The sequence below is a fragment of the Pyrus communis genome, chromosome 17 (genome assembly GCF_041283825.1).
Source record: "Pyrus communis isolate YQ-2024b chromosome 17, ASM4128382v1, whole genome shotgun sequence".
NCBI classification, from domain to species: Eukaryota; Viridiplantae; Streptophyta; class Magnoliopsida; order Rosales; family Rosaceae; genus Pyrus; species Pyrus communis.
Genome location: NC_142581.1, coordinates 25,671,720 through 25,813,563, shown reverse-complemented (window position 1 = coordinate 25,813,563; position 141,844 = coordinate 25,671,720). Strand labels below are relative to the sequence as shown.

At 37.7% G+C, this 141,844-nt stretch overlaps 9 protein-coding genes, 7 long non-coding RNA genes, 1 other non-coding gene and 5 pseudogenes across 25 annotated transcripts in view; 17 read left to right on the top strand and 5 right to left on the bottom strand.

The window, feature by feature from the left end:
- LOC148689707 (uncharacterized) overlaps positions 1–672 on the top strand; it is a 4,541-nt pseudogene extending 3,869 nt beyond the window's left edge. The window contains exons 12-14 of the transcript XR_015958148.1: positions 76–180; positions 260–400; positions 492–672. The product of XR_015958148.1 is annotated as an uncharacterized LOC148689707 (transcript). The remainder of the gene's footprint in view (positions 1–75; positions 181–259; positions 401–491) is intronic.
- A 7,813-nt stretch (positions 673–8,485) lies between these two features.
- LOC137707772 (non-specific lipid-transfer protein 2 pseudogene) lies at positions 8,486–8,986 on the top strand (annotated as a pseudogene).
- A 1,781-nt stretch (positions 8,987–10,767) lies between these two features.
- Positions 10,768–10,841, top strand: TRNAV-CAC (transfer RNA valine (anticodon CAC)). The gene has a single exon. It is a non-coding gene; the product is annotated as a tRNA-Val (tRNA).
- A 396-nt stretch (positions 10,842–11,237) lies between these two features.
- On the top strand, positions 11,238–14,131 carry LOC148689706 (uncharacterized). Its single transcript, XR_015958561.1, has 2 exons — positions 11,238–11,561; positions 12,007–14,131. It is a non-coding gene; the product is annotated as an uncharacterized LOC148689706 (long non-coding RNA).
- A 10,640-nt stretch (positions 14,132–24,771) lies between these two features.
- LOC148689705 (LEAF RUST 10 DISEASE-RESISTANCE LOCUS RECEPTOR-LIKE PROTEIN KINASE-like 2.4) lies at positions 24,772–33,413 on the top strand. Of its 2 annotated transcripts, XM_088689353.1 has the most exons (4): positions 24,772–25,571; positions 26,202–26,217; positions 30,169–30,177; positions 30,770–33,413. In XM_088689353.1, exons 1-4 carry the CDS (start codon positions 24,786–24,788, stop codon positions 31,852–31,854), a joined length of 1,896 nt encoding a protein of 631 aa, XP_088545479.1. In that variant the 5' UTR covers positions 24,772–24,785; the 3' UTR covers positions 31,855–33,413. The 2 variants fall into 2 exon arrangements, with proteins under 2 accessions (XP_088545479.1, XP_088545478.1); XM_088689352.1 differs by lacking the exons at positions 24,772–25,571; positions 26,202–26,217; positions 30,169–30,177 and adding exons at positions 27,750–28,746; positions 30,516–30,554.
- On the bottom strand, positions 32,667–34,194 carry LOC137709511 (uncharacterized). Its single transcript, XR_015958551.1, has 2 exons — positions 33,877–34,194; positions 32,667–33,718 (listed from the first exon to the last, which is right to left on the bottom strand). It is a non-coding gene; the product is annotated as an uncharacterized LOC137709511 (long non-coding RNA).
- A 6-nt stretch (positions 34,195–34,200) lies between these two features.
- Positions 34,201–34,922, top strand: LOC148689704 (uncharacterized). Its single transcript, XR_015958560.1, has 2 exons — positions 34,201–34,372; positions 34,729–34,922. It is a non-coding gene; the product is annotated as an uncharacterized LOC148689704 (long non-coding RNA).
- Positions 34,923–40,398: 5,476 nt separating this feature from the next.
- Positions 40,399–41,084, top strand: LOC148689703 (large ribosomal subunit protein eL37y pseudogene; annotated as a pseudogene).
- An 829-nt stretch (positions 41,085–41,913) lies between these two features.
- LOC148689702 (uncharacterized) lies at positions 41,914–45,024 on the top strand. The gene is made up of 5 exons (XR_015958564.1): positions 41,914–41,980; positions 42,075–42,308; positions 42,423–42,596; positions 42,943–43,052; positions 43,148–45,024. It is a non-coding gene; the product is annotated as an uncharacterized LOC148689702 (long non-coding RNA).
- A 3,418-nt stretch (positions 45,025–48,442) lies between these two features.
- On the top strand, positions 48,443–50,825 carry LOC148689701 (putative glutamine amidotransferase GAT1_2.1). The gene is made up of 4 exons (XM_088689367.1): positions 48,443–48,721; positions 48,969–49,729; positions 49,838–50,048; positions 50,353–50,825. Exons 1-4 carry the CDS (start codon positions 48,634–48,636, stop codon positions 50,604–50,606), a joined length of 1,314 nt encoding a protein of 437 aa, XP_088545493.1. The 5' UTR covers positions 48,443–48,633; the 3' UTR covers positions 50,607–50,825.
- Positions 50,826–55,336: 4,511 nt separating this feature from the next.
- LOC148689700 (uncharacterized) lies at positions 55,337–57,222 on the top strand. The gene is made up of 3 exons (XR_015958559.1): positions 55,337–55,707; positions 56,287–56,349; positions 57,034–57,222. It is a non-coding gene; the product is annotated as an uncharacterized LOC148689700 (long non-coding RNA).
- A 4,161-nt stretch (positions 57,223–61,383) lies between these two features.
- Positions 61,384–65,713, bottom strand: LOC148689698 (uncharacterized). 2 transcript variants are annotated; one of them, XR_015958557.1, is made up of 4 exons: positions 65,588–65,713; positions 65,190–65,300; positions 61,634–61,737; positions 61,384–61,403 (listed from the first exon to the last, which is right to left on the bottom strand). It is a non-coding gene; the product is annotated as an uncharacterized LOC148689698 (long non-coding RNA). The 2 variants fall into 2 exon arrangements; XR_015958558.1 differs by having other exon boundaries at positions 65,190–65,285.
- Positions 62,698–64,991, top strand: LOC148689699 (uncharacterized). The gene is made up of 2 exons (XR_015958566.1): positions 62,698–63,431; positions 64,594–64,991. It is a non-coding gene; the product is annotated as an uncharacterized LOC148689699 (long non-coding RNA).
- Positions 65,714–65,869: 156 nt separating the features above from the next.
- LOC148689697 (LEAF RUST 10 DISEASE-RESISTANCE LOCUS RECEPTOR-LIKE PROTEIN KINASE-like 2.4) lies at positions 65,870–70,915 on the top strand. 4 transcript variants are annotated; one of them, XM_088689358.1, is made up of 3 exons: positions 65,870–66,804; positions 69,641–69,673; positions 69,758–70,915. In XM_088689358.1, the coding sequence occupies exons 1-3, from the start codon at positions 66,024–66,026 to the stop codon at positions 70,840–70,842; spliced, it is 1,899 nt and encodes a 632-aa protein (XP_088545484.1). In that variant the 5' UTR covers positions 65,870–66,023; the 3' UTR covers positions 70,843–70,915. The 4 variants fall into 4 exon arrangements, with proteins under 4 accessions (XP_088545484.1, XP_088545483.1, XP_088545482.1 ...); XM_088689357.1 differs by having other exon boundaries at positions 65,910–66,804; positions 69,635–69,673; XM_088689356.1 differs by having other exon boundaries at positions 65,913–66,804; positions 69,767–70,915.
- A 2,418-nt stretch (positions 70,916–73,333) lies between these two features.
- Positions 73,334–76,190, bottom strand: LOC137741487 (uncharacterized). 2 transcript variants are annotated; one of them, XM_088689359.1, is made up of 8 exons: positions 76,099–76,190; positions 75,866–75,914; positions 75,242–75,522; positions 74,781–75,019; positions 74,436–74,654; positions 74,223–74,321; positions 74,058–74,138; positions 73,334–73,954 (listed from the first exon to the last, which is right to left on the bottom strand). In XM_088689359.1, exons 3-8 carry the CDS (start codon positions 75,513–75,515, stop codon positions 73,448–73,450), a joined length of 1,419 nt encoding a protein of 472 aa, XP_088545485.1. In that variant the 5' UTR covers positions 75,516–75,522; positions 75,866–75,914; positions 76,099–76,190; the 3' UTR covers positions 73,334–73,447. The 2 variants fall into 2 exon arrangements, with proteins under 2 accessions (XP_088545485.1, XP_088545486.1); XM_088689360.1 differs by having other exon boundaries at positions 75,242–75,515; positions 76,099–76,185.
- LOC148689696 (actin-related protein 2/3 complex subunit 2B-like) lies at positions 75,833–76,778 on the top strand. The gene is made up of 3 exons (XM_088688520.1): positions 75,833–75,977; positions 76,392–76,554; positions 76,658–76,778. The coding sequence occupies exons 1-3, from the start codon at positions 75,833–75,835 to the stop codon at positions 76,776–76,778; spliced, it is 429 nt and encodes a 142-aa protein (XP_088544646.1).
- A 13,077-nt stretch (positions 76,779–89,855) lies between these two features.
- Positions 89,856–97,028, top strand: LOC148689695 (putative glutamine amidotransferase GAT1_2.1). The gene is made up of 5 exons (XM_088689368.1): positions 89,856–90,054; positions 90,302–90,923; positions 95,780–95,921; positions 96,018–96,242; positions 96,547–97,028. Exons 1-5 carry the CDS (start codon positions 89,967–89,969, stop codon positions 96,796–96,798), a joined length of 1,329 nt encoding a protein of 442 aa, XP_088545494.1. The 5' UTR covers positions 89,856–89,966; the 3' UTR covers positions 96,799–97,028.
- Positions 97,029–104,149: 7,121 nt separating this feature from the next.
- Positions 104,150–104,723, bottom strand: LOC148689694 (pyruvate decarboxylase 4 pseudogene; annotated as a pseudogene).
- Positions 104,724–107,702: 2,979 nt separating this feature from the next.
- Positions 107,703–112,619, top strand: LOC137709510 (LEAF RUST 10 DISEASE-RESISTANCE LOCUS RECEPTOR-LIKE PROTEIN KINASE-like 2.4). Its single transcript, XM_088689354.1, has 3 exons — positions 107,703–108,563; positions 111,339–111,377; positions 111,462–112,619. The coding sequence occupies exons 1-3, from the start codon at positions 107,786–107,788 to the stop codon at positions 112,544–112,546; spliced, it is 1,902 nt and encodes a 633-aa protein (XP_088545480.1). The 5' UTR covers positions 107,703–107,785; the 3' UTR covers positions 112,547–112,619.
- Positions 112,620–112,896: 277 nt separating this feature from the next.
- LOC148689693 (protein TONSOKU-like) lies at positions 112,897–120,913 on the top strand. The gene is made up of 6 exons (XM_088689365.1): positions 112,897–114,028; positions 114,123–114,352; positions 114,471–114,644; positions 114,991–115,108; positions 115,204–115,318; positions 120,312–120,913. The coding sequence occupies exons 2-5, from the start codon at positions 114,209–114,211 to the stop codon at positions 115,302–115,304; spliced, it is 537 nt and encodes a 178-aa protein (XP_088545491.1). The 5' UTR covers positions 112,897–114,028; positions 114,123–114,208; the 3' UTR covers positions 115,305–115,318; positions 120,312–120,913.
- A 3,942-nt stretch (positions 120,914–124,855) lies between these two features.
- Positions 124,856–126,549, top strand: LOC148689692 (putative glutamine amidotransferase GAT1_2.1; annotated as a pseudogene). Its single transcript, XR_015958546.1, has 2 exons — positions 124,856–125,333; positions 125,581–126,549. The product of XR_015958546.1 is annotated as a putative glutamine amidotransferase GAT1_2.1 (transcript).
- A 13,562-nt stretch (positions 126,550–140,111) lies between these two features.
- LOC148689691 (thioredoxin-like protein HCF164, chloroplastic) overlaps positions 140,112–141,844 on the bottom strand; it is a 4,991-nt gene continuing 3,258 nt past the window's right edge. Inside the window, exon 5 of the mRNA XM_088688519.1 lies at positions 140,112–141,844. This exon is cut by the window's right edge and continues 1,039 nt beyond it. The gene's annotated coding sequence lies outside the window, so the exon portion shown is untranslated.

Genomic DNA, 141,844 nt, shown 5'->3' with positions numbered 1-141,844 from the left:
TAGTAAAGCAATAAATACCCCTTACGACTAACTTTTTGATACTTAATTTTGACTGAAAGGTTTTCCATAATGCAGCACATTTGAAGATCACCACAGTATGATATTTAATTTACTCTGGGAAAGGTTGCCTGCTCCAACATAGATATGAAAATAAACGCCGCCAATCTGTTGAAAGTCATTGTAAGTTAGCCATTCTTGGATTCCTAAGTTCTTTATGTGCCTGATTAAGCAATAATTAATTGGTTTCCGTCGTTTATAGGTTCCATATATTGATGCGAAAGTTGCATCTACTCATATATTACCTGCCCTAGTTACTCTGGGTTCTGACCAAAACCTGAGTGTGATGTATGCAAGCATAGATGCCTTTGGAGCAGTGGCCCAACATTTTAGAAATGACATGGTATGAGTTATCTTCCTTCTGCAATTAAGATATTAGCTATCTTAATCGAACAGTTTTCGTACATCTGGCTGACCAAATTAAAACCTCCCAGATTGTTGATAAGATACGTGTTCAAATGGATGCTTTTCTTGAAGATGGATCTCATGAAGCCGCCATTGCTGTGGTTCGTGCATTGGTGGTTGCTGTACCACATACAACGGAAAGGCTTAAAGATTATATCCTCTACATGTTTACTCAAAATTACTAGTAGCACATTTTCAGCAACGTGTTCATAAGCGCGCACACATTGTTTGTTTGGGAATATTCGTTATTGAATAGTCATTGGGGTACTTCGTTTCTTTGACATCATGTACATCTTTTGTCCAAGATTTTTCAACTGACAGCCACTCCACCTTCAAGTGACTTGATGCGCCGGCGTGAGAGAGCCAATGCATTTTGTGAATCAATCCCTGCTGTGGATGCAACATGGTTTCTTTTTCCTATGACCCAGATGTTCTATTTATTGTTAGTTAAGTTTATTAATTTCCCTTCCCTTTCTACACCGTTACACACCTTGAGCTACATTATCATTCACTTCCTTCATATATATAGGACATGACACTTGTCCACGTCTTGGGAACACGTAAAAGAAATTTGGTTTGATTACCTAGATTATTTTCAGACTTAAATACGTTATGCATTTTATCAAAGAGAATCGGATGCATTTTTATCCCTAATTTTACTCTCAATGAGGTTATGTTTCTTTAGCATGCAAACAAACATCAAATGTCAAACGACTATAATGTTTAATATAATACACAGATCACCAGTTCTAAGTTTTTGAGCAGCCATGCTTGAAACCATGTGTTTATGTAAAAACAAGATGCTTGAGTCAATATGCCTAGATCATTTCAGTTTTCACTTTGATGACCTTATATACATAGTTGGAACTTTAAGATCATGTGTCGAAACTAGTTTTTGGTGGTGCCCTAACAAATCGCGCCATGCCAAACTGTAGCTTTATAGGATTCTTGACTGATTGGCAATCTGTGTTTGGACTTTTGATGACCTACTGTTATGTTAAAACAATGTCCTACATGTTGGAAGGTTAACCCAATTTTCAGTTACAAGGAAGCTAAAGAGTCATAAATCAGGGATAAGAAAGGATAGAAGTTCTAGAGTTGTGATGTTTGGAATTTCTGGAGTTAATCATGATTTCTCTAGATGTTTCAATGTTCAAAGAACCTTATAATTACCTAAATAAATGATGATGTATTGTAGTGGCTATAAAATCCATGTAGTGTAATGAGTTTTGAGTGTGAGAAAAAGAAATCAGAAATTAGAAGAGTCTTTTCAAGTTTTAAAAACCTCTCCGCTCTCCTACATTTCTCTATCCCTCTTCCTCCTACAAATTGGTACCAGAGCCATGTTGAAGTTTTGTCAATATGGTGAATGCAAATGCAAATGGTCACAACTTGGCTTCACTAATTCCTCGATTTGGTGGTGATAATTACGACTATTGGAGCAACAATATGAAGGTGTTGTTGAAGGCTTTGGAGCTATGGAATATTGTTGAAGCAGGCTACGAAGAGACGGATAACGAAGTTGCGTTAACTCAAGCACAGATGAATACTTTGAGGGAAAACCGAAAGAAGGACAGCAAGGCACTATTCCACATCTATCAAACCATTGAGATGCAAGTATATGAAAGAGTTGCGAAAGCCGAGAATGCAAAGCAAGCATGGGATATGATCGAGAATGCCTACAGAGGTAAGGAGAAGGTAAAGAAGGTTCGTCTGCAATCTTTAAGGAAAGAATTTGAAAAGTTGGAGATGAAAGAAACTGAGACAATCAAAGACTACTTTATCAGAGTTACCTCAGTCGTTAATCAAATGGCTTCAAATGGGGAGATTCTCGAAGATGCAAGAATTGTTGAGAAAATTCTCCGTAGCTTACCGGCAAAATTCGATTATGTTGTGGCTGCCATCGAAGAATCAAATGATATTTCAACTTTTTCTATGGAAGAGGTACAAGGAAAATTGGAGGCACATGAGATCAAAATTAATTTGAGGAATCCTCCTACTACTCAACCGGATCAAGCACTCAAGTCTCAAGTTGCAACTACGGGAGGCAATGGCAATCAAGCTTCGAGCCCTAATCAAAGCTTCGGACGTGGAAGAGGTGGAAGAGGTGGACGAGGTAGAGGAAGATATTTGAATGGCAGAGGCACTAATTCTTATGGCAATGAATGAGGCTCATCAAACAACTCCAATAATGAAGGTGAAAGAAATTTCAATTCGTACCGAGGAAGAGGGTGTGTTTTTCAAAGAGGAAGAGGATGTAGCACTCCAAAATGCTACTACTGCAACAAACCTGGGCACAAGATCAGAGAATGTCGGTTCAAAAAGGCAGATGATGAAAAACAATATGGAGCAGGCTATATGCATCAAACCAACTTTGGAGATGATTATAAAGAAACTTTATTGCTTGCATGTCATGGAGATCAAATGAATGATGTGTGGTATTTAGATAGTGGAGCTAGCAAGCATATGACAGGTAACAAAAACCTTTTTTTTGCCCTCTATAAGTTGGATTGTGGTCAAGTGAGAATTGGTGATGATAGAGCCTATAAAATTGAGGGCATTGGTGAGGTGTCTTTCAAATCAAAATCTGGAGCAATTGAGAAGGTTTCTGAAGTATATTATGTTCCTGGTTTGAAGAGTAATTTATTGAGTATGGGCCATCTGTTGAGGAAAGGTTATGATATTCACCTTCGTGGTGATTTTTGTGTTCTCAAAAAGGAGGATAAATTTGTTGCCAAGGTTGGACTTGCTGCAAATAACTTGTTTCCTTTGAAGCTCCAGACAACAAAACTATCTTGCTTTGTGAGTGCTGAAAAAGAAGTCTCTAAGTTATGGCATGATAGATATGGCCATTTAAATTATGGAAGTTTGAAGCTGCTGTCAAACAAAAGAATGGTACATGGGCTGCCTCAAATTGATCTAGTGGATGGCGTTTGTGAAGATTGTCAATTTGATAAGCAACATAGAAGTTCATTTCCTCCAGAGTCCTCATGGCGAGCAAAGAAGCCGTTGGAGCTTATTTATTCTGACTTGTGTGGTCCACTGCCAGTAGCATCTTTTGGAGGTAATCTATATTTCATTACATTTATTGATGATTTCTCAAGAAAAATTTGGGTCTACTTCCTCAAAGAAAAATTTGAAGCATTTCAAGCCTTTAAAGATTTCAAGGCCGAAGTTGAAAAGTTTGTAGGCTTTCAAATCAAAAGTTTGAGGACAGATCATGGTGGAGAGTATCTCTCCAATGAATTTCAAAAATATTGCAAAGATCATGGAGTAAAGCACCAGTTGACAGCCCGATATACACCGCAACAAAATGACTTGAGCGAAAGAAAGAACCAGACAATCATGGAGATGGTGAGATGCATGCTCAAGAAGAAAAGATTGCAACAAGAACTTTGGACAGAAGCTGTTTCCTGTGCTGCATATTTAATCAACAGATCACCAACAAAGAGTTTGAAGGATTGCACACCTCATGAAGCATGGTATGGAGTAAAGCCGAGAGTGCAACATTTGAAGATTTTCGGTTGTGTTGCCTATTCCCATGTTCCAAAGGAGTTGAGAAACAAGCTCGACAATAAGGCAGAAAAGTGCATTTTCATTGGATATAGTGAAATGAGCAAGGCCTAGAAGCTATACAATCCGAAGACCAAAAAGTTCTTGATCAACCGTGATGTCCACTTTGATGAAAATGCTTTCTTTGAAGATGAAAATAGTCCAGCAAAGTTGCCTATTATGCAAGAAGAAGATGATACTTATCAATCAGAAACTGCTCCTCAATCTCCAAGAGCTACATCAAGTGATGACGACTCGCCTCCAAGAAAGTTTAGAAGTATACGAGATCTTTATGACTCCTCAGAGCAAGTAGATTTGGAGGATAATACTATATTCTTTGCCATCTTTACTGGAGAGGATCCAATTTCATTTAATGAAGCAAGTGAGGAAGAAAAATGGAAGCAAGTCATGGATGAAGAAATAAAGGCTATTAAGAAGAATGAGACTTGGGAGCTCACAAATCTGCCAACACACAAGAATCCTATTGGTGTTAAATGAGTATATAAGACAAAGAAAAATGCAGATAGGTCCATTAATAAGTACAAGGCGAGACTCGTTGCAAAGGGTTATAAGCAAAAGGAAGGTGAAGATTATACTGAAATTTTTGCTCCTGTTTCCAGACTTGATACTATTCGATTGATCATCTCACTTGCTGCACAAAACAATTGGGAAAATTTTCAAATGGATGTAAAGTCTGCGTTCTTGAATGGTATCCTTCAAGAAGAAGTTTATTTGGAGTAGCCACCTGGATATGTGAAGAAATGCGAGGAAAATAAAGTTTACAAGCTTAAGAAGGCGTTATATGGGCTCAAGCAATCACCACGTGCATGGTACAGCCGTATTAATTCATACTTCAAGAAGCATGGTTTTCAGAAGTGTCCGTATGAACATACCCTTTATGTCAAAAGCACCTCGCAAGGAAGTTTCATGGTTGTAAGTCTTTATGTGGATGATCTTATCTTTACTGAAAATGATTTGGAGTTATTGAATGGTTTTAAGCTCTCTATGATGGAAGAATTTGAGATGACATATTTGGGCAAGCTACATCACTTTCTTGGTATTGAAGTTTCTCAATCTAAGAAAGGCATTTTCATTTCTCAAGAGAGTTATGCAAAAGAAGTTTTGAAGAAATTTGGGATGGAGAATGCAAACCCAGTAGTGACATCATGCATTACAGGCCTAAAGCTAAGCAAAGATGGTGAAGGGAGACCTATTGATTCCACCAAGTTTCGCAGTTTGGTGGGTAATTTGATGTACTTAACGGCCACAAGACCAGACATCATGTATGCAGTAAGTCTGGTGAGTAGGTTTATGGAAAGGCCACATTCAAATCATTGGGAAGCTGCAAAAAGAATTTTGCGATACATCAAAGGAACCTTTGATTATGGCATTTTTTATGAAGCAAATGTTCCAGTGAAACTTATTGGCTATACTGACAGTGATTTAGCTGGAAGTATTGATGATTGCAAAAGCACTTCAGGTTATGTCTTTAGTCTGGGAAGTGGCGTGATTTCATGGAGTTCGAGGAAGGAACCGATTGTTGCCCTCTCTACAACGGAAGTGGAGTACATAGCTGCCTCTTTTGCAGGATGTCATACAGTTTGGCTACTTGGCATTTTGGAGAGTTTGATGCATAAACAAAAGGGTCCAACCACTTTGTTCTGTGACAATAGCTCAACAATTTCAGTCTCAAAAGATCCTGTTCTACATGGGAGAACAAAGCACATCCGCATCCGCTTTCATTTCCTAAGGGAGCTTGTTAGTGAGGGAATTATACAGCTAAAGTATTGCAAAACAGATGAACAGATGGCATACGTGTTCACAAAACCGCTTGGTGGACAAGTGTTCAAGCGAGATGTTGCAAGACTAGGAATCAAAAGCAAATTTGGTTTAAGGGAGGCAATGTTGGAAGGTTAACCCAAATTTCAGTTACAAGGAAGAGTCATAAATCAGGGATAAGAAAGGATAGAAGTTCTAGAGTTGTGATGTTTGGAATTTCTGGAGTTAATCATGATTTCTCTAGATGTTTCAATATTCAAAGAACCTTATAATTACCTAAATAAATGATGATGTATTGTAGTGGCTATAAAAGCCATGTAGTGTAATGAGTTTTGAGTGTGAGAAAAAGAAATCAGAAATTAGAAGAGTCTTTTCAAGTTTTAAAAACCTCTCCGCTCTCCTACATTTCTCTATCCCTCTTCCTCCTACACTACAGTTATAGTTTATATTCACAACCCTATGTTCACGATTTTTCAGCTTTTGTAATGTGTTGCTGATATTGATTTCAAATTTACGTAATTAATCAAGATATTTCAGCAACTAGTGTTCGGGTCTTTCTTATGCCTGCGATACAGAACTTATTTAGAGACCCTGATGCGCTTGACCCTGCACACAAAGAAGCCTTTGAAATTATAATGAAGGAGAGATCTGGTGGAACTTTTGATACTATCAGTAAGGTGATAGGGGCTGGGCTTGCATCCTCCGTGAGTAGTTTCTTTGGTGACGGTGGTCTACTGGGAAAGAAAGAAAGTCCCGAGCCACCACCAGAGCCAGTTGAGTCCCCGAAGGCTGCATCGTCACCACCTGTAGAAGACACTAGATTAAGGCGAATCATGCGGGGAAATTTCACTGACATGCTCAGGGGCAAAGCAAAGGGACCAGAGGAAACTCAGAACCAATAAAATTTGATTCGTCTCTGCAAGGGGTGGCAAGAGTTTTACTTAGCGTCTCGCTTTCTCAGGTGAAGATCATCCAGTTAATGCAAACTAGTTATTCATTTTTTGGTGTACTCGTATTAGTTATCCAATTTAATCCGTCAAATCATCAAAACTTAGAAAGCCCTTCAAAATAAAGAAAATTAATGAAAATGACTTGAAAAATTTTAGTTTTAATAAAAAAAAACCATGTTATAAATTTTGTTTAATGATTAGTACAAGGCCCATATTAAAGTAGTCCAACTAAAAATGGCTCAACTATAATAAATTATGATTTGTCGATTTTACCCTTAACATTTTTAGGTTGAGTTCCAAATTTTCGTCGTTTATAGAGTTCATCGTTGTTTTGCAGACCTTCTTCTTTTTCTTTGAAACAAAAATATAGATCCCTATGCTATTTAATTTATATTTTGTATTATTTCGTTGAAATGTGATCGTCGTTATTATTCATAGTGTATTCGAGGTACTGTTTTTCAATTTTTCTTTGTCAGTGGAGTTCATCGTTTGTTTCTCCAGAAAATAAATTTGAGATTTGCATGCTATTTAATAATAACGACGAGTCACTGTTTTTGGATTGTAAAAATAAACAGTTTCTGGATTTTAAGTAACATTGTTTCTAGAATCTAAGTCACTGTTTTTTAATCCAAATGAAATAGACACAATGTTTCTTAAATATAAGTTAGAAAATAAATAGCGAAATTCACTGTATTTGGATTCAAAGCAAAATAAGCACTATGTTTCTTAAATATAATCAACTGATGCATGAAAGAAAATAAAAGAAAAAGTCAAAGGTTAAAACATAGACTGTTTCTGAAATTTAAGTCACTGTTTCTAGAATCTAAGTTACTATTTCTGAAATTTAAGTCATTGTTTCTGGAATTTAAGTCACTGTTTCTGGATTTTGGTTCTTTTCTTTCCAGATACAGTGTTTGTTTGTGCACAGACAAAACAAACACTGTATCTAATTTTTTTTTTCCCAAGAATAGTGTTATGTTTTGGTTCTTTTTTTTTTTTTTTTTTTCCAAACACTTTTTCACCGGTTTCTACCATTAAACTTATTTGAACTTGTTTCGTCGGCTTTATTCCGATGAATGTCTTATTTTTCAACTTTGATTTGGTTGTTTTTGAAATGAGGGAATTCGATTTGATAGGAAGACAAAGAGTTATTATGACAGTTTCATGCTCGGTTGAGGTTGGTGAAGAATAATATGAAATCATTTAGGGGTATTTACAAAAGTGTAGATTTGTAATGGGTTGGGCTTGTAAGTTTAACCTGTGGACAATAGTTTTAGATGATTTTTTTTATTAAACTTTGAGTCCTTTTGGTTAAATAAGATTTTGGAATGATTTTTGATTAAATATTTGTTGGCCCAAGCCTTTTTCATTAAAGCTCCCTTATAGAGCCTATTAATATAGAGAGTATCTATATTTTAGTACTAAAATGGACTAAACCCCATACATAAGGAATACTATTTATCATACTTTAATAAAAAGATAATAAAAAAAAAACTGATGTGGATAATCAGCAAATGAACATAACGTACTAAAATGAACTAAACCCCGTAACGACTCACAAAAAATTCAAATTAAGAAGGTTTCAATTTAAGATTTTGGTCTATCAAGGCCGGAATCCAAAGTTTCCCAAATTAAAAAAAAAAATAGTTATGACAAGAGTCTTCTCATCCACCACGGCATTGCCTAGTCCCTTGTATAAATATGCAGTGAGGGACCTTGCCTAAATGCACCATATACAATACTCTCTCTCTCTCTCTCTCTCTCTCTCTCTCTCTCTCTCTCTCACACACACACACACACACACACACACACACATTATAAATCTACAATTTACCAAGATGAAGCTGTCATCAGGTAGTTTGGCGTTCTGTTTGATGGTGGCGATGGTGGTGGCGTTATGCGACGAGGCGAGGACGGCAGAGGCAGTGACATGCAGTCCGTTGGAGTTGAGTCCATGCCTGGAGGCCATAAGGTCAGGGGCACCACCTTCAGCCACATGCTGCGAGAAACTGAAGGAGCAGCAACCTTGCTTCTGTGAATACATCAAGAACCCAGTCCTCAAGCCATACATTGACAACCCCAACGCCAAAAAAGTTGCTTCTGCCTGCGGCGTTCCCTTCCCTCAATGCTAGTCACTCATCTTCGGAGATCATGAAGAAAGTAATAATACATCTTACTTAAATATTTTAATAAAAAAGAATGATGAACTAATGTCATTGTTCATGTGTGGCTACCATGTACCATCAATCATTGTACTATGATGAGAAAAAACGGTACTCAGTTAATGAAAAATGTTTGATTGCATCAATTACAGATGATGAATTGTGCTGGTGGTTACGATCTTTCTTTTTAGTTTACTATGTCTTCGGTAGTAAAATTCTTTGTATTTAAAAAACATTTGTGTCTAACTAAAAATTATTTATTTATGATTTATCATAAAAAAGGATACCACGTAGAAAAAGATTTATGTTTCATTCATTTCCAAATATAACATTTATAGTTGGTCGAAATACACAATCTAATTACAATACAATGAACCTAATTCTTACAATGAGCCTAATTCATACAATGCACTTAATTTAGAAGATTACGAAGAGATTTTAAGAAGTGAGACAATCTCACTAATATATATATATATATATATACAGGGCCTGCCCTAAGGGAAGCAAGTGGTGCCACCACACAAGGCTCCCAAAAGGGAAGGGCCCCGGATTTTTCAAATTTGCATGCATATACGTATATATAGTAGTATTGTTGAATATTACAAACTTGAGTCTTCTTGCAAATGGTATTATTGCTACTTTACATCGGCCTAGGGGATCAGTTCGAAACTCATCTCCATCATTTTTTTCAGTTTATTTTTATTTAATGCATAAGCATCCACAAAATAATATAAAACTTCTACACAATAACATGAAAATTCGAACCCTAACCCTCTAAATAGTTAAAAAAAAACAATATGCCACCTTTCCACTTGTTGATTTGTTAATTTTGTTTGTGCTATTAGAATTTTCAAAGCTCAAATGAAAACTAAAAGAAAAATTTTGAACAAAAAAAATAAAAAAATAAAATTCTTAGTACTTTTTATGGTCTCCAATTCACTTTCGTACAGGCCCCTGAAACCTCAAGACCGGCTCTGCGTGTGTATATATTTATGTAATAATTTAATTATAACTTGGCATTCTATATAATCAACCATAATCCTCAAAATTCATGACTTTGGATCCGAATGTGGAAGAGCTTGCTGCTTTTGAGTGAGGCGCGGCTGGAGCTTGGTATTTTGCTTTCTTTGAGTAGCATTAGCGTTGGGGGTTTTGGGCATGATATTGCCATGATGAATACTCATAAAGGTCAATCAAATTTAAGACTTTTGTACGTCTAGGTGAATGCTTTTAATCAACTGAATTATAATCTCTTTACAATATTTTAGTTACCAATTCATGAGGTTAGAATAGCTACTTTATCAGTTGAAGCTAGGACTTGATCATATTAATGGCTTGTGTTTTTGAGTGCAAAACATAGTTTAATTATTATTCAACCCATTTTATTAGTCATTTCGACCAACGATTAGCTCAAAGATCCTATAAAATTCTTGTTCATTTCTGGTTGTGTTGTCCTTAGTGTAAAATTTCGTTACCTTAACTAAACTAGACTGAAATAGTACATACTGAATGAAGAATATTTTACTAACAAACCCCACAGCTCACCTAGTAGAACAGCACAATGTTTTTTTTTGTCTTTTTTTTGTTTTTTTTTTTGTTATGTCGTTCCTTACACTCTACACAAAATTTTACTCTACCTTTCGATATACTCTTAAATGTTGTACTTTTCGCCGTTAATAATTATATTCTTTGCTGCCAATTCTTTATGCATTCAGAAGGTATCTTCTTTCGTTTATGTTATTTGTAGGTTTTCGTTGAAAAATAGGGAATTGGAGATTAAGCGAAACTTGAGGATGATTTAACGATAATGTTTGATAGCAAGCGAGTAAAATAATATTAAATGGGGAAAAGTGAACAAACCGGTCTGGGTGGTGTAGTCGGTTATCACGCTAGTCTCACACACTAGAGGTCCCCGGTTCGAACCCGGGCTCAGACATCTAATATTATTTTTTACTTTGTTTTTACCCAACGTAATGACTTACTCTGTTGGGATGCAGATGTTTCATCTAACTGCTCACATTTTTCAAGTAACCCTGTGTAGTTTGATAACATAAATTTATCAATTGACGTAAAATGTACAGTTCACTTGCCATACCAATACGGTGCAAATATGTGGTCTCCTTATATTATCCTTCTCGTAAATTCGTAATGGTCGATTTGTTCATTTTTGTAGTTTCATTTTTGGGCCGTAGCCCGTCCAATCCAATGTTCCAAAACAATAACAAAATATGGCCTGGCCCACACAGAACTTTGTTTTGGCGGGAAGAGATTCCCTCCATGTGAAATTTCCAAATTCCGAATGCCCTCCTCCCCAAAACCTCAGAACCTCATATGCTGTATACATTCCGATCTCTCTGAATCTCTCAGACCAAGGAGAGAAACGAAATGCCCCAGGAGGACGCGCAACTAACATCGGCAAAAAAGGCTTACCGGAACTCGAAGGCGGTGGGGAACCACGAGGAGGAGGCTCGGTGGGCAAACACAATCGGCGACATGTTGAAGAAGAGAGGGGAGTACGTGGCAGCCCTGGAGTGGCTCCGAATCGACTACCACGCCTCCGTCAAGTACTTGCCCCAAAAACATTGCCTCCCCACCTGTCAGTCTATGGAAGAGCATATCTTCGCCTTTGTGCTTCAACGAGGCTCTTGTTTATCAGGTAACTTCTCGATTTGGGTTCGATTCGTGCGAATTTCAATTCGATTGGAGTGTTCAGTTTTGTTTCCCCTAATTTTATTTATTTATATTTTGTCGACAGTGGGGAGGTTTTTTGGTTGCTGAGAAATTTGGGGAAAACGAAAACAAAATAAGGGATTTGGGTGAAACGGTAACCAACTTCTTATTTTGTTGGAAAAAATGAGTTGAGTGGAGGAGGGATTAGTGAGAAAATGCATGAAAGTGAAAGGGGTGAAATTGCTGAGCTCAAGTTTTTCGGTTTGTTGAAAAGTTTTAGGAAAGAGCCAAAGACCCATTGAGATTTTCATATGGTTACCATCAGGGGAATTGAATTGTTTGGCATTTCTTATTTTGTTTATTTTGGAATGGTTGTATGATTTGTACTTTTGAGGAAATTTTTTTTGAGACTTTTCCTGTTTTTGCTGCAGAAAAAACGTTTACAGCTTGCTGACGACGAGGTAATGGAAGACGATGCTGGGCGCAGCAGGCTCCATCACAACCTTGGAAACGTTTACCTAAAGCTGAGGATGTGGGATAATGCTCGAGAACACATTGAGAAGGACACTATGATATGTAGAAGAATTGAGCATTGTCAAGGAGAGGCAAAGGGGTACATTAATCTTGGTGAATTGCATTACCTAATTCAGAAGTATGAGGAAGCTATCCATTGCTACCAAAAAGCATTTGAACTGGCAAAATCAATGGAAGATGAGGATGCTTTACTCAGGCAAATTGATCAAAATATTGAAACGGTAGAAGATGCCAGGAAAGTAATGGATGAGCTGGAGAAAGAAGAGCAGAATCTCAAAAAGCTAACAAGAGACATGGCAATTGCAAGAGGCACACCATGTGTCTGCTGCAGCAAATTGCTTCTCTTGATTGTCTGATTGAGAAATCAAGGATGATCTTTGCCTGGCCAAAGGTACATACTTGACTCAATATGTCTTCCTCACTCTCTACTCTTTTGAACTGTATGTTGTTCATTTACTCTTTTGTTTCTATCTTAAATGTAACTTTGTTGGTAGAAAAGAATTTCTGTTATATTTTAGTACGGCATATGAGGTTGCATGTTGCATTGTGAGATAGTTTTGCTCCATCAAGCATATATATATGTATGTATATATTTTCTTCCGCATTCCTAAATTCTCTTTCAGTAGACCAATTGGGTTGGGATATGGTCTTCAAGGGTGTTTTTTCATCAAATTTATTTCCAATTCCAATTCGCTGGATAGATTTGCTTTGTTGGGTGTTTTTTTGGGCCATGTGGTTTGCACAATTAGTTATATTTCTCTAGAACTGTAAAAACTCATTTACATACTGCTTTTTTCTTTGGTTGGAACTTGGAAGGACATGGTGGTGACAAATCTTGTTGGTATTATATGCTGTTAGGGAGGTCTCTGGGATGATTATGTAGATAGCGGTTATTTCATGGACGTCATTCTTTTTGGAATTGGAAGTTAACAAAGAAGCTTTCTAATCACCATGCTGAGCACAAAACCCTCTTGGTTGCATGCATAGGAAATTGTGTAATACAAACTTTTGATATCATAAACACCTGTCAGTAATTTGCTCACATTGCTTTTAATGCTCTGTTTCATTTATTATTGCAGTCTAATAATTTTGATTGGCAGTCTAATAATTTTGATTGACAACTTGCCATAACAGAAAATTCAAAATGCATTTCCACATGACGAAGTTGTAGGTTTTGTTGCAGGGTGTGGTCCGTGTGGAGAGTATACTTAGGATCAACATATAAAAAATAAATTCCAGAAAATAAGAGGAATATCATCTTATCGTAGTTCATCAATAGAGTACATAGGTGTTTAAATAGAAAGCAATACACCAGTTTTCCTAGTATTATTCTCTAGAATCATCCTTATTTGAAATGTTCATGATTAGTAGTTTCCAAACCAGAACCAGCTTGTTTCTCAGACTTAACAGAGTCAATGCTAGAGGGCTTGAGTTAAACACTGTGTTTCTAGGCCCTTTAATTTTCGCATTAAGTAATTGTCATTAAGAACCTTAAGGATGGTAATTGGTCACAATGCACATTTTAGTTCAATTCAAGTTTCCCTTCACTTTTATAAACTGCTGCAATTATTTACTATCATCGTCATCACAATTTACATGGTTTATGATATCTTGCTATGATTTTCAAATATTTAAGAATTATTTTATTCATCTGAGAAGTTCAATAGTCCCATGTAATACCATGTGTCCTAATGGTTCTCAGGGAGTTCACAACCGAGAGAAAAAGAAAAAAAATTCCAAATGAATTGATTGAAATTTATTTGTGAGCAAGGATTTATATTAGAGGCTTATATGAAAGAAAGTTCATTTTGACTCTTGAGTACCCCAAGGTGTTTGTGAAACAGTCATGTAACCAATCCCAGTCTTTGGGTTTTGTTGAGTTTGTTTCCATATAGGAGCTCTTAGTAATTACTCTAGCTCTTAAGGTACACTACCATTCATTTGTAAATTTGTGTATAATTGTATAAAACCATCTGGCAACAAACAAAAGGCGGAGAGAGTCAAAGTTCACCCTTGCTTACAGTCTTTCTTGCATAAACTTAATAAATGGGAAAACATGTATATGAATCATTCAAAGAAGTCAGCTTAAGCTTTAACATGAAATTTTTTGCAATGTTAGTTAGATACCTGAACCAAAGAAGTTGCACCAAATCGGTTGAAGTGGAGATCCAACGTCAATCCAGCATATTTTTGGCATGATGAAGTGATTACTTGTTGCAGTTTGTTCATTGTACCATTTCCTGGGAAACAATGAGGCCAATAAACAGTTAATACTGCCCACAATTCCTGGGAAAATGTTTTAGTAAATGAAAGAACTAAAGAGGCCTGAGTCTAGGTGAAGAATGTTTAACAGAAAGGCTGCTAAATACTTTCTAGTCCAGAAGCAACACTTTTGAATCTAAATAAGCGTAGGCTAGAAATCACATGCTATTAGTAACCTAACTCATTGTGAGAAAGGTCTACCATTGCAAATGTTTTATCGGCATGCAGGGCATCCGACAATGGCATTAATGAAAAGTCTTGCAGTCCGCAATCGGACACATTAACATCATCATCTGAAACCTGAAAGACAAAAATATGAGTTTATCATCCCGCAATAGATTGTGGAATACAGAACAAGGATGTCCTCACTCGATTTTCCTCTAGCCTTACCTCCTGCTCATAGAGTTTCTTAAGCAGCTTCATATTGCGTGTCACAGATGACTTATAGCAGCAATCAGTGTATAGTTTTATCAACCTCTTTTGAACCCATCTTGTGTCGGTAACAGGTAAAATTGGATTGGCTATTAACGTAATGGAAAGAAGTTGGAATACAATACATTTCCTTTTAGAATCTTTTATGTTATTGCAACAAAAAATATACAACTTTAAATCTAAAATCATGAATTTCAACAAAAAACAAGAAGTTTTGAAGAAAACAGGATATTAACATGAGAGAGAGAGAGAGAGAGAGAGAGAGAGAGAGAGAAACAGAGAGAGAGAGAGCAGTAAAACACAATGGTGCCAAACTATAAGGATAAAACCTCAAGAAGTTTTAGAATTTAATTAAGCATTGTTTTAGATACATGAAATGAACTAAGGGAGCACATAAAAAGTTCCATATGCAGGCAAGCTTAACCATGTCTAAGTTACTTGGCCAGAATTTGTAATGCGTCACTGAGACAAAGAGTCCTACTCTTTAATTGTGAAAATCATCACCTTTAGTATGATTATTTCAGCAACAACACCTCGGTATGTGCCACAATATATATGACCATACTGCAAAGTTATTTCAAACACAACTACCTAGTTTTGGATGGTGAAAATGTTTAAAGAACCATTCAAATGCTTTCTTTCTTTTTTTAAAGATGAATACAAATAAAATAAAAATCTCTGTATGAAATAACATATCCGCTGCAGTTCAGTGAATCATCTTATAGGCCAACATTTTGATGACATAAATACTAGCAACTAGAAACATGCTAAACTCAACTAATGCCTACCCTCTGATCTTCTTTCGATAGGAAGCCGTAAGTAGTATAAGCATGCTGGTACAGTCTTGACAGACTCAATGCTTAACATATCAGAAAATGTGCCATAATCCAAATATATTTGGTCTCTGTCAATCTTGAATGTAATTTATTGCTGCAATTAACAAACAAGACCACAATTTAGTAAATAATATAACTAAAACAGTGGCAACAAGGTATCAGAGACATAGAACCAGATTGAACCATCTGCATACAAGTGAACTGAGTAGCACTCACATTGTGTTCATCATCATCGAGAAACATAAGATGGGCAGCATCATTGTCATACACTACACTTTTAGAGACACTGGTGTCACCGTTAGAGACACTTGCAACAATAGGACTTTCATCTGAGCTTAAAGCTCTAAAACCTTTGGCTTTTTGAGCGACCACATTAAGATTCCTGGATTTGCATGAACTAGAGCTTTGTTCAATATCAACAGGATCGCAAGACCTCGTGGTACCATTTGTGGTATAGGCTGAGATATCCTACAAAACTCAAAGGGGTAAGCACTTAAACTGCATCTACAACACTAGGGCGAAAATAATCTCCATGATTAATCCGAGACTAACCCTACCTGAAATTTACGAGCAGGACTGCCCGTGTTACTTTTATTCTTCACTGCAACCAGATAAGAAATACAATATTCAATTATGGCTCTTCACTGTGGTTATAATTGAAGATCGAATTAGTGATTGATTAATACTTACATTCATCAAGTGTAGCAACGAATTCTAATGGTTTTTTCTTAGACCAGCCTTTTGAGCAGGGTACCTCATCCTGCATTTCATCTTCATCATCAGAAAGGACTACACGAACGCGTTTATGCCCAATGACTGTCTGCTCATTGGTATCTGTCTTAGACAAACTTTTTGATGAAACATTAGTCTGGATGGTGATATTTTGTTTTCCTAAGGGAGTGGATTTCACCTTGACTGAAGCTTGGGTGGAACGTTTGAGAGAAATTAAAGGTTCATCATCGTTTAACTTTTCCACACTGGATAAAGACTGTGATCTGCTGGAACTAGATTTTCTAATCTCTGAAGAATAGCATGCATTATACGTACTATCTGACAGATGACCACTCCCTTCTGTATCAGATTCAGAGCAGCGATCCGCTGCCACATTCTCTTTTTCAAGATCTTTATGATCTGATTTCTTCAATTCTTCAATACGAAGCTGCAATCTCCTACAAAGATCTATCTACCTTTAAAAGAACCTAAAGAAAACTCCATTTAAATAATGATGCAACAAAAAATCTAATACATAATCCACTACAGAATTATTTTCCATATCAAGAACTCCACTTCACCCTATTTGGGTAAGGGGCTCGCACGAATTACCTGGCCTCTAAGACATTGTCGAATCTTATCATGTGACTATAGTGCATATTTTCTAGCGCCATTAGCTGCACCGAAGGAAATGAAAAGTAAATAGAGGGACAAATTTATAGAATGTAAGGTAGTTACGCAAATTTTGTATGCATGAGATTCTGTATTGTATCATGTAAAGATATGTAGAACAAATAAAAGTAGCGATACTACCTTTCTTGGAGAAGCTTGCAACATTCCTTCGAAACCTGGACATTTCTCTTTCCACAAACTTCCTACATTAACAAAAAAAATCCAAATGCTGTCCAGATTTCAGCATGTGTGCTTGGATTAAGTACTTTGAAGTACCAAAGAACTTCAAAATGACGGGATTTTCAGTGTGAAGATTTTTAAACCAATAGTTGACTTATCAATATAATCATTTATACCCTTTATGTTTCACATTATAGCAAATCGAGAGATTCTTGTGTAGAATGAAGCCCTAGCCCTTAGTATGCAACTTATGTGGATTTATCCATCAAATTAATCTAATGGTTTAATTCAACTACGTGGCCACGTAATTACGTGTACATTGAACGTTAGATTTACTTCATTTTAGTGGATTATTGAGTAATAAACGGAGTTGGAGCTGGAGTTGTTGTCATTTTTTTGTCTTCCAATTCTTTCTACTCTACGTTGCCTAAACAATTTGCAAATATACAAAGCTCTACGCCTAAAACATGAAGATCAACACCAGCCCAATTTGTGTTTGGATTCTAGAAAAGTCTAGCAAATACAAGCAGCAAGCTTGGAAGGTAGAAGCTTCTAGAAGACTTTGTCCAGCTGCAAATGAACTAGACCATTCTAGTTCAAATTTGCATGTTAAAGTCGGTGGGCATGCATAATAAGCTAGATAATTCTAGCAAGTTGTAATATTATATGGCTATTAGCCATATGTCGGTGGCATGCCTGATTAGTAGCTAGAATGATCTAGCAATTTCCAAAGTCGGCAAACATGCCCTATATATATGAGTGTGGTGCTATGTAACCAACCAAGCAAGCTTGTAATCAAGCAAGCAAGCAATCAAGTGAGAGTGAGAAGCAAGAATAGTCTTGTAGTAGTGTGAGTGATTTAGAGTTTGTCTCTAGAAAGTGAGTGAGTGTCATAGCTTCCCAAGAGTGTCCTTGATAGTTTGTGTTGTAATATTTTGTTTGTGTAATACAAGTAATTTGTTTACTTGTATTGTCTCTCCAACACTTGTGTTAGAGTTGAGTACTCTAATTAGTTTTTCCCCAATAAAACATGCAAGAACCATTTATAAGCTAACTAGCTAGCTAGCTCTACAGACACAAAGGAAAACGACTAAATGAAAAGCCGCGTGCAAGCTTAATTTCAGCAGCCTCCAGCAAAAACATGGCAAAGAAACTTGCAAAAATATTCCTTCTACTCCTAGCCATCTTGTTCCGGCTCCGGCCAAACTCAGTCGATTACAAATGATGACTTGCCACTGAGTATGGTCACTGATGGAGGAAACCAATTACTACTCTAAAACCAAAATGTTTGGAAACCAATTTTCTCTGGGCTGCTGGACTATTTGTTCTCATCAGATAGCACCTGAGAAAATATCGACATATGGGTTCTTGCCATGCACGTCAACGGTCCTGGGAAATGTCATAATCAAAACTCATACACATATGACATATATATACAATCGTATAGATACGACGTGTACAAATTATATATATATATATATATATATATATATATTACAAAAAAATTAGAAAAAATGGCTAACCAATAATTTCCTTGTAGCCAGTTTAAGACTGAAGCTTCATCTATGTAATTTCCTCCATGTCTGAACTTTGAAAAGGAGGTTGTAATTTTTCAAGTTCCGCCTATGTAATTGGAAGAACTAACCGTTGAGAGTTGTCCCACATCAGTGAGGGACAATGTTTGCTATATGCTTATATGGTCTTGGATTACTCCCCATATTACCAATTGGTTTTATGGTGGAATCCGAATTTTATCATGGAATCAAAGTGGGTTATCCTCGTGTGAAGCCAAATGGCCACACACGCTTGACGTCACCCAGTTGTTGTCCATGTGTAGGCTTGAAAATCTGCCACACGTGAGGGGGCATGTTGAGAATTGTCCTACATCGGTGAGGGACAAGGTTTGCTATGTGCTTATATGGTCTTGGGTTACTCCCCATATTACCAATTGGTTTTATAGTGGAATCTCAATTTCATCATTAACAAGGGACATGTTAACCATCAATAACTTGCAGATTGTCTCTTATCTTATTGAAATTTAGCAACAATACTCATGATGCGACGTCTATTGGATCATGGATTTTTGTAGGTTTATTATATGCAGTGACAATTATTTCAGTCAGGAACTATATATTTAAATTTTCTGTTAGCAGGACAATGGTAAGGCTTTTTTGTACTCACTATCAGTCAACAACCATTTTCTGTGTTTCAATCTTCAGATTTGCGAATGCCCTTTACTATATTTGCTCGATTGGAAGTGCTCAATATCTCTGAAAATCCTCACTGATACATGTGCATCTTGCCTCTCCTCTATCTTGGAAAATTGCAAGGGTAAAGTGCTTTCATTGAAGCTCAAGCATTTAAATTATTTTTTTCTGTTCTTATTGATGTTAAGTAGCATATATGCTTCTCGGTAAATTTAGTTATTTGAATGGAATTTGTTCAAAGTAACGCTGAATAGTCTCCGCTTATATGGTCTTTGCTTGTAGCTCTTTGCAGCTTGAGCAGAGAGCGCTGTTCTGTCACGTGAAGAACAATTCAAAAGGTTGCCGAGGCATTGAATGCTGATTCTGTGCTTGAGCAACACTGTATAGGTATGCTTGACATTTCAAAATTGCAATACACATTATTGGCTGGACTTTTTTATTTTTATCAATTAACGGGTTGTCTCAATTCCTTTCCTTTCACAGGATATAACTACCCATTTCATGGAAATACCATCATTAATTTACTTTCCAAGCTTGGCACTTTGAAAAGGTTTAGATTCACTTAAAATCATTCTTTCTTTCAGTATGCATAGGTTACTCTATCCACTAACTGGGGTGAATATACAAATTTCTTTCTTTTGCAGAGTTTCAAAATCAAGTCTGAATGGACTGAGGCTAATGTTGAGAGTTGTCCCACATCGATGAGAAACAATGTTTGTGATGTGCTTCTATGGTTTTGGGCTACTCCCCATATTGCCAATTGGTTTTATGGTGGAATCTCAATTTCATCATGGTATCAGAGCAAGTTGTTCTCGTGTGAAGCCAAACGGCCACACGCGCTCCACGTCACCCTGTTGTGTTGTCCACGTGTAGGCTTGAAAATCGGCCACACGTGCGGGGGCGTGTTGAGAGTTGTCCCACATCGGTGAGGGACAAGGTTTGCTATGTGCTTATATGGTCTTATGCTACTTCCCATATTTCCAATTGGTTTTCTGGTAGAACCCCAATTTCATCAGCTAAAGCAGTCTGTAGTTGATAACCTTTGCAAGCTTGCTAAAACCTTGTCCTTGTCAGGATTAAGTCTTCGGGAAACTGGTATTGGCATTGTGAGTGCACTGTCATTTTGCATTACTTCTTAGTTCTCACTGTTGTTGGACTTCCGTCATTATGCCTATTCTCCTTACCGCTTTAGTCCAATTTTGTTTTTGGGTAAATTACACTTCTATTTCAATTCCTTACAATATCTTCAAAACATTCAATTTCATATCTTAAGTACTATTTTATTTCAAAATAATACATCCGTTACATTTTTCATCCATTGATCCGTTAAGTGCTGACGTGGCTGCCACATTTGTACCACGTGGCAAAAAGAATAATTTTTTTTTTTTTTAAACCTGGAGAGAAAAAGAAAGAAAGAAATAAAGAGAAGCAATGATCCCCGCCACCCCTTCCCCCCGCCCCCCCCCCCAAAATTTTTTGTTTTTATTTTTTATTTTTTATTTCATTCTTTTTTTTTTTTTTCTGGTTCCCTTCTTTTCTGGGTTGCAGATAGGATGGGTTTTTTTTTTTTTTTTTTTTTTTTTTTTTTTTTTGGTTCCCCTTCTTTTTTGGGTTACAGATGGGAAACATTGGGTTGGGGGGGGGGGGGTTCTGGGTTTTGTAAGTTTTTTTTTTTTTTTTTTTGTTCTTTCCTGATTGAAGATTCAAATGAGGTTTCGGCCGAGGGTGGGGTGATGGGATCTGTGTTTCCTAGGTTTTTGTCTCTTTTTTTTTTTTTTTCCTTTTTTTCTCCTTCTTCCTTCTTGTTGTTGCTATTGCAGTTTTAGGGATGTGGGTGGTGGTTGCGGGGAGATGGGATGAGTTTCAATTTTTTATTTTTTTTGAGAGAAGTCAGATTTAAAAAAAAAAAAAAAAAAAAAAAATCTTTTTTTTTGCCACGTGGCACACATTTGGCAGTCACGTCAGCACTTAACGGATTCATGGATATAAAATGTAAAGGATGTATTATTTTGAAATAAAATAGTACTTAAGGTATGAAAGTGAAATATTTTGAAGATGTTGTAAGGAATTGAAATAAGCCCCAAACCTGAGGTATGAAAATGTAATTTACCCTTTGTTTTTTAATATTCTTTTGCAGGGTGAGGCATTAGGGCAGTTCCAATGTGTGAAACCTTCCCCCAGGCAATACACTATGCTATCCACCCAGTGAACAGTAACTGCCTTTAATGAACAGTAATTGCCTTTTGCATCTCCACCGTTGCACTTCAATAGCCCTTGCAATAGGCAATAAAATATTAGTATTTTTTTTATTTATAAAATAATACAAAATAATCTTAATTGTAATTTCAAATAAGATTTTTAATCGTTCTCGTTGCGTCACGTGTCATTATCCGGAAAATTATTAAATAATACAAAATAATTTTATTTGTAATTTCGGATAAAATTTTTAATAGTTCTCGTTGCGCCACTTGTCATAAAATCCGAAAAGACAATTATTGGAGATGGATTTCCGATAAGATTTTTAATCGTACTCGTTGTATCACGTGTCATTATCCGAAAATATAATTATTGGTGATGGATTTCTAATAAGATTATTAACCAATCACGTCGCGCCACGTGTCATTATCTATTTATAGAAAAGTAAAAACAATTTTTTTTTAAAAAAAAATTCAGATTTTTTTTCGGATTTTTTACAATTTTTTTTAAATTTTTATTCAACTAATTAATCTCTACCGTTGGATATAAAAAAATTTGAATTTCAACACTCCAGATTGTGCCACGTGTTACAACGGTAACTTTTCTTAATTTTAAAACTATTTTTTCTTTTATTTATTTATTTATAAAGCATATTAATATCAACCGTTGATCTCAGATCGAACGGTTGATATTAAATAAGATTTTTTTTATTTTTTTTACCGTTAAGATCGAACGGTCTAAGTTAAAGAGCCGTTGAGATCGAACGGACCATGGGAAGCCACGTGGCTTCCCAACGGTAACATTTCAGTCTAAAAAGTGGGTTGATTTTTCTGAAAATATGTCGGCGACGCGTCCCACGCCCGAGTGGGGTGCACGCGCCTGACAGAAAAAAAATAAAAAAAGGGTCTGACATCGGGCTGACGTCAGCCCTGACGTCATATCCACTCAGACTTTCGGGCTGGCAATTCTTCATAGGCCCAGAGCTCGGGCCTCCAGCTCCTTCACGCCGGAGCGAATCCACAGGGCCTTGGGCCCTTTTCTCTGGCCTGTCTCCTGAGCAATCCACCATGGTGGAGTTGCTCTTACTATTAACTGAGTCATTGTTCAGCCAAACTTCAGAGTTTGTGAAACTTGACTTTTCAAAATGTAAAGTGACGTCTAATTATATTCACAGACTAAGCACCGATTCTTCTATGATTTGTGGCATTGTTGAGCTGAACCTTTCGGAAAATCCCATCACAGAGAAGGTTTGTTCTCTCATTTGTATATACAAATACATGAAGCTATGCTGCCATTATAAACCTGAGATTTTTTGTTGGAGCTGCATGAGATTATTTTGTCATTAACACTCTTCTGGCCTTTACATGTCCCTTGTGCTTCCACTTTATTTGTGTTAACTTTTGACCTGAATTGTCATTCTTCACCATGTACGCCCAAATCCGTCCAAGGGCTTTATCTTAAAAGAATGTTGTCATTAGTCTCTTTGCTAGTCTAAGAATCAAGTTTCTGCTACGAGAATTTCTTGGATCTTACCAAGACAAAAAGGGTAGTCGATACATTTCTAATTAATTCCATTTCATCACTATGAGCATAGGGTAGCAATGCACTATCATCAATGCTTTTGGATTCTCAATGTTGTCTGAAAGTGTTGGGACTGCTGGAATTCTTCGAATAATCAAGGCATTATCAGGTTCACACTACTAAGCTCACCTCTGTCCTTACTCCCAAATATTAGTCCCAAGAAATGGAACTAATAATAATTGTTCGGTTTGATGTTTTAAGTAGGTAATGGTTGTCTTGAAGAGCTGAATCTTGCTGAAAACGCCAACGTGGAAAAACAGTACTCTGAATCTACTCCGACCCCATCTGCACAAAAGGAAGCTGACCCTGCTCAACGGGGTTCCTGCCATGCGAACACTGATTTAGATGCGCTTGAAGTTGCTGATAGTGAAGATGATCAAGAAAAGGTTGAAACTGCTGCACATGAACTTGATGACAGCTTTACAAGCCCGTAGCAGAGTAATTCCTCGTCTCCTGGGCGCCAGTTTATTCAAGAGCTTTCTACTGCCGTTAATATGGCAAAAAATTTGCAGCTACTGGAACTTAGCAGCAATGGCTTCTCCAGAGAAAATGCATAAGTATTGCATTCTTCATGGTCAAGTTCAAGAGCTGGTGCAGCTCGGAGGCATATCAAGGACCAGACCATCCATTTATTTATGAAGGGAAAGTGTGAAACCCTTGGTTCTTGCTGCCACAACATCCTCGTTGAGATCGTGGTGTAAATTCATACTTCCAAATTTTTTGCCATTAAAACCTAAAAATGTATAGATACATGACTGCGTAAATTATGCAGACCATAACAACTTTTATTTTTGCAGAGGATTTGTGAGACATAATGTTAATATATATTACGTGTATTTGTTTAGGTAAGTGTAAGTGAACCTGCACACTCCCACTCTACCCAATCATTAAAATTCTAATTAAAGTTCAACACCAACAACAAACCCAAATTCGACCCCAACAGCAAACCCAAAAATTCTAAAATTCTAATTAAAACACAAAATTACATAATCAATTGCATAATTAGAGAGAACAATAACTAGATTCAATCAATTGAAAGAAAATTGCTAGAAAAATAGGAGGAGGGGGAAGAACAGGGGGAGGGGCGGAACCTAGGAAGAACAAGAAAAGTGAAGGCGAACTGGGATTCAAACGAAGAAGAAGAATTTGAGAAGACGAACATGGGATTCAGACAACAGAGCAAAAGTGCGTCTGAAGAGGAAGAGAGAGCGTCTGGAGACCCAGATTGGGTCTGGAGAGGAAGGAGAGAGCAAGAGATTTCAGCGCGACTAAATTGTACCGTGGTTTTGGACGGTATAAGCAAGCAGGTAAATACCGTCTAAAAAAGGTGGATCCGGATTATTTAGTTTAAAGGGACACCAAACATCGTATTCTGTAATATTTGTAATATTAGTACTATATGATGATGCTTTATCCGGTGTTTCAAACAGGGCCTTAGAATATTTCAAAGGGCCCACATTTCAAGATTTGGAAGTTAGAACAAATTATATATTAAAACGAAACAAGAGACCTGACTCTTATTCCTTTTACTAATTCCCCATTCCATCCGATGCTCCAATCTCTTCGCTGAGATTTTTCCTTTTTCCTCCAACATCAATCATGCATTTCTTTCTGCTCCAATCGTTGTTTCCATTTCTTTTGATCGCTTCCTTTCTTTCGATCAACGTTGAGTTAAGTCTATGCCAGAATGGTCAACAATTCACAAACTGCAGCAGCGAACTCAATTGTGGTGGCGTCGGAGGCATATCCTATCCCTTTTGGGGGGTAAACCGAGCTAGTTACTGTGGTCAACCCGGATTTGATGTCCAATGCCTAGACAACGTCCCTGTGTTCAACATGACGGGTGCGAGCTATAGAATTCTGCAAATGAACACTACAACAAATTCTCGGACCGTTAAGGTTGCTAGGAACGATTACTGGGATAGTATTTGTAATCCGACTTTCGTCAACACCACCCTCAACTTCTCTCTGTTTGATTATGTTTCTACTTACACAAACATGACGTTTTACTACCAATGCCCTACCACCATAACGCTTCCTAATTTTCAGTCCTGCAACATAAGCAGTACAGTGAGCTCTGTTTTCTATGTGACACGTTCGATGACTTCTGTGAGCTGTACATATGAGGTTATTGTTCCCGTTTATACAACAGCTGCTCTTGCTATAGAGGCCGGTCAAACAACTGTGATCAGCGATGCGGTAGACGGGGGTTTCTCACTGCAATTGCAGATTGACAACGATCAATGCGACAAATGTTTGGAATCAGGAGGACAGTGTGGGCTTAGCACTAGTACTAATTCTGGATTCAGTTGCTTTTGCGCAGATCAAGCCTATGCATCCACTTGTAATGGAACTAGTAATTCAAGTCAAAACGGAGGTACGTCTGTCCCTTGTCATTCTCATATAAATTACACATTTGGAACTCCTAGCTTGCTTTTTGTTTTAGATGATCAGTCGTAAAATGTGAGCTATCTGGTCCCATGCTAAAATTAGGAAGCAGGGGGAAGGAATCTAAACCGAGATCCCCTCTCGCAACTCTGCCCTGCTTCTCCCCTCTCATCTACCATTTACAAACCTAAATCCCGCAAAAATCGAAACAAAAAAGGCAAAAAAATCTTCAGTATTTCCATTTTCATAACCAGATCCAAACCCAAAATTCGAAACAAAAAAAAAAGCAAAAAGAAAATTACAAAATCGCTGTGCGTTTCATTACGCACAGCAGTTGTCCAATCACACATGCACAACGATCGTTCTAATCACACATGCACAACGATCGTTCTAATCACACATGCACTCCAGACTCCCTGATCGCAGACCTTCGCCGTTGATGCCGGAGAAGCAGGCCGATGAATACCCAGATGACCCGGACTCTGATCTGGGTTTTGATTTGCCAATTGGGTCCTAGAAAAAATAGGAAAAAAAAGAGAGATGAACGGAGAAAAATAGGAAGAAAATGATGGAGACGAAGAAAAAAAGGGATTAAGACGGAGAAAAATTAGGAAGAAACAGAGGGAGAGGAGAGAAAAAGAGGGTGAGGAAAGAGCAAAATTATTAAGGATGAGGTAGATGAACGGAAAAGAAGTAGGAAGTGTCCGAAGCGACTAGTGAAGCTTCTAGAACGGAAAAAAATGGATAAAAGTATGAATTAAATAATAATAAATATTAATTATTTATTAAATAATATAATATTAGATTTTATTATTATTTTGTTTTTTAATCCGATACTTCCCCAAATACTTTACTAAGTCAGTCAAGTTTAGTTTAGTTTAGGGTGTATTCAATTGAGATTTGAGGGATTTACATTCTTTTAATGAATCTAGGGGTATTTAATTAAGATTTTAAGTGATTCTCTGAAATATAAGATGTATTCAATTAGAATTTAAGATAGTTTATTAAAATCTTTAGAAATCTAAGTGTATTCAATTATGATTTCAAAAAAGTTTATAATATTTCAGGTGTATTCAATTAAAAATTGATTTTAAAGAATTTGATAAAGTTGAGGAATTAGAGAAAATTGGAGAGATTTCGTAATGTATTTTAAGCATCCAAAAATCTCACATCTTCCTATGAGATTTTGAGGGAATTGAATCAAAATTTTATATGAAATATCTACAAATCAATTAAACTGCATAAAAATTCATAGATTTATAAATCCATTAAAGTCTCTCAAATTCTCGATTGAATACACCCTTTAGTCTTTGAAACTAGTTTAGTCCAAGATAATCTGATGCAACAAACGCACCCTTCAAGATTTTTTATGTTTTGGTCAGCTTATGTTGATGTATAACTGCTCTCTCCCATCATGTAGCAACGGTAATATTCCCTCACATTTTTGTGTGAGCTGATGAATGAATCACCATCGCGTTTGCTTCTCTGATTGTCTCTGCAATTTTTTTTCCATTTCCAGAATTCCAAAACATATAAACATAATGTGAGAGTTATCAGCTCAAAATTTTTATTTTTATTTTTTATAAACAAAAAAAGTAATACAAAAGGGAATAACTAAGATCCTTATTAATCATTTTACAAATAGATAAATTTGTAATTAAAAAATTTATAAAAATATAGATGGGAAGATAAGACATTGAAGTGAAAATAACAACTCTATTAAAATATTTTCTCCGACTCCATGATCCCTCGACTTTGCTACATAGCTTCTGGAGTTGACTCCGTCGTCCCTTGACTATGGTACTTATTTTCCATACCAGAAATAATATTAAACTTGTATGTGGCTTCTTCGGATTGGCCGGTGTACAAGAAATTAAAATATCAGTTTTTGGTCAAAATTCAAATATGAATGACGGAAAAATGAGAAAAGAAACATTGCAGAAAAAAGAGAGGCTACTGTTTCGTATCTTTGAATATTTCAGAGGGCCTACATTTCAAGATTTTGGAAGTTGGATCAAATTATATATTAAGACCTGACTCTCATTCCTTTTACTAGTTTACCCATTTCATTTGATGCTCCAATCTCTTTGCTGAGCCTTTTCCTCCAACTTCCATAATGCATTCCTTTCTCCTCCAATCACTGTTTCCATATCTTTTGATCGCTTCCTTTCTTTGGATTAACCTCGAGTTAAGTCTATGCCAAGGTGATGAACAATTCAAAAGCTGCAGCAGAGCTGTCAATTGTGGTGACGTCGGAGACATCTCCTACCCTTAATTTGTATATTAAAACAAAACGAGAAACCTGACTCTTATTCCTTGTACTACTTCCCCCATTTCATTTGACTCTCCAGTCTCTTTGCTGAGCTTTTTCCTCCAACATCCATCATGCATTCCTTTCTGCTCCAATCGTTGTTTCCATTTCTTTTGATCGCTTCCTTCCTTTCGATCAACGTGGAGTTAAGTCTATGCCAGGATGATGCACAATTCACAAACTGCAGCAGCTCTATCAATTGTGGTGGCGTCGGAAACATCTCCTACCCCTTTTATGGGGTAAACAGAGCTACTTACTGTGGTCAGCCAGGGTACGAGGTCCAATGTCTAAACAAAGTCCCTGTGATCAACATGAAAGGTCTGAGCTTTAGAATTCTTGAAATGAATTCTACTACTACTCCTCGGACTGTTTCGGTTGCTAGGCTGGATTACTGGAGTACTATCTGTCCTCCCACTTTCGTCAACACCACCCTCAACTTCTCCTTGTTTGATTATGGCTCTGGTTATACAAACATGACGTTTTACTACCAATGCAATATCAACAACATAGGGCTTCCTAGCACGCAGTGCAACATAAGCAATACAGTGAGCCCTGTTTTCTATGCGACACGTTCGATGGTTGAGCAGACTTCTTCTGTCAGCTGTACAGATGAGGTTATTGTTTCGGTTTATACAGCAGCTGCTCAGGCTATAGAGGCCAGTCAAACAACCGTCAGCGATGCTGTAAACAGGGGCTTCCCATTGGAATTGGAGATTGACAGCAATCAATGTAACAAATGTGAGGAATCAGGAGGACAGTGTGGGCTTAACAATACTATTAATTCTGGATTCAGTTGCTTTTGCCTAGATCAAGCCTATGCATCCATATGTAATGGAACTAGTAATTCAAGTCAAAACGGAGGTATGTCTGTCACTTGTCATTCTCATATAAATTACACATTTGGAACTCCTAGCTTGCTTTTAGTTCTAGATGATTCATCGAAAAATGTGAGCTATCTGGTCCCATGCTAAAATTTGGAAGCAGAGGGAAGGAATCTAGTATAGTAAGAGCCAACTGTTAGCAAAAGAGCAGTAAATTAATGGATTAGTTTGGTATCCATGTTGGATTAAATTTTTTTGGTTTCTGAAACCAATTATTGCTAAATAATGTAGTTACCTTAATCAATTTCAAAAACTATGAATTATTTTCCGAATTGAATACCAAATAACTCCTTATATTTCTCGCAAATGCAGCCCGAGCCAACCTAAAACCCTTAAAGATTGTTCATGATTTGGTCAGCTTGTGTGTTGACGAATAAGATATATATATATATATATATATATATATATATATAAATGTGTGTGTGTGTATTGAGTTATAGTTCTTGCCACTTGCAATCATCTCATAAGATAGATTACTTGGATGGTTAGACTTTGTGCTGATATAAGAGAGAGAAACTGCTCTCTCCCATCAAGTAGCAACGGTAATATTCCCTCACATCCTTTGCGTGAGCTGATGAATGAATCACCATCGCGTTTGCTTCTCAGATTGTCTTTGCAATTTTTTTTCCATTCCCAGAATTCCAAAACTCAACCTCTTAACAGTTTTAGCCTTTGTTTGGTGCTTTTCTAGTAAACCCTTTTTGTTGCTCTTCTCACATTGCAAAATTTTTCTTTTAAATTCCAGTTTTACATATTACAAGTAGTGAAATATATGTTTCTGCATACATGTTAAACAATGTATTTTTGCCGAAACATACACATAACCTACCATACAACTACACCCATTCCCCGACAACGTGTCAGCCCTTGTTGACTTTGATGATTGTAATATAAGTGCAGAGCGATTTAGGTATACAAATCCAAGATTAAGCCAATTTTTCTAGTAAGGTGGCTGATCTGTTGGCTATGCAAAGTTGACCATAGAAATAGTAACAAACTTGGCCACCAAAACTTTCCATTGGCTATAAGCACTAGTAATTAAATTAACGTTCCAAGTGAAACTATCATCTCTTTTTTCTTCGACTTTGAATCGTACTCGCTCTCTCGCGCCATGGAAATACATCACTATGCCTGCCAAAACATCTCTTGGCTCCTTGTGATCTCAACTACCATATGCCTTTCTCATGTCTGAAAATCTTCGGCTGTGGATGACAATCGATACTTGAACTGCAGCGCATCGTTTTAATGAGCAAATTTTCGGAAGGATGGTGGGTGGAGGAATGAGGGTGTAACGGGGAAGTAATCTATATGGAATTGATTGGGTGGAGGAATGATCATTTTAATGAGCAAATTTCAATTCCATTGTTATGTTTTTTTATTGCTTGTTCTGTTTTCCAATTAGGGTTTAGGGGTGGGCGCGGGGGACACCTCCCCAAGATTAAGAGTTGCTTCTCTTCTTTACTGTTTTCCAATTGAGATTGAATTTGGAATTTTTATTTGCTTCTCTTCTTTACTGGCATGCAATTAATCAGTTGACATAAATTGGAAATTTTATTTGCTTCTCTTCTTTACTGGCATGCAATTAATCAGTTTTAAGTTAGGAGTCTAGACTTTATGTTGGTGGGACATGAACAAATTCACTTGTTTTGAGCAGATTGGCGTTTATTGTTTTTTCTTTTAAACTCTTCCAGTTTAAGAAGATTGGATCTTGTGTGATTTAGCTAACTGCAGTTTTCTTTACAATTCAAGGTGCAGGAGATAAGCAGTTGAAATTGAAGCTAGGACTAGGTAAGATTGATATCTCTACATTAAAATATCTAATTGATATGGATACTCATCTAGGACAAGCTTTAGAACCAAAGGACGGAAATCAATCATTCTCCAATCCCTCTGGATTAATTTTCTAAGAATCACGGAATGAGCAAGCATTTAAACACACTAGCAAAGTCCATTGATTGCTCTGCATAACATACCTCCAATCAAATTTAACTCTCCTTTAACAGTTGGTGCAGCTTCTGTTATCGTCGTTCTAGTTGTTGTCGGCTGTTTCTTTTGGAACAAGCGTATCCAAAAACATCAAATTGTTGAGGCCTTTCTAAGGAGGCATGGGCCGCTTCAAGTTCAAAGGCATAGCTATTCGGAGGTCAAGAAAATGACCAACTCATTCAAAGAAAAATTAGGACAAGGAGGCTATGGTGCTATTTACAAAGGAAAGTTAAAGGACGGCCGTCTTGTAGCAGTGAAGGTCTTGACCAAACTTAAAGGAGATGGAGAAGAATTTATCAATGAAGTGGCCGCCATTAGTCGAACTTCCCATGTCAACATCGTCTCCTTGTTGGGCTACTGTTTTGAGTGTTCGAAGAGGGCTCTGATCTATGAATTCATGCCTAATGGATCGCTCGAGAAGTTCATATTTAATGCAAGTAATTCCAAGAATGATCATCATCACTTGGGATGGGAAACTCTGGATCAAATTTCACTCGGTATTGCTCGAGGATTGGAGTACTTACATCGTGGTTGCAACACAAGAATTTTGCATTTTGACATCAAGCCTCACAACATTCTTCTCAATGAAAAGTTTACCCCAAAAATTTCGGATTTTGGCCTCGCCAAAATATGCAACAGGAACGAGAGCATTGTGTCGATGTTGGGAGCTAGAGGTACAGCAGGATACATTGCTCCAGAACTATTTTCTAGAAACTTTGGAAAGGTCTCGCACAAGTCTGATGTGTACAGTTACGAAATGATGCTTTCGGAGATGGTTGGAGGAAGAAGGAACATCAACACGGAAGTTGAAAATACAAGTGAAATATATTTTCCGCATTGGATTTACCAGCGTCTTGAACGAGATGAAGAGCTTGGTCTACAGAGTGTTACGAACGAGGAAGACAAAGTAAGAGCGAGGAAGATGATCATAGTAAGTTTGTGGTGCATACAAACTGATCCTTCAAACCGGCTAGCGATGAAGGAAGTGATAGATATGTTGGAAGGGAGTGTTGATTCGTTGCAGATACCACCCAAGCCTTACTTGTCTTCTCCTCCAAAATCCCATGCAGATTCTTCTACTACATTGGTATCAATACAGTAGAAACCCTGTATTTTACTTGAACGAATCTGTGGTTTTTGAGGCAATCTAAATAATCAAGTATGCATTTCATCTTTGTTTTGTTTTTTTTTTTTTTTTTTCTATATATGAATGAATCAACACAGTAGGAGTGACTCACTCCTACTACCCCTCCAGCAATCAAATATATATTCAACACAAAATGTGTGAAACATTTGCATTTGTGGCCCAGACCAGTGGACCAAGGTAGTGTGCCCGCTTCATGCATCTTGCGAAGCCACGTGATTCTATTCTGACAAATAGTGAAGAGAATTGAAGCCGTGTTGAATTTCAGGGTTTTTGCATAACCTTTGAAAATGAGTGGATTGGCGGTACCCCATTACTTGAAAAAATAACTCTATGGTGGTGCTGGATGAATTTCCAAGCGACAAGCATATATTGGATAAATCAAACCGAAAGAAACAAATAAGATTTAACATGAGTATGTGAGAAATTAGAAATGGTGTGTGTTTCCTTGTTTATCACTTCCCTTGCTTGTTTATCACTTCCCTTCCCTCTATACTGTAAATGAAATTTTTTTTTAATAGTGAGTTCAATATCAAATTATAAGTGACCTATTATGTACCTTAACCCAAATTCCCAGCTCCAAATATCTTCGTATAAACACTAAAAGATGCAAGTGATGATTTGCCTTGGCAACTTAAGGTTTTTTTTTTTCCCCTAATGTACTATATTCTGAGTTCAAGTATTTTTCTTTCTTGGTGTAAATTAATTTAAAATATTGCAGGTAATAAAAATAAATAAATAGAAAGATAAACAGTCAACAAAACGTCAAGTACTCATAATTTGTCCCATCCCTTTCTTTTTGTTTTGGGTGAACTTCCTTTCTTTGAATAAGCTTTGTCCTATAACGTCACTAGCTCCTTTCCTCTCTCTCTAGTTCCTTCCTTTTACCTAGTGTCACTCCAACTCCCAACTCCAACTCCAACTCCAACCACAACCAACTTTATTCATTTCATTTCTACCAAATACTTCCACTTTCCCAAAATATGAATTCCTGGCTTTTCTTTTCATCCCATTTCGCCTTCTTTGTTTTCATCAACTTTCCTTTGTCCTCAAGCTTTGATTCGTACACAAATTATAGTAACGCGTTTCACTGTGGAGACATCACACAAGTGGGATTTCCCTTTTGGGGAGATGGAAGGCCGGAGAGTTGCGGCTATCCGGAACTGAAGCTAACATGCTCGAACGATGTTACCGCCATTGAGATTATGGGGAATCGAGGAAGAGTATACTGTGGATATGGGTTGCAAGAGAAGTGGAGAGGAAAGTATCTTTGTTCCAGTGCACGACATGCTTCTTGATCTCTTCAGCTATTCCACCCCGCCTATTTCTCTTTGCACACATCGAAGAAAACAGACAGTCACAGTGTTTCAATGAAGCTGAAGAGTTTGGAAAACATCTCAGTATCTTCTTCTCATCCCAATCTCCGCCCTTGGATCTCATCGACAACCCAATTCCCTCCAGCAAGTCCCGCAAATTCACCAAAAAAAAAAAAAAAAAAAAAAAAAATCAAATGAAAATGCATTTCTAAATCCAAAATCACAAAAAGGAAATTTCAACATAAAACCCATTTCTAAATCCAAAATCACAAAACCCCCATATTTGAACAAAAGAAAACCCCAAATCAATTTAAGTTTTTTTTTCGTTCATATACAAAATTGAGCATAATAAAAACTGAACCAAAAGTCTTAATTGCTTACCGACGTGAAGAGTATTTCAGAAAACAGCGCCGTTGGAGGCCGGTGTGATGCCCAGGCTTGACCTGGAATTAGTCGACTCGCTGGACTTGGGTGCCCCAGGGCTCACTCCACTTATTTGCTTGGAGCTAAAGAACAGAACCAACAAAAACACGCATATAAAATTCATGAAATTTGTTTCTACTAATGTGTAATTCCGATTTGAGTTCCAATTCACAGGAAAAAATTTTAGCCATATGTAAAAAGAAATAAAGTGTGAAGAAGATGATTTCATCAGAGAGCTTACCTCTGCAGTTGTTGCCGACTTGAACAAATCAAGCATCTGTAGCAGCCTTCAGAAAGAGATTTGACGGAAGTGAGATAAACACCAAAGAAGTCAATCACTGAGAAAACATCAAAAACCAAATCAGATTCCAAAAATCCATAAAATTAAAAGAATTAAAATATGGGTTTTATTAATCGGGTAGTGAATCACTAAAATACCATGAATGAAGCTGATAACTAAATCAAACAACAGTAGAACTATACACTGATTGAAATTCATGATTTTAGATTTAAAGTTGTATATTTTTTGTTTTTTTAATAGTTTCTGCTAGCAATAACATAAAAGGAAATGTATTGTTTTCCAACTTCTTTCCATTATGTTAATAGCCAATCCAATTTTACCTGTTACCGACATAAGATGGGTTCAAAAGAGGTTGATAAAACTATACACTGATTGCTGCTACAAGTCATCTGTGACGCCCAATATGAAGCTGCTTAAGAAACTCTATGAGCAGGAGGTAAGGCTAGAGGAAAATCGAGTGATAAACTCATACTTTTGTCTTTCGGGTTTCAGATGATGATGTTAATGTGTCCGATTGCGGACTGCAAGACTTTTCATTAATGCCATTGTTGGATGCCCTGCATGCCGATAAAACATTTGCATTGCTAGACCTTTCTCACAATGAGTTAGGTAATACTAATAGCATGTGATTTCTAGCCTACGCTTATTTAGATTCAAAAGTGTTGCTTCTGGACTAGAAAGTATTTAGCAGCCTTTCTGTTAAACATTCTTCACTTACTAAAACATTTACTAAAACATTTTCCCAGGAATTGTGGGCAGTATTAACTGTTTATTGGCCTCATTGTTTCCCAGGAAATGGTACAATGAACAAACTGCAACAAGTAATCACTTCATCATGCCAAAAATCTGCTGGATTGACGTTGGATCTCCACTTCAACCGATTTGGTGTAACTTCTTTGGTTCATGTATTTAATTAACATTGTAAAAACTTTCTTGTTAAAGCTTAAGCTGACTTCTTTGAATGATTCATATACATGTTTTTCCCATGTATTAAGTTTATGCAAGAAAGACTGTAAGCAAGGGTGAACTTTGACTCTCTCCGCCTTTTGTTTGTTGCCAGATGGCTTTATTGTGGATTAGAAATCCACCATCCAAGATCAAACCTAATGTACTAGATCAAACCTCAAACAGGGCTATCTTACAAAAATCAAAACCTTAACCCAAACTCATTTTACAGCTGCTAACACATCCATCTTCGTACAAGAACGAGAATGATCCCTGAACTCATTAGGAACTGATGCCAAAAGAGCTCCCAAGTATCTAATTATATCCCAGTAAGTTTTCAGAATAATCGTATCAAAGCAGGAGATCTGGAGTTTACATCTTTGTAGTAATAACCTTCTAAGCTCCTAATGCAGGCTATTATAATTTGAGCTATTATTGTATAGTCTAACGGTTTAAGATCAGAAAAAATGGCTAACCAATAATTTCCTTGTAGCCAGTTTAAGACTGAAACTTCATCTATGTAGTTTCCTCCATGTCTGAACTTTGAAAATGAGGTTGTAATTTTTCAAGTTCCACCTATGTAATTGGAAGAACTAACAAGGGACGTGTTAACCATCAATAACTTGCCGATTGTCTCTTATCTTATCGAAATTTAGCAACAATACTCATGATGCGAAGTCTATTGGATCATGGATTTTTGTAGGTTTATTATATGCAGTGCGATTATTTCAGTCAGGAACTATATATTTAAATTTGCTGTTAGCAGGACAATGGTAAGGCCTTTTTGTACTCACTATCAGTCCACAACCATTTTCTGTGTTTCAATCTTCAGATTTGCAAATGCCCTTTTTGCTATTTGCTCGATTGGAAGTGCTCAATATCTCCGAAAATCCTCTCACTGATACATGTGCATCTTGCCTCTCCACTATATTGGAAAATTGCAAGGGTAAAGTGCTTTCATTGAAGCTCAAGCATTTAAATTATTTGTTTCTGTTCTTATTGGTGTTTAGTAGCATATATGCTTCTTGGTAAATTTAGTTATTTGAATGGAATTTGTTCAAAGTAACGCTGAATAGTTTCTGCTTATATGGTATTGATTTTTCTGATTTGAATTGTAATACTTCTCATATCTAGAAAGCCTTATGGGAAGGCATATTTATACATAATACAAAGAAAGCTTCGGATGCAACAGCACACATGCACATGCAATTCCTTTCCTGTTGTCCATGAGTCAGCAACAAAGAAAGCTGAAAGCTTTACACCCTTGCTGTCCTTTACACCCTTGCTGTCTTGATGTGCTGTGCTGTCTGTACACCCATGTGCTTTGAGTGCACACCCTTGCTGTATGCTTGCTGTGTTGTGCTGTCTGTACACCCATGTGCTTCTTCCAATACTCCCCCTCAAGCTGGATCCAGTAGGTTGATGGATCCAAGCTTGGAGAGGAGTCTTTGAAACTGATGAGAAGGCAGAGGTTTGGTGAATATATCAGCCAGCTGATCGAAGCTTTTTATATAATGTGTCTGAATCACCTGCGACTGTACTTGTTCACGGACATAGTGACAGTCAACTTCAATATGCTTCGTCCTCTCGTGAAAGACGGGGTTTGATGCTATGTGCATGGCAGCCTGGTTGTCACAAAATAAGGTCATTGGTTGAGCTGTGAACACACCTAAGTCACATAAAAGTCCTTTTAGCCATATCAGCTCACACGCAGTTGAGGCCATTGCACGATATTCAGCTTCGGCACTTGATCTTGCGATGACAGTTTGTTTCTTGCTCTTCCACGTGACCAAGTTTCCACCAACAAAGGTACAATAACCAGTGGTGGACTTGCGATCGATTGCATTTCCTGCCCAATCAGCATCACAGTACCCCATGATTTGAGTGTTGTCATTCTTTGCCATGAGGATGCCACGACCAACAGACCCTTTTAAGTACCGTAAGATTCTTTTGACAAGGTTTAGATGCTCGATGGTGGGAGAGTGCATGAACTGACTGGCAATACTTACTGAATGTGAGATGTCTGGTCTGGTGATCGTTAGGTAGATCAGCTTGCCGACAAGCCTCTGATATAAGCTGATATCCGAGAGTGGCGTGCCTCCCAAGTCAAGCTTGAGCTTGCTATCAAGAGGGGTAAGTGCAGGCTTGGCATCACTCATATTGGCATCTTTAAGTAGGTCCATGACGTACTTTCGTTGATTAAGAAATAGTCCCTTGTAAGAAGATGCCATTTCGATTCCAAGAAAATACTTCAACACCCCAAGATCTTTAACCGCAAATTGTTGTTGAAGTGACTGTTTGAGTGTGGTGATTTCAGCAGCATTATCACCTGTTATTATTAAGTCATCCACATATATCAACACAACTAATTTGCTTGTAACTCTTGTGCGAACAAATAATGATGAATCTGCATTACTCCTTTTGAAACCAATGTTATGAAGAACGGTACTTAGTTTTGCATACCAAGCACGTGGTGATTGCTTCAGTCCATAAATTGACTTATGTAACTTACACACCAAATTAGGCTCTTGGCTTTGTGGGTGTCCTGGTGGCAATCTCATATAGACTTCTTCTTCAAGATCACCATGTAGAAAAGCGTTCTTCACGTCCATTTGATACATAGACCAACCTTTATTGACAGCAACAGACAATAGAACCCTTACTGAGTTCATTTTTGCAACAGGAGCAAATGTTTCCTTGTAATCCACCTCAAATGTTTGAGTGAATCCTCGAGCCACCAGCCTGGCTTTATGCCTCTCAATCGAACCATCAGAATTAAACTTGATCTTATAGATCCACTTACAGCCCACTGCCTTTTTTCCTTGTGGAAGTTTGGTGATGCTCCAGGTTTTGTGTTGGTCTAGTGCTTTGAGTTCATCTTTCATTGCTTCTTTCCACACAACTTGATTATTAGCCTCATAAAAGTTTTGAGGCTCACTGTGACTTGAAATGTTGTTAAGAAAGGCAGCATGAGATGGAGTTACCTTTTGATACGACACGCAATTTGAAATTGGATGCCTCGGTTTATATGTGACAAAATCTTGAAACCTTGTGGGAGGTTATCTATCACGCCGAGGATTGCGTCGAGGTACTAGGAGGTTTTTCTCATCCTCGTTCAAATTGTCATCCACACCTTGAGGATTTTCTATGTTGCCGTTGTCATCATCATGCACCGAGTCATCATCATGCCCAAAATTATCAGGATGAGTACCTTCATTATTGACTTCAATGGGAGGTGTAGAAGTACAGATTCTTGGTAGAGGAATTAGGTCTAAGATGCACTCCCCCTGACTTGTGGCTTCATGTGATTTGCTGAAAAAAGGGTTAACTTCATGGAATCATACATCTTTAGATACAATTATTTTTCTTAGTTGAGGATCATAGCACTTATATCCTTTTTGTGTTGATGAATAACCAAGAAAAATACATTTGAGAGCTCTAGGGTCCAACTTATCTCGATGGTGTGACTGTATATGAACAAAACAGACACAGCCAAAGACTCTAAGATGTGAAAGGTCGATTTTTCTTCCTTTCATGACTTCAAGTGGAGATTTAAACCCCAAGACTCGGCTAGGAAGTTTATTGATGATGTACACAGCCGCCATGACTCCTTGTGACCAAAATCTCTTTGGTACGTTCATTTGTAACATTAATGCTCTCGTTTTTTCCAGAATGTCACGATTTTTCCTTTCAGCTACACCATTTTGTTGAGGTGTGCCGACACAACTTGTTTGATGCATGATACCATGCTTGCTCAAATATAATGACATGATATGGGACATATATTCAGTGCCATTGTCAGATCTTAAGGTTTGAATTTTAGAGGAAAAATGGTTCTTAACAAGATTGTGAAAATCCTTAAAAACTTCAATCACTTCACTCTTAGACTTTAAAAGGTACAACCATGTGGCTCTAGAGAAATCATCGACAAAAGTTACATAATACTTATAACCATCAAAAGATTCAAACGTTGGTCCCCATACATCTGAGTGAACTAGTTCGAAAACTTTACTAGTCCTAGATAAGGATGAGGTAAAAGGCAATCTGGTGGCTTTAGACAAATGACATGTTTCACACGAAATTAAATCATTACCTAAGTTTGGAAACAAGGAAGACAAAACAGGTTGGGAAGGATGAGCTAAACGTTGATGCCACAATTGACTATCTTGGGATGGACTGGACTTGGCTTGAAATCCTCTGGGACTGTTTTTTGATATGTAATAGAGGCCATCAAGGTAAAACCCTTCACCAATTGTCTTCTTGGTGAGGCAATCCTGAAAAATGACATTGTGAGGAGAGAAAATGGCCAAACAATTTAAGGTATTGGTGATTTTTCCCACAGATAGAAGTTGAAATGGAAAAGAAGGAACAAATAAGGCTACTGACTCAATTTTGTCCGATATTAAGTTGATATTTCCCTTCCCTAAAACCTTAGATCTCTCACCATTGGCAGTTGAGACTTGAGACGGTTTTGAAAATTTTTCAAACTTGTGAAACTTAGAAACATGGTTGGTCATATGATCTGTGGCACCCGAATCAACAATCCACAAATCATGCATCATATTTACATTAAGAGCAGTTTTAAAAGCAGTCATGATACCTTGCATGTCATCTTAGGCCATGTGTTGTGTTTCTGTCAGAAATCCAGCAAACTTGCCTAGCAAAGCTATTGAACTTCCATCTTCAAAGCCGACCGTTTGGTCACTCTTAATCCTTTCTTTCTTGCTTTGAAGATACACTGCAAACTCATTTATGAGTGCAGCTGGATTTGCAGTGAAGCTCTTGAGTGCATCAGACCTATGAGAGGTTGAGGTAGTTGCATTGTTGGCTCTATGTGGTGCACGGTTCAGTCTTTGTGAGCCCTTGTTATCCTTCATGAACTCTGGCTTTAATTCTGGATGTAAAATCCAGCATGTCTCCTTAACGTGACCAGTATAGTTGCAGTGTTGGCACTTTAAGTGTGGATTCTTCACTTTGTATTTTCTTTCGTTGGCTAGATAAGCCCTTGCTTCAGTTACACTAGTCTTTGTGCCAGTGTTCATGACTTTCCTTCGTACTTCTTCACGTTGGATTGTTGCACATACGCTGGTGAAGGAAGGTAGTTCGGGGTTCATGAGTATGTGGCTTCGTAGGTCTTCGTATCCTGGATCGAGACTTGACAAGAGTTGGAATATCTTGTCTTCTTCTGCCCTTTTTAGTAGTAAAGACGCCTCAGTTGTGTGAGGCCGATACATTTCCAGCTCATTCCACATGCTCTTCATGCTGCCTAGAAGTTGAACAAAGGGTTTTCCTTCTTGTTGTATGTTGGAAATGTTCTTCTTCAATTGAAACACACGTGCAGCATTGTTCTGGCTGCCATACATTTCCTTGACTGTCTGCCATAGTTTGAATGATGATTCAGAATAACTGAATATTTCAGCTAGTTTACGTTCCATGGAATTTAGGAGCCATGACATAATTAGCTGATCCTTGCAAAGCCAAATTTCATAAGTTGGTGAAGAAACATCAAGAACTTCGATGCTTCCATTTATGAACCCTAGCTTGGACCTTCCACCTAGGGCAAGACTCACTGCTCTTGACCAAGGTAAGTAATTAAACTCATTTAACAAGACCGAGCTTAATCTTTGATTTGGATTGACATCCACCTCAGACACGGTTGAGGAGGAAGGTATCTGGGAATCTCCAAACGAATAAGAATTCTCTTCCGCCATATAAAGACCTATAAGAATAAAGAAAGAATTTTTTTTTTCTTTTTTTTTTTTTCTTTTTTTTTCTTTTTTTCTTTTTTTTTTCTTTTTTTTTTCTTTTTTTCTTTTTTTCTTTTTTTATTTTTATTTTTTTATATATATATATATAAAAAACAAATTCACCAATCCACCAGCAAACCACCAGCAAACCCAATCAAAAGACTTTATTGCTTCAATTGCTTCTTCTGCTCTATCCTGTTGCTTTCGGAAAGAGGAGGAACAAGACCCACACTCTGTGTGCAGTGTGGCCGCCGCAGCTTCCACCTCCAGAAGAGTCGCTGCTCCGCCTGCGCCTACCCTGCTGAGGAATGTGCCGAGGAGGTTCAAGAGCGGCTTCCTTGAAGGTACACAGGCTGCTCCAAGGAGCAAGGGAGCTGCTGCTGCTTCCTCATAAGTTTTCTGAGCCCACTGAACTCAAACCTGTTTGGATTTTTGTTTCGAATTTTGTTTAGTTGTCTTGATTCGCAGCCGCCGACCACCTCTCCAGTGGGTCTCCAATCAAACACTTGGCGACAAAGTCCCTGCCTTGCTGCGAGAGAGAGCTTGGTATCTCCGGTGCATCGCCGGAAAACCCGATTCGGTACAGCGCCGATACCGGGTCGCAAACGTCGGATACCACAGTCTGAGTATTACAGAGACACTGTTGCTATTGGAGCTTTCTCTGCATAAGCAGCAAGCTGTGCAGAGGCAGCAGCAAGAAGCTGCGCACAGGCAGCAGCAAGAGGCTTTGCAGAGACAGGTTATTTTTCCTGCTCTGATACCATATTGATTTTTCTGATTTGAATTGTAATACTTCTCATATCTAGAAAGCCTTATGGGAAGGCATATTTATACATAATACAAAGAAAGCTTTGGATGCAACAGCACACATGCACATGCAATTCCTTTCCTGCTGTCCATGAGTCAGCAACAAAGAAAGCTGAAAGCTTTACACCCTTGTTGTCCTTTACACCCTTGCTGTCTTGCTGTGCTGTGCTGTCTGTACACCCATGTGCTTTGAGTGCACACCCTTGCTGTATGCTTGCTATGCTGTGCTGTCTGTACACCCATGTGCTTCTTCCAATATATGGTCTTTGCTTTATAGCTCTTTGCAGCTTGAGCATAAAGCGCCGTTCTGTCACGTCTAGAACAATTCAAAAGGTTGCCGAGGCATTGAATGCTGATTCTGTGGTTGATCAACTTTGTATAGGTGTGCTTGACATTTCATAATTGTAATACACATAATTGGCTGGACTTTTTTATTTTCATCAATTAACGGGTTGTCTCAATTCCTTTCCTTTCACAGGATATAACTACCCAATTCATGGAAATGCCATCATTTATTTACTTTCCAAGCTTGGCACTTTGAAAAGGTTTAGATTCACTTAAAATCATTCGTTCTTTCAGTATGCACAGGTTACTCTATCCACTAACTGGGGTGAATATACAATTTTCTTTCTTATGCAGATTTTCAAAATTAAGTCTGAATGGACTGAGGCTAATGTTGAGAGTTGTCCCACATCGGTGAGGGACAAGGTTTGCTATGTGCTTATATGGTCTTGGGCTACTCCCCATATTGCCAATTGGTTTTATGGTGGAACCCCAATTTCAAACAGTCTGTAGTTGATAGCCTTTGCAAGCTTGCTAAAACCTTGTCCTTGTCAGGATTAAGTCTTCGGGAAACTGGTATTGGTATTGCGAGTGCACTGTCATTTTGCATTTACTTCTCAGTTCTCACTGTTGTTGCACTTCCGTCACCATGCATATTCTCCTTACTGCTTTCTTCCAAATTTTTTTTTTAATATTCTTTTGCAGGATGAGGTATTACTATTAACTGAGTCATTGTTCAGCCAAACTCCAGAGTTTGTGAAACTTGACTTTTCAAAATGTAAAGTGACGTCTAATTATATTCACAGACTAAGCACCGATTCTTCTATGATTAATGGCATTGTTGAGCTGAACCTTTCGGAAAATCTTATCACGGAGAAGGTTTGTTCTCTCATTTGTATATACAAATACATGAAGATATGCTGCCTTTATAAACCTGAGATTTTTTGTTGGAGCTGCATGAGATTATTTTGTCATTAACTCTCTTCTGGCCTTTACATGTCCTTTGTCCTTCCACTTAATTTGTGTAACTTTTGACCTGAATTGTCATTCTTCACCATGTACGCCCAAATCCGTCGAAGGGCTTTATCTTGAAAGAATGTTGTCATTAGTCTCTTTGCTAGTCTAAGAATCAAGTTTCTGCTACGAGAATTTCTTGGATCTTACCAAGACAAAAAGGGTAGTCGATACATTTCTAATTAATTCCATTTCATCACTATGAACGCAGGGTAACAACATCAATGCTTTTGGATTCTCAATGTTGTCTGAAAGTGTTGTCTCTTCAAAAGTGCGAGCTCGGGACTGCTGGAATTCTTCGAATAATCAAGGCATTATCAGGTTCACACCACTAAGCTCACCTCTGTCCTTACTCCCAAATATTAGTCCCATGAAATGGAACTAATAATAATTGTTTGGTTTGCTGTTTTAAGCAGGTAATGGTTGTCTCGAAGAACTGAATCTTGCTGAAAATGCCAATGTGGAAACACAAAACTCTGAATTTACTCCGGACCCCTTTTGTACCAAAGGAAGCTGACCCTGCTCAACAGGGTTCCTAACCATGCGAACACTGATTTAGATGCGCTTGAAGTTGCTGATAGTGAAGATGATCAAGAAAAAGTTGAAACTGCTGCACGTGAACTTGATGACAGCTTTACAAGCCCGTGGCGGAGTAATTCCTCGTCTCCTGTGCACCGGTTTATTCAAGAGCTTTCTACTGCCGTTGGTATGCCAAAAAATTTGCAGCTACTGGGAAAATGCACCAGTTTATTCCAGAGAAAATGCAGAAATATTGCATTCTTCATGGTCAAGCTCAAGAGCCGGTGCAGCTTGGAGGCATATCAAGGATCAGACCATCCATTTTAGGGGTGGGCAAACGGGTAGGGGACCCGGGGGTCGGGACGGGTAATCATGATTTGGGGCGGGTCCAATTTTTTTATCAGAATAAACGGGGAGGGCCGGGTCCAAATCTTCATACCCATGGGCCCCGGACCGGCCCATTTCTATAATGCAATGGATGGCACTGTTGGCGGAATAAAAACCCACCTATTTGAATGAATGAATAGGCCCATTCCTATAATGACAATACAATGAAATTGGTTTCATTGGGCTTGTTTCTAATATAATTATACAAAATGAAACCTTCCCAAGCTTCCAAAGTCTTCCCCCTTCTTCGATTTCAAACTGAAACCCACCAAGTTCATACGTCTCTCATTTCTCACTCTCTGCAAGTCCAGCAAACTTCTTCACGTCTCTCATTTCTCTCTCACCCCCTTCTTTCTCTCTCTCTCTCTCTCTCTCTCTCTCTCTCTCACTCTCTGCACGTCTCTCATTTTTCTCTCACCCCTATATCGAACATCACCAAACTTCTTCAGATCCTTCCATTTTTTACCGTAATATGCTCAGTCTCTCCCTTGATTTTATCGAAATCTCACTCAGATAGACGAAGATGGCGTATGGGTCTAGCCACGAGAAGACGGTCCAGATCAGAGAGAGACAGGGGACTGAGAGGGGCGGAGCTGAGAGATTGAGATGGCGAGAGCAGAAGTACTGAACGCGTACAAAGCTTTGCTACAAGCGACGTGGAAGTCGTTCACCCATGGAGATCTAGAGCCTCTTGGAATAGGCAGGCGAGGCCTCCCATTTCATCAGCGAAATGATCGTTTAGGCCAAGCTCAATTGTTGCTGGGCATTTGGGTTTTGCGTCGGAGGAAGACATACTTGAATAACGTTGTTTCCTTTTGTTGGACCTGTGGACCTGGCCCGAACCACCTGTTTCAAACAGTTTCAAACAGGCCGGGTTATGTCCGGTTCCAACTTCAGAAATTTCAATACTCGGCCCATCCCGGCCCATTCCAAAATTAAAGCGGATCCGGTCCGGTCCCTTCAAATTTGAGCCCAGCTCGGCCCGTGCCCACCCCTAATCCATTTATTTATGAAGGGAATCAAGTGTTGTGTGAAACCCTGCTGCAGAAAGGATTAGTTTTCTTGCTTCTTGCTGCTACAACATCCTCACTCAGTACCGGTACCAACTTCATCTTTAAAATCACAGCGTAAATTCATACTTCCAAAATTTTCGCTATTAAAACCGAAAAATGTATAGATACATGACTGCGTAAATTATGCAGACCATAACAACTTTTATTTTTGCAGAGAAATTTGTGAGACATAAAGTTAATATATATTACGTGTATTTGTTTATAAAGGCAGTCATGTAGAACATGTTTTAGTGTGGATTGTTTGCCCGACTTCAGTTGAGGACATGTAAAGACAATGTGCTTACCTAAGGTTGCCATATACAAGTTACAACTAAGCACGCGATCAATGAAGTTTGACAGCTATTTTTTTTATTTTATAATACAAGTGTATATTTATCGATGTGGAATTGGTTGCAAGTGTAATCTACTAAAAACAGTTTTTCGTGAGGGATGTGTTGAAAAATGCAATCTCACATCAGAAACTTGACAAACTGTATTACTACTTATGAATAAATAGGCGACAAATAATGCTCAAGCTTTTTGTAATAAAATACAATATCTGCCAAATTATGCAAGGGGTAAAGTTCTGGATGTGTTTAGATGCCGATTTCATTTCCAAGTATGCACGTATGTTGTTCCTGCTAAGTGCTAAGTATCATATTTTCGAAGTTACATTATGAAAACGTATTTTAGTTTACTCCATACTAGTAGAAATAGAATGGTCTTGCAAAGTGGATACGTCCACATCAGAATACGAGATCCATGCACGCCAATCCAGTTGTCAAATTATCCCGTTCCAAAGTAGTGGTTAAAGTATTTCCCAGTCAGCTTCTGCTCGGCTTTGACCTGTCTTAGTTGAACTTGTCAACTTAATTTCAATGTATCCATGCAAAACTTGAAAGCCAAGTGTCCTTATCAATGAAATATAATATATATATATATATATATATATATATAGAGAGAGAGAGAGAGAGAGAGAGAGAGAGAGAGAGAGGAACCTTTAAGGGCAGAAATTTTTATTTTTATTTTTTAAACGGGAATTAGTTGTGGGATCCGAACTACATCGAACTTTAACAATCCGAATCATTTATTTTTTAAGTTGCACCTCATAAACCATCATTACAAAACATTAGCCAAATTGGAAATGTTTAGAACATATAATTGGGTTCGAAGAAATTAACGAATAATTTGTTATATAAGAGACAATGAAATTTTATCTTGATAATTAAATAGGCAAACAGTTTTGGATTGAAATGAATTTTTGCAAGGATGATCTACGAATTGAGATTTATAAAATAGACGGTTCGGATTGTTGATGTTCGTTGTGGAGTGAACCCCACACTTAATCCCTATTTTTTGACAAAAATAGAGATCCGTCTGCATAAAGGGTTTGTGTGTGTGGGTGTGTGTGTGTGTGTGTATATATTATCACCGTGCATGCATTTTGTGGCAGGATATTTTTTATATTATAATTAGCTAATTACTCTTAATGTTGATCTATGCATGAATTTCTCATTCATCCAAATTAAGAGAGAACCAGTCAAGTTTGGCTGCTGGAATTCCACTCACTCTATACAGTGTACGTGTCACGTGTGTGACCGCCATGGTCCGCTTAATTAAATACTAGACGAAGCTCAAACATTATGTGTGCAAAAATAAAATAATTTTAAAAAAAATATATGGAAAAGAGAGAAATTGGAGAGAAATTGTGAAAGAAATAGAGAAAAAAAAAATTGAGTTATTTAATTTTTAAATTAGAGATGTTATGATGAGATGTGGGTGAGGTTTGAATAAAAAAAATTTAATTGTGCAAAATTATATCATTACCCTTGATTTTATAGTGTGATACAAGATCAAAAATTATCTTTTCACTCTTTCAGTTGACAAGGAAAATTTTATTAACAGATAATTTAGATGTTACATACTAACAGTTAAACTGTATTTCTTACGAAATATCGCTTCAGTAAATTCGAATTTGTTATGGAAACCTTACAAGTGATGGCAGCCATCAGTAATACATGAAAAGGATAAAACACTTGTAATTAATAAAACTTATAGCTTTTGAGATTACTGAAATCTTACCTTCTTCAGTTAGAGGAGATGGCCAGAGAGGGAGACTGAGATGTGTCGCTGAGTGTTGATGATGGCTGAGACCTGAGAGCCGGAGAGTGAATCGAGAGGCAGAGAGAGAATGAGTCGTTAGAAAAAAAAAAAAAAAAAACGAGATGACTAAATGTGTTTGTCTTTATAAACCAATGGTTGAGATTACCCTAATAATATTAGATATTTAAAATTATAACAATAAAAAATTTCGGTTCAGTTTTGATAAAATTTAACTACCAAGTTATTGCTTACCGATCGGTAATTTACAATTTAGGTATTTTTTGGTTTCACTAATTTCATTTTCGTTTCTGTAATTTTTAGTTCGGTATTTCGTTCAGAAAAATGACAGCCGTAGTTGTGTATAGGAGAATAGCCCTTGTGATTGAGTCATAAATTTTGTATTTCTTATACGTAAGTGTGAGACTTATTCCAGGATACGTGTGACATCCCACATCGTCCAGCGGAGTGATCCTTAAATGTATATTTCAATCCCTACCTAGCACGAGGCCTTTTGGGAGCTCACTGGTTTCGAGTTCCGTAGGAACTCCGAAGTTAAGCGAGAAGGGGGCTAGAGCAATCCCATGATGGGTGATCCACTGGGAAGTTGCTCGTGAGTTCCCAAAAACAAAACCGTGAGGGAATGGTAAGCCCAAAGCGGACAATATCGTGCTACGGTGGTGGAGCGGGCCCGGGAAGTGATCCGTCCCGGGCCGGGATGTGACAAATTGGTATCAGAGCCTAACACTGGTCGTGGTGTGCCAACGAGGACGTCGGGCCCCTAAGGGGGGTGGATTGTGACATCCCACATCGCCCAGGAAAGCGATCCTTAAATGTATATTCCAATCCCTACCTAGCACGAGGCTTTTTGGGAGCTCACTGGCTTCGGGTTCCGTAGGAACTCCGAAGTTAAGCGAGAAGGGGGCTAGAGCAATCCCATGATGGGTGACCCACTGGGAAGTTGCTCGTGAGTTCCCAAAAACAAAACCGTGAGGGAATGGTAAGCCCAAAGCGGACAATATCGTGCTACGGTGGTGGACCGGGCCCGGGAAGTGATCCGCCCTGGGCCGGGATGTGACAATATGCTTGACAACTTATTTTACATAATCATCCTACATTTAGCAAAATTTCAAATACTAACACACGACCTCGAATGCAAGTGCAAATGCTCTCAAAGCTACTAATTTTCTTTTTATTACATATGAGATTCTATACTAATCTAGATTAATCACTCCACTTACAAGAAAATTATTTATTAAAATTCTAATAAAAGCAGTTTTTCTCAGTATAATAATTTGTTAAGAATTTGGATATCATATAATAATTTATTTACGAATATTCTATATTTATCAAAATTTGGGAAATAATGTAATTATTTATTTTCCTTTTTTGGTTGATTATGATGATTGGTGTATCAAAATACAATTACGATGGTAGGTAAATCGTATGTGTATAAATATAGGAATAGAAATAATATTTTTCATTTAATTGATCAATTTGGTGTTATTAAAAGTGTTCAACAAATGCTAAGGATGCGGCTTCGATCCGTACTGATTCTCTTTCTCCAACAACTAACAATTTAATCGGCACAATCGTTTGTGAAAAAATAAATTCCAACAAACTGACCTGGGAACTGTAGAGATGTATGCGGCCCAGACAACGTACTCCTTCTTCCAATTTCTTTAAATAGCGCTTTTTCTGGCTTTCTTATCCTCTTCTTCTCTAATTTTGGCAATTCAGACTCTTTACTACTTTCTATTCGTCTTCTTCTTTTCAAACCCTGAAAATAATTAAATTAATCAAGACAACCAAAGAACAATTACATTGATCGTGCACCCACCACCATGGATTCTGATCTCTCCGTTATCATCCCTCGCGTCCTCATCGTCTCTCGACGTACCCTTCGCAAGAACAAGTTCGTAGATTTTGTGGGTACGCTCTCAATTTCCATAACAATAACAATTTCATCTTCTTTTCTTCATAAATTTTTAACATTTTATTACGAGCGGTGTTACTGTAACTAAGGAAAGATGAAGGGTTTGAACTCAGAAACGCAGTCGGTTGAAACAAAAATCTTATATACGAGGCCAACACACCACTTTCTTTAACGCTTTTATTCTAATCCTAAATTCCTAATGCACAGTTTTACTGATAATTAATCGTTTGTATGTGATTTTAGGTGAATACCATCTTGATCCTATAGTAGGTTATGGAGCAGTACCAGTAATCGTGCCCCGAGTGAATGGGGTGCACATGTTATTGGATAGCTTCGAGCCCATCCATGGAGTCCTCCTCTGCGAAGGAGAAGGCATTGACCCGTCTCTCTATGAGTCAGAGGTTGACGTCTCAGGTCTTTCATCGGAAGAGTTGGAAGATATCAGGAAGCTCCATGCAAGCGACACAGCCATCGACAAAGAAAAAGACTCGATCGAATTGAGGCTGGCGAAGCTCTGCCTCGAACGGAACATACCCTACTTGGGAATATGCAGAGGCTCACAGGTCTTGAACGTGGCATGTAGAGGAACCCTTTACCAAGACATCGAGAGAGAGCTCTCGAAAAAGCTCAGCAAATTCGATGATAAAAAAAATGGTGTGTATGTGCAGCATATAAATTATGAAGACTACGATGGGCATAGGCATGTGGTGAATGTGGTGGAGAAGACTCCTTTGCACCATTGGTTTAACGAGTCTATGGAATCAGGAGACGGGAAGATGCAGATTAGGGTTAACAGCTATCACCATCAAGGTGTTAAGAAATTGGCACAGAGATTTGTGCCAATGGCATTTGCACCAGATGGTTTGATTGAAGGGTTTTACGATCCAGATGCTTATAATCCTGAGGAAGGTAAGTTTATCATGGGATTACAGTTTCATCCAGAGAGAATGAGGAGACCAGATTCTGATGAGTTTGATTACCATGGTTGCCCATCTGCTTATCAGGTCTCTTAGCTACTTAATTTTTCAATAACATTTTTGTTTGCGTATAGAATATATAGTAATCATAAATTATGGATTAATGAGGAATTAATGTATTAGCGGATTTTGTAGGAATTTGTGAAGGCAGCAATTGCTTACAAGAACAAGCTTAATAGATCAGCTTCAGTACCACAATCTTTGAAGCTGGATGGGGAAATGGAGAAAAGGAGAAAGAAAATTGTTAGAAGTTTCTCAATTGCAAGAAACATATACACAGGAGGCCTAGGATGTGGTCTCCATCCAATCAAAGAATCTGAACTTGAAGCTGGAGCAGAATTCCTTGAGGTTAATTTCTGATAGATTACCAACCGCTTGATATTATTCTTTTTAACTTTTTGTTACTAGGTGACCAAAGAATACATGACCATTTATTCGTGAAATGCGATATTAACGGTGGAGACAATAGATGTGCGTTTAGTGTTTTAATCTCTAACCTTGGTATCAATCCAAGGGTGGGTGCACACGGATACTTGGTCACTAGGTGATCGAGAGAGCGAGACTCGGGTGTGCTATTTACATTAGGAAACTTTAATTTGATACTAATGTGTTTTATTTTGATACTAAAGTGTTGTTTTTGTCTTATCTGCAATCGAACACAGCACTGAGCTTACAGCAGGAGAATAGACTGAAGCAAATGGGTGCAACAGTGAGAAATGCAGGTTCCTATAAACAGAGATTGAAGTTGAATGAGGAGAGAGAAAGAATGGCAAGGAATGTGATGGGGAAAATGTCAGTGGAGCAATTGTCTGATCTGTTGACCTTCTACCATATGATGGGGAAAATCTGTTCTGAAGTGGTGGAAAGAAAGCTGAATGCGATTGTCAATGATATTGGTTCTTGACCATTTCATAATATCACCCTATGCTCTTAAGCTGAATTAATCCAAACATATGCTTTGTTTGTTGTCAAAAAAGGTAGCTGTTGCCTTTTAGGACTCACATGTAACATGAACCTTCGGGTGATGGGTTCGTGTCTTAGTCTCCTTTTACTTGTTTCTCTTGTTTCCTGTTGTTTACACGTGAAAATATGTCAATATCAACCTTTTGTTTTCTCATTTGAAGGTGGAATCAAAATGTGTAATTTCTGTGCCTACAAGTGCAAGTCTGCAAACCCCAATAACCTCTGTCAAGTTCTTTTATATGAGAAGAATAGTTGCCCACCATGCTTTTTTAAATGTTATAGAATGAATGAAAGAGTAATGCTAGATTACAAACTAAACTTGTAGACTAAATTTGTAAAATTAAATGATGTGTCACCTTAATTAACACTTGAGTAATGAATGGCTGGCCTCCATTATGATTTCGAACTTAAGAAAATTAATGAAAAGGGTTTGAAAACTTTGAGTTTTAACGATAAAGACAAAATAAAAGGTAAAGTGAATAGTATCATAATTGACTTTTTAGTGTAAAAATATAATTTTTCGTTAAAATGAACAGAGTTGTAAGCTTTTCGTTAAAAGCCTCTTTAAACTTTTATTGAAGAAGACCTTCTGTTCTTCCCTGTCGGTAGGCATGTAGCTTCAAAGACTTTTTAAGTTTTTACCCGTATGCATTTCCTTTTCTTCTGCCAACTTGCAGATTACTTTGTAGCTATATATATAGAGACCCTTTCTGCTCCCATTTCGACACGCTCGAAGAGAGCAAAAGTTACATCACTGCTTTTTCTCAGAATCACCGTCTATTATTTATGAGAGATATTCAATGTGATCGGTACACAGAGTAGTACATTATATGTCATTATACAAATAATATAATATATGTATTAAAAAAAGTTAATAGCTTAAAAAATAAAATTTTTCACTACTTATATAAAAACACATGGTGTACTCCCTTATTCCGATCACAATAAAAAATTTCTTCTTATTTCTAATGTTGGAATTTATAACCACATGATTTTCAGAACTAGTGTAATCATGTGTGAAAGTATGCCATAATGACGGTGTACAGATACACATGCTTTAAGTATATAATATATACTAGTTAATAAGTAAATAATAATATTATTATTAAAATGATGTCTCATATCATAGCCTTTAAGGGAAGAGATTCCAATTTTTTTTTTTTTTTTTATAAAAATAGGGATTAGTTATGGGATCCACATCACATAGAACTTTAACTATCTAAATCGTCTATTTTTCGAGTTGCACCTCATAGACTATCCTTGCAAAATATTAGCCAAATCAGAAATATTTAAGATATCTAATTGGGTTCAAAAAAATTAACGAATACTTTGTTATATAAGCAACAATGAAATTTTATCTTGATAATTAAATAGGCAAATGGTTTCAGATTGAATTGAATTTTTGTAAGGATGATCTATTAATCGAGACTTACAAAATAGACAGTTCAGATTATTGAAGTTTGATATGGAGTGGGCCCCACACCTAATACCTATTTTTTTAAAAATGGGGATCCTTTTGCATAAAAAGTCTGGTATGATATAACTAACAGTTATATCCTGCTCGAGAACCAAGGTTCTAAAAATTACTAGGCGCTAGTCGGACTGCGGGGCAGGGGCCTAGCGCTTAGGCGGCCGAGTCGGATTTATGTAAATTTATTATATATCTTGTAAATAAGTGTCTATTTACACCTAAAAAAAACTATATTTGTATGGATAATAAAATAATGATAAAATGCAAATTAGGTACACCATTTCCATAAGTATTGGATGAACTTGTAGTAAATCCATCACTTGCAAATTAGGTACAACATTTCCATAAGTATACCACCATGAAACCAAAAAAGAAAAAAGCACATAATTAATAAAAAAATATATAAAAAACTGCCTAGGACCGCCTAGGTGCCACCCAACTCTCCGCCTTGGAGCCCACCTAGGCAGCTGCCTAGCTTCCAGCCCATTTTTCCAAACGCCTAGGCTGATTTTTAGAATAGTGGCGAGAACTTATAACTACTCCTGAAGAAGTCAGGCGACCGCCTAGTTTGATTTTTAAAACAGTGGCAAGAACTTATAACTGTTCCTGAAGAAGTCCAATAAGATCCATGACATTGTCATAGGAATCCATTCAATGCTCAACAATTTCGAATATGAATCCTCACCAGATCCTCTTTGTGGGGATTCCAAGAATCCATGAATCATATCCGTTCATCGTACATCATGCGATCAAAAATTATTTTAAATATTTTTATTTAAAGTTAAATACAAGTACCTGACAAAAACTGACCACACGATGTACGATGAACGGACATGATCTACGGATCACTAGGATCCTCACCAAAAGGATCCAGAGAAGATCCTGTTGGAACAATTTTATCCCTTCTTTAACACATATTCAAGACACCACTGTGAGAGCGCTTTCAGTGTAGGAAGACCCCCTGAGCAATAGGCAACTCAATCCCAACAGTGATTGCCCAAATGCATTTCAACCCCTAAACTGAATAACCAAGGCAATTCGTGTTAAAATATTAGAATCTTTAATTTTATAAAATAATAAAGGATAACTTTATTTTTAATTTTAGATAATAATAAAAGATTGGTTAAAAGTATTTGAAAATATTGAAAGTAGTATAAAGTGGAAGAATATGGTTATGTATTTATAGAAAAAAAAATTCTAATTTTTTACATTTTTAATTAGTTTTTTATAATTTTTTTAATAATTGAAATTGTGGATGACGTCACATAGGCAGGGCGCTAGGCTATGCAATTATTGCCTGACTTCTCCATCGATCTCTCCTTGGCTCCAATTGCCCGAGTGGCTTAGAGTGTTTTGGGGAAGGGGAGAGTGAATTAGGTTGCCTACCCCCAAGGCAATAAGCAGCGGTGAAGTTGCACTGATCGATAATCTTACGACATCAGCTTTCTGATAATGTAGTATCATCTTTTCTATCAGTGCTATCAAAGCGAGTTTACTGTTTTGATTATTTAAAAGGATTAATATCATTACACGCAACTCAGTTTCATCTGTTGAATCTAAAAATTTCCCACCCATTCGAACTTCACAGTTGTAGTTATTATCAACCAAAGAATAGAATTTCTTGATGAGAACCAAAGGGGCAAAGATAAGACTACTACGAAAAAGAGAAAATTTACAAACATGGCAGTGCAATCGAGTTCGAGTTTAAATCGCTAACTTCATATATTTGTACACAATCAGGTTGCCTATTTCTTGCTACTTTAGGTAATGCTTATTGGGTTCCTTATAAAAAATTGTTGTCCAGGGGGTTTTACTTCTATTATATTTACATGCTTACTTCCCAATGTTTAAACTAAATTTGAAAATTCTAAATTAAATTCATGATTATATTTGTCTGATACTTTTTATATATACATTAAGCTAATACAAAAACAAAAAAACAAAAAAAAAACAAAAAACAAAGAAAAAAAACAAAAAATTTATTCTCCTTTCATATTATAAAGAACCATTCAAGAACAACATGAACCCTAATAATTAAATTCACCATAACAATGAAACAAATTGTACAATTATGGATTACAACCTAGCTCGTATACCACTATTTGGTTTCCGGGCATATTAATGGGATAAATTTAATTTGAATAATTAATACGGAGCGAAAAATAACAAATAACATACAATATGTTATGCCAATTATATATCCGGTTGGTTGTAATTGATAAAACAACAAATGAAGAAGTCGTCGAGATTAGCTTACTTGAATATGTAGCCACATGCGTGCCGCTTGATTGGATCATCTTTATGCTTGCAATCTTCCTCTTCATAATTGACCACGCAAAACTCCTTAAGTGTTGAGCCTCTAAGCGTATCCACACTGGTAAAACTAGCAATGGATGATGCAGTGATTGATTTGATGTGCTAGCAATATCTCTCACTTGGATCAATATAGAATGGGTGGCATACAAGGTGTTTTGGCTTAGGGTTTTTCTCTCTTTTCCCTGAAGGACAAAACTAACAACTTTTGCATTCTATGTATGAGGGAAACAAAATGAGTGTTTTTAGACTCCTTGTTGCACCCCTATGCTGCACCTCCCCTAGGGTTTGGTGCCTCAGGCTTTATGCCATGCGCCAAGCCTACCACTTACCAACTTTGAATTTGTGGCTTGGGCCCCTTTTAATTAAACAAAGCCCACTACCTATTTAAATGAAATCATGTACAATATTCCCAAATATTTAATTCAATACAATTTATAATTAATTATACCTTATAATCATCTATATATAACTTTACTAAAACTTATCATATGTGTATGACATCTTAGGTTCTAATTAAAGTCGGCAGTGAAACTAATCAATCAATTTATTTAATTCTACAAACTATGAGTGACATCTAGCAACATGTCATGGCTACCTAGGTTAGTAGAAGTATCCGCAAGCAAATCATGATACTTTTCCTGTAATAACCCGTCCCGGGATTTACGTAAGAAAATGGGTATTTTTGTATTTTCACTAAGTTTGGGAGATACCTTCCTTTTTAAAATTGTTTTTGAACCTTAATTGGTGAGCCCAAGGGGCCCACCCCTGTTTTTGTTTCCCCGGTTCCTTCCCTTTCCCTTTTCCTTTATTTTTTTTTACTGAAAAGTCTTTCTCTTCTCCCTCACTCTCTCTTCCTGTGCTCTCTCTCCTTTCTCCTCCTCTCAGTGCTTCTTCCTCCGACAAGAACACACACACACACACACACACCCATGCCCACACCTATAACTCTTTTCTAACCCCATGGTTGTGTTTTGGACGTCAAACCATGAAGAAACCACCTCGGAGACATTTCCCAGTTTCCGGCGAGCACCGCCCATTTCGAGGCAATTTACGGCCAAAACACGGCGAGTTGGCCGGCGTGCGAGGTATCAATCTCTTCGTCTCGCTGAGTACTACAACTTTCCTTTTTGTTTCACCTAATTTCATTGAGTATTGAAGAAGTTATGCTCATTTGAATCTTACCCAGTTCCGGCGGACACCCGTGGCTTCCAGGCTGTTTTCCGGCCAACTCCGACCACGATGATGGGAACCAAGGGTATATTTCGATTCCTTACCTTCGGGGCTTCAATTTGGTATATTGAATGACATGTTTTGGTTGAGTTTTGAGCTCCAACGGAGCTTGGGAATTCTCCGGCCGAAATCCGGCCTTCCCCCTCCTTGGAATCCGGCGACCGTCCAAACCCAAGGCCTTTGGGCCTTTCCTGCCAAGCCCAAACCCATTTCCCTTTTAATTAGGCCTTTGGGCCGTGAGGTTCAAGCCCAAACCCATTTTCTGTTTTTACCCAAACCCAACCCATTTAAAACCCTAGCCCAAAACCCTAACCCAAAACCCAAAGCCCAAAACCCATTGACCCGTGACCCGTGACCCGTTGACCCTTTGACCCTGACCCGTTTGACTGGACCCGGTCTGACAGTTGACCCGGTCAACGGTCAATGTTGACTTTGACTTTCATCGGTCAATGGTCAACATTGACTTTGACCGTTGACTTTTTGGGTTTTCGTGCGGGACCCTTCCTAAGCTAATTTCGACGTCCTGAACCCGTTTCCGATGTCCGTTTTCCCAAATTCAATCGTTTGAGTAGAGTTTGACTAAGTGTACCCTTTATGTGATTAGGGGCGATTATCTGTGGCATTTCCTTCTTCGCTAGATGGCGTGGCTTTTCGACGGCGAAGTACTGTGAGTGGACCCCTTCTGAAAATGCATGTTTTAATGGTAGAATTGCATACACAGAAAAGCATGACTTTACGATTATGTTTTATGAACGTTTTACGAGATAACATACTTACTGAGGCTAGTTTGAATTATTACTATTTTTCCTATAACTCATGTTCTTATAGCATATCTGATGAATGACAATATGATATTTAGAACATGTTTAGAACACCTCTTTATAGTATAGATGATGGATGACTTTATACTATGAAGTTGATTTTCAATATATGTATGTTCACTGGTTTTGTACTTACCTAGTGGTCATTTCTGCTACGGGACGTAGGGATAGATCCGGTCTGTCCCGGGCGACGGTTTGGTGTTGGCATAGGGCCTGTAGTGTGTTTTCCTCTGACTGTCTGCTCAGAGACGGGGAGCCGGCAAGGGGCCTGAAGTGCATTTTCCTCTGACTGTGTGCTCAGAGACGGGGAGCCGGCATGAGGCCTGAAGTGTTATATTGGACATTCACTAGTGATTATTATTTTATGCGAATGATGATTTGAGATATTGCACGACATGCTAGGTTTCAGAAAACCTATGTTTATCATTATATTTGTGTTTTCATAAAACCTGGGGGTTAGTACGTTGATAACTGTTTTATTATATATATATCAACTTGGTCCACTCATGTTTGTTTTGCGCCCCCTTCAGGACTTAGAATCGAGGCATACAATCCCGACGTCCAGGCAATTCCGCATCGGCATCTTCGAGTCCTCGTGGTGTAGGACCCATTCCTTTGTCTCATTCAATTTTATATTATTTTCTTTAGTGTTCTAGATTAGAGGTGTGCTCTGAACACGGTCCTTATTTGCATATTAATTATTCTTTTATATTTATAAACCTTATTTATCCCTTGTTTTCAGCATTTGCACTCAATAAATGGCTTTCGTCACCTTCGGGTGTCGGCCAGCACATGCCTATCTTGGTATTCGGGGAATATCGGGGTCGGGGCGTGTCATTTCCAAACCTTGATTTTAGTTACAATGCAAGTCGATTCTTATATCATCCATATCCCGATCAAGATTTAATGACATGGATATGTGTCAAATCACATGTAGTAATCTACGATTGCATGATGAATCACATGTTGAAGCAGTTCTTACAAACATATCTTAATTACCAAGTGCTTCAATCAAAAATTTATGAGATGGATCTTCAAGTGGCTTCGAGGGATATCTCATTTTGTTGAACAATTACCAGAATGTGATAGATTCCTTATTGCGCATTCATGTGCCTTCATAGTTATACATATGCATGAACTGAATATCACACTATCGAGCCTTGCAATCTCATTGAGGCCTTAAGGTAACCAAAGTTTGTACCTACATATATAAAATATCTTGATGCCTTAGGTCTAAGAACAATTTGCATAATACAACCAAAAGCTTTGTAACATTTATACCCATCACGTTTCTAACATGAGTAGTACGAGACCAATGCTATCCTTAATACGATATACATCAGCTTTTCCGAATAGTTGATGTCCAGTTGACTTTCCAAATGGTAAGGAACTTTATCTAAAGGCTCAGTGACTATGGAAAACAAGTCTCCATGCCTAAACCTCATTTAGGACATTGTTTCCATACCTCAAGTCTCATGGACTCATTCATAGCATATTATCACTATAATATAAAGCCAAACTCATGAATGAGTAGATCTTGCACATATATTTATTAATATGAATTTGTTACTTAAAATCCAATATTACGAAATTGGCTTTTAAGACACAACTCCAATACAGGTATAACAACAAGACACAAAACCTTTCACATGGAACTCGACATGTTCACTCACCACATTGCATGTATAAGGCCATAAAGGCTGAACTCAAAGGTACCCTGGTTAACGTTCAATTGTTCGTATGACAAGCATTCAAACTCCAATGTAGGTATAACAACTAGACATAAAATCTTTCACATGGAACTTGACATGTTCACTCACAATGTAGGTATAAGGCAATTAAGGCTAAACTCATAGGTACCCTGGTTAATGTTCAATTGTTTGTATGATGTTGATGCACAAAATCGGCGAGGACTTTGGTACAACAGAAAGTGTGAAGTTTATGACCTTCGCTAGATTGCTCTGGTCATTAGTGTGGATAAGTAAGTAAACGGATAGAGATAGGGAAGCAAACAACACAAGATGTATCGTGGTTCACCCAAGTTGGGCTACGTCCACATTGGTGTCGATTTCGTTTCACTATGTAAATGTGTGGATTACAATGGACAAGCAAGGGAGCTCTCTGTGTGCTGCCCTTTGTGCTTCCCTTTGATATATGTCTTCTTCCTCTAGTGAGTGCGAGGGAGCCCTTTTATAGAATAAGGGTTTCCTCCCCTCTTACATGAATCATGGGCTAAGTAATGAAGCCCAAATAGTGAGGCTCAATCACATAGTTTGGGCTCCTAGAATATATGATAAACATTCAACTATAATAAAGTGCTTAAAAATGGTATGATTTTCAGTTTAGTAAGATAATAATATGACTACAATAGTGTTTCCCTACTTTAAACTAGAAATCTAATTAAATAATTAAACACACTAAAAGAAAATACAAAGAACTTACTTAAGCTTGGAGACTTACTTGAATATGTACACATGAACATCATCAGTGTAGTCTTGACATGTATTACAAATTGTCATTAGTGTAGATACATTTCGTTTGTTTCTTCGTTTTAGTGTAGTCAAAATCTCCTTTAGTTGCACCAAACTTTTAGACAAATCAGTCAATAACGAAATCTCTTTAGATGATAATCTACCAGCAAATGAATAACCCCCCAAATGGCCTGCTGCTGTGTGATTATGCACTCCAATTAGTACCGTCAATATCCAATCATTATCAGTTGCTAGCTTTTTATCGTTTAATTGAAACGAGCATCCACATTTTTTCATTCCAGAATTACTTCTATCCTCATCCTTTATGTCTTTTTCGTGAATTCGACTTACATATTGTCCATTCCTTTCACAACCCAATGTAAGTCTAAGGCTCCTGTTATCTTTTCCACCTTGATTGGATCGTAAAGTCACAATAACAAAACATACATTCCCAACTTCTCGAGCCCATTGTATTAATTCTTCTCTACTCTTGAATAACTACGTACCAAAATTTCACATTATGAATGAACATACAAGAGTATAAGTAAATCATTTGCTTAGTTAAGCAGATATTACCTTATTTGTGGTAAATTCACTAGTACAGTCCACCATATGTGTAAATGCTGAATTATTACCAGATTCATCTATCTGCTGCAAATGAATTCCACCATATGTAAATAAATGGGCATTACATCAAGTTGAAAATATTGCTAATTAAGAAGGGGATTTGTGTGTAGGTTTTAGAGACAACACATCAACTTGGACGATTATCACTGTCAGTTGCGACAAACATGCCTTACTTGGATTATTACCCTAACCCAATGAAAACGAATTCCAGAAGTTCTCATAGAAAAACGTGAAACAAATTGCACCCTAACCTAAAGCAAATTCAAATAAAAAGTCACAAAGCTATGCTTCAATTGTACGATGTGGACAATGTCGACAAATCAAGATGACCCACATAAAATCATCTTTTACCTCTTCAACGGTAATATAATAATCTACTTCTTCTATAGAAACGTCATCTTCTAAGTTCATTCTTTTTGTTTTCTTTGAATGAAAGGAGATGAGAATGATGAGTTAGGGTTTAAGGGAGACAAATCGTTTAAACATAGCGTGAGAGTTATCATGCCCAAACTTTTCTTTTTTGTTTTTTATTAAAAAAAAATTAAATAAAAAAAAAAGTAATGCAAAAGAAAGTAACCAAGGTTTTTATTAGTCATTTTACAAATGGACAAATTTGTAATTAAAAAATTTATAAAAAGGTGAATGGAAAGATAAGATATTGAAAGTGGGAATAACAGCTCTTTTAAGATATTTTCTCTTTTTGGTGGTACCTTTCATTGACTCAATCATCCCTTGACTTTGCTACATAGCTTCTAGAGTTAGATTCCGTCGTCCCTTGACTTTGGTACACATTTTCCATACCATAAATAATATTAAACTTATATGCGGCTTCTTCGGATGGCCGGTGTACAAGAAATTCAAATATCATTTTTTTGGTCGAAATTCAAATATGAATGACGGAAAAATAAGAGGAAAAAAAAACATAGCAGAAAAAAAAAAGAGGCTACTGTTTCGTATCTTATGCTTCGTTTGATAGCTCGAATTGTACTTACTATTTCTGTCGGATAAGATTAACTACCAGATAATATTAACTAAATTAATCTAATTTTTGGTGCAGTATTGAACTAATGACCGTATTATTTATATTGTGTTTGGTACTAAACCGGATAAGAAAATAGAAGAAAAAAAAATTTGACAAATCTTTGTTTGTTTGTTGAACTTTTCTCATATTTATACCTATTGAAAATCACACAAATTTTCAATAACAAAGAAAAATAATAAATTCCATGCATCAAATTCAAAATATTTTCCAACATTCACAAAACACCACACCAGTCGTTAGGTTATATAGATTAATCTAACCACATCCAATTTCACAAAATATACAAATGCAAGTTGGTTTCAGTAAGAATCAGTTAGTAATTTAGCCAAAATATACGCATGCTGCTGCTTTGCTTTCAATAAGAAGCAACCAAGTACCCAAAATATATATATATATGTTGCAGCTTTTAACAAAAGATATGCATGCTGCTATTAACAAAATATATTGTCCAATGTAAATTGCGGTTACTTTGTCCAAGTAACATGTGGGGGTTCTTCTCCAAAATTAGTGAGCACCTATCCGTGACTTCTTGGATCAGGAACTTGGTGAACCTTTCTGCCTTCAGCGCTTCAAAACTGCCCCACTACACGAGCATGAGGTGTGGAGGCTTCTCCACGGGCAAGAGCATCCACATTCTCAAGCAGGTACTTTTCTGGAAGCCTGCCTACCACGTTGCCCTCTTCATTTCCCGCTTTATCTAGGAATGCAAAGTGTGGAATACCCTCAACACCAAACTCATGATCAAGCTCTTGTTCCCACTCTGTGTTGTCAACATTCAGCATAACAAAATTTACACGATCCATGAGTACAAGAATTGGTGGATAATGAAGAATCTACTATTATTTAAAGAAGAAACTGTGGCACTCTCAGGTATTGAGATTCACAAGTATTTCAGAAAAATAAATAACCGAAAATGGCACACACTATATTTAAGCGTTTATAAAGAGATGCAATTATAAACAATAACAAGTTATAACTTGAAGATCATACTTGTACTGCTGCTCAACTTTATAGACATCTGGAGCTAATTCCTTGCATACTTCACACCAATCAGCATAGAACTCGACAACAGTAGGATTCTCATTCGAAAGAGCCTAATCAACCACAAATAACAGAAGACCGTAAGAAAATAACAGCAAAAATTTCACATTGAAGATTATGTCTAGATTCATTGACACACATATACATGCTGGTAAACACAAATTAGCTAACTGAATACACAGGGATTAACAAACCAAGATGCGTCTATATGTGATTCATAAACTTCAGAAAATAAAAGGCAACAAGTATGTGCCTTGCTTTTCTGAAAAAGCACAAGAGTGACTGATGTTCAAATTACTACATTGTCCAAGTTCCAGGACTTATATGATCCGTTGCGGAATAATGTTTGAACCTTACCACGGGGTAAAGTTACACACAAAATGAGCCACAAATTTAATATTTTTCAAACTGAAAAAAAACAATGTGCATTTATTTAGTTCTTTTTCTTGAAAACTTTGGTGAAATGATAACTAAGCAACTCAGGCGGACAGAAGGAAACTTAACCACACCAGGAGCAACAGAAGAAAGCCTAAAAGTCAGGAGCAACAGAAGAAAACCACACCATCCCATTAAAATTGCACCAGCAGCAAGAAAAAACAGTAGTAGGAAGGATAAGAGCAAGCAGAGAAACACAGTCAAACGAGCCAGGATAACATCTTGGCTAGACGAAACCAGAACAATTCTATTCAACACCCAAGCAACAGAGCAATACTTCAACACCCAATCAACAATTCTATTCAGTAAACCACAACTGCTAAACGAAACCAAAACAAAGCAATACTTCAACACCCAATCAACAGAATGCGAGACCCAAAGGAAATCATAACAAAGCAATACTTCAACACCCAATCAAATAATGCATGCAAATAAAAATAGCCCAAATATCATTAAATTTACTCCGATTTTTATCTACATGGAAAACCCTAGTCCGAAATTACACACACACACACACACACACACACACACACATATATATATCCAGATAAAAAGTAAAATTCACATAAAAATTACTGAAAATTTGATATTACCCCTTGAAACTATATTTTCCTCTACTAAAACCCATTTCCTTTTGGTTTCTTGAATAAAGCCCATTGACTAACCTTCAATTAAACAAATTCTATAATTAAATTTGACTTTTCAAATTGTGTATTTTTCGAATGCCTAAACTACCCCTATTAATACTTGGATGTGGTTTTTGGATCAGTTACTTGTTATATCCATTTAATTAATTTTATATATTTTACAAAATAATTCATGCCATTCATTGTATATTCAATGTATTAACTTTCAATTTGTTATAACGTGCTAATTGAAAAATAATAATACTAATTTCATAATTTTTTGCATTACATATATAAGTTAATTTACCTACCAACACAACAATAAACCTAAAACAGCTTCGGCTAATATTCCAATCCCTAATACACAAAACAAAAGCTATATGTTCCGCACAATTCTTACCTACAAAATAGTCTAATTTACCTATTACATCAAACCAAAATTTAAAGGGTCTAGTTCACTTTCAAAATGGTCTAATTTACCTACATGATTTATGTGCATTAGATTAAAAGTTTATTTAATTGCCTACAAGCACAAACCCACAACATTTGAACATTATCTAATATCACTATTTTTTTTTTTTTTTGGAATAGGTAAATTAATTTAAATGTAGGTAAATTAGTATAATATTAATAAGTAGGTAAATTAATTTAAATGTAGGTAAATTAGTATAATATTTTATAAGTAGGTAAATTAATTTAAATGTAAATTAATCTAATATCACTATTTTTTTTTTTTTTTTGGAATAGGTAAATTAATTTAAATGTAGGTAAATTAGTATAATATTAATAAGTAGGTAAATTAGTATAATATTTATAAGTAGGTAAATTAATTTAAATGTAGGTAAATTAGTATAATATTTTGGGTATATTATCAATTTCCCCCCTGAACTTGTGACCATTAGCCAATTTCCCCCCTCAACTTTAATTTTGGCCAATTTCCCCCCTGAACTCTCATGATTAGTCAATTTCCCCCCTCAACTTTAATTTAGCCAATTTCCCCCCTCAACTCTTATAATTAGTCAATTTGCACCCTACTGTTAAATTTTTAATTTGATCATAATTAAACAAGTGTGTGTAAGAAACTAAATAAGATGTATGTTAATCATGTTCCTATATCTTTATCCTATTACAAATAGATTAAAATTTAGAATTTTACAATTTATCATAGATAGTATTATTAGTCATAATAAATCAGTATGGAGTAATTTTATTTGATTTTTTACTATACAAAATTGATAACAAAAAGGATTGATGTGTAAATTTTTGTATGTGAATACAATTTTCTTTATAAAAGTGAAAGCTAAGTTCAAGTAAATTGCGGAGAATCGAGCTTTAGTAAAAAAACAGCTAGTCTATTCATAATTTTCGACTCCTTATTAAGAATAACCCATTTTATTGAAATAGGTTTGATCCATGAGTTTAGGATTATTATTTCTTTTTGTTATTATTTCTTCTTCTACATGCTTTAAACCCGATTCATAACTTTTTCTTATAATCAACCCATGTCACATACTAACTGTATTATGTTTTTGTACATTTTACTCTATATTATGCAGGTGAGTTTATGTTAATTTTAGTACTTTGTTGGAAGCTATTAGAGAGATTGAAAATTAAGAAAAGAATAGATGGAAAATTAAAAAAAAAAAAAAATTTAACAGTAGGGTGCAAATTGACTAATTTTGAGAGTTGAGGGGGGAAATTGGCCAAATTAAAGTTCAGGGGGGGAATTGACTAATTATGAGAGTTGAGGGGGGAAATTGGCCAAAATTAAAGTTCAGGGGGGAAATTGGCCAATGGTCACAAGTTCAGGGGGGAAATTGGTAATATACCCTAATATTTTATAAGTAGGTAAATTAATTTAAATGTTGGTAAATTAGTATAATATTTATATGTAGGTAATTACATGATTCAAAATGCAGGTTTATTAGTATAATATTTTATAAGTAGGTAAATTAATTTGTATGTAAGTAATTACATAATTCAAACAATATTATTTTTTCCGTACAAGATTGTCTTTCTCTTTTAAATTTGGTAAATTAATTTATATATGTTGCTAATATTTATGATACAAGAAAGGTAAAATATCCATATGGATTTAATTGCTCATCATAATTAGGATGAGTAATAACATTTATTGACCAAATTAGGATTCTATGGCATAAGTTGTAATTGTATTGTAATAGTTGGTCATATATTTGTCTACATGGTAGGCTATTTGAAATTTGGGTTTTATTTGAATGTTTAAATTTAGATGGGTTTTTATTTGGAAAATAGGAGTTTCAAGGGTTTATATCTAAAGAACCCTAAAAATTAAAACATGGATAAAAGCTGAGAGGGAGTGATGCAAAAACTAAGAAGAATAGCAATTTATTGGGATCTAATTTTCGGGGCATAGACGTTGATGGAGAGAGAAAGAGCACAAGAGCGAAGAGAAATTGGCTTACCCAGTTGTCCGTATGGTTGCGTTGCGGTTGCGAGAGAGCGAGTGAAACGGGAGCTGCGCTAGAGACAAAGTTTTGTTTAGGTAAGTGTAAGTGAACCTGCACATTCCCACTCTACCCAATCATTAAAATTCTAATTAAAGTTCACACCAACAACAAACCCAAATTCGACCACAATAGCAAACCCTAAAATTCGAAAATTCTAATTAAAACACAAAATTACATAATCAATTTAATAATTAAAGAGAAAACAATAACTAGATTCAATCAATTGAAAGAAAATTGCAAGAAAAATAGGAGGAGGGGGAAGAACAGGAGGAGGGGCGGAACCTGAGAAGAACAAGAAAAGTGAAAAGACGAACTGGGATTCAAACGAAGAATAAGAATTTGAGAAGACGAACCTGGGATTCAGACGAGAGAGCAAAAGTGCGTCTGGAGAGGAAGAGAGAGCATCTTGAGACCCAGAGTGGGTCTGGAGAGGAAGGAGAGAGCGAGAGATTTCAGCCCGACTAAATTATACTGTGGTTTTGGCCAGTAGAAGCAAGAGGGTAAATGCTGTATAAAAAAAGTGGGCCTGGATTATTTAAACTGGTGGTTATTTAATCCAAAAAGACACCAAACACTATATTCTATATTATTAGTACTATCTGGTGCTTTATCCGGCTTTACAAAAAGAGCCTTAGAATATTTCAAAGGGCCTACATTTCAAGATTTGGAAGTTGGAACAAATTATATATTAAAACGAAACAAGAGACCTGACTCTTATTCCTTTTACTAATTCCCCATTCCATCTGATGCTCCAATCTCTTTGCTGAGATTTTTCCTCCAACATCCATCATGCAGTTCCTTCTGCTCCAATCCTTGTTTCCATTTCTTTTGATCGCTTCCTTTCTTTCGATCAACGTCGAGTTTAGTCTATGCCAGAATGATCAACATTTCACAAACTGCAGCAGCGAACTCAATTGTGGTGGCGTCGGAGGCCTATCATATCCCTTTTGGGGGGTAAACCGAGCTAGTTACTGTGGTCAACCCGGATTTGAGATCCAATGCCTAGACGACGTCCCTGTGTTCAACATGACGGGTGCGAGCTATAGAATTCTGCAAATGAACACTACAACAAATTCTTGGACCGTTAAGGTTGCTAGGAACGATTACTGGGGTAGTATCTGTAATCCGACTTTCGTCAACACCACCCTCAACTTCTCTCTGTTTGATTATGTTTCTACTTATACAAACATGACGTTTTACTACCAATGCCCTACCACCATAACGCTTCCTAATGTTCAGTCCTGCAACACAAGCTCTGTTTTCTATTTCACACGCCCGGTGACAGTTGGTCAGCCATCTCTTGTGACCTGTACAAATGAGGTTATTGTTCCCGTTTATACAACAGCAGCTCTTGCTATAGAGGCCGATCAAACAACTACGATCAGCGATGCGGTAGACGGGGGTTTCTCACTGCAATTGCAGATTGACAACGATCAATGCGACAAATGTTTGGAATCAGGAGGACAGTGTGGGCTTAACACTAGTACTAATTCTGGATTCAGTTGCTTTTGCGCAGATCAAGCCTATGCATCCACATGTAATGGAACTAGTAATTCAAGTCAAAACGGAGGTACGTCTGTCCCTTGTCATTCTCATATAAATTACAAATTTGGAACTCCTAGCTTGCTTTTTGTTTTAGATGATTAGTCGTAAAATTAGGAAGCAGAGGGAAGGAATCTAGTATAGTAAGAGCCAACTGTTTGCAAAAGAGCAGACAATTAATGTATAAGTTGGGTCTCCATGTTGGATCCAATTTTTTTGTTTCTGAAACCAATTATTACTACATAATGTAGTTACTTTGATCATTTTCAAAAACTACGAATTATTTTCCTAATTGAATACCAAATAACTCCTTATATTTCTCAAATGTTGCCCGAGCCAAACCTTAAAATCCTTAAAGATTGTTCAGGTTTTGGTCAGCTTGTGTTGATGTATACGTGTATATGCAAAATTAGATTAATGTATGTTAGTTTTTTTTTAATTTTATTTTTATTTTTATAATTTGGGTCCTTGGATCACAGTCCAAGTGTATATTTTAGATTCAATTGTATTGAGGGTTTTTTTATTTTTAGAATTGTATTTTGTTATTGCCTCTTGAAATCATCTCATAAAATAGATTACTTGGATGGTTAGATTTTGTGCGGATGTAAGAGAGAGAAACTGCTATCTCCCATCATGTAGCAACGGTAATATTCCCTCACATATCTTGTGTTAACTGATGAATGAATCACCATCGTGTTTGCTTCTTTGATTGTTCTCTCTGCAATTTTTTTCCATTCCCAGAATTCCAAAATCTCTAGCTTCCCTCACATGTTTCAGCCTTTGTTGAATTGTTGGTGCCTTTCTAGTCAACCCTTTTTATTGCTGTTCTCATGTTGCAAAATTTTTCTTTTAAATTCCAGTTTTACATACTACAAGTAGTTAAATAAAAGTTTCAGCATACGTGTCAAATGGTGTATTTATTCGAAACATACACATAACCTACCGTACAACTATACAATTCCACCGAAAACGTGTTAGCTTTTGTTGATTTTGATGATTGTAATCTAAGTGCAGAGCGAATTAAGCATACAAATCCAAAATTAGGCAATTTTTCTATTAAGGTGGCTGATCTTTTCGCTATGCAAGGGTGACCATAGAAATAGTCACAAACTTGGCCATCAAAACTTTCCACTGGCTGTGGGCACTAGTAATCAATTATTTCTTCATAATATTCAAAGTTGGGGGCATATGAAAGATGAGTTCTGTTTTTAGTCCGACAAACAAATAAAGCTTCAAAAGAGACAGACCCAAAAGCGACGGTGCTGTACAGGGACAATGGACAACGAAAACTTTGTTGTCAAAAATGATTTAGGAGCTAAGTTATAAAAGAAGCTAAGTAATGGGCTGGGGCTTAGCGGTTAGACCACTAGACAGTTAGGAGGGGACCTAAGTGGATTAGATGGATTTAAGCAAATATTATATATCGTATAAATAAGTATCTATTTATACTTAAAAAAAGATACATAATTGTATTGAGATATATAAATTGCAAAATAAAATATAAATTATAAAGTTAATATATATTTACAACATGAGGAGCAAGCATATAATGAGTATTCATTTGAGTATTCAACAAGTCTTTTACATTTTAGTGAAAAAATAATTTGCAAAATGAGTATTCAACAAGTCTTTTACATTTTAATGAAAAAAATAAATTGCAACATGAGTAGCAAACATATAATGAGTATTCATTTGAGTATTCAACAAGTCTTTTACCTTTTAATGAAAAAATAAATTGCAAAATGAAAGTTATCAATTTTCTATATAAGTGAGAGTCGCGACCTAGTCGTATGCTTAGACGGGTCTAGGCGGGCTAAGCAAGCGCCAAGGTGTGCTAGGCGGACCAGGTTTAGGCGTCATTTCTTAATCTTCAAACTCTAGAGATTAATCGGAATAGTGACCAGCCCCCTAGCACCTAAGCATGACTTTTTAGAACAGTGTCTAGGAGCGGATCAATTGTTATAGCAGAGCTTTGATCATCTTTGCGATACCCTGCTACCAAGCCAGCTCCTGGGATACGGTACTAATTCTGGAACCAGGACTGCCGTGACTTCCTGGAAAAGTGAAAGTGATCCGTCAACTGGGATATTCTTGCTTGGAATTTCCCAAGAGACGCCATCACAAATGTTTGTTTCGGTTATACGCATCAACTCCCCGCTACAGAACTGGTCCATGGGATAAAATTGGATTGGTATACCAGGAATGGATCGTCAATATCCAAGTGGATTTACTATACATGTATGCGAGAAGTGACGGGATATGGTATGTCTACTCCCAACCACAATATACTGAATGTGACAATTATGGAGCACGTGGACCTTTCGGGGTTTGCAAAGCTGCTGGATCAGTCACATTGAGAGGAAAAGAAGATGATGATGATGGGTGCAATGGGGAAGTAATCTATATGGAATTGATTGGGTGGAGGAATGATCGTTTTAATGAGCAAATTTCAGTTCCATTGTTATATTTTTTTTATTGCTTGTTCTGCTTTCCAATTAGGGTTTTTTTTTGGGGGGGGGGGGGGGCGCGGGGGACACCTCCCCAAGATTAAGAGTTGCTTCTCTTCTTTACTGTTTTCCAATTGAGATTGAATTTGGAATTTTTATTTGCTTCTCTTCTTTACTGGCATGCAATTAATCAGTTGACATAAATTGGAATTTTTATTTGCTTCTCTTCTTTACTGGCATGCAATTAATCAGTTTTAAGTTAGGAGTCTAGACTTTATGTTGGTGGGACATGAACAAATTCACCTGTTTTGAGCAGATTGGCGTTTATTGTTTTTTCTTTTAAACTCTTCCAGTTTAAGAAGATTGGATCTTGTGTGATTTAGCTAACTGCAGTTTTCTTTACAATTCAAGGTGCAGGAGATAAGCAGTTGAAATTGAAGCTAGGACTAGGTAAGATTGATATCTCTACATTTAAATGTCCATTGATTGCTCTGCATAACATACCTCCAATCAAATTTAACTCTCCTTTAACAGTTGGTGCAGCTTTTGTTGTCGTCGTTCTAGTTGTTGTCTGCTGTTTCTTTTGGAACAAGCGTATCCAAAAACATCAAATTGTTGAGGCCTTTCTAAGGAGCCATGGGCCGCTTGAAGTTCAAAGGCATAGCTATTCGGAGGTCAAGAAAATGACCAACTCCTTCAAAGAAAAATTAGGACAAGGAGGCTATGGTGCTGTTTACAAAGGAAAGTTAAAGGACGGCCGTCTTGTAGCAGTGAAGGTCTTGACCAAACTTAAAGGAGACGGAGAAGAATTTATCAATGAAGTGGCAGCCATTAGTCGAACTTCCCATGTCAACATCGTCTCCTTGTTGGGCTACTGTTTTGAGTGTTCGAAGAGGGCTCTGATCTATGAATTCATGCCTAATGGATCGCTCGAGAAGTTCATATTTAATGCAAGTAATCCCAAGAATGATCATTATCACTTGGGATGGGAAACTCTGGATCAAATTTCACTCGGTATTGCTCGAGGATTGGAGTACTTACATCGTGGTTGCAACACAAGAATTTTGCATTTTGACATCAAGCCTCACAACATTCTTCTCAATGAAAAGTTTACCCCAAAAATCTCAGATTTTGGCCTTGCCAAAATATGCAACAGGAACGAGAGCATTGTGTCGATGTTGGGAGCTAGAGGTACAGCAGGATACATTGCTCCAGAACTATTTTCTAGAAACTTTGGAAAGGTCTCGCACAAGTCTGATGTGTATAGCTACGAAATGATGCTTTCGGAGATGGTTGGAGGAAGAAGGAACATCGACACGGAAGTTGAAAATACAAGTGAAATATATTTTCCGCATTGGATTTACCAGCGTCTTGAACGAGATGAAGAGCTTGGTCTACAGAGTGTTACGAACGAGGAAGACAAAGTAAGAGCTAGGAAGATGATCATAGTGAGCTTGTGGTGCATACAAACTGATCCTTCAAACCGGCCAGCGATGAAGAAAGTGATAAATATGTTGGAAGGGAGTGTTGATTCGTTGCAGATACCACCCAAGCCTTACTTGTCTTCTCCTCCAAAATCCCCGGCAGATTCTTCTACTACATTGGTATCAATACAGTAGAAACCCTGTATTTTACTTGAACGAATCTGTGGTTTTTGAGGCAATCTAAATAATCAAGTATGCATTTCATTTTTGTTTTGTTTTTTTGTTTTTTCTATATATGAATGAATCAACACAGTAGGAGTGACTCACTCCTACTACCCCTCCAGCAATCAAATATATATTCAACACAAAATGTGTGAAACATTTGCATTTGTGGCCCAGGCCAGTGGACCAAGGTAGTGTGCCCGCTTCATGCATCTTGCGAAGCCACGTGATTCTATTCTGACAAACAGTGAAGAGAATTGAAGCCGTGTTGAATTTCAGGGTTTTTGCATAACCTTTGAAAATGAGTGGATTGGCGGTACCCCATTACTTGAAAAAACAACTCTATGGTGGTGCTGGATGAATTTCCAAGCGACAAGCATATTGCATATGAATTTCCAAGCGACAAGCATATATTGGATAAATCAAACCGAAAGAAACAAATATGATTTAACATGAGTATGTGAGAAATTAGAAATGGTGTGTGTTTCCTTGTTTATCACTTCCCTTCCCTCTTTACTTGTAAATGAAATTTTTTTGAATAGTGAGTTCGGTATCAAATTATAAGTGACCTATTATGTACCTTAACCCAAATTCCCAGCTCCAAATATCTTCGTATAAACACTAAAAGATGCAAGTGATGATTTGGCTTGGCAACTTAAAGTTTTTTTTTTTTTTCCTAATGTACTATATTCTGAGTTCAAGTATTTTTCTTTCTTGGTGTAAATTAATTTAAAATGTTGCAGGTAATAAAAATAAATAAATAGAAAGATAAATAGTCAACAAAACGTCAAGTACTCATAATTTGTCCCATCCCTTTCTTTTTGTTTTGGGTGAACTTCCTTTCTTTGAATAAGCTTTGTCCTATAACGTCACTAGCTCCTTTCCTCTCTCTCTAGTTCCTTCCTTTTACCTAGTGTCACTCCAACTCCCAACTCCAACTCCAACTCCAACCACAACCAACTTTATTCATTTCATTTCTACCAAATACTTCCACTTTCCCAAAATATGAATTCCTGGCTTTTCTTTTCATCCCATTTCGCCTTCTTTGTTTTCATCAACTTTCCTTTGTCCTCAAGCTTTGATTCGTACACAAATTATAGTAACGCGTTTCACTGTGGAGACATCACACAAGTGGGATTTCCCTTTTGGGGAGATGGAAGGCCGGAGAGTTGCGGCTATCCGGAACTGAAGCTAACATGCTCGAACGATGTTACCGCCATTGAGATTATGGGGAATCGAGGAAGAGTATACTGTGGATATGGGTTGCAAGAGAAGTGGAGAGGAAAGTATCTTTGTTCCAGTGCACGACATGCTTCTTGATCTCTTCAGCCATTCCACCCCGCCTATTTCTCTTTCCACACATCGAAGAAAACAGAGAGTCACAGTGTTTCAATGAAGCTGAAGAGTTTGGAAAACATCTCAGTATCTTCTTCTCATCCCAATCTCCGCCCTTGGATCTCATCGACAACCCAATTCCCTCCAGCAAGTCCCGCAAATTCACAAAAAAAAAAAAAAAAATTCAAATGAAAATGCATTTCTAAATCCAAAATCACAAAAAGGAAATTTCAACATAAAACCCATTTCTAAATCCAAAATCACAAAACCCCCATATTTGAACAAAAGAAAACCCCAAATTAATTTAAGTTTTTTTTTCGTTCATATACAAAATTGAGCATTATAAAAACTGAACCAAAAGTCTTAATTGCTTACCGACGTGAAGAGTATTTCAGAAAACAGCGCCGTTGGAGGCCGGTGCGATGCCCAGGCTTGACCTGGAATTAGTCGACTCGCTGGACTTGCACTAGTACAAAAAACACTTTGCGCGACGTAGGGGATGCGTCGCGCAAAGTCAAAAATCGTCGCGCAAGACTTAGCTCAACGCACCTTCGTCGCGCACTAACCGTCGCGGCAAGGCAGTGACAGAAGGGGTTTGCGCGACGAAGATTCCCCCTACGTCGCGCAAAGCGGCTTCGCGCGACGTATTACTACGTCGCGCAAAGTCTCTTTGCGCGACGCATCCCCTACGTCGCGCAAACACTTCGTGCGACGAAGATTCTACCTACGTCGCGCGAAGTGGCTTTGCGCGACACAAGACCTTAGGTCGCGCAAAGCCACTTCGCGCGACGTAGGGTCGCGCGTCGCGCTAAGTGGCTTTGCGCGACGTAAGGTTGTGCATCGCGCAAAGCCACTTCGCGATGTAGGGTTGTGCGTCGCGCAAAGACACTTCGCGCGACGTATGGTCGTGCGTCGCGCTAAGTGACTTTGCGCGACGTAGGTTTGTGGGTCGCGCAAAGCCACTTTGCGCAACGTAGAGTCTTGTGTCGCGCAAAGAGGTTGGCGCGACGAAGATTCTACCTACGTCGCGCAAACCTCTTTTTTTTTTTTTTTTTCTTTTTGTTTTGGTAAAAAAAAATATTTTTTAATTTTTAATAAATATCTTAATTAAACTCTAAACGATAATTAATTAACCAACGAAAAGTATTTAGTTATAAATATATGAAAATATACATACAAAATGTCCAAACAAAAAAATAAGAAAAAACTACAAGTAGTCTTTTAGGTTTGATACATCAAGCTACTAGGTATCGGTAGGGCAAAGTGGCTCAGAAGTCGAAGGTGTAGGAAGATCAGGTACTGGTAGTGAGATTTGGAGGCCGGACATCTGTATGGCTCGTACAAGGTCTCTCATGTGTCCGGCATAGGCCTTCACCTGCTCGCCCTGGGCCTTAATCTGCTCGCCCTGGGCCCTCATCTGCTCGTCCCGGGCCCTCATCTGCTCGTCCCGGGCCCTCATTTGCTCACTCTGGACCGCAAGCTGACCCTTTAGGGTTGTCACTTCCTCCTTCAATGCACTGACCTCTGCTGTGTTTGATCTGGAAGAAGAGGCACCCGTCTCACGAACTCGCGCTTTTCCCATACCCCGAACAACTTTGCCAGGACGACGCCCGAAGTTTTGATCCATGACATTAGTCAGGATCTGAAAACCTGCATCCTCGGGTATCGTGGCGTCCTCGATCGAGGTCTCCGGGGGAAGTTGTGATGTTGCTTCTTGGAGAACAGTAGTGCGCTGTTCCACCATAGCATCCTGTAATAATAAAGGAAAAAAACATATAATGTTTAATAACATAATATAAATAATATTTGAACGATTCATACATATAAGAATAATAACAATTACATATACTTACATGAAGCTGCTTAGCTAGCTCATCACCAGGTCGAACGTAAACGTCCTCGAACATGTCGATCTCTGGGAACTTAGAACCCTCCTGAAGAAACAAACATTAAGAAAATTTTATTAATAAAAAATAATAAATAAATTGTATAAAATTTCAAAATTAATATACTTTTACCTGACGTCGTGCCTCAAGTCTATACGAAAAGGGCTTCGAACCAGAATGGTGGAGAAGTGTCTTTGAGTCCCGAGCTATCTTGCCAGCAATAGATTTCTTCTGTTAAACACACAATATACATGTTAGTTCGATTATTTAAAATAAATTAATAAAGGAAGCTTAAAAAAATAACTAAAACAATAATAAATTATTATTAAAATATTATGTACATACTACAAATTTTGGGTCCGTAAAATGTTTGCAGAGCCACTCCCAATCCTCCGGCCGATCCTGCAACTCGGTTGGGCAACCATGTAGGCGAGCAAACTCCGGATCATCCCATCGCTTAAAATGCGTGTGAAGATAGTTCTTCCAATGTTTGTACCGAATTGCTAAGGTATCCTCTAAGTAGGCCATGACCTCAGGAGATATGTCATCAAGATCAAAATTGACCTACGAATATGAAAAATAATAAAATAATAGTAAGAAATTTAATAATATTAAGATAATATATTTTGGTTTTTAATATTTGTAAACAAAATTAAAAAAATGATAAAGGCTAAAAATTAATATACTAACCGACAAGTTTTCTCGCACTAGTTTCTTCGTCTCCTCGGGAATTTCTGCCCAAGACTCCCACTGCATAGGACAACTTTGTTTAATAACAACACCACAACTACTAGCGACGCTGTTATGCTGCTGTGAGGTAGCCGCTCCACGATGTCGCGGGTCATACTCAATCTTGATCTTGGAGCCGGTCAAACGTACGCTCTGTGCCTCCTTCAACATTCGACTAGGCCCCCTGGTGTTTTTTTTAGCTGGCCAAAAAAAATTAAATGGTGAAATCCCTAAGCTTAAATTTACAGAAAATTCGACATAACCTCCCCTAATAGTATAGCATTTCCCAAAACCTTAAAATAGTAATTCACAACCCCCATCACATTGTCACATTCCAGCAAATTTTCACCATCATAAAAATAATAATTTTAAAATGATAAAAAAAAAATACAACGTAGTGATCGAGAATTAGAAAAAACTACCTGGCTGGGAGGCCTCACCCTCGACTCTGGATGCCGAGGAAGTGTGATCAGAAGGCTCCGGCTCGCGGCGACGTCGGTGAGGCCGTCGTGCACTAAGCGGCTGAACTGACACTGATGATGTCGATGAGACGGGCACCTGGGACGCCATAGGAGTAGCCTCAGTAAAGGGTGTAGGCTCCCCAATCAATGGAGCACTCACGCCTGGAGCAGTAGATGTTGATAATGCAGGAGGCTCATTGGTCACACTCCGACGACGAGTGATCAACCGCGACATCTATACACTTTTTGAACCATAAAATTATAACATTAGAAACTAATCCTTTCTTGCATTTGAAACTAATCAATTAGCAGCCAAAGTAGTAAGTAAGTAGGTTACCAACATTCTTAATTTCAAAACATGAGGAAACTACTTATCCATTTTCATAGCCAACAAAAAAAAAGTGCATCAAGTGAAACAAAAAAAAAAGGGTAATATGACACTAGGATTACCAAACATTGTAATCAATCAAAGGTATCAAAACTTCATTACACTAAATGATCAAAGTACCGTACAAAAACAATTTACTTCATACAAGTCATTCAACTAGACACATGGCACAACAAATGAAAAGGCAATCAACTTACCCCCACTTGATTTCTGGAATTGGTCGTGACGTTGTGGAGATTGTTGAACCTGCAAAAGAAGGATACCAGCTTACTTTAAGACTTGATTTTTCTGAGATTCCAAATGGAAAAGGTTCGATATTCTTTCATACATCATCCCAATAATATACAAAAATTTAGTCATATCATATATGTCAAACATAGCTTGTTACCAAGATGCTTGCAAATTTCATTTTGTTTAGATGACTGCTCACCTTGATAGCCAAAGGAACAAAAAGAAACAAAATAATGAAACTCCGTAACCAATTACGCTAACAATGCTTTCTTGAATTCCAAGCTTCTTTTTCCTCCCATCCCTATAAATAAAGATGACATAACTTGTCAATAGGCAACACACCACGAGCTGGAGTGAATGTCTCAAAACAAGTCTGAATAGTATGGAAAGCAGCTACGTCCTGCATATTTACTCAGTATGATAGTAAAACCATTTTCGTACTGTACTGTTGATGCTAACATTGTAATTATGCATGCATTTTTCTCTCTCTAGATTCTGTGAAGGTAATTGCAGACATTGCTGCTGTGCAAGCAGTAATCTTAAGTTCTCAGCTGAAAGAAATGTTGATGAATGTTAACCCTCAAGATACATCGCAAGGAATGTATAAGCCACTCAAACTCGAATATCACCCAAGAGAGCCTTTCTTTATTATTAGACAGGTAAATCATTAGCAAAATTAAGAAGAGTGCTGATTCAACTGAACTTATTCTAATTAATTTACTATATAGTTCTAATGTACAATGAAGATATTCATGTTTAACAGCCACAGAAAATCATAGCAGTATTCCCGATACGTTTCAAAGACAAAACAGATGTCATTATTGCAACGGCATTCTTGACAAACCCATCAAAGTCCTAAACAAACAAAAACCCACCTAATTTAACAAACTACGCATTTACGCATAATTATTATCCAAACAAGAAGATTAACTAATTCTTAATTAATTACACAAATGGAAAATACCCATTCCAAATTAATACCTCTCGATTAGATAACCCCTGTTTACAGAAATCCTGTTTGCATATAACAAAACAAAAATTGGAGTTTAGGGCCAAAAGAATGAAGAGGAAGAAGAAGAAGGACCTTCAGTTGAGGCGCTGCGCTAGTAGACTTCTCTTCCCTCCCGTAGATCCCTCTCTCTACCTGCAACCCATTAACCCCTCTGCAAACTAAAACTAGAACCAACATCTAATTTTATCAGAAATCCTAAATAGCATGCAATTTGAGCCTAAATAACAAAAACCCCATTGAAAATCAGAAACCCTTACCTTGATTTTGGGACTTGATTCGCGTCGGCTTCTGAGATTCGCGTTTGATTCGAGATTTTGAAGACAAAAGCTTGTGAGAAGGAAGAGAGATCTACGGGAAATGGAGAGGGAGAGATGAGCACGCAAGAGGGAAGAAAGGTGTATGGGAAATAGGGAAGTGAGAGGTTATCTACGGGAAAGCTTGTGAGAGGGATGAGAGATATATGGGAATTGAGAGTTGCACGGGAAAGAGGGTGGAAATAGGGATGTGAAGTCTTGAAAATTTTAAAACAAGCGCCTATTTTTTGTTATGGTACCGCCAAATTTTTATTTTATTTTTTTTTTTTTTCCTCTTCCTTTTGCACTGTTAATACCAATCAATATATATTATACAACAATTTCCTTTCGGAAAAAACCGAATCCAAAAAATAAAAAACGTAACTTGTGTTTTTCGTCCATCCGAGCCCCAAGGCCCATCTTTGACATTTAATATATACATCCAAACTCTTCAATTATAAGGCTCAAGGTCCATGGCTTTAGCCCAATTCATTTCAAACTATAAGTGAGTGAACTCACTTATAAAGACTTAATATGATAGGTGTTTGGGCAATGTGGGACTCCAACTATAGGTGTTTGACCCAATTCATTTCAAACTATAGGAGTTTGGGCGATTTATATATGGCATCGAAAACGCAACAACGGTTTGAAACAGAACTAAAGTTAAAAAGAATACGTAAACTACACAGATCAATTGATATGCTGACTTCACTCAGAGTGTATTGGTGTGTAAGTTGAGAATGCAAACCGTACGTGCTATAACTAAAAGAGAGAGGTTGAGTGTGAAGAAAAAGACCTCTATTTGTGGTTATATCAGAAAAAAAAGTCGTTGGCTTTGCGCGACGCCACCTACGTCGCGCAAAACAGCTTTGCACGACGTAGGTGCACCTGCGTCGCTCAAAGTTGGGAAAAAAAAGCGGTAAAGAAGTCTTCGTTTGGCGCCAAAATCTTACACGACGCATAAACCGTCGCGCAAACCACCTTTGCGCGACAATACCTCGCGCGACGAAGTCCTGCGTTGCGCAAAACAGGTTTGCGCGACGTAGGTGCACCTGCGTTGCGCAAAGTTGGGAAAAAAAGCGGTAAATAATTCTTTGTTTGGCGCCAAATCTTGCACGACGTTTGGCACTTTGCGCGACGAAGGAATGCGTCGCGCAAAGCTGTTTTGTACTTTGCGCGACGCATGCCTTCGTCGCGCAAAGGACATTTGCGCGACGTTGTATGCTTATCGTTGCGCAAACATACTTTGCGCGACGAAATTTCTTGCGTCGCGCAAAAAAATGTTTTTGTCACAATTGTATTAAAATCTATCATTTTGATAGGATACACATTCCACAAAACTAATTTCAACGATCCAACCATCAAACTTGTTTGTATATACTTTAAGATCTCATATGCCAAAAATCACAACAAACAAACATTTAGAGATCAAGTAACGCAACAAAACTTTTCGACGATTATAAACGAAAAATCACGATTTAACGGTTGTTTTAACTCCGATTTTGATGATTTTTTACAGCTACACTCCTTAACCCTATATGAATACAATGAACTAATTCGATCGTCCATTTAAAACATTTACACAAGTAGATACCACAAAATCTTATGTTATACTTAATAGAAGTATAAATAAACTTCAAGTGTTAATGAATCTACTGTTTTGATGCGATACGCATTCTACAAAACTAGTTTCAACGATCCAACCGTCAAACTTGTTTGTATATGCTTCGAGATCGCATATGCCAAAAATCACAAAAAACAAACATTTAGATATCAAGTAACGAGACAAACCTTTTCGACGGCTATAAATGAAAAATAACAATTTAACGGTTATTTTAACTCCGATTTTCATGATTTTTTTTATAGCTACACTCCTTAACCCTATATGAATACAATGAACTAATTTGATCGTCCATTTAAAACATTTATACAAGTGGATACCACAAAATCTTATGTTATACTTAATGGAAGTATAAATAAACTTCAAGTGTTAATGAATCTACTGTTTTGATGCGATACGCATTCTACAAAACTAGTTTCAACGATCCAGCCGTCAAACTTGTTTGTATATGCTTCGAGATCGCATATGCCAAAAATCACAAAAAACAAACATTTAGATATCAAGTAACGAGACAAACCTTTTCGACGGCTATAAATGAAAAATAACAATTTAACGGTTATTTTAACTCCGATTTTCATGATTTTTTTTATAGCTACACTCCTTAACCCTATATGAATACAATGAACTAATTCGATCGTCCATTTAAAACATTTACACAAGTAGATACCACAAAATCTTATGTTATACCTAATGGAAGTATTAATAAACTCCAAGTGTTAGTGAATCTACTGTTTTGATGCGATACGCATTCTACGAAACTAGTTTTAACGATCCAACCGTCAAACTTGTTTGTATATGCTTCGAGATCGCATATGCCAAAAATCACAAAAAACAAACATTCAGAAATCAAGTAACGTGACAAAACTTTTCGACGGTTATTAACGAAAAAGTACTATTTAACGGTAGTTGTAACTCCGATTTTGATGATTTTTTAGAGCTACACTCTTTAACCTTATATAAATACAATGAAGTAATTCGATCGTCAATTTAAAACATTTACAAAAGTAGATACCACAAAAGAAAAAGCAATACAAGAACCCAAAAGAAAAGCCAAAAAAAAAAAAAAAAGCACTTTGCGCGACGTGGATACACCTGCGTCGCGCAAAACAGGTTTGCGCGACGCAGGCGCACCTGCGTCGCGCAAAACATGTTTGCGCGACGTAGGCGCACCTGCGTCGCGCAAACCTGTTTTGCGCGACGAAGGCATGCGTCGCGCAAAGCTGTTTTGGCGCCAAACGAATACTTCTTTACCGCTTTTTTTCCCCAACTTTGCGCGACGCAGGTGCACCTACGTCGTGCAAAGTGCCTTTTTTTTTTTTTTTGGCTTTTCTTTTGTCCTTTTGTTTATGAGTACAAGATAAATAAATTAAAATATACTTTCTAAATATATATACCATTGAACTTGATGGGAAACACATTCTATGAAACTAGTTTCAACGATCAAACCGTCAAATGTTTGTATATACTCCGAGATCGCGTACGCCAAAAAATCTCAAAAAACAAACATTCAGAGATCAAGTAACGGGATAAAACTTTTCGACGGTTATAAACAAAAAAACACGATTTAACAATAGTTTTAACTCTGATTTTGATGATTTTTTAGAGCTAAAGTTGGGGAAAAAATCGGTAAAACATTCTTGGCTTGGCGTCAATATCTTGCGCGACGTTAATTTTAAAACGTCGCGCAAAGTATCTTTGCGCGACAACACTTTGCGCGACGCAGGAATGCGTCGCGCAAGGATGTTTTGCGCGACGTATGTGCACCTTCATCGCGCAAAATTGCGTTGCGCGACGCATAACTTCGTCGCGCAAAATGTTGTCGCGCAAAACTACTTTGCGCGACGTTTTGAATTTAACGTCGCGCAAACATGCTTTGCGCGACAAAATTTGCTGCGTCGCGCAAGTTGCCGTCGCGCAAACATGTTTTTGTACTAGTGTTGGGTGCCCCAGGGCTCACTCCACTTATTTGCTTGGAGCTAAAGAACAGAACCAACACAAACACGCATATAAAATTCATGAAATTTGTTTCTACTAATGTGTAATTCCGATTTGAGTTCCAATTCACAGGAAAAAAATTTAGCCATATGTAAAAAGAAATAAAGTGTGAAGAAGATGATTTCATCAGAGTGCTTACCTCTGCAGTTGTTGCCGACTTGAACAAATCAAGCATCTGTAGCAGCCTTCAGAAAGAGATTTGACGGAAGTGAGATAAACACTAAAGAAGTCAATCACTGAGAAAACATCAAAAACCAAAATCAGATTCCAAAAATCCATAAAATTAAAAGAATTAAAATATGGGTTTTATTAATCGGGTAGTGAATCACTAAAATACCATGAATGATGCTGATAACTAAATCAAACAACAGTAAAACTATACACTGATTGAAATTCATGATTTTAGATTTAAAGTTGTATATTTTTTGTTTTTTTAATAGTTTCTGCTAGCAATAACATAAAAGGAAATGTATTGTTTTCCAACTTCTTTCCATTATGTTAATAGCCAATCCAATTTTACCTGTTACCGACACAAGATGGGTTCAAAAGAGGTTGATAAAACTATACACTGATTGCTGCTACAAGTCATTTCTGACGCCCAATATGAAGCTGCTTAAGAAACTCTATAAGCAGGAGGTAAGGCTAGAGGAAAATCGAGTGATAAACTCATACTTTTGTCTTTCGGGTTTCAGATGATGATGTTAATGTGTCTGATTGTGGACTGCAAGACTTTTCATTAATGCCATTGTTGGATGCCCTGCATGCCGATAAAACATTTGCATTGCTAGACCTTTCTCACAATGAGTTAGGTAATACTAATAGCATGTGATTTCTAGCCTACGCTTATTTAGATTCAAAAGTGTTGCTTCTGGACTAGAAAGTATTTAGCAGCCTTTCTGTTAAACATTCTTCACCTAGACTCAGGCCTCTTTAGTTCTTTCATTTACTAAAACATTTTCCCAGGAATTGTGGGCAGTATTAACTGTTTATTGGCCTCATTGTTTCCCAGGAAATGGTACAATGAAATAACTGCAACAAGTAATCACTTCATCATGCCAAAAATATGCTGGATTGACGTTGGATCTCTGCTTCAACCGATTTGGTGTAACTTCTTTGGTTCATGTATTTAACTAACATTGCAAAAAATTTCATGTTAAAGCTTAAGCTGACTTCTTTGAATGATTCATATACATGTTTTCCCATGTATTAAGTTTATGCAAGAAAGACTGTAAGCAAGGGTGAACTTTGACTCTCTCGACCTTTTGTTTGTTGCCAGATGGCTTTATTGTGGATTAGAAATCCACCATCTAAGATCAAACCTAATGTACTAGATCAGACCTCACCTAATGTACTAGATCAGACCTCAAACAGGGCTAACTTACAAAAATCAAAACCTTAACCCAAAGTCATTTTACAGCTGCTAACACATCCATCTTCGTATAAGACCGAGAATGATCCCTGAACTCATTAGGAACTGATGCCCAAAGAGCTCCCCAGTATCTCATTCTATCCCAGTAATTTTTCAGAATAATCTTATCAAAGCAGGAGATCTGGAGTTTACATCTTTGTAGTAATAACCTTCTAAGCTCCTAATGCAGGCTATCATAATTTGAGCTGTTATTGTATAGTCTAACGGTTTAAGATCAGAAAAAATGGCTTACCAATAATTTCCTTGTAGCCAGTTTAAGACTGAAACTTCATCTATGTAATTTCCTCCATGTCTGAACTTTAAAAAGGAGGTTGTAATTTTTCAAGTTCCACCTATGTAATTGGAAGAACTAACAAGGGACGTGTTAACCATCAATAACTTGCCGATTGTCTCTTATCTTATCGAAATTTAGCAACAATACTCATGATGCGAAGTCTATTGGATCATGGATTTTTGTAGGTTTATTATATGCAGTACGATTATTTCAGTCAGGAACTATATATTTAAATTTGCTGTTAGCAGGACAATGGTAAGGCCTTTTTGTACTCACTATCAGTCCACAACCATTTTCTGTGTTTCAATCTTCAGATTTGCAAATGCCCTTTGCTATTTGCTCGATTGGAAGTGCTCAATATCTCCGAAAATCCTCTCACTGATGTGCATCTTGCCTCTCCACTATATTGGAAAATTGCAAGGGTAAAGTGCTTTCATTGAAGCTCAAGCATTTAAATTATTTGTTTCTGTTCTTATTGGTGTTTAGTAGCATATATGCTTCTTGGTAAATTTAGTTATTTGAATGGAATTTGTTCTAAGTAACGCTGAATAGTCTCTGCTTATATGGTCTTTGCTTTGTAGCTCTTTGCAGCTTGAGCATAAAGCGCCGTTCTGTCACGTCTAGAACAATTCAAAAGGTTGCCGAGGCATTGAATGCTGATTCTGTGGTTGAGCAACTTTGTATAGGTGTGCTTGACATTTCATAATTGCAATACACATTATTGGCTGGACTTTTTTATTTTCATCAATTAACGGGTTGTCTCAATTCCTTTCCTTTCACAGGATATAACTACCCAATTCATGGAAATGCCATCATTTATTTACTTTCCAAGCTTGGCACTTTGAAAAGGTTTAGATTCACTTAAAATCATTCGTTCTTTCAGTATGCACAGGTTACTCTATCCACTAACTGGGGTGAATATATAAATTTCTTTCTTATTCAGATTTTCAAAATTAAGTCTGAATGGACTGAGGCTGATGTTGAGAGTTGTCCCACATCGGTGAGGGACAAGGTTTGCTATGTGCTTATATGGTCTTGGGCTACTCCCCATATTGCCAATTGGTTTTATGGTGGAACCCCAATTTCAAACAGTCTGTAGTTGATAGCCTTTGCAAGCTTGCTAAAACCTTGTCCTTGTCAGGATTAAGTCTTCGGGAAACTGGTATTGGTATTGCGAGTGCACTGTCATTTTGCATTTACTTCTCAGTTCTCACTGTTGTTGCACTTCCGTCACCATGCATATTCTCCTTACTGCTTTCTTCCAAATTTTTTTTTTAATATTCTTTTGCAGGATGAGGTATTACTATTAACTGAGTCATTGTTCAGCCAAACTCCAGAGTTTGTGAAACTTGACTTTTCAAAATGTAAAGTGACGTCTAATTATATTCACAGACTAAGCACCGATTCTTCTATGATTAATGGCATTGTTGAGCTGAACCTTTCGGAAAATCTTATCACGGAGAAGGTTTGTTCTCTCATTTGTATATACAAATACATGAAGATATGCTGCCTTTATAAACCTGAGATTTTTTGTTGGAGCTGCATGAGATTATTTTGTCATTAACTCTCTTCTGGCCTTTACATGTCCTTTGTCCTTCCACTTAATTTGTGTAACTTTTGACCTGAATTGTCATTCTTCACCATGTACGCCCAAATCCGTCCAAGGGCTTTATCTTGAAAGAATGTTGTCATTAGTCTCTTTGCTAGTCTAAGAATCAAGTTTCTGCTACGAGAATTTCTTGGATCTTACCAAGACAAAAAGGGTAGTCGATACATTTCTAATTAATTCCATTTCATCACTATGAACGCAGGGTAACAACATCAATGCTTTTGGATTCTCAATGTTGTCTGAAAGTGTTGTCTCTTCAAAAGTGCGAGCTCGGGACTGCTGGAATTCTTCGAATAATCAAGGCATTATCAGGTTCACACCACTAAGCTCACCTCTGTCCTTACTCCCAAATATTAGTCCCATGAAATGGAACTAATGATAATTGTTTGGTTTGCTGTTTTAAGCAGGTAATGGTTGTCTTGAAGAGCTGAATCTTGCTGAAAATGCCAATGTGGAAACACAAAACTCTGAATTTACTCCGGACCCCTTTTGTACCAAAGGAAGCTGACCCTGCTCAACAGGGTTCCTAACCATGCGAACACTGATTTAGATGCGCTTGAAGTTGCTGATAGTGAAGATGATCAAGAAAAAGTTGAAACTGCTGCACGTGAAATTGATGACAGCTTTACAAGCCCGTGGCGGAGTAATTCCTCGTCTCCTGTGCACCGGTTTATTCAAGAGCTTTCTACTGCCGTTGGTATGCCAAAAAATTTGCAGCTACTGGGAAAATGCACCAGTTTATTCCAGAGAAAATGCAGAAATATTGCATTCTTCATGGTCAAGCTCAAGAGCCGGTGCAGCTTGGAGGCATATCAAGGATCAGACCATCCATTTTAGGGGTGGGCAAACGAGTAGAGGACCCGGGGGTCGGGATGGGTAATCATGATTTGGGGCGAGTCCAATTTTTTTTATTAAACGGGGAGGGCCGGGTCCAAATCTTCATACCCATGGGGCCCCGGACCGGCCCATTTCTATAATGCAATGGATGGCACTGTTGGCGGAATAGAAACCCACCTATTTGAATGAATGAATAGGCCCATTCCTATAATGACAATACAATGAAATTGGTTTCATTGGGCTTGTTTCTAATATAATTATTCAAACTGAAACCCACCAAGTCCATACGTCTCTCATTTCTCACTCTCTACAAGTCCAGCAAACTTCTTCACGTCTCTCATTTCTCTCTCACCCCCTTCTCTCTCTCTCTCTCTCTCTCTCTCTCTCTCTCTCTCTCTCTCTCTCTCTCTCTCATTTTTCTCTCACCCCTAATTCGAACATCACCAAACTTCTTCAGATCCTTCCATTTTTTACCGTAATATGCTCAGTCTCTCCCTTGATTTTATCGAAATCTCACTCAGATAGACGAAGATGGCGTATGGGTCTAGACACAAGAAGACGGTCCAGATCAGAGAGAGACAGGGGACTGAGAGGGGCGGAGCTGAGAGACTGAGATGGCGAGAGCAGAAGTACTGAACGCGTACAAAGCTTTGCTACAAGCGACGTGGAAGTCGTTCACCCATGGAGATCTAGAGCCTCTTGGAATAGGCAGGCGAGGCCTCCCATTTCATCAGCGAAATGATCGTCTAGGCCAAGCTCAATTGTTGCTGGGCATTTGGGTTTTGCGTCGGAGGAAGACAGACTTGAATAACGTTGTTTCCTTTTGTTGGACCCACGGACCCGGTCCGAACCACCTGTTCCAAACAGGTCGGGTTATGTCCAGTTCCAACTTCAGAAATTTCAATACTCAACCCATCTCGGCCCATTCCCTTTTAAAGTGGATCCGGTTCGATCCCTTCAAATTTGGGCCCAGCTCGACCCGTGCCCACCCCTAATCCATTTATTTACAAAGGGAATCAAGTGTTGTGTGAAACCCTGCTGCAGAAAGGATTAGTTTTCTTGCTTCTTGCTGCTACAACATCCTCACTCGGTACCAGTACCAACTTCATCTCTAAAATCACGGCGTAAATTCATACTTCCAAAATTTTCGCCATGAAAACCGAAAAATGTATAGATACATGACTGCGTAAATTATGCAGACGATAACAACTTTTATTTTTGCAGAGAAATTTGTGAGACATAATGTTAATATATATTACGTGTATTTGTTTATAAAGGCAGTCATGTAGAACATGTTTTAGTGTGGATTGTTTGCCCGACTTCAGTTGAGGACATGTAAAGACAATGTGCTTACCTAAGGTTGCCATATACAAGTTACAACTAAGCACGCGATCAATGAAGTTTGACAGCTATTTTTTTTTATTTATAATACAAGTGTATATTTATCGATGTGGAATTGGTTGCAAGTGTAATCTATTAAAAACAGTTTTTCGTGAGGGATGTGTTGAAAAATGCAATCTCACATAAGAAACTTGACAAACTGTATTACTACTTATGAATAAATAGGCGACAAATAATGCTCAAGCTTTTTGTAATAAAATTCAATATCTGCCAAATTATGCAAGGGGTAAAGTTCTGGATGTGTTTAGATGCCGATTTCATTTCCAAGTATGCACGTATGTAGTTCCTGCTAAGTGCTAAGTATCATATTTTCGAAGTTACATTATGAAAACGTATTTTAATTTACTCCATACTAGTAGAAATAGAATGGTCTTGCAAAGTGGATACGTCCACATCAGAATACGAGATCCATGCACGCCAATCCAGTTGTCAAATTATCCCGTTCCAAAGTAGTGGTTAAAGTATTTCCCAGTCAGCTTCTGCTCGGCTTTGACCTGTCTTAGTTGAACTTGTCAACTTAATTTGAATGTATCCATGCAAAACTTGAAAGTCAAGTGTCCTTATCAATGAAATATAATATATATATATATATATATAGAGAGAGAGAGAGAGAGAGAGAGAGGGGAACCTTTAAGGGCAGAAATTTTTATTTTTATTTTTTAAACGGGAATTAGTTGTGGGATCTGAACTACATCGAACTTTAACAATCCGAACTATTTATTTTTTAAGTTGCACCTCATAAACCATCATTACAAAACATTAGCCAAATTGGAAATGTTTAGAACATATAATTGGGTTCGAAGAAATTAACGAATAATTTGTTATATAAGAGACAATGAAATTTTATCTTGATAATTAAATAGGCAAACGGTTTTGGATTGAAATGAATTTTTGCAAGGATGATCTACGAATTGAGATTTATAAATAAACGGTTCGGATTGTTGATGTTCGTTGTGGAGTGAACCCCACACTTAATCCCTATTTTTTTGACAAAAATAGAGATCCGTCTGCATAAAGGGTTTGTGTGTGTGGGTGTGTGTGTGTGTGTATATATTATCACCGTGCATGCATTTTGTGGCAGGATATTTTTTATATTATAATTAGCTAATTACTCTTAATGTTGATCGATGCATGAATTTCTCATTCATCCAAATTAAGAGAGAACCAGTCAAGTTTGGCTGCTGGAATTCCACTCACTCTATACAGTGTACGTGTCACGTGTGTGACCGCCATGGTCCGCTTAATTAAATACTAGACGAAGCTCAAACATTATGTGTGCAAAAATAAAATAATTTTAAAAAAAATATATGGAAAAGAGAGAAATTGGAGAGAAATTGTGAAAGAAATAGAGAAAAAAAAATTGAGTTATTTAATTTTTAAATTAGAGATGTTATGATGAGATGTGGGTGAGGTTTGAATAAAAAAAATTTAATTGTGCAAAATTATATCATTACCCTTTGATTTTATAGTGTGATACAAGATCAAAAATTATCTTTTCACTCTTTTAGTTGACAAGAAAATTTTTATTAACAGATAATTTAGATGTTACATACTAACAGTTAAACTGTATTTCTTACGAAATATCGCTTCAGTAAATTCGAATTTGTTATGGAAACCTTACAAGTGATGGCAGCCATCAGTAATACATGAAAAGGATAAAAACCTTGTAATTAATAAAACTTATAGCTTTTGAGATTACTGGAATCTTACCTTCTTCAGTTAGAGGAGATGGCCAGAGAGGGAGACTGAGATGTGTCGCTGAGTGTTGATGATGGCTGAGACCTGAGAGCCGGAGAGTGAATCGAGAGGCAGAGAGAGAATGAGTCGTTAGACAAAAAAAAAAAAAAAAAAAAAAAAAAAAAAAAAAAAAAAACGACATGACTAAATGTGTTTGTCTTTATAAACCAATGGTTGAGATTACCCTAATAATATTAGATATTTAAAATTATAACAATAAAAAATTTCGGTTCAGTTTTGATAAAATTTAACTACCAAGTTATTGCTTACCGATCGGTAATTTACAATTTAGGTATTTTTTGGTTTCACTAATTTCATTTTCGTTTCTGTAATTTTTAGTTCGGTATTTCGTTCAGAAAAATGACAGCCGTAGTTGTGTATAGGAGAATAGCCTTTGTGATTGAGTCATAAATTTTGTATTTCTTATACGTAAGTGTGAGACTTATTCCAGGATATGTGTGACATCCCACATCGTCCAACGGAGTGATCCTTAAATGTATATTTCAATCCCTACCTAGCACGAGGTCTTTTGGGAGCTCACTGGCTTCGAGTTCCGTAGGAACTTCGAAGTTAAGCGAGAAGGGGGCTAGAGCAATCCCATGATGGGTGACCCACTGGGAAGTTGCTCATGAGTTCCCAAAAACAAAACCGTGAGGGAATGGTAAACCCAAAGCGAACAATATCGTGCTACGGTGGTGGAGCGGGCTCGGGAAGTGATCCGTCCCGGGCGGGGATGTGACAAATTGGTATCAGAGCCTAACCCTGGTCGTGGTGTGCCGACGAGGACGTCGGGCCCCTAAGGGGGGTGGATTGTGACATCCCACATCGCCCAGGGGAGCGATCCTTAAATGTATATTCCAATCCCTACCTAGCATGAGGCCTTTTGGGAGCTCACTGGCTTCGGGTTCCGTAGGAACTCCAAAGTTAAGCGAGAAGGGGGCTAGAGCAATCCCATGAGTGGTGACCCACTGGGAAGTTGCTCGTGAGTTCCCAAAAACAAAACCGTGAGGGAATGGTAAGCCCAAAGCGGACAATATCGTGCTACGGTGGTGGAGCGGGCCCAGGAAGTGATCCGTCCTGGGCCGGAATGTGACAGTATGCTTGACAACTTATTTTACATAATCATCCTACATTTAGCAAAATTTCGGATACTAACACACGACCTCGAATGCAAGTGCAAATGCTCTCAAAGCTACTAATTTTCTTTTTATTACATATGAGATTCTATACTAATCTAGATTAATCACTCCACTTACAAGAAAATTATTTATTAAAATTCTAATAAAAGCAGTTTTTCTCAGTATAATAATTTGTTAAGAATTTGGATATCAAATAATAATTTATTTACGAATATTCTATATTTATCAAAATTTGGGAAATAATGTAATTATTTATTTTCCTTTTTTGGTTGATTATGATGATTGGTGTATCAAAATACAATTACGATGGTAGGTAAATCGTATGTGTATAAATATAGGAATAGAAATAATATTTTTCATTTAATTGATCAATTTGGTGTTATTAAAAGTGTTCAACAAATGCTAAGGATGCGGCTTCGATCCGTACTGATTCTCTTTCTCCAACAACTAACAATTTAATCGGCACAATCGTTTGTGAAAAAATAAATTCCAACAAACTGACCTGGGAACTGTAGAGATGAATGCGGCCCAGACAACGTACTCCTTCTTCCAATTTCTTTAAAAAGCGCTTTTTCTGGCTTTCTTATCCTCTTCTTCTCTAATTTTGGCAATTCAGACTCTTTACTACTTTCTATTCGTCTTCTTCTTTTCAAACCCTGAAAATAACTAAATTAATCAAGACAACCAAAGAACAATTACATTGATCGTGCACCCACCACCATGGATTCTGATCTCTCCGTTATCATCCCTCGCGTCCTCATCGTCTCTCGACGTACCCTTCGCAAGAACAAGTTCGTAGATTTTGTGGGTACGCTCTCAATTTCCATAACAATAACAATTTCATCTTCTTTTCTTCATAAATTTTTAACATTTTCTTACGAGCGGTGTTACTGTAACTAAGGAAAGAAGAAGGGTTTGAACTCAGAAACGCAGTCGGTTGAAACAAAAATCTTATATACGAGGCCAACACACCACTTTCTTTAACGCTTTTATTCTAATCCTAAATTCCTAATGCACAGTTTTACTGATAATTAATCGTTTGTATGTGATTTTAGGTGAATACCATCTTGATCTTATAGTAGGTTATGGAGCAGTACCAGTAATCGTGCCCCGAGTGAATGGGGTGCACATGTTATTGGATAGCTTCGAGCCCATCCATGGAGTCCTCATCTGCGAAGGAGAAGGCATTGACCCGTCTCTCTATGAGTCAGAGGTTGACGTCTCAGGTCTTTCACCGGAAGAGTTGGAAGATATCAGGAAGCTCCATGCAAGCGACACAGCCATCGACAAAGAAAAAGACTCGATCGAACTGAGGCTGGCGAAGCTCTGCCTCGAACGGAACATACCCTACTTGGGAATATGCAGAGGCTCACAGTTCTTGAACGTGGTATGTAGAGGAACCCTTTACCAAGACATCGAGAGAGAGCTCTCGAAAAAGCTCAGCAGATTCGATGATAAAAAAAATGGTGTGTATGTGCAGCATATAAATTATGAAGACTACGATGGGCATAGGCATGTGGTGAATGTGGTGGAGAAGACTCCTTTGCACCATTGGTTTAACGAGTCTATGGAATCAGGAGAAGGGAAGATGCAGATTAGGGTTAACAGCTATCACCATCAAGGTGTTAAGAAATTGGCACAGAGATTTGTGCCAATGGCATTTGCACCAGATGGTTTGTGTTAACTTTTGAAGTTTGTGTATTTTGTATATTGTTGTCGTACAAGGAACAAAAACATGATACCAATATATAGAGGAGTTTGAGTGAGTTGCAAACTACACTCAACACTCAAGACTCTAACCTAGAACTTCCTTGAATCAAGCTAAGAAGTCGACATAGGAAACATAATTAAGCTCCTTGAATTAAGGAGCTGCCAATCAGCTGTCAACCAGCTGCCAACAAGCTGCCAACAAGATAAGACATTTATACAACTAGATAAAACACTACTAGGGTTGACACAAACCCTATTAGCTGCCAACAAGATAAGACATTTATACAACTAGATAAAGCACTACTAGGGTTGACACAAACCCTATTACACAGATAGGACTTTCAATACTCCCCCTCAAGCTGGATCCAGGAGGTTGATGGATCCAAGCTTGCCGAGAAGCCGCTGAAACTGAGGTGATGCTAAAGGTTTAGTGAATAGGTCTGCGAGTTGATCGTAGCTCTTGACAAAATGAGTTTTGATGACCTGTGATTGTACCTGTGCACGGACATAGTGACAATCAACTTCGATGTGCTTGGTTCTCTCGTGGAAGACGGGGTTGGACGCAATGTGCATTGCCGCTTGGTTATCACAGAAAAGAGACATGGACTGAGTAGTAGAGGCACCTAAGTCGCACAACAAACCTTTTAGCCATATTAGTTCACAGGCAGTAGATGCCATGGCGCGATATTCAGCCTCAGTGCTGGATCGAGCAACTACGGCTTGCTTTTTACTTTTCCAGGTAACAAGATTGCCTCCCACAAATGTGCAATACCCCGTTGTAGACTTACGATCAATAGAGTTGCCAGCCCAATCAGCATCACAATAACCTGTGATCTCAGTGCTCTCATTCTTTTTCATGATGATGCCACGACCTATTGAACCTTTGAGATACCGAAGTAGTCTCTTGACAAGATTAAAATGCTCCATGGTGGGAGAGTGCATAAATTGGCTAGCAATGCTTACTGAATAGGCTATGTCAGGCCTTGTAATAGTCAAGTAGATCAGCTTACCCACAAGACGCTGATAATAGCTGATGTTGGGCAGTGGTTGTCCTTCCAAGCTAAGTTTGAGTTTCGTGTCAAGAGGTGTATTGACAGGTTTAGCATCACTCATGTTTGCTTCCTTGAGAAGGTCCAGAACATATTTCCGTTGGTTGAGAAAGAAACCCTTGGGAGAGGTAGCCATTTCGATGCCAAGAAAATATCTGAGTATGCCAAGATCTTTGATGGCAAAACGTTGTTGCAGTGAATGCTTGAGCTTAGTTATTTCATCCATGTTATCTCCTGTGATGATTAAATCATCGACATAGACAAGAACGACCAGTTTCCCAGCAGTGCCCGTGCGTACGAACAATGAAGAGTCTGCATTGCTTCTTTTAAAACCAACCGTTGTGAGGACTGAACTTAGCTTGGCATACCAAGCTCTTGGTGACTGTTTAAGACCATAAATTGATTTGTGCAATCTGCACACAAGATCAGGTTCATGACTTTGAGGATGACCTGGGGGTAACCTCATGAAGATTTCTTCTTCAAGCTCACCATGTAAGAAGGCGTTCTTTACGTCCATTTGAAACATAGGCCATCCTTTGTTAACAGCAACTGAAAGTAGTACTCTTACAGAGTTCATCTTTGCAACAGGGGCGAATGTTTCTTTGTAGTCCACATCAAATGTTTGAGTAAAGCCACGAGCCATTAATCTTGCCTTGTGTCTTTCTATGGATCCATCTGAGTTGAATTTAACCTTGTATATCCACCTGCAACCTACTGTCTTCTTTCCCTTAGGCAGTGTCTCAATGCTCCAGGTTTTGTGTTGATCAAGGGCATTCAGTTCATCTTGCATGGCTTGCTGCCAAACTGGTGATTGATTTGCTTCTTGGAATGACTGAGGCTCAACATGTTCAGATATAGTACACAGGAAAGCAGTGTGTTTATGAGACATTTTGTGATAGGACACGTAGTGAGACAGTGGATGTCTTGGTTTGTAAGTGACAAAGTCTTGCAGTCTTGCTGGAGGATGTCTTTCACGAGTAGGATTGCGTCGAGGTGCAGTCGATTGCAACTCGTAGGATGATTCCTCAGGAGCAATACTGTGGATTGATTCAGAATTGTTGGTATCATTACTTGAGGCTTGGTTGTCATTTTCAGTAGGGACATTTGTGTGATGAACAGGCACCATTGCATCAGGTACTTCAGTGGCAAGGATTTCAGTTCTTGGCAATGGAAACAAATCCAAGTAATTCTCCCCCTCACTTGAACTATCCAGAGCTTGGCTGTAATAAGGGTTAGTTTCATGAAATCTGACATCCTTGGAAACAATTAACCTCTTAAGTTGTGGATTGTAACATTTGTATCCCTTTTGTGTGGATGAGTAACCAAGGAAAATGCATTTGGTTGCTCTCGGGTCAAGTTTGTCTCGATGCAAGGACTGAACATGGACAAAACAAATGCATCCAAAGACTTTAAGGTGTGACAAGTCTATTTTCCTGTTCTTTACAATTTCCATTGGTGATTTGAACCCCAAAACCCTGCTAGGTAACCTGTTGATCAGATAAGTGGCTGCCATAACACTTTGAGACCAAAAACGTTTAGGTACATTCATTTGAAACATCAATGACCTAGTTTTTTCAAGGAGATCTCGATTTTTTCTCTCGGCAATACCATTTTGTTGAGGTGTGCCAACACAACTAGTTTGATGCATGATGCCATTGTTGCTCAAATATTGAGTCATGACTTGGGACATGTATTCGGTGCCATTATCAGACCTTAGAGTTTTGATTTGAGAGGAAAAATGGTTTTTAACAAGACTATGAAAGTCTTTAAACACTTCCATCACTTCACTCTTTGATTTTAACAAATATAACCAAGTTGCTCTTGAATAGTCATCAACAAAGGTTATGAAATATTTGTAACCATCAAAAGACTCACTAGTTGGTCCCCATACATCCGAGTGTACAAGTTCAAAAAGATGAAAAACTCTAGACAAAGATGAACGAAGGGGTAGCTTTGTTGCCTTTGACATGTGGCAAGTTTCACAATGAATTTGTTCTTTGTCTAAATCTGGAAACAATGTGGACAAAACATGTTGAGATGGGTGTGCTAATCGCTGGTGCCACAAAAACTGGTCTTGAATGGAGACATGTACGGGTATAGACTTTGCTTGTAATCCACTGGGAGAGCTTTTCGAGATGTAATAGAGACCATCTAGGTAAAATCCCTCACCAATCTTCCTCTTGGTGACAAGATCCTGAAAAATGACATTTTCTTTCATGCCTTGTTGAGGTAAGCGATCAGCATTAGCCAGGAAACCAGCAAACTTGCCAAGCAATGCCGAGGTACTTCCATCTTCATGTTCAGCAGCTCGATCTTCCCTACCCTTCTTTTGATGGAGATAGGCTGCGAACTCATTTATAAGAGTAGCAGGATTTGCAGTGAACTGTTTGTATGGATCAGAACTGTTGAAAGATGAAGATGATGAAATGTTGGCACGAGGATGTGCTCGACTTGTCTTCTGCGTGGTTTTGTCCTTCATGAAATCTGGCTTAAGTTCTGGATGGAGAATCCAGCACTTATCTCTCACATGCCCGATGTTGTCACAGTGTAGGCACTTTAGATGGGGGTTTTTTCCTTTGTATCTTTTTTCATTTGTCAGATATGCCCTAGCTTCAGTCACAATGGTTTTTGTACCATTGTTCATGACTTTTCTTCTTACTTCCTCACGTTGGATGGTTGCACAAATGCTAGTGAAGGATGGTAGCTCAGGATTCATGAGGATATGGCTTCTCAAATCCTCATAGTCTGAGCTCAGACTAGACAGCAATTGAAATATCTTATCTTCTTCAGTTCTTTTAAGAAGCACCGTGGGATCAGTGGTGTGAGGTCTATAGACATCCAGCTCATTCCACATGCTTCTTAGAGAGCCAAGATGTTGAACAAAGGTTTTACCTTCTTGTTGAACGCTGGAGATATCCTTCTTGAGTTGAAAAATGCGGGCAGAATTATTTTGATTACCATACATCTCCTTCACTGTTGTCCAGAGAGTGAGTGACGACTCGGAATAGCTGAAGATCTCAGCAATCTTTCTTTCCATGGAATTAAGCAGCCATGACATGACCAGCTGATCTTTGCAAAGCCACCCTCCATATTCAGGAGAAGTGACTCCAGGAGCAGGAAAACTGCCATCGATGAAACCCAGTTTGGATCTTCCACCTAGTGCGAGACTAACCGCTCTTGCCCACGGTAAATAGTTGAACTCATTCAGTAACACTGAACTGAGTCGTTGATTTGGATTGATATCCATTTCAGAGATGTGAGTGGAAGGAGAAGCAATAATGCTCTCTTCCTCCGAATGCTCATCAGCCATGGTTTTGCTAAAGAGAAATCACAGCGTAAGATATTCAAAGACAGGCTTCAGAGGGATGCCTGCTCTGATACCATGTTAACTTTTGAAGTTTGTGTATTTTGTATATTGTTGTCGTACAAGGAACAAAAACATGATACAAATATATAGAGGAGTTTGAGTGAGTTGCAAACTACACTCAACACTCAAGACTCTAACCTAGAACTTCCTTGAATCAAGCTAAGAAGTCGACATAGGAAACATAATTAAGCTCCTTGAATTAAGGAGCTGCCAATCAGCTGTCAACCAGCTGCCAACAAGCTGCCAACAAGATAAGACATTTATACAACTAGATAAAACACTACTAGGGTTGACACAAACCCTATTAGCTGCCAACAAGCTGCCAACAAGATAAGACATTTATACAACTAGATAAAGCACTACTAGGGTTGACACAAACCCTATTACACAGATAGGACTTTCAATAGTTTGATTGAAGGGTTTTACGATCCAGATGCTTATAATCCTGAGGAAGGTAAGTTTATCATGGGATTACAGTTTCATCCAGAGAGAATGAGGAGACCAGATTCTGATGAGTTTGATTACCATGGTTGCCCATCTGCTTACCAGGTCTCTTAGCTACTTAATTTTTCAATAACATTTTTGTTTGCGTATAGAATATATAGTAATCATAAATTATGGATTAATGACGAATTAATGTATTAGCGGATTTTGTGGGAATTTGTGAAGGCAGCAATTGCTTACAAGAACAAGCTTAATAGATCAACTTCAGTACCACAATCTTTGAAACTGGATGGGGAAATGGAGAAAAGGAGAAAGAAAATTGTTAGAAGTTTCTCAATTGCAAGAAACATATACACAGGAGGCCTAGGAGGTGGTCTCCATCCAATCAAAGAATCTGAACTTGAAGCTGGAGCAGAATTCCTTGAGGTTAATTTCTGATAGATTACCAACCGCTTGATATTATTCTTTTTAACTTTTTGTTACTAGGTGACCAAAGAATACATGATCATTTATTCGTGAAATGCGATATTAACGGTGGAGACAATAGATGTGCGTTTAGTGTTTTAATCTCTAACCTTGGTATCAATCCAAGGGTGGGTGCACACGGATACTTGGTCACTAGGTGATCGAGAGAGCGAGACTCGGGTGTGCTATTTACATTAGGAAACTTTAATTTGATACTAATGTGTTTTATTTTGATACTAAAGTGTTGTTTTTGTCTTATCTGCAGTCGAACACAGCACTGAGCTTACAGCAGGAGAATAGACTGAAGCAAATGGGTGCAACAGTGAGAAATGCAGGTTCCTATAAACAGAGATTGAAGTTGAATGAGGAGAGAGAAAGAATGGCAAGGAATGTGATGGGGAAAATGTCAGTGGAGCAATTGTCTGATCTGTTGACCTTCTACCATATGATGGGGAAAATCTGTTCTGAAGTGGTGGAAAGAAAGCTGAATGCGATTGTCAATGATATTGGTTCTTGACCATTTCATAATATCATCCTATGCTCTTAAGCTGAATTAATCCAAACATATGCTTTGTTTGTTGTCAAAAAAGGTAGCTGTTGCCTTTTAGGACTCACATGTAACATGAACCTTTGGGTGATGGGTTCGTGTCTTAGTCTCCTTTTACTTGTTTCTCTTGTTTCCTGTTGTTTACACGTGAAAATATGTCAATATCAACCTTTTGTTTTCTCATTTGAAAGTGAAATCAAAATGTGCAATTTCTGTGCCTACAAGTGCAAGTCTGCAAACCCCAGTAACCTCTGTCAAGTTCTTTTATATGAGAAGACTAGTTGCCCACCATGCTTTTTTAAATGTTATAGAATGAATGAAAGAGTAATGCTAGATTACAAACTAAACTTGTAGACTAAATTTGTAAAATTAAATAATGTCTCACCTTAATTAACACTTAAGTAGTGGTTAAATCATCAATTTATCAACTTCATGTTATTTAGTTTATAAAATTTAGTCTACACATTTAATTTACTGGCCTCCATTATGATTTCGAACTTAGGAAAATTAATGAAAAAGGTTTGAAACTTTGAGTTTTAACGATAAAGACAAAATAAAAGGTAAAGTGAATAGTACCATGATTGACTTTTTAACGTAAAAATATGATTTTTTTGTTAAAATAAAGTAAGCTTTTCGTTAAAAGCCTTTTAAACTTCTGTTGAAGAAGACTTTCTGTTCTTCCCTGTCGGTAGGCATGTAGCTTCGAAGACTTTTTGAGTTTTTACCCGTATGCATTTCCTTTTCTTCTGCCAACTTGCAGATTACTTTGTAGCTCTATATATAGAGACCCTTTCTGCTACCATTTCGACACGCTCGAAGAGAGCAAAAGTTACATCACTGCTTTTTCTCAGAATCACCGTCTCTTATTTAGGAGAGATATTCAATGTGATCGGTACAGAATAGTACATTATATGTCATTATACAAATAATGTAATATATGCATTAAAAAAAGTTAATAGTTTAAAAAATAAAATTTCTCACTACTTATATAAAAACACATGGTGTACACCCTTATTCCGATCATAATAAAAAATTTCTCCTTATTTCTAATGTTGGAATTTATAACCACATGATTTTCAGAACTAGTGTAATCATGTGTGAAAGTACGCCATAATAACGGTGTACTGATACACATGCTTTAAGTATATAATATATACTAGTTAATAAGTAAATAATAATATTATTATTAAAATGATGTCTCATATCATAGCCTTTAAGGGAAGAGATCCCTATTTTTTTTTTATAAAAATAGGGATTAGTTATGGGGTCCATATCATATTGAACTTTAACTATCTGAATCGTCTATTTTTCGAGTTGCACCTCATAAACTATCCTTGCAAAATATTAGCCAAATCAGAAATATTTAAGACATCTAATTGGGTTCAAAAAAATTAACGAATACTTTGTTATATAAGCAACAATGAAATTTTATCTTGATAATTAAATAGACAAATGGTTTCGGATTGAATTGAATTTTTGTAAGGATGATCTATTAATCGAGACTTACAAAATAGACAGTTTGGATTATTGAAGTTTGATGTGGAGTGGGCCCCACACCTAATACCTATTTAAAAAAAAATGGGGATCCTTTTGCATAAAAAGTCTGGTATGATATAACTAACAGTTATATCCTGCTCGAGAACCAAGGTTCTAAAAATCGCTAAGCGCTAGTCGGACGGTGGGGCAAGGGCCTAGCGCCTAGGCGGCCAAGTCGGATTTATGTAAATTTATTATATATCTTGTAAATAAGTGTCTATTTACACCTAAAAAAAAACTATATTGGTATGGATAATAAAATAATGATAAAATGAAAATTAGGTATACCATTTCCATAAGTATTGGATGAACTTGTAGTAAATCCATCATTTGCAAATTAGGTACAACATTTCCATAAGTATACCACCATGAAACCAAAAAAGAAAAAAGCACATAATTAATAAAAAAATATATAAAAAACTGCCTAGGACCGCCTAGGTGCCGCCTAACTCTCCGCCTTGGAGCCCACCTAGGCAGCTGCCTAGCTTCCAGCCGATTTTTCCAAATGCCTAGGCTGATTTTTAGAATAGTGGCGAGAACTTATAACTGCTCCTGAAGAAGTCAGGCGACCGCCTAGTCTGATTTTTAAAACAGTGGCAAGAACTTATAACTGTTCCTGAAGAAGTCCAATAAGGTCCATGACATTGTCATAGGAATCCATTCAATGCTTAACAATTTCGAATCTGAATCCTCACCAGATCCTCTTTGTGGGGATTCCAAGAATCCATGAATCATATCCCTTCATCGTACATCATGCGATCAAAAATCATTTTAAATATTTTTATTTAAAATTAAATACAAGTACTTGACAAAAATTGACCATACGATGTACGATGAACGGACACGATTTACGGATCACTAGGATCCTCACCAAAAGGATCCAGAGAGGATCCTGTTGGAACAATTTTATCCCTTCTTTAACACATATCCAAGACACCACTGTGAGAGCACTTTCAGTGTTGGAAGACCCCCTGAGCAATAGGCAACTCAATCCCAACAGTGATTGCCCAAATGCATTTCAACCCCTAAACTGAATAACCAAGGCAATTCGTGTTAAAATATTAGAATCTTTAATTTTATAAGATAATAAAAGATAATTTTATTTTTAATTTTAGATAATAATAAAAGATCGGTTAAAAGTATTTGAAAATATTGAAATGTAGTATAAAGTGGAAGAATATGGTTATGTATTTATAGAAAAAAAAATTATAATTTTTTACATTTTTAATTAGTTTTTTATAATTTTTTTAATAATTGAAATTGTGGATGACGTCACATAGGCAGGGCGCTAGGCTATGCAATTATTGCCTGACTTCTCCATCGATCTCTCTTTGGCTCCAATTGCCCGAGTGGCTTAGAGTGTTTTGGGGAAGGGGAGAGTGAATTAAGTTGCCTACCCCCAAGGCAATAAGCAGCGGTGAAGTTGCACTGATCGATAATTTTGCGACATCATCTTTCTGACAATGTAGTATCATCTTTTCTATCAGTGCTATCAAAGCGAGTTTGCTGTTTTGATTATTTAAAAGGATTAATATCATTATACGCAACTCAGTTTCATCTGTTGAATCTAAAAATTTCCCACCCATTCGAACTTCACAGTTTTAGTTATTATCAACCAAAGAATAGAATTTCTTAATGAGAACCAAAGGGGCAAAGATAAGACTACTACGAAAAAGAAAAAATTTACAAACATGGCAGTGCAATCGAGTTTGAGTTTAAATCGCTAACTTCATATATTTGTACACAATCAGGTTGCCTGTTTCTTGCTACTTTAGGTAATGCTTATTGGGTTCCTTATAAAAAATTGTTGTCCAGGGGGTTTTACTTCTATTATATTTACATGCTTACTTCCCAATGTTTAAACCAAATTTGAAAATTCTAAATTAAATTCATGATTATATTTGTCTGATACTTTTCATATATACATTAAGCTAATACAAAAAAAAAAAAAAAAAAAAAAAAACAAAAAAAAAAAGAAAAAATTTATTCTCCTTTCATATTATAAAGAACTATTCAAGAACAACATGAACCCTAATAATTAAATTCACCATAACAATGAAACAAATTGTACAATTATGGATTACAACCTAACTCGTATACCACTATTGGGTTTCAGGGCATATTAATGGGATAAATTTAATTTGAATAATTAATACGGAGCGAAAAATAACAAATAACATACAATATGTTATCCCAATTATATATCCGGTTGGTTGTAATTGATAAAACAACAAATCAAGAAGTCGTCGAGATTAGCTTACTTGAATATCTAGCCACATGCATGCCGCTTGATTGGATCATCTTTATGCTTGCAATCTTCCTCTTCATAATTGACCACGCAAAACTCCCTAAGTGTTGAGCCTCTAAGCGTATCTACACTGATAAAACTAGTAATGGATGATGCAGTGATTGATTTGATGTGCTAGCAATATCTCTCACTTGGATCAATATAGAATGGGTGGCATACAAGGTGTTTTGGCTTAGGGTTTTTCTCTCTTTTCCCCGAGGGACAAAACTAACAACTTTTGCATTCTATGTATAAGGGAAACAAAATAAGTGTTTTTAGACTCCTTGTTGCACCCCTATGCTGCACCTCCCCTAGGGTTTGGTGCCTCAGGCTTTATGCCATGCGCCAAGCCCACCACTTACCAACTTTGAATTTGTGGCTTGGGCCCCTTTTAATTAAACAAAGCCCACTACCTATTTAAATGAAATCATGTCCAATATTCCCAAATAATTAATCCAGTACAATTTATAATTAATTATACCTTATAATCATCTATATATAACTTTACTAAAACTTATCATATGTGTATGACATCTTAGGTTCTAATTAAAGTCGGCAGTGAAACTAATCAATCAATTTATTTAATTCTACAAACTATGAGTGACATCTAGCAATATGTCATGGCTACCTAGGTTAGTAGAAGTATCCGCAAGCAAATCATGATACTTTTCCAAACCTTGATTTTAGTTACAATGCAAGTCGATTCTTATATCATCCATATCCCGATCAAGATTTAATGACATGGATATATGTCAAATCACATGTAGTAATCTACGATTGCATGATGAATCACATGTTGAAGCAGTTTTTACAAACATATCTTAATTACCAAGTGCTTCAGTCAAAGATTTATGAGATGGATCTTCAAGTGGTTTGATAGATTCCTTATTGCGCATTCATGTGCCTTCATACTTATACATATGCATGAACTTAATATCACACTATCGAGCCTTGCGATCTCATTAAGGCCTTAAGGTAACCAAAGTTCGTACCTACAAATATAAAATATCTTGATGCCTCAAGTCTAAGAACAATTTGCATAATACAACCAGAAGCTTTGTAACATTTATACCCATCACGTTTCTAACATGCGTAGCACGAGACCAATGTTATCCTTAATACGATATACATCAGCTTTTCCGAATAGTTGATGTCCAGTTGACTTTCCAAATGGTAAGGAACTTTATCTAAAGGCTCAGTGACTATGGAAAACAAGTCTCCATGCCTAAACCTCATTTAGGACATTGTTTCCATACCTTAAGTCTCATGGACTCATTCATAGCATATTATCACTATAATATAAAGCCAAACTCATGAATGAGTACATCTTGCGCATATATTTATTAATATGAATTTGTTACTTAAAATCCAATATTACGAAATTGGCTTTTAAGACACAACTCCAATACAGGTATAACAACAAGACACAAAACCTTTCACATGGAACTCGACATGTTCACTCACCACATTGCATGTATAAGGCCATAAAGGCTGAACTCAAAGGTACCCTGGTTAACGTTCAATTGTTTGTATGACAAGCATTCAAACTCCAATGTAGGTATAACAACTAGACATTAAATCTTTCACATGGAACTTGACATGTTCACTCACAATGTAGGTATAAGGCAATTAAGGCTGAACTCAGAGGTACCCTGGTTAATGTTCAATTGTTTGTATGATGTTGATGCACAAAATTGGCGAGGACTTTGGTACAACATAAAGTGTGAAGTTTATGACCTTCACTAGATTGTTCTGGTCATTAGTGTGGATAAGTATGTAAATGGATAGAGATAGGGAAGCAAACAACACAAGATGTATTGTGGTTCACCCAAGTTGGGCTACATCCACATTGGTGTCGATTCCGTTTCACTATGTAAATGTGTGGATTACAATGGACAAGCAAGGGAGCTCTCTGTGTGCTGCCCTTTGTGCTTCCCTTTGCTATCTGTCTTCTTCCTCTAATGAGTGCGAGGGAGCCCTTTTATAGAATAAGGGTTTCCTCCCCTCTTACACGAATCATGGGCTAAGTAATGAAGCCCAAATACTAAGGCCCAATATATGGTACAACAGGAGTCCCCCAGGTCTTCAGTCAAGAGAGTCTTTTGACTGGAGACTTCAAATTCAATCCATGTGCGGGCCGAAGTGACTAGATGTCGTCTAGAATTATTACTCGACATAAGACAGTGCTTAACGTGAAGCAATACTTAGCTAGAGGTAGCACACGTTGCGAGGTTGCTCGGCTAGAGGCAATACTCGCGGTGAGGCGGTTGCTCGGCTGGAGGCGGTGCTCGTTGCGAGGCGGCTCGGCTTGTGGCGTTCTTCATTACGAGTATGCACTCGACGTCAGCGTGAGCTCATTATGAGTTAACTCTTGACATGAATTGGGTCCGCTTGTCGGGTTCACATATTGGGTCTATGTGTCGGATCCGCAGATCAGGTCCACAAGTCGGGTCTTTAAGTTGGGGCCATACGTAGGGTCTTTGAGTTGGGTCCGTGAGTAAGGGTGTCCAAGTTTGACGGTGTCTAATCTTGTAAGTGCCCGAACGAATAGGTGTCCAAGCTCGCGGCCGTCCAAGCACTTAGGTGTCCAAATGAGCGAGTGTCCGAGGAAGTGGGTGTCCGATCAGACAAGAGATTACTGTTCAGACTAAATATTTGTCACCATAAGAATGTGGCTCATCGATCTATAAGTTGATAGGCTTCTTTAATCAGTAACAATGTTGATCAATAGAGCTAGTTGCTCAATAATTCCTAACAATGAATGACAATATAAGTACGAACGTATAATGAATAAATCAAATTGACAAAGTTTGTCAAGGTAAAATATTGTACTATGTGCCTTCTATAAATAAATAATTTATTCAGTCGGTAAATCACATGTTGTATAAGTGACATAGTTTAATGGCAGTCACAATTCATGCACATATAACTATGCATATCAGTTTGTACTTGTCACTTGTATCAGTAGCTGCATGACTCTATTTGTCATGTTGCACACACCATGTCATGAACTATTAATCAAATGCAAATAGTACTATCTAAATATCGTGCTGACTGTCACTGCGACAAGATTGAAAAAAGTGCATAAAGCAATTACTTATATATATATATATATATATATATATATATATATATAGGGGCACTTAATGTATAGTGAACAAAATAGGCAGTATGGCGTGTATGAAGCATATACAGTAATTACGTATGAAAATAATATTTAAATAATAAATATAGTGTTCATAATGATTAAAGTTGTGTTATTTTAAAAGGGAGGTGGCCGACATATTAATAAAAGAATAAAGAATTCTTATCTTCTTCGCAGTTGTCTCGCGGGTTTTTTCAGAAAGTGGGCATGGTGGGAACATGCACTCCCCTTCATGATGAAAGTCTTATCTTTTTCAGAAGTTGGTGGGCATCTTCTAGTACAACAGAAAGTGGAGACGGGGAACCTTGCACTAGTTCTTATCTTATTCATGAGTGCTTCTCGTGGGTGTTTTTTCAGGCCACTGGTTCATTGATTTGCTCGTTAATGGCGGTCTCACTTTCGTCAGTGTATTTCTGATAGCAAGTGACGGTCTGGAAGCATGTCAGCTCTTGGCTAAAATCCGGTAACCCAATAGTGTGGTGAAGACTCCTGTGCGTCCCGCAATCGTTCAAGTTGGGTCCTCCAACTATACAAATCAATGGCAGACTCTCACTGTAAGCTCCCGCGATAACATTGAGAACACTGAGCCCACCCACAGTGAAAGTAACAACACACGCCCCGCGACCGGGCGTAGCCGTCAGCAGCGTACCCGGCGTTGAGTTCGTTGCAGCAGCCGATGTTGGTGAGCCTGGGCTCGGCGATGAGGTGGTCAAGGAGGGTTAAGTTCAAGTCACCGGGGACAGTGAACACGTCGGTGACGCCGATTTGGACGAGTCGGCGGGCGATGTGGCCACCCAGAGTGGCGTCAGAGGAGTTGACGGTGGAGGGGGCAGAGCTTTGGATTGCTAAAGCGGCACCGTTCGGTAGGCTGCCGACGTCGGTGCACGCAGGCTTGCAGACGTCGAGGGAATCGATTTTGGTGTTCATGGGTTTCTGAACTGGGTTTTGATCGTACTAAAAAACCGTTCTTGAAAACTACTCGGAAAACAGAAAATATGGGAACTTTGCAATGGGATTTGGGTTTTTCTGGGATTTATGGAATTTGGTTTTTGCAGATCCACGGTGGAGACAGGTGGTTTGATGAAAAAAATGAAAGAGAACCGACATAGCTTTTCGTGTCGATTCCCACAGACGGCGCCAAATATTGATGCACAAAATCGGCGAGGATTTTGGTACAACAGAAAGTGTGAAGTTTATGACCTTCGCTAGATTGCTCTGGTCATTAAGTATGTAAATAGATAGAGACAGAGAAGCAAACAATACAAGATATATCGTGGTTCACCCAAGTTGGGCTACGTCCACATTGGTGTCAATTCCGTTTCACTATGTAAATGTGTGGATTACAATGGACAAGTAAGGGAGCTCTCTGTGTGGATTACAATGGACAAGTAAGGGAGCTCTCTGTGTGCTGCCCTTTGTGCTTCCCTTTGCTATCATTCTTCTTCATCTAGTGAGTGCGAGAGAGCTCTTTTATAGAATAAGGGTTTCTTCCCCTCTTAGATTAATCATGGGCTAAGTAATGAAGCCCAAATACTGAAGTCCAATATATGTCCAATATATGGTAGAACATATGATAAACATTCAATTATAATAAAGTGCTTAAAAATGGTATGATTTTCAGTTTAGTAAGATAATAATATGACTACAATAGTGTTTTCCTATTTTAGACTAGAAATCTAATTAAATAATTAAACACACTAAAAGAAAATACAAAGAACTTACTTAAGCTTGGAGACTTACTTGAATATGTACACATGAACATCATCAGTGTAGTCTTGACATGTATTACAAATTGTCCTTAGTGTAGATACATTTCGTTTGTTTCTTCGTTTTAGTGTAGTCAAAATCTCCTTTAGTTGCACCAAACTTTTAGACAAATCAGTCAATAACGAAATCTCTTTAGATGATAATCTACCAGCAAATGAATAACCCTCCAAATGACCTGCTGCTGTGTGATTATGCACTCCAATTAGTACCGTCAATATCCAATCATTATCAATTGCTAGCTTTTTATCTTTTAATTGAAACGAGCATCCACATTTTTTCATTCCAGAATTACTTCTATCCTCATCCTTTATGTCTTTTTCGTGAATTTGACTTACATATTGTCCATTCCTTTCACAACCCAATGTAAGTCTAGGGCTCCTGTTATCTTTTCCACCTTGATTGGATCGTAAAGTCACAATAACAAAACATACATTCCCAACTTCTCGAGCCCTTTGTATTAATTCTTCTCTACTCTTGAATAACTACGTACCAAAATTGCACATTATGAATAAACATACAAGAGTATAAGTAAATCATTTGCTTAGTCAAGCAAATATTACCTTATTTGTGGTAAAGTCATTAGTACAGTCCACCGTATGTGTAGATGCTGAATTATTACCAGATTCATCTATCTGCTGCAAATGAATTCCACCATATGTAAATAAATGGGCATTACATCAAGTTGAAAATATTGCTAATTAAGAAGGGGATTTGTGTGTAGGTTTCAGAGACAACACATCAACTTGGACGATTATCACTGTCAGTTGCGACAAACATGCCTTACTTGGATTATTAGCCTAACCCAATGAAAACGAATTCCAGAAGTTCTCACAGAAAAACGTGAAACAAATTGCACCCTAATTTAAAGCAAATTCAAATAAAAATTCACAAAGCTATGTTTCAATTGTACGATGTCGACAATGTCGACAAATCAAGATGACCACATAAAATCATCTTTTACCTCTTCAACGGTAATATAATAATCTACTTCTTCTATAGAAACGTCATCTTCTAAGTTCATTCTTTTTGTTTTCTCTGAATGAAAGGAGATGAGAAGGATGAGTTAGAGTTTAAGGGAAACAAATCGTTTAAACATAGCGTGAGAGTTATCATGCCCAAACTTTTCTTTTTTGTTTTTTATTAAAAAAAATTAAATAAAAAAAAAGTAATGCAAAAGAAAGTAACCAAGGTCTTTATTAGTCATTTTATAAATAGACAAATTTGTAATTAAAAATTTCATAAAAAGGTGAATGGAAAGATAAGATATTGAAAGTGGGAATAACAGCTCTTTTAAGATATTTTCTCTTTTTGGTGGTACCTTTCATTGACTCAATAATCCCTTGACTTTGCTACATAACTTCTAGAGTTAGATTCCGTCGTCCCTTGACTTTGGTACACATTTTCCATACCATAAATAATATTAAACTTATACGCGGCTTCTTCGGATGGCCGGTGTACAAGAAATTCAAATATCATTTTTTGGTCGAAATTCAAATATGAATGACGGAAAAATTCTAAATAAAGTTCAACATCAACAACAAACCCAAATTCGACCCCAACAACAAACCCTAAAATTCGAAAATTCTAATTAAAACACAAAATTACATAATCAATTGCATAATTAAAGAGAAAACAATAACTAGATTCAATCAATTGAAAGAAAATTGCAAGAAAAATAAGAGGGGGGGGGGGGAGAACAGAGGGAGGGGCGGAACTTGGGAAGAACAAGAAAAGTGAAAAGACGAACTGGGATTCAAACGAAGAAGAAGAATTTGAGAAGACGAACTTGGGATTCAGACGAGAGAGCAAAAGTGCGTCTGGAGAGGAAGAGAGAGCGTCTTGAGACCCAGAGTGGGTCTGGAGAGGAAGGAGAGAGCGAGAGATTTCAGCCCGACTAAATTGTACCGTGGTTTTTGACGGTATAAGTAAGTGGGTAAATGCTGTATAAAAAAGGTGGGTCCGGATTATTTAATCCGGTGGTTATTTAATCCAAAAGGACACCAAACACTATACTCTGTATTATTAGTACTATCTGGTGCTTTATCCGGTGTTCCAAACAGGGCCTTAGAATATTTCAAAGGGCCTACATTTCAAGATTTGGAAGTTGGAACAAATTATATATTAAAACGAAGCAAGAGACCTGACTCTTATTCCTTTTACTAATTCCCCATTCGATATGATGCTCCAAACTCTTTACTGAGATTTTTCCTCCAACATCCATCATGCAGTTCTTTCTACTCCAATCTTTGTTTCCATTTCTTTTGATCGTTTCCTTTCTTTCGATCAACGTCGAGTTAAGTCTATGCCAGAATGATCAACAATTCACAAACTGCAGCAGCGAACTCAATTGTGGTGTCGTCGGAGGCATATCATATCCCTTTTGGGGGGTAAACCGAGCTAGTTACTGTGGTCAACCCGGATTTGAGGTCCAATGCCTAGACAACGTCCCTGTGTTCAACATGACGGGTGCGAGCTATAGAATTCTGCAAATGAACACTACAACAAATTCTCGGACCGTTAAGGTTGCTAGGAACGATTACTGGGGTAGTATCTGTAATCCGACTTTCGTCAACACCACCCTCAACTTCTCTCTGTTTGATTATGTTTCTACTTATACAAACATGACGTTTTACTACCAATGCCCTGCCAGCATGACGCTTCCTAATTTTCTGTCCTGCAACATAAGCAGTACAGTGAGCTCTGTTTTCTATTCGACACGTTCGATGACTTCTGTGAGCTGTACATATGACGTTATTGTTCCCGTTTATACAACAGCTGCTCTTGCTATAGAAGACGGTCAAACAACTACAATCAGCGATGCGGTAGACGGGGGTTTCTCACTTCAATTGCAGATTGACAACGATCAATGCGACAAATGTTTGGGATCAGGAGGACAGTGTGGGCTTAACACTACTAAAAATTCTGGATTCAGTTGCTTTTGCGCAGATCAAGCCTATGCATCCACATGTAATGGAACTAGTAATTCAAGTCAAAACGGAGGTACGTCTGTCCCTTGTCATTCTCATCTAAATTACAAATTTGGAACTCCTAGCTTGCTTTTTGTTTTAGATGATTAGTGGTAAAATTAGGAAGCAGAGGGAAGGAATCTAGTATAGTAAGAGCCAACTGTTTGCAAAAGAGCAGACAATTAATGGATAAGTTGGGTCTCCATGTTGGATCCAATTTTTTTGTTTCTGAAACCAATTATTACTACATAATGTAGTTACTTTGATCATTTTCAAAAACTACGAATTATTTTCCTAATTGAATACCAAATAACTCCTTATATTTCTCGCAAATGTTGCCCGAGCCAAACCTTAAAATCCTTAAAGATTGTTCAGGTTTTGGTCAGCTTGTGTTGATGTATACGTGTATATGCAAAATTAGATTAATGTATGTTAGTTTTTTTTTAATTTTAATTTTATTTTTATAATTTGGGTCCTTGGATCACAGTCCAAGTGTATATTTTAGATTCAATTGTATTGAGGGTTTTTTTATTTTTAGATTTGTATTTTGTTATTGCCTCTTGAAATCATCTCATAAAATAGATTACTTGGATGGTTAGATTTTGTGCTGATGTAAGAGAGAAAAACTACTATCTCCCATCATGTAGCAACGGTAATATTCCCTCACATATTTTGTGTTAACTGATGAATGAATCACCATCGTGTTTGCTTCTTTGATTGTTCTCTCTGCAATTTTTTTCCATTCCCAGAATTCCAAAATCTCTAGCTTCCCTCACATGTTTCAGCCTTTGTTGAATTGTTGGTGCCTTTCTAGTCAACCCTTTTTATTGCTGTTCTCATGTTGCAAAATTTTTCTTTTAAATTTCAGTTTTACATACTACAAGTAGTTAAATAAAAATTTCAGCATACGTGTCAAATGGTGTATTTATTCGAAACATACACATAACCTACCGTACAACTATACAATTCCACCGAAAACGTGTTAGCTTTTGTTGATTTTGATGATTGTAATCTAAGTGCAGAGCGAATTAAGCATACAAATCCAAAATTAGGCAATTTTTCTATTAAGGTGGCTGATCTTTTCGCTATGCAAGGGTGACCATAGAAATAGTCACAAACTTGGCCATCAAAACTTTCCACTGGCTGTGGGCACTAGTAATCAATTATTTCTTCATAATATTCAAAGTTGGGGGCATATGAAAGATGAGTTCTATTTTTAGTCCGACAAACAAATAAAGCTTCAAAAGAGACAGACCCAAAAGCGACGGTGCTGTACAGGGACAATGGACAACGAAAACTTTGTTGTCAAAAATGATTTAGGAGCTAAGTTATAAAAGACGCTAAGTAATGGGCTGGGGCTTAGCGGTTAGACCACTAGACAGTTAGGAGGGGACCTAAGTGGATTAGATGAATTTAAGCAAATATTATATATCGTATAAATAAGTATCTATTTATACTTAAAAAAAGATACATAATTGTATTGAGATATATAAATTGTAAAATAAAATATAAATTATAAAGTTAATATATATTTACAACATGAGGAGCAAGCATATAATGAGTATTCATTTGAGTATTTAACAAGTCTTTTACATTTTAGTGAAAAAATAATTTGCAAAATGAGTATTCAACAAGTCTTTTACATTTTAATGAAAAAAATAAATTGCAACATGAGGAGCAAACATATAATGAGTATTCATTTGAGTATTCAACAAGTCTTTTACCTTTTAATGAAAAAATAAATTGCAAAATAAAAGTTATCAATTTTCTATATAAGTGAGAGTCGCGACCTAGTCGTGTGCTTAGACGGGTCTAGGCGGGCTAAGCAAGCGCCAAGGTGCGCTAGGCGGACCAGGTTTAGGCGTCATTTCTTAATCTTCAAACTCTAGAGATTAATCGGAATGGTGACCAGCCCCCTAGCACCTAAGCATGACTTTTTAGAACAGTGTCTAGGAGCGGATCAATTGTTATAGCAGAGCTTTGATCATCTTTGCGATACCCTGCTACCAAGCCAGCTCCTGGGATACGGTACTAATTCTGGAACCAGGACTGCCGTGACTTCCTGGAAAAGTGAAAGTGATCCGTCAACTGGGATATTCTTGCTTGGAATTTCCCAAGAGACGCCATCACAAATATTTGTTTCGGTTATACGCATCAACTCCCCGCTACAGAACTGGTCCATGGGATAAAATTGGATTGGTATACCAGGAATGGATCGTCAATATCCAAGTGGATTTACTATATATGTATGCGAGAAGTGACGGGATATGGTATGTCTACTCCCAACCACAATATACTGAATGTGACAATTATGGAGCACGTGGACCTTTCGGGGTTTGCAAAGCTGCTGGATCAGTCACATTGAGAGGAAAAGAAGATGATGATGATGGGTGCAATGGGGAAGTAATCTATATGGAATTGATTGGGTGGAGGAATGATCGTTTTAATGAGCAAATTTCAGTTCCATTGTTATGTTTTTTTATTGCTTGTTCTGCTTTCCAATTAGGGTTTTGGGGGGGGGGCGCGGGGGACACCTCCCCAAGATTAAGAGTTGCTTCTCTTCTTTACTGTTTTCCAATTGAGATTGAATTTGGAATTTTTATTTGCTTATCTTCTTTACTGGCATGCAATTAATCAGTTGACATAAATTGGAATTTTTATTTGCTTCTCTTCTTTACTGGCATGCAATTAATCAGTTTTAAGTTAGGAGTCTAGACTTTATGTTGGTGGGACATGAACAAATTCACTTGTTTTGAGCAGATTGGATCTTGTGTGATTTAGCTAACTGCAGTTTTCTTTACAATTCAAGGTGCAGGAGATAAGCAGTTGAAATTGAAGCTAGGACTAGGTAAGATTGATATCTCTACATTTAAATGTCCATTGATTGCTCTGCATAACATACCTCCAATCAAATTTAACTCTCCTTTAACAGTTGGTGCAGCTTTTGTTGTCGTCGTTCTAGTTGTTGTTTGCTGTTTCTTTTGGAACAAGCGTATCCAAAAACATCAAATTGTTGAGGCCTTTCTAAGGAGCCATGGGCCGCTTGAAGTTCAAAGGCATAGCTATTCGGAGGTCAAGAAAATGACCAACTCCTTCAAAGAAAAATTAGGACAAGGAGGCTATGGTGCTGTTTACAAAGGAAAGTTAAAGGACGGCCGTCTTGTAGCAGTGAAGGTCTTGACCAAACTTAAAGGAGACGGAGAAGAATTTATCAATGAAGTGGCAGCCATTAGTCGAACTTCCCATGTCAACATCGTCTCCTTGTTGGGCTACTGTTTTGAGTGTTCGAAGAGGGCTCTGATCTATGAATTCATGCCTAATGGATCGCTCGAGAAGTTCATATTTAATGCAAGTAATCCCAAGAATGATCATCATCACTTGGGATGGGAAACTCTGGATCAAATTTCACTCGGTATTGCTCGAGGATTGGAGTACTTACATCGTGGTTGCAACACAAGAATTTTGCATTTTGACATCAAGCCTCACAACATTCTTCTCAATGAAAAGTTTACCCCAAAAATCTCAGATTTTGGCCTTGCCAAAATATGCAACAGGAACGAGAGCATTGTGTCGATGTTGGGAGCTAGAGGTACAGCAGGATACATTGCTCCAGAACTATTTTCTAGAAACTTTGGAAAGGTCTCGCACAAGTCTGATGTGTACAGCTACGGAATGATGCTTTCGGAGATGGTTGGAGGAAGAAGGAACATCGACACGGAAGTTGAAAATACAAGTGAAATATATTTTCCGCATTGGATTTACCAGCGTCTTGAACGAGATGAAGAGCTTGGTCTACAGAGTGTTACGAATGAGGAAGACAAAGTAAGAGCGAGGAAGATGATCATAGTAAGTTTGTGGTGCATACAAACTGATCCTTCAAACCGGCCAGCGATGAAGGAAGTGATAGATATGTTGGAAGGGAGTGTTGATTCGTTGCAGATACCACCCAAGCCTTACTTGTCTTCTCCTCCAAAATCCCCGGCAGATTCTTCTACTACATTGGTATCAATACAGTAGAAACCCTGTATTTTACTTGAACGAATCTGTGGTTTTTGAGGCAATATAAATAATCACGTATGCATTTCATTTTTGTTTTGTTTTGTTTTTTTCTATATATGAATGAATCAACACAGTAGGAGTGACTCACTCCTACTACCCCTCCAGCAATCAAATATATATTCAACACAAAATGTGTGAAACATTTGCATTTGTGGCCCAGGCCAGTGGACCAAGGTAGTGTGCCCGCTTCATGCATTTTGCGAAGCCACGTGATTCTATTCAAACAAACAGTGAAGAGAATTGAAGCCGTGTTGAATTTCAGGGTTTTTGCATAACCTTTGAAAATGAGTGGATCGGCGGTACCCCATTACTTGAAAAAACAACTCTATGGTGGTGCTGGATGAATTTCCAAGCAACAAGCATATTGCATATGAATTTCCAAGCGACAAGCATATATTGGATAAATCAAACTGAAAGAAACAAATAAGATTTAACATGAGTATGTGAGAAATTAGAAATGGTGTGTGTTTCCTTGTTTATCACTTCCCTTCCCTCTATACTTGTAGACGAAATTTTTTTGAATAGTGAGTTTGGTATCAAATTATAAGTGACCTATTATGTACCTTAACCCAAATTCCCAGCTCTAAATATCTTCGTATAAACACTAAAAGATGCAAGTGATGATTTGCCTTGGCAACTTAAGGTTTTTTTTTTTTTTTTTCCTAATGTACTATATTCTGAGTTCAAGTATTTTTCTTTCTTGGTGTAAATTAATTTAAAATATTGCAGGTAATAAAAATAAATAAATAGAAAGATAAATAGTCAACAAAACGTCAAGTACTCATAATTTGTCCCATCCCTTTCTTTTTGTTTTGGGTGAACTTCCTTTCTTTGAATAAGCTTTGTCCTATAACGTCACTAGCTCCTTTCCTCTCTCTCTAGTTCCTTCCTTTTACCTAGTGTCACTCCAACTCCAACTCCAACCACAACTAACTTTATTCATTTCATTTCTACCAAATACTTCCACTTTCCCAAAATATGAATTCCTGGCTTTTCTTCTCATCCCATTTCGCCTTCTTTGTTTTCATCAACTTTCCTTTGTCCTCAAGCTTTGATTCGTACACAAATTATAGTAACGCGTTTCACTGTGGAGACATCACACAAGTGGGATTTCCCTTTTGGGGAGATGGAAGGCCGGAGAGTTGCGGCTATCCGGAACTGAAGCTAACATGCTCGAATGATGTTACCGCCATTGAGATTATGGGGAATCGAGGAAGAGTATACTGTGGATATGGGTTGCAAGAGAAGTGGAGAGGAAAGTATCTTTGTTCCAGTGCACGACATGCTTCTTGATCTCTTCAGCTATTCCACCCCGCCTATTTCTCTTTGCACACATCGAAGAAAACAGAGAGTCACAGCTATTCCTTTCACAGGATATAACTACCCAATTCATGGAAATGCCATCATTTATTTACTTTCCAAGCTTGGCACTTTGAAAAGGTTTAGATTCACTTGAAATCATTCGTTCTTTCAGTATGCACAGGTTACTCTATCCACTAACTGGGGTGAATATACAAATTTCTTTCTTATGCAGATTTTCAAAATTAAGTCTGAATGGACTGAGGCTAATGTTGAGAGTTGTCCCACATCGGTGAGGGACAAGGTTTGCTATGTGCTTATATGGTCTTGGGCTACTCCTCATATTGTCAATTAGTTTTATGGTGGAACCCCAATTTCAAACAGTCTGTAGTTGATAGCCTTTGCAAGCTTGCTAAAACCTTGTCCTTGTCAGGATTAAGTCTTCGGGAAACTGGTATTGGTATTGTGAGTGCACTGTCATTTTGCATTTACTTCTCAGTTCTCACTGTTGTTGGACTTCCGTCACCATGCATATTCTCCTTACTGCTTTCTTCCAATTTTGTTTTTTAATATTCTTTTGCAGGGTGAGCCCTTACCATTAACTGAGTCATTGTTCAGCCAAACTTCAGAGTTTGTGAAACTTGACTTTTCAAAAAGTAAAGTGACGTCTAATTATATTCACAGACTAAGCACCGATTCTTCTATGATTTGTGGCATTGTTGAGCTGAACCTTTCGGAAAATCCTATCACGAAGAAGGTTTGTTCTCTCATTTGTATATACAAATACATGAAGATATGCTGCCTTTATAAACCTGAGATTTTTTGTTGGAGCTGCATGAGATTATTTTGTCATTAACTCTCTTCTGGCCTTTACATGTCCTTTGTCCTTCCACTTAATTTGTGTAACTTTTGACCTGAATTGTCATTCTTCACCATGTACGCCCAAATCCGTCCAAGGGCTTTATCTTGAAAGAATGTTGTCATTAGTCTCTTTGCTAGTCTAAGAATCAAGTTTCTGCTACGAGAATTTCTTGGATCTTACCAAGACAAAAAGGGTAGTCGATACATGTCTAATTAATTCCATTTCATCACTATGAACACAGGGCAACAATGCACTATCATCAATGCTTTTGGATTCTCAATGTTGTCTGAAAGTGTTGTCTCTTCAAAAGTGCGAGCTCGGGACTGCTGGAATTCTTCGAATAATCAAGGCATTATCAGGTTCACACCACTAAGCTCACCTCTGTCCTTACTCCCAAATATTAGTCCCATGAAATGGAACTAATAATAATTGTTTGGTTTGATGTTTTAAGCAGGTAATGGTTGTCTTGAAGAGCTGAATCTTGCTGAAAATGCCAATGTGGAAACACAAAACTCTGAATCTACTCCGGACCCCTTCTGTACCAAAGGAAGCTGACCCTGCTCAACAGGGTTCTATTGGAAGAATAAGCCGTCCTACAGCCGTCCTACCTTGTCCTACCTACACACTAGCCGTCCTACAGCCGTCCTACCTTGTCCTACCTACACACTAGGACGGCTACCTTGTCCTACCTACACACTTGTATCATGTATATATATCCTTGTAATCTTGTAGAGAAATATAATGAGAAAAAGTATTCTCTTCCATATTTTCCACATGGTATCAGAGCCGGAACCTTAACCGGCCTGACTCCATTGTTGTCCCTTCTCTTCTTCTGCACATTCGTTTCGATAATGGCAGAAGATAATCTTTTTGGCTCAGAAGCTGAAAGCTTCACAGCTCCTCGCCCTAGTTTTCCAGAAGCTGAAGTCAACCCAAACCAACGTTTGTGTTCTGTGTTGTTAAATGAGTTTAACTATCTTCCATGGTCCAGATCAATATCTCTTGCCCTTGGAGGAAGATCCAAACTTGGATTCGTCAATTGAAGTATTGAAGCACCTGACGTCGCATCGCCGGAGTATGAAGCATGGCTGTGCAAAGACCAGCTGGTCATGTCGTGGCTCCTCAACTCCATGGATCCTAAGCTGTCTGAAATTTTCAGTTTTTCAGAATCCTCTAGTGCTTTTTGGAAGGCAGTCAAGGACATGTATGGAAATCAAAACAATGTTGCTCGAGTGTTCTAGCTTAAGAGGAATCTTGCAAGTCTTCAACAAGGTGATAAATCCTTTGTTCATCATCTCGGTTGCATGAAAAACATGTGGAACGAACTAGAAATGTATCGACCACACACTATCGATGCTGCCGTACTGTTAAAAAGGTCCGAGGAAGACAAAATCTTTCATTTGCTTGCAAGTTTGGGTTATGAATATGAAGATCTTAGAAGCCATATTCTAATGAATCCCGAACTTCCATCATTTGCAAGTGTTTGCACTACTATCCAGCGAGAAGAAGTACGCAGAAAAGTCATGAATGTTGACGTAAAACCTAGTGTGTCTGAGGCTAGAGCTTTTGTGACAAATCACAAGTCATTTGGAGATAAAGTATACAAGGGAAAAAGCCAGATCTGAAGTGTCTACATTGTAATAATGTTGGACATCTAATAGATCGATGCTGGATATTGCACCCTGAGTTGAAGCCAAGGTTTGAGAACAAGCCTTTAAGAGATCATAAGGGCTCACACGCCAGACCACATACAAACAAGTACCATGCTGCTGCTGCTACATCCATCGGTGGGTCGATGAACTTTACAGCCAATCCGGCTGATTTGTTGAATGAGTTCTCAACCTACCTTCAAACCAGAAAAGGAAGCACAGGTGAAACGTCGACTGGGGAAAATCAAACTGCTCTTCTTGGACAGTTTGCAGGGTTCTTAGCTGAATCTGGTCATGTACCTCAAGGAGACATTCCAGGTATCATGTGTGCTCTTTCAACTGCTCTAAATGTTAGTCACTCTCATGATTTTTGGATTATAGACTCAGGTGCCACAGATCACATGACAAATCAATATTCTAAGCTATACGATTTTGAAAGCCACACTAAACCATCACTAGTTTCTGTAGCAAATGGTAGAGGTGTGCCAGTTCTAGGTAGAGGGAAAGTTAAACTGATCTCAGAAACTGTTGAGTCCACAGCGTTATATGTTCCATCTTTTCCTTTTCAATTATTGTCCGTAGGAAGGATTACAAACTCTCTAAACTGTCATGCAATTTTTTCCCCCCACAATGTTGTTTTTCAGGATCTAGCCACCAAGAAGCTGATTGGTGAAGGTCATTACCTAAATGGGTTGTACTATTTTTCAGAGGACCTCAATGTTCCAAAGGGGTTCCAAGTCAGCTCAAACCTAGAACATCGGTTGTGGCATCAACGCCTAGCACATCCCTCAGAATCTGTGTTGTCTACATTGTTCCCTAGTTTATGCAAATCCTCCCTTGTATGTGAAATTTGTCATTTGTCAAAATCTACTAGACTCCAATTCAATTCTTCCATGTCTAGGACTAGCAAGTTGTTTGAGATGGTGCACTCCGATGTTTGGGGACCTGCACCTCTAGAGTCTTTTGATGGTTATAGGTACTACGTTATCTTTGTTGATGATTTCTCAAGAGCCACTTGGTTGTACCTCCTAAAATTCAAAAGTGAAGTTATGGATGCTTTCAAGGACTTTCATAATCTTGTCATGAACCATTTTTCGTCCCAAATCCACATACTAAGGTCTGATAATGGCACTGAATATACATGCAAAAATATGACTAACTATTTGAGCACCCATGGAATTATACATCAAACAAGTTGTGTAGGTACTCCTCAGCAAAATGGAATTTCCGAAAGGAAGAATCGGGACCTACTTGAAAAAACCAGGGCGCTAATGTTGCAAATGAATGTGCCTAAGAGGTTTTGGTCTCAAGGAGTTCTTGCAGCCACCTACCTTATCAACAGACTGCCTAGTCGTGTTCTGGATACAAAATCACCATCTGAGGTTATGCAAAACAAAAACATTAATCTTTCCCATCTGAGAATCTTTGGATGTACCTGTTATGTTCATATTCAATCCCATCACCGAGACAAGCTTGATCCCAAAGCTGTCAAGTGTGTTTTCATGGGATACTCCTCCACCCAAAAAGGGTACAAATGCTACAATCCGTGCTCCAGGAAGATGTTTGTCTCAAGAGATGTACGGTTTGATGAAAACCAACCATATTTCAACAAATCATCAGATCAAAATCGTCAGGGGGAGCATTTCCGAGATCTCTTCCCATTGCCAAATCCAGTCGAACCAAGTGACTGTGTCCATTCACTACCTCACAACCGGGACTCTCATGCAACTCTTAATGACAACCTGCTTATTGGAGACGACACTGAAGCCTCAGAAGCACAAGTAGTTCCCCATGACCATAACACAACATCTATACAAGAGAGTGGAGCTGAACCTATTGTGATCCCAGCTCAACCCCGCAGGAATCCGACTCGAGATCGACATCCACCATCAAGGCTGCAAGACTATGAAACTTACCATGCCAGGTACCCTATTCACAAGTTTGTAAATTACTCCAAAGTCTCTCACTCTCATGCCGTCTTCCTCAGTAAATTGTCCTATGAAAGTGAACCAAGGAACTTTCAAGAAGCCAATTGTCAAGTTGTGTGGAGGCTAGCCATGGAAGAAGAACTCAAAGCCTTGAATGAAAATAAAACCTGGAGTGTAGTTCAACTTCCCAAAGGCAAGAAGGTGGTAGGCAGTCGATGGGTCTATAAAATCAAATTTAATTCTGATGGCTCAATTGAACGACACAAGGCAAGATTGGTGGCTCGCGGTTTTACTCAAACTTTTGGAGTGGACTATAAGGAGACATTTGCTCCCGTGGCTAAGATGAGCACAATAAGGGTTTTGTTATCTGTTGCAGTGAACCATGAATGACCATTGTACCAAATGGATGTAAAAAATGCTTTTTTACATGGAGACCTCGAAGAGGAAGTCTACATGCAACTACCCCCGGGTCATCCACAAGCACAGAATTCAGGTATGGCTTGCAAGCTTTATAAGTCAATCTATGGCTTGAAACAATCTCCTCGTGCCTGGTATGCCAAACTGAGCTCGGTACTTGAAAATTTTGGGTTCAAGAGAAGTCATGCTGATTCCTCCCTGTTTGTTCGAATAGGATTAGTTGGCAAATTAGTTGTACTAATCTATGTTGATGATATCATCATCACAGGTGATAACATTGATGAGATTCACACTCTTAAACATTCTCTTCATCAACAATTTGCCATTAAAGACTTAGGAGTTTTAAAATACTTCCTTGGGATTGAACTGGCCACTTCCCCCAAGGGACTTTTTTTGAGTCAAAGGAAATATGTGATTGACTTACTTCAAGAAGTGAAGATGATGGATTGCAAACCAACTCGTACTCCTCTTGATAGCAAATTGAAGTTGGACTTGACAGGAGAACCTCTCAGTGATATCAGTTACTACCAACGATTGGTAGGTAAGCTTATATATCTCACCATCACCAGACCGGATATAACTTACGCCGTCAGTCTTGTAAGCCAATTCATGCATGCACCCACTGAAGCTCATTTAAATGTTGTTAAAAGAATTCTCAAATACCTCAAAGGCTCCATTGGTCGGGGAATCGTCATGAAAAACAATGGTCATACTCAAATCATTGCCTACACCGATGCTGACTGGGCAGGGAATGCTATTGATAGAAAATCCACTACTGGCTACTGCACGTTGGTTGGAGGAAACCTCGTGACATGGAAGAGCAAAAAAAAAAATGTAATTGCTCGCTCAAGTGCCGAAGCTGAGTATAGAGCCATGGCTTCCACTGCATGTGAACTCATTTGGCTCAAGGGCCTTCTCTCGGACTTGGGGTTCTCAATCAACACACCTATGTCTCTTTTCTGTGACAATCAAGCAGCTATGCATATTGCCTCCAATCCGGTGTTCCATGAACGCACCAAACACATTGAAGTTGACTGTCACTACGTTCGGGAACAAGTCCAGTCCAAGGTAATTCAAACCACATTCACTGGAAGCCAAGATCAACTTGCTGATATTTTCACGAAGTCTCTTGCTTCTCCTCAGTTTCAAAGTCTGCTCTCCAAGCTTGGATCAATTAACCTCCTTGATCCAGCTTGAGGGGGAGTATTGGAAGAATAAGCCGTCCTACAGCCGTCCTACCTTGTCCTACCTACACACTAGCCGTCCTACAGCCGTCCTACCTTGTCCTACCTAGACACTAGCCGTCCTACAGCCGTCAAGCCGTCCTACAGCCGTCCTACCTTGTCCTACCTACACACTAGCCGTCCTACAGCCGTCCTACCTTGTCCTACCTAGACACTAGCCGTCCTACAGCCGTCAAGCCGTCCTACAGCCGTCCTACCTTGTCCTACCTACACACTAGGACGGCTACCTTGTCCTACCTACACACTTGTATCATGTATATATATCCTTGTAATCTTGTAGAGAAATATAATGAGAAAAAGTATTCTCTTCCATATTTTCCACAGGTTCCTACCATGCGAACACTGATTTAGATGCGCTTGAAGTTGCTGATAGTGAAGATGATCAAGAAAAAGTTGAAACTGCTGCACGTGAACTTGATGACAGCTTTACAAGCCCATGGCGGAGTAATTCCTCGTCTCCTGTGCACCGGTTTATTCAAGAGTTTTCTACTGCCGTTGGTATGCCAAAAAATTTGCAGCTACTGGGAAAATGCATCGGTTTATTCCAGAGAAAATGCAGAAATATTGCATTCTTCTTGGCCAAGCTCAAGAGCCGGTGCAGCTTGGAGGCATATCAAGGATCAGACCATCCATTTTAGGGGTGGGCAAACGGGTAGAGGACCCGCAGGTCGGGACAGGTAATCATGGTTTGGGACGGGTCCAATTTTTTTGTCAGAATAAACGGGGAGGGCCGGGTCCAAATCTTTAGACCCACAGGGCCCCGGACCGGCCCATTTCTATAATGCAATGGATGGCACTGTTGGAGGAATAGAAACCCACTTATTTGAATGAATGAATAGGCCCATTCCTATAATGACAATACGAGGAAATTGGTTTCATTGGGCTTGTTTCTAATATAATTATACAAAATGAAACCTTCCCGAGCTTCCAAAGTCTTCCCCCTTCTTCGATTTCAAACTGAAACCCACCAAGTTCATACGTCTCTCATTTCTCCCACTCTCTGCAAGTCCAGCGAACTTCTTCACGTCTCTCATTTCTCTCTCACCCCCTTCTCTCTCTCTCTCTCTCTCTCTCACTCTCTGCACGTCTCTCGTTTCTCTCTCACCCCTAATTCGAACATCACCAAACTTCTTCAGATCCTTCCATTTCTGATCGTAATATGCTCAGTCTCTCCCTTGATTTTATCGAAATCTCACTCAGATGGACGAAGATGGCGCATGGGTCTAGACAAGAGAAGACGATCCAGATCAGAGATAGACAGGGGACTGAAAGGGGCGGAGCTGAGAGACTGAGATGGCGAGAGCATAAGTACTGAACACGTACAAAGCTTTGCTACAAGCAACGTGGAAGTCATTCGCCGGAGACGTGACGATGCTAAACAGCGCGGCGGAGGTCCGCAAAAAGTTCAAAGAGAGCAGGCACGTGATGTCAAACATGGAGATCCAGAGCCTCTTGGAATAGGCAGGTGAGGCCTCCCATTTCATCAGCGAAATGATCATCTAGGCCAAACTCAATTGCTGCTGGGCATTTGGGTTTTGCATCGGAGAAAGGCAGACTTGAATAACGTTGTTTCCTTTTGTTGGACCTGTGGACCCGGCCCGAACCACCTGTTTCAAACAGGCCGGGTTATGTCCGGTTCCAACTTCAGAAATTTCAATACTCGGCCCATCCCGGTCCATTCCAAAATTAAAGCAGATCCGGTCTGGTCCCTTCAAATTTGAGCCCAGCTCGGCCCGTGCCCACCCCTAATCCATTTATTTATGAAGGGAATCAAGTGTTGTGTGAAACCCTGCTGCAGAAAGGATTGGTTTTCTTGCTTCTTGCTGCTACAACATCCTCACTCAGTACCAGTACCAACTTCATCTTTAAAATCACAGCGTAAATTCATACTTCCAAAATTTTCACCATTAAAACCAAAAAATGTATAGATACATGACTGCGTAAATTATGCAGACCATAACAACTTTTATTTTTGCAGAGAAATTTGTGAGACATAATGTTAATATATATGACGTGTATTTGTTTATAAAGGCAGTCATGTAGAACATGTTTAGTGTGGATTGTTTGCCCGACTTCAGTTGAGGACATGTAAAGACAATGTGCTTACCTAAGGTTGCCATATACAAGTTACAACTAAGCACGCGATCAATGAAGTTTGACAGCTATTTTTTTTTTATAATACAAGTGTATATTTATCGGAATTGGTTGCAAGTGTAATCTACTAAAAACAGTTTTTCGTGAGGGATGTGTTGAAAAATGCAATCTCACATCAGAAACTTGACAAACCGTATTACTACTTATGAATAAATAGGCTACTAATAATGCTCAAGTTTTTTATAATAAAATTTAATATCTGCCAAATTATGCAAAGGTTAAAGTTCTGGACATGTTTAGACGCCGATTTCATTTCCAAGTATGGACGTATGTAGTTCCTGCTAAGTGCTAAGTATCATATTTTCGAAGTTACATTATGAAAACGTATTTTAATTTACTCCATACTAGTAGAAATAGAATGGTCTTGCAAAGTGGATACGTCCACATCAGAGTACGAGATCCATGCATGCCAATCCAGTTGTCAAATTATCCCGTTCCAAAGTAGTGGTTAAAGTATTTCCCAGTCAGCTTCTGCTCAGCTTTGACCTGTCTTATTTGAACCTGTCAACTTAATTTCAATGTATCCATGCAAAACTTGAAAGCCAAGTGTCCTTCATTCCCGGCATTCATCAACACCTCTAACTCGATCTTCACGCTTCCACGACTTGCATGCATTTCCATCTGTTCAAGTCCCAACTTCCCCAAACATCAATGAAATATAATATATATATATATATATAGAGAGAGAGAGAGAGAGAGAGAGAGGCGGGGGGAACCTTTAAGGGAAGAAATTTTTTTTTTTTTTTTCTTTAAACGGGAATTAGTTGTTGGATCCGAATTACATCGAACTTTAACAATCCGAACCATTTGTTTTTCAAGTTGCACCTTATAAATCATCCTTACAAAACATTAGCCAAATTGGAAATGTTTAGAACATATAATTGGGTTTGAAGAAATTAACGAATAATTTGTTATATAAGAGACAATGAAATTTTATCTTGATAATTAAATAGACAAATGGTTTCGGATTGAAATGAATTTTTGCAAGGATAATCTATGAATCGAGATTTATAAAATAGACGGGGTTCGGATTGTTGATGTTCGTTGTGGAGTGAACCCCACACTTAATCTCTATTTTTTGACAAAAATAGAGATCCGTGTGCATAAAGGGTTTGTGTGTGTGTATATATATTATCACCGTGCATGCATTTTGTGGCAGGATATTTTTTATATTATAATTAGCTAATTACTCTTAATGTTGATCGATGCATGAATTTCTCATTCATCCAAATTAAGAGAGAACCAGTCAAGTTTGGCTGCTGGAATTCCACTCACTCTATACAGTGTACGTGTCACGTGTGTGACCGCCATGGTCCGCTTAATTAATACTAGACGAAGCTCAAACATTATGTGTGCAAAAATAAAATAATTTTAAAAAAAATATATGGAAAAGAGAGAAATTGTGAAAGAAATAGAGAAAAAAAAATTGAGTTATTTAATTTTTAAATTAGAGATGTTATGATGAGATGTGGGTGAGGTTTGAATAAAAAAAATTTAATTGTACAAAATTATATCATTACCCTTGATTTTATAGTGTGATACAAGATCAAAAATTATCTTTTCACTCTTTCAGTTGACAAGGAAAATTTTATTAACAGATAATTTAGATGTTACATACTAACAGTTAAACTGTATTTCTTACGAAATATCGCTTCAGTAAATTCGAATTTGTTATGGAAACCTTACAAGTGATGGCAGCCATCAGTAATACATGAAAAGGATAAAACACTTGTAATTAATAAAACTTATAGCTTTTGAGATTACTGGAATCTTACCTTCTTCAGTTAGAGGAGATGGCCAGAGAGGGAGACTGAGATGTGTCGCTGAGTGTTGATGATGGCTGAGACCTGAGAGCCGGAGAGTGAATCGAGAGGCAGAGAGAGAATGAGTCGTTAGAAAAAAAAAAAAAAAACAAAAAAAAACAAAAAAACGAGATGACTAAATGTGTTTGTCTTTATAAACCAATGGTTGAGATTACCCTAATAATATTAGATATTTAAAATTATAACAATAAAAAATTCGGTTCAGTTTTGATAAAATTTAACTACCAAGTTATTGCTTACCGATCGGTAATTTACAATTTAGGTATATTTTGGTTTCACTAATTTCATTTTCGTTTCTGTAATTTTTAGTTCGGTATTTCGTTCAGAAAAATGACAGCCGTAGTTGTGTATAGGAGAATAGCCTTTGTGATTGAGTCATAAATTTTGTATTTCTTATACGTAAGAGTGAGACTTATTCCACGATATGCTTGACAACTTATTTTACATAATCATCCTACATTTAGCAAAATTTCGGATATGCTTTTCTATTCCAATAAAAAAAAATTATTGTTCTTTTTATAAACGATATGATAATCTACATTAAATTACTTTAAACTATACGGAAAGATTCTAACACACGACCTCAAATGCAAGTGCAAATGCTCTCAAAGCTACTAATTTTCTTTTTATTACATATGAGATTCTATACTAATCTAGATTAATCACTCCACTTACAAGAAAATTATTTATTAAAATTCTAATAAAAGCAGTTTTTCTCAGTGTAATAATTTGTTAAGAATTTGGATAACATATAATAATTTATTTACGAATATTCTATACTTATCAAAATTTGGGAAATAATGTAATTATTTATTTTCCTTTTTTGGTTGATTATGATGATTGGTGTATCAAAATACAATTACGATGGTAGGTAAATCGTATGTGTATAAATATAGGAATAGAAATAAGATTTTTCATTTAATTGATCATCAATTTGGTGTTATTAAAAGTGTTCAACAAATGCTAAGGATGCGACTTCGATCCGTACTGATTCTCTTTCTCCAACAACTAACAATTTAATCGGCACAATCGTTTGTGAAAAAATAAATTCCAACAAACTGACTTGGGAACTGTAGAGATGAATGCGGCCCAGACAACGTACTCCTTCTTCCAATTTCTTTAAATAGCGCTTTTTCTGGCTTTCTTATCCTCTTCTTCTCTAATTTTGGCAATTCAGACTCTTTACTACTTTCTATTCGTCTTCTTCTTTTCAAACCCTGAAAATAATTAAATTAATCAAGACAACCAAAGAACAATTACATTGATCGTGCACCCACCACTATGGATTCTGATCTCTCCGTTATCCTCCCTCGCGTCCTCATCGTCTCTCGACGTACCCTTCGCAAGAACAAGTTCGTAGATTTTGTGGGTACGCTCTCAATTTCCATAACAATAACAATTTCATCTTCTTTTCTTCATAAATTTTTAACATTTTATTACGAGCGGTATTACTGTAACTAAGGAAAGAAGAAGGGTTTGAACTCAGAAACGCAGTGGCTTGAAACAAAAATCTTATACACGAGGCCAACACACCACTTTCTTTAACGCTTCTATTCAAATCCTAAATTCCTAATGCATAGTTTTACTGATAATTAATCGTTTGTATGTGATTTTAGGTGAATACCATCTTGATCTTATATACCAGTATTCGTGCCCCGAGTGAATGGGGTGCACATGTTATTGGATAGCTTCGAGCCCATCCATGGAGTCCTCCTCTGCGAAGGAGAAGACATCGACCCGTCTCTCTATGAGTCAGAGGTTGACGTCTCAGGTCTTTCACCCGAAGAGTTGGAAGAAATCAGGAAGCTCCATGCAAGCGACACAGCCATCGACAAAGAAAAAGACTCGATCGAACTGAGGCTGGCGAAGCTCTGCCTCGAACGGAACGTACCCTACTTGGGAATATGCAGAGGCTCAGAGGTCTTGAACGTAGCATGTGGAGGAACCTTTTACCAAGACATCGAGAGAGAGCTCTCGAAAAAGCTCAGCAAATTCGATGATAAAAAAATGGTGTGTATGTGCAGCATATAAATTATGAAGACTACGATGGGCATAGGCATGTGGTGAATGTAGTGGAGAAGACTCCTTTGCACCATTGGTTTAACGAGTCTATGGAATCAGGAGAAGGGAAGATGCAGATTAGGGTTAAGAGCTATCACCATCAACGTGTTAAGAAATTGGCACAGAGATTTGTGCCAATGGCATTTGCACCAGATGGTTTGATTGAAGGGTTTTACGATCCAGATGCTTATAATCCTGAGGAAGGTAAGTTTTGTTGGATAGTGGCCAACTTGCATTGCTTTCGGCTACACAACAATCCAAACTACTTTGGCTATAAAAATTATAAACAAAAGAAGGTGGGAAACACCTTCCTTGTTTTGGGGAAAAGTAAAAAGAAAAAATATTTTGGTTGTCTCCAAAACCCGTGAGTTTTGGTTTGGAATTGTTTTTTATTCTGCTTCTTCTTTTGCAACTTGATAAGAGCTTGTACTTTTTGAAGAGAGGGCAGAGAGCAGAGAAGTGTGCACCAGAAAAACTAAGAAGAAATAGAGGTGTCGCAGCCCCTCTTTGAAGAAAAGAAGAAAGTGCTCCTCTCTTTGGTTAGAAATAAATTATTCATTATATTTTTTTTCTCTATTTGTTTCTTTGGTGTGTGAGAGTTATTGGGTGTATTGGGCTTTTGGGTTGTGAGATAGCCAACACTTGTAAACTCCCATTTGGTTGATAGTGGATTATTGGGTGAGCTCCTACTGCTCCGAGGACGTACTCCAGTTACACTGACTGTTGAGGAACCTCGTTAAAATCTTGGTGTCTTTTATATTTTGTTCTTGCATTTCCATTTGATAAATTTCCTGTGGGCTAGCTTGAGTTGGTTCCAAAAGATTTTGGTGCTATCCTAGCACAACAATTGGTATCAGAGCACTGGTTGCTCTTGGGTACTGTCTAATTGCCAAAAATGTCAGACGGGCAAGATGAGAATCCTTTTGGAAGCAGCTCCGGATTTGCAAGAACTACGGTGCAAAATGCAAAGTTCGAAGTTGAAAAGTTTGATGGCACAAACAACTTTGGGATGTGGCAATGTGAGGTCAAAGATGTGTTGGCTCAACAAGATCTACTTGCCGCTTTGGGAGAGAAGCCGGAAGCTATGTCGAAGCCGGAATGGGAGAAATTAAATTTGTGGGCTTGCTCTTCAATTCGGTTGTGCCTTGCAAAAACTCAGAAGTATTTTGTGATGCGGGAGACATTGGCAAGTGTGTTGTGGCAAAAATTGGAAGACAAGTATATGACGAAGAGTGCAGAGAACCGGCTACACTTGAAGAAAAAGCTCTACCGCTTCCAATACAAAGAAGGTACAAAAATGATTAGACACCTTGATGCTTTTAATAAGTTGATTGCCGACTTGTTAAATTTAGATGAGGATATTAAGGATGAAGATGAGGCCTTAATATTGTTGAATTCCTTGCCGGACTCTTATGAGCATTTTGTTACCACTATTATGCATGGTAAAGAAACTGTGAAATTTGAAGATGTGTCAAATGCCTTGATGAATTATGAAATGAGGCATAGAGATAAAAATCATGATAGTACCTCGGAAGCTTTATTTGTTAGAGGTAGATCATCGGAGAGAAGATCATCTTCTAGTAGGAAAAAATCACAGTCTCGACCTAGAGCAAACTTTAAAGGTAGAAAACCTTTGGAAAGGGATGAATGTGCCTTTTGTCGTAATAAGGGCCATTGGAAGAAAGATTGTCCTAAATTGAAGACCAAAGGTAAAGAAAGTTCTGAAGCTAATGTTGTTGAAGTTGAAACAGATTTTCCTGATTTTGCTTTAACCACTTCCTCATCATTTGATTTTGCTACTAAGTGGGTGTTGGATACGGGTTGTACTCATCATATGACTCCTCACAAGGATTGGTTTTCAAGCTTGAAAGAGTTTGATGGCGGTGTTGTGTTCATGGGAGATGACAATCCTTGCACAACAAAAGGGATTGGTACAGTTCGTTTGAAGTTGCATGATGGCATGGTTAAAGAGTTGACAGGTGTTCGGTATGTACCGAATTTGAAGAAAAATCTTATTTCTTTGGGAACTTTGGAAGCCAAGGGCTTCAGGTTTCATTCAGATGGGCAGACATTGAATGTGACTTATGGTGCACTTGTTGTGATGAAAGCTCCTCGATGTGGCCATTTGTATTTATTGCAAGGAAGCACTGTGACAGGTGAAGCATCTGTAGTCTCAGAAAATATGGGCACATCCGATTCTAATACTACTAGATTGTGGCATATGAGATTAGGCCATGCCGGTGAGAAAGCTGTACAAGGGCTTGTGAAACAAAGTCTTCTAAAAGGTGCCACGACTTGTAAGCTTGATTTCTGTGAGCATTGTGTCTTGGGGAAGCAAACTAGAGTGAAGTTTGGTACTGCTGTACATCAGACGAAGGGCATTCTTGATTATGTGCATTTGGATGTTTGGGGTCCTACAAAGACTCCCTCTTTGAGTGGTAGACATTGGTTCGTGACCTTTGTTGATGATTATTCAAGAAGGTATTGGGTCTACACTATGAAGCACAAGAGTGAGGTGTTGAGCATTTTCTTGGGTTGGAAGAAAATGGTTGAGAACCAGACTGGGAGAAAGATTAAGATTTTGAGATCGGATAATGGTGGTGAATACACATCCGACCCTTTCTTTAAAGTTTGCAAAGAAGAAGGGATTGTAAGACATTTCAGTGTCAAGGGAACTCCACAACAAAATGGAGTTGCAGAAAGATTGAATCGAACCTTGCTTGAGAAGGTTAGATGCATGTTGTCTCAGTCGAGTTTGAGCAAGTCGTTTTGGGCAGAGGCAGTTACTTATGCATGTCACATCATCAACCGATTACCCTCAGCTGCTATTCAGGGTAAGACGCCAATGGAGGTGTGGACTGGAAAACCTTCTACTGATTATGATTATATTCGTATTTTTGGTTCACCTGCTTATTTTCATGTAACTGAAAATAAACTTGATCCTAGAGCCAAAAAGGCTATCTTTCTTGGTTTTAGTAGTGGTGTCAAAGGTTACAGGTTATGGTGCCCGGAGATGAAGAAACTTGTAATCAGCAGAGATGTGACATTTGATGAAGAAAATATGTTTAGAGACTCTGAGAAGAATGTGAAAGATGTCCAACAGGTGGAGCTTGAGAAAGTTGCCTCTAGTACTTCAAATCCTATTTCCGTTGATGTCGAAGCCACTACAAGTGAAGAAGTGGAAGACCATGAGGATGTTGAAGAAGTTGAACTTGAAGATTCTATTCGAGTTGAAGAGCAAGTTTCACCTTAAGAGTCTATTGCCAAGAACAGAGGAAAAAGACAAATTACCAAGCCAGCTCGGTATAGTGACTATGTTGCTTTTGCTCTTCCTATTATCACTGATGAGATTCCATCCAATTTTGAGGAAGCCATTGAGAGTGAGGAAAAGGAGAAGTGGTGCAATGCCATGGGCGACGAGATGAATTCTCTCATGAAAAACAAGACTTGGGAGTTAGCTAAATTGCCTAAGGGTAAGAAAGCTATTGGTTGCAAATGGGTGTATGCCAAGAAGGAAGATGCTGATGAGAAAAGCAATGTGAGATTCAAAGCAAGATTAGTTGCTAAAGGGTATGCACAAAAGGAGGGCATTGACTACAACGAAATATTTTCTCCAGTTGTGAAGCACTCCTCAATTCGTATTATGTTAGCTCTTGTTGCACAATATGATCTTGAACTTGTGCAACTCGATGTGAAGACGGCTTTCCTACATGGTGATTTGAATGAAGAGATCTATATGTGTCAACCGGATGGGTATAAAGTGAAAGGGAAAGAGAATTTGTTTTGCAAGTTGAAGAAATCACTTTATGGCTTGAAGCAATCTCCAAGACAATGGTATTTGAGGTTTGATAAATTTATGAGAGGCCAAAATTATTCTAGAAGTCAATATGATCATTGTGTGTACTTCAAGAAGTTGCAAGATGGGTCTTTCATTTATTTGTTGATATATGTTGATGATATGTTGATTGCCTCAAAGAATGTTGAAGAGATTGAGAAATTGAATAAGCAAATGAAAAATGAGTTCGAGATGAAGGATCTTGGTGAAGCAAAGAAGATCCTTAGCATGGAGATCACTAGAGACAGAGAGAAGGGTTTGGTTTGTTTGAATCAAAGACAATACCTTGAGAAGTTGATTCGGAAGTTTGGAGTTCATGATTCAACTAAACCGGTTAGTACCCCTTTGGCTCCTCATTTTAAATTGAGTTCTCTACAATGTCCTAAAACTGATCAAGAGAAGCTACAAATGAAAAATATACCATATGCAAATTTGGTTGGTAGTTTGATGTATGCAATGGTATGCTCTAGACCGGATATTGCTCATGCAGTTGGCATGGTGAGTCGATATATGCATAATCCAGGTAAAGAGCATTGGCTAGTAGCTAAGTGGATATTGAGATATCTCCATGGTACTCGAGACGTTGGTTTATGCTTTGAGAGAGATGACTCTGGTATTGGTCATTTTGCAGTTGGTTATGTTGATTCAGATTATGCAGGTGATCTGGATGGAAGGAAGTCTACTACAGGCTATGTATTTACTATGGCTAAAGGGCCAGTTTGTTGGAGGTCCATTTTGCAGTCGTCTGTTGCCTTGTCTACTACAGAGGCTGAATATATGGCAGTTGCTGAAGCTATAAAGGAGGCCATTTGGATACATGGACTGATTAGAGATTTGGGGGTTGATCAGAAGCAGGTGGAGGTGCATTGTGATAGTCAGAGTGCCATTTATTTGGCTAAGTATCAGGTTCATCATGCGAGGACCAAGCACATAGATGTGCGTTATCACTTTGTTCGTGAAGTAGTTGGTGAAGGAGAAATCATTCTCCAGAAGATTCCAACTAAAGACAACCCCGCTGATATGTTGACTAAGGTTGTTGGTGTAGCCAAGTTTGTTCATTGCTTGAACTTGGCTCGCATTTTGCCTATTTAAAGAAGGCGTTGAGCAGTAGGAGTTTTGGAGCATTTGGCTCGGCATTAGTTGTTCTCTTGCTAGTGATTGGGAATGTTGTGTATCAATTGTGTTGGTTGGCTTGTCATGGCGTTTTTCGGAATTTGGCCAAGGTGGAGATTGTTGGATAGTGGCCAACTTGCATTGCTTTCGGCTACACAACAATCCAAACTACTTTGGCTATAAAAATTATAAACAAAAGAAGGTGGGAAACACCTTCCTTGTTTTGGGGAAAAGTAAAAAGAAAAAATATTTTGGTTGTCTCCAAAACCCGTGAGTTTTGGTTTGGAATTGTTTTTTATTCGGCTTCTTCTTTTGCAACTTGATAAGAGCTTGTACTTTTTGAAGAGAGGGCAGAGAGCAGAGAAGTGTGCACCAGAAAAACTAAGAAGAAATAGAGGTGTCGCAGCCCCTCTTTGAAGAAAAGAAGAAAGTGCTCCTCTCTTTGGTTAGAAATAAATTATTCATTATATTTTCTTTCTCTATTTGTTTCTTTGGTGTGTGAGAGTTATTGGGTGTATTGGGCTTTTGGGTTGTGAGATAGCCAACACTTGTAAACTCCCATTTGGTTGATAGTGGATTATTGGGTGAGCTCCTACTGCTCCGAGGACGTACTCCAGTTACACTGACTGTTGAGGAACCTCGTTAAAATCTTGGTGTCTTTTATATTTTGTTCTTGCATTTCCATTTGATAAATTTCCTGTGGGCTAGCTTGAGTTGGTTCCAAAAGATTTTGGTGTTATCCTAGCACAACAAGTTTATCATGGGATTACAGTTTCATCCAGAGAGAATGAGGAGACCAGATTCTGATGAGTTTGATTACCATGGTTGCCCATCTGCTTATCAGGTCTCTTAGCTACTTAATTTTTCAATAACATTTTTTGTTTGTGTATAGAATATATAGTAATCATAAATTAATGATTAATGAGGAATTAATGTATTAACGGATTTTGTAGGAATTTGTGAAGGCAGCAAGTGCTTACAAGAACAAGCTTAATAGATCAGCTTCAGTACCACAATCTTTGAAGCTGGATGGGGAAATGGAGAAAAGGAGAAAGGAAATTGTTAGAAGTTTCTCAATTGCACGAAACATATACACAGGAGGCCTAGGAGGTGGTCTCCATCCAATCAAATAATCTGAAATTGAAGCTGGAGCAGAATTCCTTGAGGTTAATTTCTGATAGATTACCAACCGTTTGATATTATTCTTTTTAACTTTTTGTCACTAGGTGACCAAAGAATACATGGTCATTTATTCGTGAATGCAATATTAACGGTGGAGACAATAGATGTGCGTTTAGTGTTTTAATCTCTAACCTTGGTATCAATCCAAGGGTGGGTGCACATGGATACTTGGTCACTAGGTGATCGAGAGAGCGAGACTCGGGTGTGCTATTTACATTAGGAAACTTTAATTTGATACTAATGTGTTTTATTTTGATACTGAAGTGCTGTTTTTGTCTTATCTGCAGTCGAACACCACACTGAGCTTACAGCAGGAGAATAGACTGAAGCAAATGGGTGCAACAGTGAGAAATGCAGGTTCCTATAAACAGAGATTGAAGTTGAATGAGGAGAGAGAAAGAATGGCAAGGAATGTGATGGGGAAAATGTCAGTGGAGCAATTGTCTGATCTGTTGACCTTCTACCATATGATGGGCAAAATCTGTTCTAAAGTGGTGGAATGAAAGCTGAATGCGATTGTCAATGATATTGGTTCTTGACCATTTCATAATATCACCCCATGCTCTTAAGCTGAATTAATCCAAACATATGCTTTGTTTGTTGTCAAAAAAGGTAGCTGTTGCCTTTTAGGACTCACATGTAACATGAACCTTCGGGTGATGGGTTCGTGTCTTAGTCTCCTTTTACTTGTTTCTCTTGTTTCCTGTTGTTTACACGTGAAAATATGTCAATATCAACCTTTTGTTTTCTCATTTGAAGGTGAAATCAAAACGTGTAATTTCTGTGCCTACAAGTGCAAGTCTGCAAACCCCAGTAACCTCTGTCAAGTTCTTTTATATGAGAAGAATAGTTGCCCACCATGCTTTTTTAAATGTTATAGAATGAATGAAAGAGTAATGCTAGATTACAAACTAAACTTGTAGACTAAATTTGTAAAATTAAATGATGTGTCACCTTAATTAACACTTAAGTAGTGGTTAAATCATTAATTTATCAACTTCATGTTATTTAGTTTATAAAATTTAGTCTACACATTTAGTTTACTGATATTACTCATGAATCAGTAATGAATGGCTGGCCTCCATTATGATTTCGAACTTAGGAAAATTAATGAAAAAAGTTTGAAAATTTTGAGTTTTAACGATAAAGACAAAATAAAAGGTAAAGTGAATAGTATCATAATTGACTTTTTAATGTAAAAATATGATTTTTCGTTAAAATGAACAGAGTTGTAAGTTTTTCGTTAAAAGCCTCTTTAAACTTTTGTTGAAGAAGACTTTCTGTTCTTCCCTGTCAGTAGGCATGTAGCTTCGAAGACTTTTTGAGTTTTTACCCGTATGCATTTCCTTTTCTTCTGCCAACTTGCAGATTACTTTGTAGCTATATACATAGAGACCCTTTCTGCTCCCATTTCGACACGCTCGAAGAGAGCAAAAGTTACATCACTGCTTTTTCTCAGAATCACCATCTCTTATTTATGAGAGATATTCAATGTGATCGGTACACAGAGTAGTACATTATATGTCATTATACAAATAATGTAATATATGTATTAAAAAAAGTTAATAGCTTAAAAAATAAAAAATTTTACTACTTATATAAAAACATATGGTGTACTCCCTTATTCCGATCACAATAAAAAATTTCTCCTTATTTCTAATGTTGGAATTTATAACCACATGATTTTCAGAACTAGTGTAATCATGTGTGAAAGTACGCCATAATGACGGTGTACCGATACACATGCTTTAAGTATATAATATATACTAGTTAATAAGTAAATAATAATATTATTATTAAAATGATGTCTCATATCATAGCCTTTAAAGGAAGAGATTTCTATTTTTTTTTTATAAAAATAGGAATTAGTTATGGGATCCACATCATATTGAACTTTAATTATCTGAATTGTTTATTTTTCGAGTTGCACCTCATAGACTATCCTTGCAAAATATTAGCCAAATCAGAAATATTTAAGACATCTAATTGGGTTCAAAAAAATTAACGAATACTTTGTTATATAAGCAACAATGAAATTTTATCTTGATAATTAAATAGGCAAATGGTTTCGGATTGAATTGAATTTTTGTAAGGATAATCTATTAATCAAGACTTACAAAATAGACAGTTCAGATTATTGAAGTTTGATGTGGAGTGGGCCCCACACCTAATACCTATTTTAAAAAAAATGGGGAGCCTTTTGCATAAAAAGTCTGGTATGATATAACTAACAGTTATATCCTGCTCGAGAACCAAGGTTCTAAAAATTGCTAGGCGCTAATCGGACGGCGGGGCAGGGGCCTAGGGCTTAGGCGGCCGAGTCGGATTTATGTAAATTTATTATATATCTTGTAAATAAGTGTCTATTTACACCTAAAAAAAACTATATTTGTATGGATAATAAAATAATGATAAAATGCAAATTAGGTACACCATTTCCATAAGTATTGGATGAACTTGTAGTAAATCCATCACTTGCAAATTAGGTACAACATTTCCATAAGTATACCACCATGAAACCAAAAAAGAAAAAAGCACATAATTAATAAAAAATATATATATAAAAAACTGCCTAGGACCGCCTAGGTGCCGCCCAACTCTTCGCCTTGGAGCCCACCTAGGCAGCTGCCTAGCTTCCAGCCGATTTTTCCAAACGTCTAGGCTGATTTTTAGAATAGTGGCGAGAACTTATAACTGCTCCTGAAGAAGTCAGGCGACCGCCTAGTTTGATTTTTAAAACAGTGGCAAGAACTTATAACTGCTCTTGAAGAAGTCCAATAAGATCCATGACATTGTCATAGGAATCCATTCAATGCTCAACAATTTCAAATATGAATCCTCACCAGATCCTCTTTGTGGGGATTCCAAGAATCCATGAATCATATCTGTTCATCGTACATCATGCGATCAAAAATCATTTTAAATATTTTTACTTAAAATTAAATACAAGTACCTGACAAAAACTGATCACACGATGTACGATGAACGGACACGATTTACGGATCACTAGGATCCTCGCCAAAAGGATCCAGAGAGGATCCTGTTGGAACAATTTTATCCCTTCCTTAACACATATCCAAGACACCACTGTGAGAGCACTTTCAGTGTAGGAAGACCCCCTGAGCAATAGGTAACTCAATCCCAACAGTGATTGCCCAAATGTATTTCAACCCCTAAACTGAATAACCAAGGCAATTCGTGTTAAAATATTAGAATCTTTAATTTTATAAAATAATAAAAGATAACTTTATTTTTAATTTTAGATAATAATAAAAGATCGGTTAAAAGTATTTGAAAATATTGAAATGTAGTATAAAGTGGAAGAATATGGTTATGTATTTATAGAAAAAAATTATAATTTTTTACATTTTTAATTAGTTTTTTATAATTTTTTTAATAATTGAAATTGTGGATGACGTCACATAGGCAGGGCGCTAGGCTATGCAATTATTGCCTGACTTCTCCATCGATCTCTCCTTGGCTCCAATTGCCCGAGTGGCTTAGAGTGTTTTGGGGAAGGGGAGAGTGAATTAGATTGCCTACCCCCAAGGCAATAAGCAGCGGTGAAGTTGCACTGATCGATAATCTTGCGACATCAGCTTTCTGATAATGTAGTATCATCTTTTCTATCAGTGCTATCAAAGCGAGTTTACTGTTTTGATTATTTAAAAGGATTAATATCATTATACACAACTCAGTTTCATCTGTTGAATCTAAATATTTCCCACCCATTCGAACTTCACAGTTGTAGTTATTATCAACCAAATAATAGAATTTCTTGATGAGAACCAAAGGGGCAAAGATAAGACTACTACGAAAAAGAGAAAATTTACGAACATGGCAGTGCAATCGAGTTCGAGTTTAAATCGCTAACTTCATATATTTGTACACAATCAGGTTGCCTGTTTCTTGCTACTTTAGGTAATGCTTATTGGGTTCCTTATAAAAAATTGTTGTCCAGGGGGTTTTACTTCTATTATATTTACATGCTTTGTCACATCCCGGCCCGGGGCGAATCACTTCCCCGGCCCGCTCCACCACCGTAGCACGATATTGTCCGCTTTGGGCTTACCATTCCCTCACGGTTTTGTTTTTGGCAACTCACGAGCAACTTCCCAGTGGGTCACCCATCATGGGATTGCTCTAGCCCCCTTCTCGCTTAACTTCGGAGTTCCTACGGAACCCGAAGCCAGTGAGCTCCCAAAAGGCCTCGTGCTAGGTAGGGATGGGAATATACATATAAGGATCACTCCCCTGGGCGATGTGGGATGTCACAATCCACCCCCCTTAGGGGCCCGACATCCTTGTCGGCACACACGCGACCAGGGTTAAGTTCTGATACCAATTTGTCACATCCCGGCCCGGGGCAGATCACTTCCCGGCCCCGCTCCACCACCGTAGCACGATATTGTCCACTTTGGGCTTACCATTCCCTCACGGTTTTGTTTTTGGGAACTCACGAGTAACTTCCCAGTGGGTCACCCATCATGGGATTGCTCTAGCCCCCTTCTCGCTTAACTTCAGAGTTCCTACGGAACCCGAAGCCAGTGAGCTCCCAAAATGCCTCGTGCTAGGTAAAGATGGGAGTATACATTTAAGGATCACCCCCTGGGCGATGTGGGATGTCACAATCCACCCACTTTAGGGGCCCGACGTCCTCGTCGGCACACTTCCGGGTATAAAGGATCACCCCCTGGGTGATGTGGGATGTCACAATCCACCCCCCTTAGGGGCCCGACGTCCTCGTCGGCACACTTCCGGCCAGGGATTGGCTCTGATACCATATTGTCACATCCCGGCCCGGGACATATCACTTCCCAGACCCGCTCCACCACCGTAGCACGATATTGTCCGCTTTGGGCTTACCATTCCCTCACGGTTTTGTTTTTGGGAACTCACGAGCAACTTCTCAGTGGGTCACCCATCATGGGATTGCTCTAGCCCCCTTCTCGCTTAACTTCAGAGTTCCTACGGAACCCGAAGCCAGTGAGCTCCCAAAATGCCTCGTGCTAGGTAAAGATGGGAGTATACATTTAAGGATCACCCCCTGGGCGATGTGGGATGTCACAATCCACCCACCTTAGGGGCCCGACGTCCTCGTCGGCACACTTCCGGGTATAAAGGATCACCCCCTGGGTGATGTGGGATGTCACAATCCACCCCCCTTAGGGGCCCGACGTCCTCGTCGGCACACTTCCGGCCAGGGATTGGCTCTGATACCATATTGTCACATCCCGGCCCGGGACAGATCACTTCCCGGACCCGCTCCACCACCGTAGCACGATATTGTCCGCTTTGGGCTTACCATTCCCTCACGGTTTTGTTTTTGGGAACTCACGAGCAACTTCTCAGTGGGTCACCCATCATGGGATTGCTCTAGCCCCCTTCTCGCTTAACTTCGGAGTTCCTACGGAACCCGAAGCCAGTGAGCTCCCAAAAGGCCTCGTGCTAGGTAAAGATGGGAGTATACATTTAAGGATCACCCTCTGGGCGATGTGGGATGTCACATGCTTACTTCCCAATGTTTAAACTAAATTTGAAAATTCTAAATTAAATTCATGATTATATTTGTCTGATACTTTTCATATATACATTAAGCTAATACAAAAAAACAAAAACAAAAAAAAAACAAAAAAAAAACAAAAAAAAAAAAAGAAAAAATTTATTCTCCTTTCATATTATAAAGAACCATTCAAGAACAACATGAACCCTAATAATTAAATTCACCATAACAATGAAACAAATTGTACAATTATGGATTACAACCTAGCTCGTATACCACTATTGGGTTTCCGGGCATATTAATGGGATAAATTTAATTTGAATAATTAATACGGAGCGAAAAATAACAAATAACATACAATATGTTATCCCAATTATATATCCGGTTGGTTGTAATTGATAAAACAACAAATTAAGAAGTTGTCGAGATTAACTTACTTGAATATCTAGCCACATGCATGCCGCTTGATTGGATCATCTTTATGCTTGCAATCTTCCTCTTCATAATTAACCACGCAAAACTCCCTAAGTGTTGAGCCTCTAAGCGTATCCACACTGATAAAACTAGCAATGGATGATGCAGTGATTGATTTGATGTGCTAGCAATATCTCTCACTTGGATCAATATAGAATGGGTGGCATACAAGGTGTTTTGGCTTAAGGTTTTTCTCTTTTTTCCCTGAGGGACAAAACTAACAACTTTTGCATTCTATGTATGAGGGAAACAAAAGGAGTGTTTTTAGACTCCTTGTTGCACCCCTATGCTGCACCTCCCCCAGGGTTTGGTGCCTCAGGCTTTATACCATGCGCCAAGCCCACCACTTACCAACTTTGAATTTGTGGCTTGGGCCCCTTTTAGTTAAACAAAGCCCACTACCTATTTAAATGAAATCATGTCCAATATTCCCAAATAATTAATCCAATACAATTTATAATTAATTATACCTTATAATCATCTATATATAACTTTACTACAACTTATCATATGTGTATGACATCTTAGGTTCTAATTAACGTCGGCAGTGAAACTAATCAATCAATTTATTTAATTCTACAAACTATGAGTGACATCTAGCAACATGTCATGGCTACCTGGGTTAGTAGAAGTATCCGCAAGCAAATCATGATACTTTTCCAAACCTTGATTTTAGTTACAATGCAAGTCAATTCTTATATCATCCATATCCCGATCAAGATTTAATGACATGGATATGTGTCAAATCACATGTAGTAATCTACGATTGCATGATGAATCACATGTTGAAGCAGTTCTTACAAACATATCTTAATTACCAAGTGCTTCAATCAAAGATTTATGAGATGGATCTTCAAGTGGCTTCGAGGGATATCTCATTTTGTTGAACAATTACCAGAATGTGATAGATTCCTTATTGCGCATTCATGTGCCTTCATACTTATACATATGCATGAACTGAATATCACACTATCGAGCCTTGCGATTTCATTGAGGCCTTAAGGTAACCAAAGTTTGTACCTACATATATAAAATATCTTGATGCCTCAAGTCTAAGAACAATTTGCATAATACAACCAGAAGCTTTGTAACATTTATACCCATCACGTTTCTAACATGCGTAGCACGAGACCAATGCTATCCTTAATACGATATACATCAGCTTTTTCGAATAGTTGATGTCCAGTTGACTTTCCAAATGGTAAGGAACTTTATCTAAAGGCTTAGTGACTATGGAAAACAAGTCTCCATGCCTAAACCTCATTTAGGACATTGTTTCCATACCTTAAGTCTCATGGACTCATTCATAGCATATTATCACTATAATATAAAGCCAAACTCATGATGAGTAGATCTTGCACATATATTTATTAATATGAATTTGTTACTTAAAATCCAATATTATGAAATTGGCTTTTAAGACACAACTCCAATACAGGTATAACAACAAGACACAAAACCTTTCACATGGAACTCGACATGTTCACTCACCACACTGCATGTATAAGGCCATAAAGGCTGAACTCAAAGGTACCCTGGTTAACGTTCAATTGTTCGTATGACAAGCATTCAAACTCCAATGTAGGTATAACAACTAGACATAAAATCTTTCACATGGAACTTGACATGTTCACTCACAATGTAGGTATAAGGCAATTAAGGCTGAACTCAGAGGTACCTTGGTTAATGTTCAATTGTTTGTATGATGTTGATGCACAAAATCGGCGAGGACTTTGGTACAACAGAAAGTGTGAAGTTTATGATCGTCGCTAGATTGCTCTGGTCATTAGTGTGGATAAGTATGTAAATGGATAGAGACAGGGAAGCAAACAGCATAAGATGTATCGTGGTTCACCCAAGTTGGGCTACGTCCACATTGGTGTCGATTCCGTTTCACTATGTAAATGTGTGGATTACAATGGACAAGCAAGGGAGCACTCTGTGTGCTGCCCTTTGTGCTTCCCTTTGCTATCTGTCTTCTTCCTCTAGTGAGTGCGAGGGAGCCCTTTTATAGAATAAGGGTTTCCTCCCCTCTTCCATGAATCATGGGCTAAGTAATGAAGCCCAAATACTGAGACCCAATATATGGTACAACATATGATAAACATTCAACTATAATAAAGTGCTTAAAAATGGTATGATTTTTAGTTTAGTAAGATAATAATATGACTACAATAATGTTTCCCTACTTTAGACTAGAAATCTAATTAAATAATTAAACACACTAAAAGAAAATACAAAGAACTTACTTAAGCTTGGAGACTTACTTGAATATGTACACATGAACATCATCAGTGTAGTCTTGACATGTATTACAAATTGTCCTTAGTGTAGATACATTTCGTTTGTTTCTTCGTTTTAGTGTAGTCAAAATCTCCTTTAGTTGCACCAAACTTTTAAACAAATCAGTCAATAACGAAATCTCTTTAGATGATAATCTACCAGCAAATGAATAACCCTCCAAATGGCCTACTGCTGTGTGATTATGCACTCCAATTAGTACCGTCAATATCCAATCATTATCAGTTGCTAGCTTTTTATCTTTTAATTGAAACGAGCATCCACATTTTTTCATTCCAGAATTACTTCTATCCTCATCCTTTATGTCTTTTTCGTGAATTCGACTTACATATTGTCTCACAACCCAATGTAAGTCTAGGGCTCCTGTTATCTTTTCCACCTTGATTGGATCGTAAAGTCACAATAACAAAACATACATTCCCAACTTTTCGAGCCCATTGTATTAATTCTTCTCTACTCTTGAATAACTACGTACCAAAATTGCACATTATGAATGAACATACAAGAGTATAAGTAAATCATTTGCTTAGTCAAGCAAATATTACCTTATTTGTGGTAAATTCACTAGTACAGTCCACCATATGTGTAGATGCTGAATTATTACCAGATTCATCTATCTGCTGCAAATGAATTCCACCATATGTAAAGAAATGGGCATTACATCAAGTTGAAAATATTGCTAATTAAGAAGGGGATTTGTGTGTAGGTTTCAGAGACAACACATCAACTTGGACGATTATCACTGTCAGTTGCGACAAACATGCCTTACTTGGATTATTACCCTAACCCAATGAAAACGAATTCCAGAAGTTCTCATAGAAAAACGTGAAACAAATTGCACCCTAACCTAAAGCAAATTCAAATAAAAAGTCACAAAGCTATGCGTCAATTGTACGATGTGGACAATGTCGACAAATCAAGATGACCCACATAAAATCATCTTTTACCTCTTTAACGGTAATATAATAATCTACTTCTTCTATAGAAACGTCATCTTCTAAGTTCATTCTTTTTGTTTTCTCTGAATGAAATGAGATGAGAATGATGAGTTAGGGTTTAAGGGAGACAAATCGTTTAAACATAGCGTGAGAGTTATCACGCCCAAACTTTTCTTTTTTGTTTTTTATTAAAAAAAAAATTAAATAAAAAAAAAGTAATGCAAAAGAAAGTAACCAAGGTCTTTATTAGTCATTTTACAAATAGACAAATTTGTAATTAAAAAATTCATAAAAAGGTCAATAGAAAGATAAGATATTGAAAGTGGGAATAACAGCTCTTTTAAGATATTTTCTCTTTTTCGTGGTACCTTTCATTGACTCAATCATCCCTTGACTTTGCTACATAGCTTCTAGAGGTAGATTCCGTCGTCCCTTGACTTTGGTACACATTTTCCATACCAGAAATAATATTA

Bases quoted from the DNA above. Each gene is read 5' to 3' on its own strand.
- LOC148689705 (XM_088689352.1), top strand. From the start codon at position 27,960: ATGCATTCCTTTCTGCTCCAATCGTTGTTTCCATTTCTTTTGATCGCT. The intron at 28,747-30,515 runs GTATGTCTGTCA...TTACAATTCAAG, and splicing joins TAATTCAAGTCAAAACGGAG to GTGCAGGAGATAAGCAGTTG. The intron at 30,555-30,769 runs GTAAGATTGATA...CTCCTTTAACAG, and splicing joins GAAATTGAAGCTAGGACTAG to TTGGTGCAGCTTCTGTTATC.
- LOC148689701 (XM_088689367.1), top strand. From the start codon at position 48,634: ATGGATTCTGATCTCTCCGTTATCATCCCTCGCGTCCTCATCGTCTCT. The intron at 48,722-48,968 runs GTACGCTCTCAA...ATGTGATTTTAG, and splicing joins CAAGTTCGTAGATTTTGTGG to GTGAATACCATCTTGATCCT. The intron at 49,730-49,837 runs GTCTCTTAGCTA...CGGATTTTGTAG, and splicing joins GTTGCCCATCTGCTTATCAG to GAATTTGTGAAGGCAGCAAT.
- LOC148689697 (XM_088689357.1), top strand. From the start codon at position 66,024: ATGCAGTTCCTTCTGCTCCAATCCTTGTTTCCATTTCTTTTGATCGCT. The intron at 66,805-69,634 runs GTACGTCTGTCC...TTACAATTCAAG, and splicing joins TAATTCAAGTCAAAACGGAG to GTGCAGGAGATAAGCAGTTG. The intron at 69,674-69,757 runs GTAAGATTGATA...CTCCTTTAACAG, and splicing joins GAAATTGAAGCTAGGACTAG to TTGGTGCAGCTTTTGTTGTC.
- LOC137741487 (XM_088689359.1), bottom strand. From the start codon at position 75,515: ATGTCGCGGTTGATCACTCGTCGTCGGAGTGTGACCAATGAGCCTCCT. The intron at 74,655-74,780 runs GTTAGTATATTA...TCATATTCGTAG, and splicing joins TAGTGCGAGAAAACTTGTCG to GTCAATTTTGATCTTGATGA. The intron at 74,139-74,222 runs GTAAAAGTATAT...TTGTTTCTTCAG, and splicing joins GACTTGAGGCACGACGTCAG to GAGGGTTCTAAGTTCCCAGA.
- LOC148689696 (XM_088688520.1), top strand. From the start codon at position 75,833: ATGGCACAACAAATGAAAAGGCAATCAACTTACCCCCACTTGATTTCT. The intron at 75,978-76,391 runs GTTCGATATTCT...TTCTCTCTCTAG, and splicing joins TGAGATTCCAAATGGAAAAG to ATTCTGTGAAGGTAATTGCA. The intron at 76,555-76,657 runs ACAGGTAAATCA...ATATTCATGTTT, and splicing joins GAGCCTTTCTTTATTATTAG to AACAGCCACAGAAAATCATA.
- LOC148689695 (XM_088689368.1), top strand. From the start codon at position 89,967: ATGGATTCTGATCTCTCCGTTATCATCCCTCGCGTCCTCATCGTCTCT. The intron at 90,924-95,779 runs GTGTTAACTTTT...GACTTTCAATAG, and splicing joins GCATTTGCACCAGATGGTTT to TTTGATTGAAGGGTTTTACG. The intron at 96,243-96,546 runs GTTAATTTCTGA...TCTTATCTGCAG, and splicing joins CTGGAGCAGAATTCCTTGAG to TCGAACACAGCACTGAGCTT.
- LOC137709510 (XM_088689354.1), top strand. From the start codon at position 107,786: ATGCAGTTCTTTCTACTCCAATCTTTGTTTCCATTTCTTTTGATCGTT. The intron at 108,564-111,338 runs GTACGTCTGTCC...TTACAATTCAAG, and splicing joins TAATTCAAGTCAAAACGGAG to GTGCAGGAGATAAGCAGTTG. The intron at 111,378-111,461 runs GTAAGATTGATA...CTCCTTTAACAG, and splicing joins GAAATTGAAGCTAGGACTAG to TTGGTGCAGCTTTTGTTGTC.
- LOC148689693 (XM_088689365.1), top strand. From the start codon at position 114,209: ATGGTCTTGGGCTACTCCTCATATTGTCAATTAGTTTTATGGTGGAAC. The intron at 114,353-114,470 runs GTGAGTGCACTG...ATTCTTTTGCAG, and splicing joins GGGAAACTGGTATTGGTATT to GGTGAGCCCTTACCATTAAC. The intron at 114,645-114,990 runs GTTTGTTCTCTC...CTATGAACACAG, and splicing joins AAAATCCTATCACGAAGAAG to GGCAACAATGCACTATCATC.